The sequence below is a fragment of the Dermacentor variabilis genome, chromosome 10 (genome assembly GCF_050947875.1).
Source record: "Dermacentor variabilis isolate Ectoservices chromosome 10, ASM5094787v1, whole genome shotgun sequence".
Taxonomy (NCBI): Eukaryota; Metazoa; Arthropoda; class Arachnida; order Ixodida; family Ixodidae; genus Dermacentor; species Dermacentor variabilis.
The window spans coordinates 39,743,346-39,847,211 of record NC_134577.1 but is presented as its reverse complement, the minus strand read 5'-3'; the positions used below and the strand labels follow the sequence as shown (position 1 = coordinate 39,847,211).

The 103,866-nt window shown below is 44.0% G+C and overlaps 5 protein-coding genes across 6 annotated transcripts; 3 read left to right on the top strand and 2 right to left on the bottom strand.

Moving 5' to 3' along the window:
• Window positions 1-7,135: 7,135 nt before the first annotated feature.
• LOC142559212 (tetraspanin-33-like) lies at window positions 7,136-11,586 on the bottom strand. Its single transcript, XM_075670843.1, has 3 exons — window positions 11,583-11,586; window positions 9,294-9,534; window positions 7,136-7,427 (listed from the first exon to the last, which is right to left on the bottom strand). The coding sequence occupies exons 1-3, from the start codon at window positions 11,584-11,586 to the stop codon at window positions 7,136-7,138; spliced, it is 537 nt and encodes a 178-aa protein (XP_075526958.1).
• A 9,718-nt stretch (window positions 11,587-21,304) lies between these two features.
• On the bottom strand, window positions 21,305-65,096 carry LOC142560368 (uncharacterized). Its single transcript, XM_075672414.1, has 9 exons — window positions 63,037-65,096; window positions 61,752-62,000; window positions 46,815-46,998; window positions 42,953-43,210; window positions 40,601-40,756; window positions 39,303-39,449; window positions 27,722-27,846; window positions 26,240-27,568; window positions 21,305-23,913 (listed from the first exon to the last, which is right to left on the bottom strand). The coding sequence occupies exons 1-9, from the start codon at window positions 64,627-64,629 to the stop codon at window positions 23,668-23,670; spliced, it is 4,287 nt and encodes a 1,428-aa protein (XP_075528529.1). The 5' UTR covers window positions 64,630-65,096; the 3' UTR covers window positions 21,305-23,667.
• On the top strand, window positions 50,801-54,518 carry LOC142560367 (uncharacterized). Its single transcript, XM_075672413.1, has 2 exons — window positions 50,801-51,108; window positions 51,293-54,518. Exons 1-2 carry the CDS (start codon window positions 50,956-50,958, stop codon window positions 51,890-51,892), a joined length of 753 nt encoding a protein of 250 aa, XP_075528528.1. The 5' UTR covers window positions 50,801-50,955; the 3' UTR covers window positions 51,893-54,518.
• Window positions 65,097-65,116: 20 nt separating the features above from the next.
• Window positions 65,117-87,115, top strand: LOC142560369 (uncharacterized). The gene is made up of 10 exons (XM_075672415.1): window positions 65,117-65,364; window positions 65,800-67,402; window positions 69,959-70,210; window positions 71,513-71,696; window positions 72,612-72,872; window positions 76,949-77,122; window positions 77,869-78,015; window positions 80,840-80,964; window positions 84,580-85,896; window positions 86,735-87,115. Exons 2-10 carry the CDS (start codon window positions 65,840-65,842, stop codon window positions 86,993-86,995), a joined length of 4,284 nt encoding a protein of 1,427 aa, XP_075528530.1. The 5' UTR covers window positions 65,117-65,364; window positions 65,800-65,839; the 3' UTR covers window positions 86,996-87,115.
• Window positions 87,116-90,423: 3,308 nt separating this feature from the next.
• On the top strand, window positions 90,424-103,030 carry LOC142560366 (transcription factor Atoh7-like). Of its 2 annotated transcripts, none has more exons than XM_075672412.1 (3): window positions 90,424-90,516; window positions 95,050-95,260; window positions 101,568-103,030. In XM_075672412.1, the coding sequence occupies exons 2-3, from the start codon at window positions 95,061-95,063 to the stop codon at window positions 101,920-101,922; spliced, it is 555 nt and encodes a 184-aa protein (XP_075528527.1). In that variant the 5' UTR covers window positions 90,424-90,516; window positions 95,050-95,060; the 3' UTR covers window positions 101,923-103,030. The 2 variants fall into 2 exon arrangements, with proteins under 2 accessions (XP_075528527.1, XP_075528526.1); XM_075672411.1 differs by having other exon boundaries at window positions 95,050-95,272; window positions 101,568-103,029.
• Window positions 103,031-103,866: the final 836 nt, after the last annotated feature.

Here is a 103,866-nt window from a genome sequence, read left to right as displayed (position 1 = left end):
GCATGACGCAGCACACGAGGTAACTTCTGCTGGTAGAAGGAACAGTGCCTTCGCAGCTACGAAACATCGATCTCTTGCATGCAGGAAATTTTTAAGTATGTTCTATTTTGCCTACTGAGACAAGGGACCGAGGCCTAATGGGTAGAGTGTTGGGTTTCTGTGTTACTCGATCTTTTGTTTGAATTCAGCCGCCAAGCAATTTTATTTATGTTTATTCATTATATACTTCTATATATCCAGAATATCACGGCGACGCTGACAGCGTAATTATTCCTGCAGTGTCCATATTATTGGTAATGCAATATAAAACAAATATTAGGAGAAAGACCTGAACAAGGCCTGTGAAAACAAAAGGTGATTGGGTATACCCATATCAACAGCTTCCAGGATGTCTTACTGATTGCAAATAACTGAACTGTTCATCTGTCAGAGCTAGCAGAGACTGGCTAACGAACTTTTTGCACGTTTTGGTAGAGAACTTCTATAATTTGCCCAAATCCTTAGCCTATTGTGCTGTTTAAATGCAATATTTTGTCTGTCCCAACTATGAGGGAGAGAGACAAAAGGGGAGGAAAAACAGGGAGGTTGGCTAGCATATGTACCGACTGGCTACCCTGTGCTGGGGAAAGGGGTAATGGGAATAAAAGGTAAATGAAGAGAAAAAAGATTGAGAAAAATACACAAAATAAGGCGACGCTATGCACTACAACATTCAAGGACGGTCCCTACAGCAATTGTCAAAGGAGTACTGACAAGCTTTTTAATATAACTATTATACGCTTGCCATATGATTTGATGAGTAAATGTGTGCACAATAATCATGCACTGGAAGTGTAAATGCTCCAAACTATGAATAATTATACCAGTGCTAATTATGATACACAGAGTCACACCATTACTTCAAAGTGAGTGCCAAAATATTCACAATATTGCCACAGCTATTTCCGTTAGATCAGGTGGCCAACAATACTTATAGCAACCTAGTCAAGCAGGAGAAAAGAAAATTAGGAAAGACAGTACTCAGGTGCTAATGTGGGTACATTAATTAGCACTGATATTCTGTTGTATCACTACTGCTACCATTAGCTGCAATCATTCCAAAGCTTTAGAACAGCTGTAGACAGCCCTTCTTTATCAACACTGCAGCAGCATCATGCTTTCCCACATCAACACAGCAAAGTCAAGCGCTTGGGAAAGAGTTGTGCCTTTTCTATGTAAGGAGAGAGAAACCCATGCAATCCAAAACGATGTACTCAACACAGTCTCAATAGTAAAAATCTTTTCTCTCGAAATTTTTGCTCCATATTGAGCACAATTGAGACAGAGGATGGACTCCAAAGGATATTCTGTACAATTATTGTCATAGTCCACAGCACTTAAAAACATTGACCAACTCAGAGCAGTTGACAGAAGGGCTAGAATTGCGCTGAAAGAATGCTATTATGATTTATGAGAATCGGTCATAAATCGAATGACAACTTTACGCACAAAATCATATATGTTTATTAGATGTCATTCCGTGTTTTCTGCACTAGCGTGCATGTCATAGAGGCGATCATATACCTTCCCATAAATGCGCCGAATGATAAATATTTCATCGACCAGTGCCTGCGTGACCATTTGCACAAAAGCGAGCACGATCACAAAAACCAGGCAAGTTCCCGTTATGATGGTGACGTTTTCCCGCATATATCGATGTGCTGCATCGACGCAGTTGCCAGTGTAGATGGTGAACCATGCGTCATAGTCGGTCCTGTTCAACACGCCCTGACCACAGCTCAAATTCACCACCTGCAATTCCAATTGCATCTTGTTGAGAACAAGGCTTGGACATTTTAGGAACTAACAGTGTCAATAAGGTTCGGGTACAGTGAATCAAACTGTACTAACATCTGCTTCATACTTACAGTGGGCATGTTAAAGGTGTACTAACATACCATTTCTGTAGTTTCTTCTGAAGCGTGACTTTCTTTTTGTAACCTCTCCCAGAGTTTGCTTGCCACGGCTTGTGCCGCTGTCATTGTATACATCTGTATACATCCATCTGTGCTATCCCTACAAATATGCTGGTCACCGGCTGTATTCTCTGTGGAATTGTGCAATGAAACAACAAATGCTGCCTAACTATCCCGAATACAGCAAAATATGTGCCTTCAAACGCATCTTTTCTTTGAAAACTGAACTAGTTCCTTTGGATTTTTCTCTCGTTTTTTTCGACTGGGGGAGTATCTGGCCTCATTTGCATGCATACTTGGCTCCGGCCAATGCCAACTAGCTTTTGCACATGACCATGCTCTAGCACGAGAGCTTTCTGGTGTATGGAGGTTTAGATACTGTGGCTGGTGATGGTGCTTGGTTGCATTTCTCTGCTGCCTTGGCTGATGATCGCACGATGCATTCGGCGCCAAAGTCCGCTGTACATCTCTTATAGTTATGCGCTGTTTCATCTTGCTGGATCAACAGAGCTTCGCTTAGACAGAATCCCGCAATGAATGGAATCTGCTTGACTTTCTTATTTTCCCTAGTATGTGGCTGTCAATAGAAATTATCCTTAAAGGGGCCCTGAAGCACCCCTCGGGCTTGGTGAAAAAAAACACAGTCCAAACATAGCATATGCTGCTGTGAACATCTCAGCCAAATCTTACAGTCGTGCACAGTGCATGGATCTCACAAGCAGAGTGCAAAGGCACCTTGCTCACAAACACGCTCTTTTCAACAGAAGCTTGCCTCTCACCCTTTCCCATAGACACTTTATTCGTATGGGGAAGCATTCCGTGGTGGCTGGCCTTGTCCTCATCTCCAAATTCCTCAACTCCATTACCCTTAATAAGTCAATGAGACATCCTTCTTTCAATAAAGTCGTACCGTACCATACCATTTTGTAATATAGCAGATTCCCATATGCAGCTGCTGTTGACCAATAGCTGACATCAATCAAGAAGGGTGTTTGAATCTGTGTGCTTCTTCCTACTGTTACTGTATAAATTTATTGACACAATTTAATAAACGGGCTGAAGTAAACAAAAATCTGCTTTCGAATTTCAATAATAATAGCATACTTCTGGATGAAACAGACCATCGTCTGCTCACGCTCAGCCGTGGCTGCCCGCATAGGAATTAAACTTAGGCCACCCTGCTTATCGATCTCGTAGCAGTCGGGTCTCGCTAATTTCGACTAGTTTTTAACACTCAGTTAGCCTCTAACCATGCAAAACTTAAGGCCAGACTACACGCACGCTTTCCAGCATGCACTCACTCCCGGTCGCTCCTGGTTAGACACCTTGGAAGACTTTGCTTCGTAATGAGCTATTGGTAGCACTTCAAAATGCGCAAGTTGGATGTGGCTACTATTCGTCGGTCAAGCTGGTGCAGGACAAAGCTGGTCCACACCACGTAGCACAGCCAGACAGGAGCATGTGAGCATGAGCAGACACTCTAGCCTTGTTGTGCACAAAGCAAACATTGCAGTTGCATGTAGCTGCAGGCTGCTGCATAGCGTAGATACCGTGGTGGCTGCAGGGTGCCGCGACGAGTCCACTCGCTGAGTGTACTGCGGCTCACTAAGGAGAACCACAATTGGCACTGGTGTATCGTAGGTGACAAAATCAAAAATAGTGGCATCTACGTAAACACCCAAAGTCAAATTTTAACTGCATGCTACAGTGACGTTCAGAAAGTGGAGCGTTGTGAGCATACCCTACTTCACCGTAGCCTTTGCAGTGCACATAATTGGACAAGGACAAGAAGCACTGCGAACAATATGTTTGATTGGCAATAACTCCACTTCTGCTCAACACATTGAAGAACTTTTTGCAGTATTTCTGAAATAGTCTAATTTAACTTTAAACGCATTTCTCGACTTCTATAAAAAGTTGTTCAAGGCATTTTTAATTAATTATCATGTACGGATTTTTTTAAATATAGCCCTTTTTCATGTTCGAATAATATGAAGTCACCTTTTTATTATAAGTGGTTGAATACTACTTACTATAAAAATAAATGCTACAACAGACATCATTGGGAGGCAGTTCAATTTTTTCCCAGTGGTGGTGCCAACACCATTCTAAACTTGTCATTTGCTCACTAGAAAAGCTCTGTTCTAAGTGACAATGGCACCATGGGCACTTTGGAGTGCTAAGCTATAGTTCTAGTTTGGCTTAAAAGGACAGCAAAGGCAAACATACACAACCAATTTATGGTGTCAGATTACATTCCTAGAAGCCTGGTAACGTAAGCTTGTGCAGAGGGGCGACTTGATTGCAGAGAAAACTGAGGCTGAGGCGCCTGTACAGTTCGAGAATTCCGAGCCACCTGCGATGAACAGGGCACCTTACATAGGAAGCACCACTGATCTCAGAAGACAGCTCTGCCAAGCCATATCACCTGATTTGAGGATCTCACAGATCACACTCTTGCAAACACCATCAGTAGATCGGTGCGAACAGTTCTTAGTGAGCTCTTCTATAGGAAAATCAGTAAAATTCTGCATTCTCTCTTATGTTGAATGGAATTACATGAATAACTTTATATCATCAGTGGTGGGAGACTAAAATTTCCAGTTAAAAGTGGGACATGTAGACATACATAAGCAGTTACCCTATTTTAACAGTGGTAGTGTGAATAGGCCTGTTCATAATATCCTCGCTTCTGAAAAAATCTGCTTTTGGTAATGTCTTGGTTACCTAGAGCATTAAATTTTTACATTAAAGCAGTACTGACACAAAATTTTGAAATGGAGATAACGCATGATATCGATTTATGTGGGCACACACAGATCATCTGCAATATCAACGGCGAATATGGCTTAGAACATATTTAAAATCAGTTTTAAAGTACGTGCGCACAGCCAACTGTAAAACACAGCGCCTCGTGACATCGACATCAAGGAAGGATTGTAAACAACCACGAAAATGCTATGTCACAAATTTTCGTTGGCTGCCATGCTGCTTGCATGTGCTCTTCTCCTCAGCTGCTGCTTGTAGTGAGACGCTCTTTGTGTCGCTGCAACTGCACAATTAATCGCAAGTTTTTGTCATGTCCGCAGATTTCTCGCATCATCAGCTTGACTGCGCTACACTGACCACACACAAAATGCGAGTATAGCACAATGCCGCTTACATAGCAAGTCACTGACTTCTGCCGAACACATTCAGGGTTGGGAATAGTGATGCATTGTTTTCGCCATGATAGCTCTCACTGGCAGAAGTGGACACACCACTGTTATATACGGTACAGGCCACAAGGTTCGACACCGATTTGTCGTGTCTTGCCAATGAAAGTGGTCAATGCGAGGGTCTTGAGGTTCGTCCTCGCTGTCGCCAGCGACAACATCCAAGTCGCTGCTTTCTGGTGGGTGGAATCGAAAGTGATTGGCCACATCTAATACAGCGGTAAATCCTGCCTGCAGGAAATCGTCGCTGCAGCACAACGAAAACCACGACGACGATAGTGGCGAGGACATTGCAAAGCAGGTGCTGGCGCAGCAGACGAACTAGCAACACAAAGCTCGCCCACCACCATGTGCGTTGATATGCACGTCAGAGCATACGTCAGAGGTTTTTGCGATCACATGCCCAGCTGTGTTTACATTCCTTCTCTGGCCTATTCTGTTGCTCTCTGAAACCAAAACTTGGACTGGTTGCTACGAGCAAGACTCCAAATAACTACTTGTCGCGCTCTGAAGTAAATGAGGTTTCGTGCCATGACTACTGAATCATCAGCTACTTATTAGAGGCAAAGAAATCACATCGAAATTTTTTGTGTCAGTACTCCTTTAGTGTGAATTATCAGTGTCTCTAATGTGTACTTTCCATATCCTTTGAAGACTATTACCAGCTCACTGATGCAATAAATACTGAACTAAATAAAGCCCTTGCATACCTCTTGAGTACTGTTTCGCCTGCAGCAAGAATACGGTACTGAGCAACGCTCACTGCTGGGATTTGTTCGTGAGCAGTTGAAATACATGTTGCCGTTCCAGTCCCGAAAACTTCTCTGCGACAGCCCGCAGCACTGCAGGTCCTCCTGTGAGAGAGAACAACCAATATAAGGCCACAGTTATTCATGACTAAATGTGAATTACACTGGAACCCTTTAGACCTTCTGCCAGCTGCATGCCATAACTTCTGGCGTGATCCAGTTTCAGGCATTAGGCTTTATTCTGGAAGGTTTGGGTTTGCCGAATCTGTCCAGTGTGAGTGGAGTAGACACTTGAGGATTCAGGTTACTCCTCGCTAGCTCCAAAATGACCAGTGGTTTTCATCATCATCACACTGTATGATGAGAGATGAAAAACACGGGGAAGGCAGGAGATGAAAATTCAAGACGATGAGCAAATCAAGAACAAGGTAAAAGCAGGAGCCAACATTTCGACAAATGGACTTGTCGCCTTGAAAAACACAAGCCCACTTGTCGAAATATTGGCTCCTGCTTTTACCTTGTTCTCGTTTTGTTCATCGTATATGATGAAAGAGGAAGACAAACATCAACCATAAATGTTTTAATAATGTTAATGTTTCGTCTCCAGCACTGTAGCTTTCACAGAACTCCACTCAACAGTTGTAAAATCGTAGAATGAGCCCAAATTTATAAACATTACAAAAAATTGGGAAGCACTGGTTGGTATGCACTTGTGACATTGGTGTCTATATATGCATCACCCTTGTTTGTGGCGTGCAAAACTAGCTTACAAAATGCAAGCAAAGTATAAATTGCCTAAAACATGCTAGGACCCCATTGATACATTACTGGGCTTTACAATTTCCAAAATCATACACTTGAAACAGGGAGGGTGAATGCTAAAAATACCCTGTTTGGAATATACGGATAAGAGAAATGTTTCCCAGGATAACAGATTTGATCACTTTTTTTTTTCAAGAGATATCAGCAAGGTAGCACACTTTTAATTGATATGGCTGTCATTTTGTGTCTGCTATGCTGAGCATGATGCTCTTTAAATTAATGCACTGAAAGGGATCACTGGACAGTTTCCAACAGCTTTAACTAGCATGTGCTAGTTCAAAGCCTGAGCACTCATTAAAAATGTGATTCCTATCGACTTTCTGCTATTTCAAATACTGCAGCAGATCTCTTTCATCTGTTTAATTGCCGTGCGTAATGCTATGCTACAGCCCATTCATCCTGCCTGAATGGAGTCGATGAGGTGCTGCAAGTCGGGGCTGTCCCGGTAGTGCAAGACGAGATGTGTGCTCAACGTGTTGCGTAGCATGCGCTTCAGCTGCGCGGGCAGTGAGAACACCAGCACGCCCACGATGAGGTTGAGCAGCAGCAGGGCAGTGATGAGCGACGAGTAGGCATTCAGCAGGCAGGTGTTCTCGCGCAGTGCCCCGACGCAGCCGCATAAGGAAAGCAACACCAGCAGCGTGCCCACCAGCATCACCGTCACCTCCACATGCACCACCAGCTGACTGCGCATGTTCATAATATGGAGGCTCTCTTATCGATGTGAAAGCGTCAAATGGCCCGCTGAGCAAAAAAGTTAGCATCTGTAGCAGCAAAACAGCACCTGCTGCGACGCCACGTCATGAGCACGCATCGACAGAGCGGGATGGCCAAATCACAGCACTTGCTGCTGCATGCCACGTGTAGTGTGAGGGGAGAGGGCATCGGTGTGATGCCACATCACTCTCGCTCTCGCTTTTGGAAGCTGGCACACGGTCCATATCTCGCTCTCTCACCTCCACTGCGCTTAGCTGCTGCGAGCGCCTGCAAGCCTTGGTTGCCACTGCTACTTCCTTGGTCTCTCATTGAGCAGGACATCAGTGGCATGCGGCGTTGGTGCCACAAGCTGCTACTGCTTGCTGGCTTAGGCAGCACGTACCAATGTGGTACATAACTCGCAATGCAGAACTCAAAGTACTGCTCAGTGGCATTCAACTGGGTATTAATGCTTTTGCATTCACAACTCATAAGAAGTTCTTAAGTGTCCTCGGATTTTTTTATTGACTCTCATGATGTGACACAGAATGATTACTAACAGGCAAGAGCAAATAAGTTACTTGCAGGGAAAGTAGGGGACAAAGTTGAAAGTGATTGATTGATTGATTGATTGATAGATTGATTGATTGATTGATTGATTGATTGATTGATTGATTGATTGATTGATTGATTGATTGATTGATTGATTGATTGTTCAAGCGACCGATCGATCAATTGATTGATTGACGGGGGTTAATGTGCCAAACAACACTGGGGGTATTAGACATGCCATAAACAAGGGCTCTGGATTAATTTTGGCCGCCTGGGGTTCTTTAATGTGCTCATAAATCTAAGTACTCGAGTGCTCAGCCACAGAACACAGCTACTGTGGCAGGTTCCCGTCCTGAAGCTCACGCCCTAACTCCAGCGCCAGAATGTCAACATGACTTTACAAATTTTAACATATTTTTAGGTTCAGTCCTTGATTCCTTTATTATGCAATCTAATCCTTGTTTATGAATAAAACTAGTCCTGATAGACATCAAAATTTATTATGTGATGTAGAGCTAGTGCAGGAAAGTCAAGCTGATGTCACCACCTGTCTTTTGCTTTCTCATCTTTTCCGGCTTACCAAGTCATCTCTCAACACGAGGCTGACATTTTTGATAACCCAAAAACATAATTTACTTATATGGTTTAAGTTAAACATATCTTGCTAGTCTCCCTTTAAATAAAAATAAGTCTAGGTTTGCCCACACTCACTTCAGTGAAAACACCTGTGTTTTTTTTTTTTTTCAGTTTATTATACCGCCTTCATGTTGACAGTGCGCACATAAATCAGAAAGAACCTTCCTAAATTAATGCCTTTCTCTAACCAATCCAGCCAGCAATGTAATCAAATTATACATTACTTCTGTGAAGAAGAACATAACTTTCAATAAAATAGTGTGGGGTACAATGAAGTGAAGATTCAGCTCCCATGTCAGAATGTGTTATAAAATTTTAAAGGTCAGGCAAAAGAAGTCAAGCCTAAGGACAGCACCATGGATGTATGCACACAGTGTTCACCGGTTCTTTAGGTGCTGTCGCAACGGTCAGGAACATTTTAGAGGTTGGATTGCGCAGCATTTTGACGAGACACACAGAAGAGAAACACACACCACAGCGCGCTTTGTGGTCTGTGGTGTGTGTTTCTCTTCTGTGTCTCACATCAAAATGTTGCGCAATCCAACCTCTAATATGCTATACCAACACGCCCAGTCGTCAACCTTGGCAGGTCAAGAACAACTACACTGGCATAATAAAGTCGGCACACGGCTAACAAATGAGCTACGAGCTTAGCTCGCGTTTCCAACCTGTAGATGTTGAGAACGGTTTCCGAGGACTCAGGAACACTGGCCTGCAATGACGTGCCTATGTAGGCATACAGGCCGCCAACAAAAAGGATGAGGCCAAGGACCCAGAGAACACAGTTCAAGATGATGAGTGGGTAGCGCACGAAAGGGTTCACGTCCAGGTTGAGCAGTGCTGCCTCAGTGCCAATGGCATCGGGTGACGGTGCAGCAGGACATGCTGGAGAGCTGATGGCACCAAGATCTGCACAATATGACAAGGCAGCAAACCAAATCAAACTTTATTCCAACATTTAGGACGCTGCGGGCCGTGGTCAAAAAGCCGCTACATGGGCTTGACTAGGACCACAACCCAGTACAAATGGCAGGGAAAGGCAAACGCAGCAATGTAAGGATGCATTTAAGACAACAAGAAAGGAAAGGAAAAAAGGAATTGTGCATAATAAGCCAAACAATAATCTCAGACATACTGTGAGTGACATGACATATTGTGACGTATGAATCTTTTAGCAGAAACTCCCAAGGCAACAATGCATGAACAGATGTACAGTCTTCACCGTAAGAACCAAAACCACTCGGGGCAAGAGCACTGCCGAGCCCTAGCTGGGTTATTTCATGTTGCACCCAAGGAATTTCTGACATTGTAAAACTTCAGAGCATGATGATAAGATGATGATAAGAATTCCCCTTTCTCCACAGAGCTTTCAAGCTCTGTGCTGTAGGAGCATGCTGCAGGAAGCAAACAAGACACATTGGAGATAGCCATAGTCACCTGTGAAATGGCTTTGCTTCTTTCGGCAAAGGCTGTGCACATCACTAGAAAGCATTTCTCACTAGAACATAAAGTGGTATGTTTATTTGTGCAAGTGACAAAATACTAATTTCATGATGAACTGCAGCCTAAAATCAGCTTTCTGTGCACAGTGTCATCAGACTTTCATTTTATGAAGCATTTTATCAGACAAAAGTCTTGATTCATTGATGTGTAAGCTTAATCACGATGCGGCAAATATTGTAACCTGGTGCCAACTAAACAGTCTACACATTAATACTGCCAAATCTAACTTTGTCATCTTCTCAGCTAAACAAAAACATATCTCAGTGTATCCACTGCTAACCTTTGCTTCCAGTGTACTTTATCCTACTGATAGTGCACTGTTTCTTGGCGTCATATTAGATAAACACCTAAAATTTGACGAGCATGTTTTATCCTTAACAAAGAAGGCAGCATATGGAATTAGAATATTAATTAAAGTTTGCAATTTCTTTAATATGAAGACACTCTTCTCCCTCTACTACACTTTTATTCACACGCATATTAATTATTGCATATCATCATGGGGAAACACGTATCCCACACATTTATCTCCATTACAGCATACCCAAAATCAAGCAATTCGAATCATTACACGTAGCAGCTACACATCGGAAGGATCTCCATTGCTCAGATCTAACGGCATTTTATCGTTACAGAAACTAAATAAATACTCACTTGGAATACTTGTTTATAAATCTGTTAACGGAAAGCTCCCGTTCCCTATTATTACTACCAGCTAGTATCCATATTCCACGTCTACCCGTTTCACTTCTACCTACAGCTATTTACTACCAAAACCTAGAACTAATTATGGTAAATTTACTACTAATTTTTCAGCCACACTACTTTGGAACTCATTACCGCGTCATATTAAGATATTCTCTCATTTTTACACATTCAAATCAAACCTTCGTAAATTTTTGCACTCAATATAACAATTTGATCGTTATCATTATATTAATAAGTGCTTTGTGTTGTAACATGTTTTACAGCGTAAGCTAGTGACTAACTTAATATGGTGTCTTTTGTGTTTGCATATAACTGCTTTGTATTTATATATCCTACTCATTTGTAATGGGAGGTCCCCTGTACAGTCTGCTGACTATGGGACCTCCCTCTGTATGTATGTATAATCCCCATTTGTAACCTGATTATTATGCAAATAAATAAAATAAATAAAATTGGTCGTGGTTTCTTTTGAATTTTAATACCTGCCAGCAGCAAGAACATCCTGAAGCAGCAGGGATGCAATTCACTGTATATTAGTCACGAACCTTTTCATGGGTGTTTTTCTTACATGCCTAGGTAGGCTATATGCGTCACTGATGGGAAAGGCTGAGCTGCTTGCAACAGTGATGCTGTTCTTCACATCCAAGAGCAGAATTGCTGTTCACCATCTCTACAACTGCAGAGGCAAACCCTCCTCACTTCCCCCTCAGGTTTCTGTTTTTTACAAGTGAATGCATGTGTCTCACCCATGTGCAATGTCATGTACTCATGGGCCTCAACATACCATTAAAATTTCCTTCCAAATTATTCTCCCCTCATAGTGTGGGGTTGACAGTTATGACCACACACCAAACAGACAGAAATGTGCCCTACAAACTTGAAACACTAATATGCAAGCACGGCTGCAATGGACCAGCTGTAATCATCAAAAACAGCGATGTAAAATTATAACAATGAGCCAAACTCATCCAAAGCACGAGGGGCACGAGGTATGACCTGCAAAACAATGCATAGCATGCTTTTTTCCGTCCATCAAAGCAATACAAAACCAACCTTTTGTCTGGGTGGCAACAGAGACATAGTGGACAGGCTCCAGTTTTTCCGAAGTGGACACAAGTTTTAGTTCCTCAGCTCTATCGACGTCTTTGAGGAAAGCACGCGCCTTGGTCGATTCGTCCTGCATAGAATAGCACAGTGCATAGTTGACACAGGTTGGGGTAATCTGCACTTAAAGATAACTAATATCATGGTCCGTCACCCTTAGCTGAAAGAAACCTCCGAGATATGTGCACATCCTAGTGCTTATGCAAATTTATGCACAGCAAACAGCTGCTTTACCCCTCAATCCTGTGCTACCTTATGTAATGTGTGCAATATTATGTGCGATATTGTAGCAAACCTAATCAATCCTGTGAAATTGCGTGTGAGGTGCTTTATGATGTTCTATTGTATGCTAATATATTTTGATATAATTACAGTTTTGCAGCTATGCATATTAGGTCTCTTAAGCTTGAAAGATGTAGCAAAGAATTACAATGGCAGCCACCATGCCTGTAGTTTAAGATCTCAGTAAACTTTCAGAGGCACTACTAAGGGTAAACACCGCTGGTGCGGGCTGACACCTTCTAGATCTGTACTACATTCAAAGTAGACCTCTGCAAGCCCTACACAGGTGAGGCATTCGGTCATAGTACTCCACGTCGTAAGTGTTGTAATGCAAGACATAATCTGATGAGTGGGAATACTGCAAACAGGCCTCCAGCTTTGGCACTCCTTAAGTCAAATTATCGCTGCTAATTACATAACTAAGAAGACAGACCATATATATGAGGAATTCAACGAATACGAAAGAGTCTCACAGTGCTGCAGTGAAAGCAGAGAGGTTGTTAGGTCTAGCCTATTTTGATTACAACCTACGCCAGCAGAGCTGCCACTCTGATCCTAAACCAACACAGAATTCTGACAGATGAGAAAACAAACAGAGAGATGTAGAAAGAGGGGCCTCAAACCTCCATGGTTGGGGCAAATGCACTTTGACGAGTCCCTCTGACGACAAGGTGGCCTTGGTGCCGAGAACAAGCAGCTCTTCTTTTTCTTCTTTGGAACAGTGTGGCACATGCTACCAGTCCATGAAAGAACAAATGCACCTAAAATGTCCTGATACAAGTTCACATGCAAGCTAATGCCATTTCAATCCTTGTCCATTATTTTTAACTGGCATATGATTGTACATTCAGAGCACTAAGATGTTGTTTGTCAAACAGTAGCTTCGTAGCACAGCATACAAGAACGAAAATTTAGTATTTTGCAAGTCAAACTTTCTTTTTTTTTTTAGCTTGGAAGCTTGCCTTTGGAAATAATACAAAGATGTGCTCACACGCACGCAAAATGATTTGTTCCAAGCAGGAAGTTTAATAAATAATGGTAGAAAGATCCATGACTCTAACGATCAAGGTCAGGAGAGTGTGCTGGGTTAAGGCCTGTTGTAGAGGTGAAGAAGACGGGCTTGATGAAGTCCAAGACAAATTCAAGGCAGGTTCTTCACATTTCGTATAGCAGTGTTGCAAGAGGAAGTTCCCTTCTCATGTTAAGTACATTGACAGTAGTGAACAAAGGCTAGACATCATATGGCAAAGGAAGTGTGGTCACATCTGGATTAGAAAGAAGACAGGGAAGCGACTTTACAGCAAGCCATTCAGTGGTATTCGCAACCACCGAAATGTTTCCCAAGCTATGAATTAATGAATTCTCTGGTAACATCACGTCCCTTTCTAAAATCTGTATAATTTCTTTTTGTCTTTAGATTCACTACACTGAGATATCTGAAAATTGACTGCTCAGTAACAAATCTTTCTCCAGCATATCAGTTTCTTTTATTTTCTAAACCACTTCAAGGCATGCTATGTAGAGTGCCCAATTCTTGATCAAACCCCCATGACGCTTATGTGCCATTTACACAAAGGGAACAGTATCTCTGTCACCTTCTAATGTCAGCAGGTTTATGCAATTCCTTCACGTTTCGTAGGAGGGCAGTGCAGGGAACCGTACCATACGCTGCCAAGATTACATACCGAAAGGCACATGCCAATGAACCAGCGCTACTTTGTTGGTACTGGGCAAGGAAGAGGTTTCATGCACTTTCTTGCCTAGCCTTAGGAGGGCACCACATGTATGTATGTTATGTCCAGGGACAAATCAACACATTGTAATTGAGTGCCAGGAGATTAATTCAGCCAGTACAGAATGTCCACCTTCCAAAAGTTCCATGGTCTATGCAGATGAGAGCATTAATTGGTCAGTAGTCAAGACAAGCAAAAGAAATATACAGTATTGATGGGGAGGGGGGGGAAGGAAAAGCAAGGATGAGATGGGGGTGGGATCCTTACGGACAGGGTCACATCGACATTACAGACACTACGAGACAAAGCAGAGATGGGCAAGCTGTTAGATTACGATATGGTAACATGTAAGTAGCTCGCCTGGGCTAGGTGACTATTTCTCACTACACAATTTAAAAAGTATGGCATTAGAAATCATCATTCATGGCAAGAGAGGGCAAGAACACTGTCTAGTTGTTGCAGAGTAGCTTCAAGTTTTTGTCCGAGCATAAAAGAATGCAACTCGTTTCAGTCATAGAAGCAGTCAGAGTCAAGCTGAGACAATTTGGCACGAATCACGGCTGCTCCCCGAATATTGCTGAAAACATTTAAAACAAGCATTCAAGGCTTGATTCCATGATGACTTCAGACCAGTGTCCTGGTTTTTTGCAAAACACACAGAACAAGACAGGAATGCTTAGCCTATGAGCATAAAATGGCCCCTAATGTAATTTAACTTTAGGTATTTGTCATGCTGATCTAGATTCAGAAGTGTTTCATCTCAGTTGCGCATCTTACACAGAGGCGAAATTTCACACTGTAAACAAGAGAACTTCTCTTTAATATGACTTAGGATAGAGATTCTCAAACTCAAGTACCTTGGGACTTCCACATCTAACCAAGTATGTAAGAATACCATCAGACAGAATTCCCCTGCCTCCTTTTTTAAAAATACAATTGTAGGCATTTAGTTGCAAGAACAGCAACATGAAAGTTTAACATTCTCATTAAAATTTTGGTTCGGTGTTAGTATAGTCACAGTGAATTTGCTTTAAAAAACCTTAGTGAAAATATTCACCATCAAGCGACAATGATCGTGGTATAAATGGTACTGAAGAATAGTTACTCTCTGGCCGAGTTTGAAGAATGTGCAGCCATAACTCAAACTCATTTTTCAAACTTTTATCAGAACTCCCAAGTCACTCTGAAACTTGGCACACTCAGCCTGCCATGACCTCGAGGTGGTCATAGTCCAGTTTGCTGAGAAACATTGATTAAAAATAAATGTGCTTTTTTTTTCACTCACATAAAATTGTCATGCCTGACGTGCTGACAATGTGATGCAAAGCAACAAACGCTTTTGCTGATTAGCAGCAATACTCTCTGGTATGACCATGAATGGCATTTAGGAATGTGTGCCACTCACTATGCTTTGACACATAAGTCTCAGGAGTTTGCTAAAAGATGGTACGTTTTCACGTAAATCAGACATCACGGAAAAGTCATAAGGGTGATAAAAATGACTGCTTTATTTTGGAAAAGAAAATTATTTACACATCCTGCACAGATCTTGAGGCAATGCATTCTGGCAAGCTTCATTTTGTGTATTTTATATTTTACAAGCGAAAGCCTGTTACAGAAACATTATGCTTTACTCGAGGCACAATGTGATGAAAATCATATAAACACACAATCGAAGAAAAAATATGGCACCTGTACCAGCTTTGGCAAATCAGTTCTACGGAAACCTCCAAGATGCAATGCAAGGTATGCATAACATTGGCAAAATACTGAAACCTTCAAATGGGACTGCAGAACTTCCTTCAGGGGAAGCTTTAACTATGGGAAACCTTCCATTTTTCTGCTCAAATGCACATGAAATGCGTAGATATATCAGACAACTGTGGAACTAACTGCATACATCTCTTGTATGTTAAAGCTTCCATACTATATTTTCATCTTAGCCAAAAGGCTCAGATGCGATTCATGACAAAGAACAAGGTATACAGGTTTTATATAAATTATAAGAAAATCATTATACGACCTTGGCTGACATTATTTTACAATGCAAGCAACATAAAGAAGACAAGCTTGAGAACGTAGCAGCAGAACAGCAACATCCACTGTTGTACCAACTATTTTAGGAGTGGGGGGCAAGCCCTAGGCCGTCAGGCAAGCTCTAGGCCTTCCGGCAAGCCGAAGACGCCACCACCTGAGGCCACCACAACCAAAACTGCCGGGCCATTCTTTTTTAATAAAGTTTTTCTTCCTCTTTCGCTAACTTGTCTATCCATTCCTTTTGTATGCTTTCAAAGCAACTGGATCATCCAGAGAAACATTCATTCGGCATATACTATATGTAAGGTTTGCGGTTTGGAAAGAGATCTTTGCAGCACCTGCCACCTGGGATCGGAAACCACACTGCTGCAAACCTGTCGATAGTTTTCCCGTTTACTTTTCATATGCTTCACCACAAAGCCCTACACAGAAGAGTTCTGCCAAGGGGAGCGGAAAAAGCCGGCGTGAAGCACGAGTGGTAGGCGGGTTAAGCACATTTCCTTGAAACAGACCCTGTATTGCTTCTACGGCACACAAATAAACCATTTGCTTTTTTTTTTCTTTTCCTTTTCAATAAGTTCTCATATTTTCTCAACAGCTGTTTATTTAGCGTTTTTGGAAATCATACAGCAGCCTGTCATTCGTGGAAATTTTGTTGGCGACTGGTTTCTAAAGGTGTCAAGCAACTATTTGTGCAGTTCCTTTCCCGACAGTTGTAGTGATCTTGAGCTTAAAACGATCCCAATTGTCCGTGATAGTTGACTGTGTATTCAGTATGTACAAGCGTGTTACCTTATTATACTAGTATTATACTAGTATTATGTTACTATATTATACTAGTATTATATAGTATTCCTGCTGAAAAAATGTGCATCTGCGTTTGTCTATTCGATATTCAATACTTACTATTTGTATTCGAAAAAGTTGATATTTGCTCACATCTAATATTCATTACATAACGAATGATGACAGCTTAATTTTCAGTTACAATCAGATAGGAAGGTTACAAATATGGCACGATTCAAAAGAATACAAGTCACGTAGTTTTCCTAACATGAAAATGCACTTATAGTCTATATTATCCCAAAATTTTTTGTGGTTCTCGCCGCTCGTGGTAGAGCTAAATTCCGCGGAACGTGTTTGGCCACGTATTGTTATCACGGTGATGACAATTGCCCAAGCTTTAATGCAGGTCAGATACTAAATTTTCACCCCTGATCCATCTTAAATCCGCCGTGAAGTGCTGATTAGTCCTAAAGACACGAGAAAGGAAAGCGATTTGATCCGATGCGCGTAAACAAGCTCAGCTGTTCTGACATCTAAGTCCTTTTTATGCAGCTGAAATGTCTTATTCGCCAGCTGTGCTCGAAATCTGAACATAAAATTTATTCCATTTGGTTTTGGTGAATTAGCTTACTGACACGCTTGAGCGCATCCGCCAATTAAATGCATTCAGTGACACCACTGAACCCGCAACGTTTAAACAGATTCAAATAGGTTTTGTAAATAATAAAGAAACATCAACTTTGTGAGCACAGTGTGAATGCTATGATGACCACCGTGTTGTAAAGCACAATCACAATGAGAAGACTACCAATGTGAAGGTAACCACTGCTATGTAGCAACGGAGCCTCTGCATTGTACAAGTTTTGGCTGCTAACATGTTGCTTTCGAATAATAAATTATGTTCTAGAAGGCCACGTTTGAAGCAACTGTTCTATTTTGTAAGTCGGTAAAATATCACCAATTGTTTATTCAAGTCACTGAAGATATCACTTACTAAATAGAAAACTTTGTCATAAACAGACAGAAACATTATTAAATCTAACAACAAAATCGCTATAATGGCAACACTGATTAATACAGGTAAATAATCAAAGCAAATTTGATTTTGTTATTTCAAAGAAGGTTAGGTTAGATGGCCCCAAAAAACACTGGGTGGATGCAAGGGATGGTAAACTTCGTTTTGGACCGCCCATTTGCAAGGCGCGTCCCGCAGGCGGCTCACACCGAGAAGTACCGTGCTCTTAACTGCTTAGTGCGGCCGGCTGGACGTCATCGGCTACAGCATGTAGCGGCGAGGCCCAAAAGACAATCCTAGCTGCCCAAGCAAGGGATACGTAAAAAAAAGAAAATCATACTTATGCGGCTGCAATTCTGAGACAAAATTTGGCATCAGCTGTTGTTTCGTTGCAGCCAACAGTGCCCGCTTTCAAAAGTGTGTGTGGTGTAGTGGGGGGCGGAGCAGGCAAACAGCCTACTTTGCCCTTCTTGTAACTAAAGGGGAGAGGGGGGTGCATGCACCTCGCCCCTCCAATATATTCACGGGTGCACAGACAAACATAAACCTATCTTACTCGATGACCACGGGCACTCGATGTCACAATGCTGGCGTAATGAAGAGTGCCGGCAGGAAAAAGTGGATGCTTCATGCTGCCTCCTGTTTCACCGCGAGAAAACCTTTTACAGCCAAATCAAAGCAAGCAGTCTTGAAAGTACTCGAAACCTCAATTGCACTATTGAGGTTCCCAGCAGGCATGTACCCAGGGGAGGGGGAGGGGGGCTGAAAATATGCGGCATACCCGTCCCTCCTTCCCTGCCCGCGCCACCACTCCTCCCACACATTCCTAAAGCGCCGCCAATCAATGTTGAGACTTGACGGCTATTCGGCGGTAAACATTTCACTGCCTTTTTCACTCCTTTTGGATGAGGGTAGTTATCGGCATCTCCTGGGGTGTGAAGGCAATTTTCTCATCGATTCAGTGCCCGTGTGATTAACTCAAGATGCATTCAGTCATCAGCATCTATTCAACGGTCACGCACATCGCCGTTGCTTCATTAGTTCAACCTTGTTTAGACTGATCCAGCGACCAGGAAAGAGATTCAGTTCGTGGTCAGCTCGTCTGTATACTTGCGGAACAAATTGCAGCCGGAGAAAATGCCAGCTGCATTTAACTTTTCTTTTTGCTTCATTATTTCTTCGAGTGGCAACTCGCCACGACGCCAACAGATCCTCGGAACCATATACCTGTGATATGGGTTAGATAAGGTGGTAAATAAAATAATGCGAGACAGCGTCATCATCAAACCGTGCAATAACCCTCAAATCCATAAGCAATATGACTGCCCCTCGTTACCTCATATGGTTTTTCCCTAATTGTACAGAACTTTTCGTGCAAAATTGGCAAATGGAAACAAAAGTTGCAAGGAGTTGAGAAATTAAGCGATCTACTAAGGGAGAGAGCCAAGGCAACAGCCAAACAGGAAGGAAAAGCGAAAATTAACAAATTTAACTGTTGTTCATGAAAATATTTATGGATCAACATCTTTTTATTTAAGAAAGAAGCAGAGAAAACGCTGCTGGAAGTGGAGAAATTTTCAGTGTGTTTTGAATGAAGCTTCTACAGTTATTGGTTGAGCCGCCTGACGTAGCCACTTCTGTGAGGTGCTTACCTGGGTGTTTTTCTAACCATCCGCAGTGGGTGCAGTGTGTCTAGAACCGCAGCATCCTGCGCTCTACACGGTTTTACGGAACTGGTGGCTACGCATCGTTATGCGACTTCCCAAATAACAATAGGGATCCAAAAGAACCTGTGATTGTTTCGCAAATATATATTTCTCTACAATTCTTCCAGACCTAATTCAAAAAACGCTTCTATAGTCGGACACAACTCAAGCCTGCAGTGAAGCCCCGCCCACGACATCATAGCTGCCAGCCACTGTTCCTCCGCGAGGCTGCAAATAATTCGTACTTCAAACTTTTCTTGTTACCCAAATGAGGCGGTAACCACAAAAATAAAATTATTAGCGTGTAAAAATAACAATAGGGATCCAAAAGAACCCGATTGTTTCGCAAATATATATTTCTCTACAATTCTTCCAGAGCTGATTCAAAAAACGCTTCTATAGTCGGACACAACTTAAGCCTGCAGTGAAGCCCCGCCCACGACATCATAGCTGCCAGCCACTGTTCCTCCGCGAGGCTGCAAATAATTCGTACTTCAAACTTTTCTTGTTACCCAAATGAGGCGGTAACCACAAAAATAAAATTATTAGCGTGTAATTTTATACGTTTTCCCTCACCTACTATAGTGGAATGGCGAAAGACTAATTCTTTATTAAACTGAAATAAAATGCTTGCTATGCTGCAACTATTTAATCTCAAGTTTCCCTTCAGTTGGCAGTGAAGTTGCATGAGTAAAACGGCTTCAGCAGTGAAACGAGCTGTACTGTAGACTTTTGAAGAGTGGAATGCTCAGACTCCATACACTTTTTCCATGTATATTGCACACCTGATTGCTTCCGCCGATGAAAAGACTCTTAAGGAACAGCAGAAGCTCCGGAGGTATCAAGTACGACACCATTTTGAAAAGGCCGCATGACGACTATTTCGTTTGCTTCTGTGATTGGCTGGCGGAGTAACACAACCCCATGCGGTGCGTATGCCTTGGCTGCCAACTGCGTTTTTTTTTTAATTTGTATTACATTAATCTTTATTTTGCACTTTTGCTTGTTTACTTTTTCTTGGCAGCGTTCTTCCCGCGCTTCTTTCTTGCGCGGGCCCATATGACATGGTTCCTTGTTTGCCAAGTAAAGGAAAGGTTTAACTTCAGGCAAAGCACAAAAAAGCACGATGAGGACAGAAGGGAATGAAGACAGAGCACTTCGTTCCCTTCTGTCGTAGTCGTGTTTTTTCGCACTTTGCCTCAAGTTATGCAGTACCAAGGAGATTTGTATCTCACAGGCGTACCTGTGAGATATACCTTATTTCAGTTCTCTTTGGTGGGTTTACGCACCTTTATGGCGAATGGCGGGCATTATTCACATACATACTAGTAAAGGTAACACACCCCCCCCCTTAACCGGCATAGAAAAGTTATCTTGGTTTGGGCTCCCCCAACCTAATCCTAGGTACAAAAAATCCTAGGTACAAAAAATCCTAGGTACATGCCTGGTTTTCAATATGACAGACCAACAGACCATCGAGTACTGCCGATGTGTACACGTTGGGAAATTTACCAGCAGGAATCGTGTAGACCCTATGTGCTATACACATACTGATGACGAGTGCCCTGAAGAACCATTGTGGCCTAGGCTCGGCGTGCAGCTGGCGGCTTTCTGTAGACATAGAAGATCTTGGTCAGGACTCCAGGTGCCGTATTTTCGGTTTTGAAATGTGTGCGCGTGGGGAGGGGGGCAAATGGCCTACTTTGTCCCCCCCCCCCCGAATTCTGAAAGTGGGAGGGGGTAAGTGACTCCCCCCCCCCAGTAGATACACCTATGGCAACATCTTACAGAGAGCTCACCAGGCCCATGGCCAAAAAACCAAACTATATTGTTTCTTTTAAACCGTGAGGAACCAAACCATGCATAAAGAAAATTGCCCATCACCAATGGCCAACATAACAGAATAGGCACAATGACTCACACAAATATAAAAATGAGAAATCTCGGAGATATTGCAACAAAATCAGAGATATTACAACATGGGCCATCAAGAAAGGCAGCAATTCTTTGGCAAGGCACTTTCAGGAAATGCAGGTTACAAGAAGATAAGCACGAGTATCTTTATAGAGAAGTTTCACTATGATTTGTAAATTTCTAGAGGTGAAACAGTAGATATGAGAACAACAAAGTGCTCTAAAGACAGCAAGCAACAAAAGTAAAGCACTTCACAAAACAAAAGTTTCAGATCATCAGAGAACATGCCAAATTTCAAAAGGCCCATGAAAGAAAATTGCACAAAAGATAACATAAGGCTTTCAAATATCTTTCAATCCATTAGCAGTTCATTGCACACCAATTAAAGCAATGGTTTGTAACCAAAAACAAACGAGACCATCAAAATAAATAGGAAACTCCAAATTAAATATAGACTAGAACAGGATGCAAGTTTTCTCTGATGTGCAATGCTTTAACTCTTTCAGGGTCAATGACATAAATATATGACGACACCAACAAGTCCGAAATGGTCGATGCCGTGTATTTACAGTGCCATCTGTATGTTTAAAAAGCACACCTATTTCCTAGCTTTTTCTTTTCTGTCATGTGCCGCCACTATGTGGGAATACAGGGAATTTTTTTCGCCCGCTTCCCTCTCTCGGTTTTCGTTGTATGGTTTGTTTTAGAGCTAGTTTGCTCCGGCGCTTCTATACATTGCTGCTCGCGAATTGGCGCACACGTGGGCGGGCAGCGGTTTGGGTTTTGTTCCGCGGTCGGTTTCGGCTTCTTGCGACTGTGAAACTGATGGCTATCTAGTTACTAATCGCTCAAAGGGCAGCTGCCTGATTCTCACTCATTTAGTGCTCACGGGGTGAGCATAGGAATGATGCCACCATGCATGCGTTTCCTTTTCTTTTGTTTTTTGGGGGGAGACTCGCGACATCTGATTGCCTCTGGATGGCGATAAGATGAAGATTAGCGGAAGTTTGTCACAGGTTTTGCTTTTTTGACGGGCACACAATGACAGTTTTCTTGAGTGCGCTCACTTATGCAGTTCCATTACGCTATGGACGTAAATATTAGTGCAAGAGCAGGAACATTTGGGACTTGAGAAATATTCTCGTGTGCGCATATTCTAAGCCTTGAACTATAACAATGCATCAAATTTTTATTCTTATAAGTTTATTTCCCTGTTTTATTGTTCTTATTCATGAAGAAAGAGTACATAAATACCAATGCAAAATATTTTTGTCTCACTTTACGGTTACCCTAGAAAAATTACGGTAATTTTTTTTTTAAACAGGTCCCTCAGAAGAATTGGGATCTGCAATAAAAAAATCGACCCTGGGCAGTCGCACATGGTGAAAAAAATCGACCCTGAAAGGGTTAAAGGTGAATTGGAATAACATGGCAGTGATTAACTTTCAAACAGCATCTATAGAGAACATGGCGCCAAAGAGGCAGGGGCACGAAGTTTTCTCGAGCCCATGTTTTCAGTGCAGTTTTTGAAACAATTCAGTATATCTAGATTACTTATACAGCTGGAAGCTACACGAAATGCCTAATGGCAGCTTTTGAAAAGGTCCTCAACTGCTCCATAGGGCCGAAAATGAGCCAAAAGTACTGCAGATTATTGATGCATCCCGTGTAAAATGCCAGAACGACTATTACAGGCCTGAGTGCCAGAGTTGCCTCCAGTAAGCCATCCATGATAGCAAATGTGCTGTACTGGGAGCAAGTACCGTACTTACGATATTATAACTAGAGTTTTTTTCGTAATTTTTTTTTCCCTTCTTTTTTTGCCCCTCGACAATGGCTGCCCTTAAAAGTCCCAAGGTCACGTTATAATCCTAATACTAATTTTTTTTTTCCTTTTTCTTAAGGGTGTAACTTTCCCCTCATAAATACGGTACATCTCTGTTTGGCACGACACGGATGATAAAGGATACAAAGAGAAAGGAACATGCTGTCAACTTTCAGCTGTTCTTATTCAGATGTAACGCAATAATAAGTAACGCTATTTAACTCGTACTATGTAAGGTAATGCAATCATGAGTACAAAACAGAAAATAGAGAGAGATAAATTAGCCAGAATTCTTTTGTTCCATTTTGTTCTTGTCGTAGCATCACCTCATTCTGTGACTTACTGGGGCATTCACTATAATCGTTGACTAGCCCTAGCCTGCAAGGCGACTCAGCGAATATCACAACTCTACACTGTCACTGCCAGCAGTCACTTCTCGAGGAATGACTCTATCTCCTTTTTGACCACGGCTTCACCCAACCATGGCTGCAACACAAGTTCCTCGAGGAACCAGCGCTGCCAGTCACGGCCCACAGCCGACACTAGCAGGTAGTGGCCGCTGTGGCTCATGTCTCCCCGAATGTGGACCTCCTGAACGCCCGACCAGTCGCACAGCAACTCTTCCACTTCCTCTGGGCTGTGACGGAGCAGTTCCATAAACTCGGGGTGCTTCACCTGAAAAAAAGAAGTCATGAAGTGAACATAAACAACGGACCAAAACGACAAACTTCACAGCAATAACATTCCAGCGAGCTCTCTATTTCCTTGCATGCGTTGGGTAATGAAAACCGGAACATGTTTGGTACTACATTTGAGACTCGATTTAACAAAGTGACGACCGTGCTCGAATTATTTCATTAAATAGGGAAGATAGGAAAATCAAGTAAGGGCTTTTTCGGTCCTTCAAAACCTAAAATTGTAACGTAACGACACTCAGAAGGTACCGCGGCACTGTATTTTCCACTAACCCACGCCTGCATATGTAAAAGTCCACGAGCGGGGCCAAATACCGCTGCCCCTAACGCCATCTGGTATGTAAGAACGCTAGCAACTGCCGAGTCTGTTACTCTGTGCATGGGCGCGGTGTGCAGCCCCATCAATATAAAGCTAGGGCCATGACTAGGGTGCCTAGATGTTTTAACGCGATAGCGTCAGAGCGGACACTCGTGAAAGAACCCATCTGCGTCAAAATTAGAAAGTAATCACAGCTTTTTCTACTCCTTTATTTCTGGAAGCTTCGTTAAATCGGGTTTAACGCAAGTTAGTATCGTTAATTTGGGTTTAAGACAACATTGAACCTTATGGACACTTGCCAGGGAATGAAAATTTCTTCGTTACATCAGGAACTTCGTAAAATTGAGTTTCATTAGATAGAGTTTTAACTGTACATATGAAGATGTTATTCACGTAAAGGAATGACCACACTTCTGAGGGGGAAATTCCCTAATATTCAATATTACATAAGTTCATCATTTGCTCTATGATGGGTTGTGTAGGGGTAGCTTGTACTGAACTTACTATACCTTGCAAATTGGCCCTTTAGGAAAAATTGGAGAAAAACATGTTTTATCCTTCTGCGAGATGCAAGTGTAAACCAAGTGGCCCTTGATTTGAAATAAACTTCAGAGCAAGAGTTACAGGAAGTTGCCTTCCATTCACAGAAAGATGGTATCTGTATTGTCCTGTTATCTTCATCTTTGCAACTACTGTATTTACTCGAATCTAACGTGCACTTCTTCTTCCGATAAGATGGGTCCAAAAATTGTGTGCGCATCAGAATCGAGTACGACCCTAAATCTGCATTACTATACCGCCACTGGCATTTCAACATGGCCACCTCATACATGCTTCAAGCCTAGCTGGTGTAGCTCCCTCCATGTGCTGTAGTATGTGTGCTTAGGTTAGTCCACCGTCCACCTTCCTGTTTTCTGCGTTTGCTCTATCAGCATGGAATTGCCGACTGCGAAGACACGCTAAGTTAATCATGATGCCACAATTAAAAGGAACGGGATCACGCGTGCGGAGAGGGACGGAAATCGGGCCGCATCACGGGTGTTCAGAGTTCCCAAAACTTGCGTGTGGGACTGGCATAAACAGGGGAGGCATTCTACTCCAGCTGCTGCTGCTGCTGCTGCGTACGGCGTGGCCGCGCGCAACTGCGCGGCACCTATATTGAACGCGATCTGCGATGGGGGCAGAGTCTACGCGTCTAGGTGCACGGTGTAGTGTAAGCGTACCGAGGACTAATAACTAAGCTTCGCCGCTTAGTTCGCGTTGAAGCGAGAGGCAGCAGGAAGGTTACTTTGCTCTCTCCTGCTACCGCACTTCCTCACTCCAGCATTCTGATAGTGAGTTTTTGTGGTCATTGAGTGAGATATGTTCATGCTTATTTGTGCGCACATGACACTAGGCTTGTTAATTTAGTTAGTAAAACGAATGTTCACAAGATTATATGGGCAATAAAGCTACTATCCTTACTTCGTATAGCTGTCTAATAACTTGCTTCGCCTTTCTAATAAGTGTTTCGCCTTTCGGGCAAAACTGTGAATTTTCTTATTTATTGCAACTTTAGAATATTGGGAGTAAATATTTGTTTTTCCAAATGAGAGAAAGTTGCATTTCTGTATGAAAGAATGAGGTGCGCGGTACTGGAAAGGACTTTTCTTTCTTTAGGTCACGGCAAATGGGTGCACATTACAATTGAGGGCAATTTGGGGGGGGGGGGGGTCACGGAAAATGGGTGGGCGTTACAATCGAGGGCGCATTAGAATAGAGTAAATACAATGTTCTTCACTACTCTGTTTTACATTTCGTGCCTGAAATATTTCAAAAGTAGCTAGCAACTCCTACTGCATGAACTCGAGTGCTTTCTTCTCAAGTCAGGTGGTGCCCTATATGATTTTTCAACCCTGAGGCTTCTCAGGATGCTCAACGCCTTGCACTCATTTCCACTAGCATAGCAGTTCCACTAAATAAAAATTTTTCACAACCTCATGCATACCTGGATGCGAACAGGGTTCCCTTCTTGAACTATCTGCACTGGCTCATGGAGTTTTGGCTCACAGGGAAGCCCCAAGTGGCACAGGTCTCTGGTGATCGCAAGCAGGCTGTACGTCCTCACAGCAGCCATGGTGATCGTTCGAGTCATCGTAACGGACCACTTGCACTCGTCACAGGGCGGAAACTGAACCTTCGCACTGCACAGATGCCTCAGGAATCCGAGCACCAGCTCACCGACAGTGAACGATTCACTGTTGCAAAGGACATCCCCTGCAGCTTCCTTGGTGTCTCCAATCCCCGATTCTAGCTTTTCCTTTATGGTTTTCACAGAGTCCTGGAATATATGGGACAAGCAGGATTTGCAAATGGAGGAATGCTTTGTTTTCGAGTTCTTGACCAGTTCGTCCTTGACAGCCCACTTTGTGATGACTTCGAGGGCTAGATCTCTTGCAGAAGTTTGTGCCGATTCTTCTGCAAAGGTGACATTCAACTTGGAAAGCAGGAAGTTTGGAGGTGTCCGGGGAATTTCCGCGTTACAGGAGAGAGCCTTGGCGAGCTCTAACAAAATATCAGCCAGGGCCCAAGGAAAGCTGCAGCAGCGCTGTTCATTGGATGCTGTGCCGCCATATGTCACCATGTACCATGCAGATGCCACTTGCAAAAGCACCACCTTCTTTTCATTGTCTGTAGCTGCCCCCTTGCTTTTATAAGCGGCTTCCACGCTCTCAAAAAACTGCTGCCGTGTCTCTTTGACCAGGTGCTGGTATTGCTTTGCAACTAGAGTTTCGACATTTGTCTTCTCATGGTTGGTCTTGTTAAAGTCGGAAACCCTGTTCACAAGACCTGCAACCACTTCTCCCTCACTCCTGATACCATGTTGACTGAGAATCCTCTGCATTCGCGACGTATATTCGGTAAGCGACCGCTCTGCACAGTCTCGATAGCCCTGCCAGCCTTCAAACTCGAAAAGCTTGCTCTGACAGTCACTTTCAACAAAGTGGTTTTCAAAGTCCGTGCTGACTACAGCTTCCAACGACCGATGAAGGCGGTACAGCTGGCCCAAGATTCGCTTGGACTGGTAGGTGTTCTTGTGGCAGCCCTTTTCCATGAAGTCGGGGTACAATGGCGGTTTCTCCTTCTTGTCGAGGTGAGAGGACGCTCCAGTCTTAGCAAAGTCGAGGCACACCGAGATCTTGTCGGCAATCTTCAGGCAGCACTCTGAAAAGATGCCGTCCTCGAGCTGGTCGGCCCAGGCGAGGTGCGCATTGGACATCACGCCAATGTTGTCATTCTTGATGTAGTTGCAGATGAACTGGATCATAGCTTCTTCCTGCAACACAAATACTCCTCATTGGTCTTTGCTGAGCTTCCTTGCTGTACGAGACACGAATTATAAAAACGTGTAAGCGCTTTACACTGCGATAGATATATATGATCAGCACAATTATTCCCTTTGCACACAGTACGGAAATCATCAACATACCAGGTCATCGCTGGAATGACTTGCTGCCGTGTGGTCCCTGAAAGTCATGGGCTTGCGGTTGGCTCCAGGAAAGAAGAGGTCTTTGTCCCATATCACCACGTACTCATCACCATCCAAATCAGAGCCTGGCAACACAGAAGTAGCACAAATATTTGGCAGCTGACTTACCATACCAAAACATCAATTATTTGAATCGGCAAGGCCGAGACATGCAATGATAAGATGAGTGATGCATGGCAGAAGAAAGGAAGAGGTTCCATGTTGCTCATCTAAAGCTTGCACCACCAACTTCAGAGCTCAAAACTATGGAAAAATTAGTTTCACTAATGGGCATTTGCCTGAACACAGGCCCAAAACAGCATGACTTTAACAACTACATCAAGACGGCAAATTGGGCCAGTTGGTTAGGATTCATAGTAAGGTTCGTCACAGCACAACACAGGACATAAACAAAAGGAAAGTATAAAACGATGACACGGTGCCGTGTCGTCATTTTACACCTTCCTTTTGTCCGTGCCTTGTGTTGTGCGGTGATGAACCTTATTATGACTTTTAACAATAATGACCAAAAAAAAGTTTTTATTGTTTCAAAGCAACAGTGAATAAGGTGCCTGGCTCAGCTGCAGGGGGTGTGCGGTTCAAACCCTACCACTGGTCACACACTGGTTTATAAGACTGGTACAAATGGGCTCCCTAATGTGATGTCCAAATCTTTCAGGGGTGCGCTCTTTGGGAGGTTTTGCACAGACCGCTAGAAATGCTAACACTTAGGAGCCATACTAACTGCTGCACTAACAGCCAACAACAGCTGCTGTGACAACTGGATTCCCCATTGGGATGAAGGCGTCAGAGCTAGGAAACAAACCCACTACCTCCCCATCCTCGGCAGCATGCCACCATAACCATGGTGAGTTGGCCACAGCAAAAGCAAGAAATGTACCAAATAAAATTTTGTTTTCTTAGCAGGTCATTAATGATTGGACGTCATGTGTGGTTGCCATGGTGCTATATGCAGTGCAGCCGAGTAGCTGTAGGCCTGGATCCTACAAGGTGCACAGCCTGTTAAGATTTCGTAAGTAGAGGGCTTACACAACTATACACAGTACCACTGCAACGTTGTAGTAACATGAACTTAAAGAAACAACATTTTTGTTACACCTAAACCCAACAGAAAGACACTGACAGACTCACTCTCTTTTACACCCTTTGGGCATTAAATTTTGTTCTAAATACATTCACCACCCTATACTATACCAGTGTCTTATTTTTTTACCGACAATTCCCAAATCACAGTGTACAAAATTGTATAATGTAATATAGAATAGTCACTATTTCCGATTTCGAAATAGTCTGCTCCCAAGATATTGCAACTGTGTCAGGTTTCGAATTCAAACTGCTTATTAGTGGCACTCAATCCAGCAACAACTTGCCAGCTCTCCACCTAGTAGCACTTATTTTGTGCTGCAAGTGGAAAGGCTTGTCATTGGAATCATCAGTTCTTTCACCACCTGTAAGAAGGAAGCATGAGATAAAATCTTTTCTGCCACTTGAGAAATAGCAGCAGTTCCCGAACATCACATGCGCTCAACGCCGAGTGAACTATAAGAGCCACAACCACTGCCATATGTGTCTAATTGCGACTACTATTTGGTAAGTGTTTACATTCATTCATTCATTCATTCATTCATTCATTCATTCATTCATTCATTCGTTCATTCATTCATTCATTCATTTATTTATTTATTTATTTATTTATTTATTTATTTATTTATACGTACTCCAGCCCAACTGGGCTATCGCAGGAGTCAGTTTGTACACTGGCTATAACATCAAAACATCATTTTTCTGCACAATTAAACTTCAACACTGTAGGAATCATGATTGTTTCAAAATTACAGATGAAACAGGTAATAACAAAGACAGCATGAATCAAGTTAGCTTACACAAAAATTCCTCTAAAGGCAGTGACCTAGCTTCACCTGGTAGTAATTATTTTTATTATTTACATTACACCCTGCAGCGCCGAAGCATTATAGCAGGGGAGTGGGTACAACATGAAGTGACTGCACGAGAATATAATCACACAAAAGGGAGGGATGACAAAGGAGCAATGCATCAAGATAAAAATAAGTACATGAAAAAAGTACATGATAAATAGTACAAGAAAAACAGTACAAAAAAAACAGTACAAGAAAAAAGTTCATTCAGACTGCAGACATTGGTTTGGAAGACGATTGCAATTACAAATCATTGATTAGTCTTAAAAATGCATCCCGAGGAGCACTCATAACTTCAACTGGCAACTTATTCCATTCAGAAATACTGCGAGGAAAAAAAGAAAACTTCATATAGTTCGTTTTGCAGGAAATTTCACGTATTTTGAAACTGTGGTCTCTTCTGTTTGAGATATAGTGGCGTGCTTTAAGGTATTTTAGCTTGTCAATGCCTGTCGCGTCAGTGTACATTGCGTGCAGAAGTTTCAGTCGGTGCTTCTGGCGTCTTATCTGTAGCGGCTCTAGTCCGATGTGTTTCTTTATTGCTGTTATGCTTGCGTGTCTGGAGTACTGCTTTGATATAAACCTGGCAGCACGGTTTTGTATGCCTTCTAACTTATCAATCAGGTACCGCTGGTGGGGATCCCACAAGGTGGTGGCATATTCTAATTGCGGCCTTACCAGCGACTTATATGCTATGGTTTTAAGAATCTGAGGGGCAGTTCTAAGGGTTCGTATAAGTAGGCTAAGCATTTTCCCGGCTTTCCTGACGGTCATATCAATATGGCTGGAAAAGGACAGATCAGCAGTTAGATGAACACCTAAGTATTTAATTTTGTTACCCTCCCGAGCATGGAATCTCTCAGTTTGTAAGTAGGTTCATTAGTGATTTTAGAAGCTCCATTTTTCAGCTGTACGAGGAAAGAAGTTGTACTTAAATAGGTTAGTACGTTACAAGGTGAAGTTCATAGCTACTCCTTGTAGGTTAAAATTTAAGTGGAAACAGATAGTTGTTCATTATTGAGTAGCTTAGAAAGTTAATGATATTATGCAACAATTTAAGGCATTCATGATCACACCACTAGGAAAGAAGTTGTAGACCTAATGCAACAAGGTGAGGTGAGTGTGTGAAGTTCCAGTTAAAATGGCTGTACGTATATGAAATGGATTGCTTTCTTTTGAACCAATTAGAGGGCGTTAACGTCAGATACTTTATAAGAGTTCCAGATGGGGCAACCATATTCAAGAGTAGGTCGGATGTACGATTTATATCTTAGCAATTTTGTTTCACGTGGAGCTTTTTGCAACTTGCAATTTAGATAGCCTATTTTCTTTAATGCTTCATTGCATGCATGTTAAATATGCCTTGACCACGACATGTTAGGTGTGAAGAAGAGGCCAAGATACTTGCATTCAAACACCCATTCATGGGAAGAGGCATTAAATGAATAATTAAACAAAGAAATAGAAGTGCGCTTACTGTAAGATAAAGTGAATGTTTTACAAAGTTTATATTCATTTGCCATTTGCTGCACCACCTGCAAAATTGTGCAAAAGAATCGCTAAGTGAACTGTAGTCAACATTCATGTTAATTACATTATACAGCACACAGTCGTCAGCATAACGGCAGATTTTTTTCAGACACATAATTCGGCAAGCCATTTATACACAATAAGAACAAAAGTGGCCCCAAGGCTGAAACCTGGGGAACACCGGACGACCCATTTACTACAGATGAGTTTGAGGAACTAAACGAAACATAATGGGAACAGTTATGTAAAAAGATAGCGATCCAGTCAACTACGGAAGAGTTGTTAAGTATAGCACGAAGCTTACGGAGAAGTTTTGAGTGTGTAAAAGTGTCGAATATATCGGAAAAATCTATGAAAATGGCATCAATGTGATTTCCAGTGTCAAGTGTGTGAAAAGTCATGCTGTTATTGTACTAAACCCGCAACGAAAACCATGCTGGGCATAATTCAAAATGCTATTATTTTCAAGAAAATCCATAATATCCTTAAAGATTGCATGTTCAAGAAGTTTACATGATTGAGACGTTAATGAAATCAGAAAATAATTTGACAGTGACTGCTTGTTGCTGAACACATACGTGCTAAGAAGTTTTGCCAATTTCCAAACTAAAGGAAGTGTCGAGGTAGATAATGACTTCTGAAAAACTGCAGTCAAATACTGTCAGGATTGGGGCTCAATCCCATCGCTCGTGATCCGTTGTCAAGATTGGAGTCTGGCATGAATTAGAAGGTAGCTGGCCCATGCCGTCGTCCAACTTATCCACGCTGAGGACGTTGATGAAGGGAAGGACTGCTTCTCATCGAGAACTAGGGATATGGGTTTATTTACAGTATTTATATCAGTCTAACATGACTGTTTGAGAAAGTACATCAGTCTAACATGACTGCTTGAGAGAGAGTCTCAGTCCAACATGACTGCTTAAGAAAAAGTGTGTCGAGCATCCGCACAACAGCAGTTTTTAAACACTCGGTCCTCCCGCGATACAAGGTGATGCGAACGTTAGTTTAGTCATCGCAAACTAGCCGCCTCTCCGCAGGACGGTTTACACACACACATGCACACACACACGTGTTTATGATCCGAAACCGACACCACACGAATTTCATAGAACTCGGAGCCGTTCCGGGTAGCGCATTGTCTTGCGTCTTGGTCGGTGCGTGGGAAGGAGTGTCCGTTGGTGTTCCCGCGGCAGCTCCCCCGGCCGTAGGAGATCAGGTCCGCTTTGTCGTGTTGCGCACAAAGCCTGCTTCGTCGAACTCCTTCAGTCACAACGCATCCTAGCTGAAGCGACGGAGAGTGGAGGATACGCGTATTGTTCCCCGACACAAAGTCGATTTAGTCACGCCGCGGCTAGAGGTTGGCAGCGGAATTCCAAGATGAGGTTGCTACCGTTGCGTAAATGGCTGGCAAACTTGCACTGCAGCTGGCCGTTCTTAACAATACCGACTAGTCCAAGCCCAATATCTAACAAAAAAAGGCGTTGTTAATGCCATCAGGGCCACAGGATTTTTTATTTTTTAAAGTGCAGAATTAGATTCAAGACCCCTTCAAGAGACACACTATATTATCGGCAATTGAATAATGTGAGTCATGAATGAAGGTAAGTATGTCAACATTATCAATTGTGAATACCAATTAAAAATATTCGTTGAAGGCAGTGGCGATAATTAATGGATCGCTGGAAGGGACATTATTTATAACAACTGTATTTGTGGAGGCTAAGCTGGGTAAAATTAAAGCGCAAAATTTTGTAATGTTACTTTTCATTAGATCTTGTCATGTAATCCTGAAGTACAAGTGTTTTGATGAATTAATTTTGAGGCGAAGTTCCTCTTTGGCTAGGTTAAATTTTGCTATTTTAAGGGGGTCATCGTTTTGTTTTAAACGTCTTAACCTAGCAACGCGACGCGAGAGGTGAAGCATGTCGCACGAAATCCAGTGAAGATGAAGATTTTTCTTTTTTGTTTTCAGAGGGACAGATCGAGAGAGGGACCAAGACAGATCAAGCACTGGATGCAGCTTGCCACAATCTTTTCAAAAGAAGCCATCAAGAAATTCACATCATTAGATTCGCTGAGACGTTCAAAATCATCAAAAGAATCAAATAAAAGATCAATAACAGATGTGTTGTCGGCATGTGAAAAATCACGGAAAGTAGAATAACCAAAAGAATTGTTACAATCGGAGTGGAAATGGATACAAGAACAGCCTTATGGTCTGAAATACCCCCTTGTAACTTCACATTCGGAACCATTAGCTAAAAAAACTAAACCTAAAAATGCAGCATCCCTTGTGCTTGCTTCAACAATTTGCTTTAAACCAAAATATAATGAAAGGTCTAACAGCACTTTGCTTATTTCCACATCTTAGCCGGTGAGCAAAAAAGATGGCCACAAAATACCGGGGGCGTTAAAATCACCAAGACAGATCAATTTTGAAGAAGACAAGATATGCTCATGCATAAATGTCATTAAAGCGAGCAGGTGAGCTGTGTTCGATGACAGCGGGCGGTTGATAATGCTGTCACATACTGCCATCACATACTATACAAATGTTTCTGAGAACCTTACACCAAACGGGTTCTATATCAGGTGGGTCGGGAGTATTGAAAATTTAAGGTCGGACTGCAAAAATAATGCAATGCCACCTCCTCTTCTATGACGTCTATCAGTGCTAACAACTGTAAAACCTGGAGGTGTTCTTTCGCTGTCATGTATGTCATCGTGCAACCGTGTTTCTGTTACACCAGCAATAGGAATAGGAGCAATCACTGAAAGAAAATTTCGAAATGGCACATGACACTCGGCTGCCAAGCCGTATCATCATCACTGGCCGGAACAAGCAGATGACAGTCACTGCAGCATTTTGCAAGGGTGTGAGGATTACTTGAGGAAAAGAAATAATAATTTTTGATGGCCCATGTGAGGGGTTTAAGCATTATGTGAGTAAATATGATATGTTGAGCACGGGACATACCACATGGCTCTTTGTCACTGTACCCTACCTATAAATATGGTTGGCACTGCAGCCACGTGCTAGAGGGAAACATTGAAAGCTACTATGTTGTCACAATGATGCACGTACATTAGAAGCTGGCCTGCCACACAATTGTAAAAGTCAAAACTTGCTTTTTATTACAGAGGGTTGATATAAGCACATACACAGGTGAAGTGAACGGTGAGGACAATGTTAGTTCGAAATTTCAAGTCAGGATTCAAATAAGTAACAAGCATGTACACCATGGTGGCCAATAAGTGCAAGCATAGAGGGAAACATTGCATGTGACCCCCTGGCAACACTTTATGCTTTCAGTAGGGCGTGTTGACATACTTAGGGAGGTCCGGACTATTTGTTTCCAGCAAAAATTTTATACGAGGTGGGCAAATATCTCTGTAGAAAGGAATAAACCTTCCTTTTGCGAGACACAGTGTGGATTTCTAGAAAAAAAATTGTTATTCACTAAAGGTGGAGACCAGCATTTTTGTGACTTGCAGATTTTACAAGCTCGAAGACTTAACTAAAACATTGTACACCGCCAATCGATCATCTTGGTTTATTTAACCTATTAGAACTGCTGGCTAAAGGAAATTTATGGTGAATCCCAATGGCAGATTCAAAGTACTTCCGGTAGCAGTTTTTCTGCTCCTTGCGGAGCCAGTCTATTTCATTGGGAGATTCAGAGTGCCTCCTGTATCTTTCATTGGCGGATTGGGAGCAGCTCCCTCGTTAAATACACTCCACAGAGCAGCGCTCTCTACTCCGCAATAATTGACAAAGTAGACGGAAATTGATGGAAATTGGCGCGCACCCGTGAACGTGAATCGTGGTCTCTCGGAAGAAATGAGTGGTGCTTCACATTGTCAACTTGCGCTTTTACTGCTTACGGATGCAATCATTGATCTAGCTCGAGTTCCTAATCGACCAGCGGCAACTCAAGCGATGAAGAAGCTTCGGAAGTTAGTGTATTCAAGCAAGCTTTCGACATCATGTTTCAGCCGCTGGACAAGAGGCTGAAAGTTGCACGTTTCATTGATGACATCATTTGCCAGTATTTGGATGAAGCGGTAACAACAGCTCTTTTTCGGAAGTTTGCATTTTAACAGCCTTTACTTTTGTCAATGAAAGTCAGTTCTGAAGGAACTTCAGGCTGTCTCGATGTGTTGTCACAGAACACATCACAGGCTTCACTGCATCTCCAATGTTTCCGACACACAATCACGGCGGACGAGAGAAGGAGACTTACATGCGGCGTGACTTCCATTACAGCGTAGGAGGCCAAAAAGAAACACTAAACTTCCAAACACGAATCGCACACGACTTCAAGCGGAAAACGACCAAAAAACCCGAGGAATGCTGGGTGCTTTCGGAAGTGGATGTGCGCTAGCGCCCCCTGCCAACTGCTCTGGCAGGAGTGCCTGTACTTCAAGCGCAGATTTCATTCTGTTGCCCTCCGCCGTAGTGGAGTGCTCCGGCGCAGAGTCCATCGGCTACTCCGAATTGTCACTTGAATTTACTATTAGGTTTTTGTCACCCACAGTATTTTTCTTTTTTTTTTGAAAAATCGCTAAACTCTGCTTTTTCAGCAAGCACGTCTCACCGAGTCCAAAATCAGTAGCATTGTGGGGACATAATATCTGAGACAATGAAATTGAAAAATTTCTGAGACAATGAACTTGAAAAAATTTCTCAGAAATCTTCAAATAGGTTCTTGTAAATTACTGCAAAAAATGTACAGCTACATTACGTACTTATTTTGTAATATAATTCCCGAAAACGCCAAAATTGCAAAAGTAGAGAAAATTGACCCATTTCAAGGCTGTTTAAAAGCAACCATATTTGCCAATTTTCATTAAAATTTTACATAATGCCCTCACAGGACTGATAAATATAGTATTGCAAAAACAACACCCTCCACCAAATGTTAAAGGGACACTAAAGGTTACCAGAAAGTCAAGTTAAAGTGATAAAGCAAAGCTCTAGAACGTCTAAGGCGTCAATATAATCGCAAACAGAGCTTTAGTAACCGAGAAATTGAGGTAAATGCAGGACACGATTTGAGACCCCCCAGCGACATTCTGGTACTAGCCCGATGACGAAAGCACTCCTCATCATAATTTATGTCACTAGTACTCAAGTACTCGTATTAAAAAGATAATTTCATTATATTATAAGACGGAAGAAATTGCTACTTGTCTACTTCTATTCAATTCTAAGAAAAAATAACATTTTGAGGTTACCCTTGAATAGTATGGGTGATCGAAAGGTTTCGTTTTCGCTCGGCTCTGCGCGCTCAACTTTGCCCCGCACGCGCTTTGGAGTTTCAGTTGTTTCTTTATCGCATCGTGCTGCGGTGGTCCTGCTGGCTCGCGAAACTTGCATTTGGAACAAGCAGCGAGAATGCCACGTCCATGTGATGTCCTGGGATGAGCGAACGGTCCGCGGAACTTGGCCAAGTGCAGTTGCAGCAGCGAATCCAATGTTACTTATCACTGTGTGCCAACGACTGAACCTCTCCGTTCGAAGTGGTTAAGTGCCGTAACTCTGCCGCAGCACGCTGACAAAGAGCCGAGAAATCACGTAGTGTGCTCGCTGCACTTTTTTCCAGAGGATTACGACTTCAACGCCGACTTACTGAAGTCGCATGAAGTGCCTTTCAAAGCAGGCCGTCGTCATAGTAGTACGCAACGACGCCGGCAGCGCGAGCCCTCAACAGCAGGTCACGTTCATCAGTGCTTAAATCGCTGAACTCGAGCCCAGCGTCGCAAGCTAATGTGTCGTTGTCAGGGTCATCCATTGCAACGAGCGTCAAAGTTGGCGTCATAAAATAAAGAACTAGCTTATCGTCGTGCGCTTTCCCTTCCGCTAGCCACCACAGTTCCGCTTTCGCACTACTGTCGGCTCTGTCTTGGCTCTGTTTCTGGCCGCGCGTTTGCATTTGGTGCAGAAAAGCCGTAGCGCCGTCTGCTGGAGGCGTTTTACTCACCGACGGCGCAACGTCACTATGAGACCATGACGTCAATACTCCTCGATCGGAGGGCGGGTGATTTGAACTGTGCTAGAGGTACGCGGACGCTTCAGAACGCATTTTCTATTAAAATAAGTATCTTCTTCGCACGAAACAAGCGTTTCGAGGATTCTGAGATTGTATTGCAACAGTCCACATTGACTTAATGTTAACCTTTAGTGTCCCCTTAAGGTGTTTATTTGATTGGAATAGGAGCAGCGCAGCAGTGACAGTCTAGGCAGAGCACAGACTCCGAGAGCAAGCGGCATTAACGAGCAAAAGTGCTAAAGAGGACAATCCACTAGAAAGCACTGGAGAGAACAATACACTATATCGTTCTAATCCTTCTCTACAATTGCATTATTTTATTTTTGAAGGGGAAAAATTGAGCCTAATTTTAGAACCCTGCATGGTCATCCCTATGATCTGTGTAGTTATAATAATGAAATCGAAATTACATTCATATTGCATTCTGAGCTTGTTGTTTTTGTGGTAGTAAAGAAAAGTGACTCAGGTTGTGTCTTTCTTGCCTCTTATAAGGCAAAAAATGAATTGAGCTTGGGTTTTCAGGGCTTCTGCATCTGTATTTTTCCTAAGGTATGTTAAGGTAGCAAGCATGCGAGAGCACACACAGAGAGCTGCTTAAGAGTGGTGTGGGGAAACCACTCCTGGTACTGCTCTCTAATTACACCTGCTGTACGAAATTATCCCTATTTATATGGCCAGTGCACTAGCCTAGTGGGAAAGCTTGATGTTGCCACTGCTGTGTAGGAGTCAGCTAGGTGTGTGCAGATAAGGACAGTCGCAGAAGGTTTTCTAACTATTTTTATATTTTAAAGGGACCATGACACCAAATTTTCAAGTTTAAATTATGCATTGCATGTCAAACTGTAAGCGTCCCACAGCAAGCTGGCAATATTTGAGTGGATTGGGTGCAGTAGAAAATTTGTGTCTGAATTTTTTAATGTCGCACTCAAACCGTAAAGCAGCCTGACGACCCTGACTGGTGATGAAATGAATGGGCTCTCCCGGAAACGGCTCTCTTGGGTAACAGAAGCCGATCTTGAAGGCCATATACTGCAAACATTGGAAGTGACTGCAGGAGCTGGAAATATATCATGGCCGCCATACATCATTTCGTTTTAGCATGTGCGTCTCGGCACATCTCGGTGGTCTGGTACAGCATCAAGACGGCAAGTTGGGCCAGTTGGTTGGGATTCATCGTAAGGTTCGTTACAGCGCAACACAAGACAAGGACAAAAGGAGGTATAACGACGACGCAGCGCCGTGTCATCGTTTTATACCTTCTTTTGTCCAAGTCTGGTACAGCTTGTTATCGTGGGAGTGAAGGAATTGCGGGCAAAATTCAGCAGTGACGCCGTTGCTACGTAATTAAGTGTTAGAGCGTGCGGAGAAACACATTCGATGTGGTCTCGAACAGTTTCAAAGCAGACAACACAGAGGTGGCCCCTCAGTTTCTGACTTCACACAGCCTTGTCAAAATCGCAGGTGTTGTCAGTGGGAGGAGTTAAGAGGTAGTAATTTCAAATTGAAATTTCGGGTTAAAATGTTTGCTGAAAGCCCAATGTGCGTTTTTTTTTTATACAGCCATTATTGGGTCCTCTACTTTCAGTTACATATATAAACTGAGAACGATGCACGACCATGTTATGGCACGTTTAACTGAAATCTTTATACTTATTAGGTAGAAAAGCCCTTCCGCACAATGGAAGCGAGGCTGCTTTTACAGCCTGCATCTTTGTTTCACACAGAGAAAAATCTCGTCTTAGAAAGTGCGCAGACGTATTTATAGAGTAGAAAAATGCTGCAAGTTATAAAGTGTATGGTATAGAGAATACAGCTTTCTACACATAAAATATTTTATTCTAGCTGCATGAAATCTTTCTCACCAAATTAGGGTGAATCGAGTTGAACTTGTCATAGCACAGCTCTGACAAAAAATGCAAATTTTCCTCCTTATTAGATGAGAAAAAATTGAGGGGTTTACTTTGACTTTTTTAAACGCACGAAGACAAAGGCTAAGCTTACCAGCCATCTCATTTGGGTGTGGCCGCTGTCCTTTTGCTGGAAACACGATGCAATCTCTAATGCAACGCAGCTCTGGCACATCCACTGCCTCAAACTTGCGCACATCGCCGGGATGGAGGCATGGACATTTCGTCACCAGCACAGTGCCTGGTTCAAGAAGACAAAATAATAATGGATGTTCACGTACAGTTGAACCCGAATATGATGAACCAAGACAAAGCGAATTATTCTCTGTATTAAACATGCGATACTCTGTGGCCAATACTACTCATATCAAACAGCTCCCTCATAACGAAGATTGGCTGTATCGAATTTGAGACATCCACTTCCAGCGCAATAAAGCCATAAAGGTAAGCGAACTAGAGCAGCTTTACACAATACCTCGCAACAAGAACGCCATTCTTAGTGATGCCAAAAAACAGTACAAGACACATGCAAAAATTATGCCCACTAAGCATAGTTTTGTCTTCAATAAATAAGATTTTTTTCCTTGTTTACTTTTGCCACTGAAGATAAGAACTCCATGTATAATGAACACATCATAAATTTTTAAGTTTGCTATAGACGAGTTTGGGTACATCAAGCTACCCAACACATAAAACTATTTCTTGCGCATAAGTAGGTTTGTAAGAACTAGGCTTGACTGCACTTCACATGCACATGCTTTGTCGATGACAACCTGGTCTTTGAAGGGACCGACAGACTGATATCCGTCGACTGGCATGCTGACTGGGTTTTGGCTGGGTAGAAATACTCACTTGCTACTAGAACTTCTCACGGAAGTGAACCAATAGTGGTGAACCATCAGCTCCCATCAATGCCTGTTCACACTTTCTAGCGTGAACACTTACACCGCACATTTGCTTCAGAGTGCTCGCTTCAACCGTACCGACAACCTACCAGTCTTCAAGCACACTAGCTGATCTACGCTGCTGCCACTGCCAGGTGTAAGCCTGGCCTGGCTCAGCTGGTACATGTGAAGAATGGGAGGCAGTTTGGCAACTCTAAGTAGTAAGTTGCCACTTACTTAAATACTGTTTGTAAAGTTGGCGATCCAATGCAACACATCAATAAAGAGGTGATACTGCACTTCAACATAATGTTATTCAATATTTCAAATTTAGTTATAACCATGACAGTGCTTGCAATCGGGCAAGAATGAAAACCTATGCTAATTGCTTTCATGATGTCACATGCATCTTGTAGCTCCACATCCCGATGTGACAGTGCCTGTCAGATTGCTTCGACATTGCATACACATTTCATCTCTTCGCGCTTTGAAACAAGGAGCAGCTCACCTGTGAGAACATGAGTTGCCTTGCTCTCAGTACCCAGCTCAGTGTACTGAACGAAAACCTGGCCGTACTGAAGTCGGCCGGTCTCGTCCATGACGCCCAGCATGTTGCGACCAGCCCCGCTCGCTACCGCAATGCGAGTCTTAGTACGCAGGCCATCTGAAATTTAGGATACATCGCTTCTTTTAGCCTTTAGATAGTAACCTCTAAATCTAGAAGACAAGAATTTGCTCCCACTGTGACCACACAATATGTAACGTGATTTGTAGTGTGACCCATTGTGAACTCCAGCTCTGCACACATTCTTATGGACACATGTGCTTTGACACGTGTCAAGTATGCTGGCAATTACTGAGACACATACATCGTTTATCTTTTTTTCAGTGACTGTTTTGCATCGTCTTGACCACTGTTGCAAATTTATTGCTCGGTGCAATGCATGCCTCCATGTATCTGAAATTTCCAGAATGTTGTCGATGATCCTAAAGATTCTCCATCCGGTCAGATTACGTATGATGACTTATGCATACAGCACACTTGGCACACATATTAGATTTCAACATCTGACAACTGTGCTCGCCTTTGTCATTGTATTTGAGTGTGACTAGTTTTTCTAGGCACAAGTTCAGCCAATAAAGAGTTAGATTACTGCCTCACAGTTTTGGCACTGCCTTGTTCTACCCCATCAACACAACATGACAGTAATACAGTGCTCAAATCCCCAAATTCCAAAGTGCAATAGTGGAACTCTGGAACCGTCACTGCTCCACAGTCCGTTAAACGCCAAGAATGCACCTGCCAGTTGCCTTTACCAATTCACAGTCTTCTTCCTTATTGTATGAATTCCCCATTCAACCTTTGGTAGTGTTCTCAAAATCAGTGTACAAAGCAAAACTTGTCTGTATTCAAAGTGCAATGGCGAGCAGTTTCTTTGGAAGCGAAAGTACAAGGATGATCCATAAGAATATAGAGAACTAAGAGAGTTGGTTTGGATACACAATGACGCAATACAAACGTCAGAAGGAACAAGACCAAATGCGTTGTCGCATTCATTATCGCAAGTGCACCTGTACTCCTGTGTTCAATGATACCAAGGCCTTAATGAAGCACAGGGATCAGTCCATGAGAGAGGTTGCTGAGGCATTCCACATGCAGTGGACGTCAGATCTTTTTTATCAATGCTTTATCTGTGTCCCTCTAGAAGTGCTTTTTAGAAGAGAAGATTTTCTTTTAAAACCTTGGAGCTAGGAGATTATGCTAATCTTGGTTCTTCGCATTGGTTACCATTATTTCGATTGGTTATTTTCTTTCTCCTGGTGGCTTTCCTGCAGTGTTTGCGTGTGGCAAAAAGAATGTGACCATGGCTTGTATGTAGAAGCATGTGCGTAGATTCAATAAAGTTTCAGTTGATAGCGTGCATGTATGTCTGAAATGGTTTTTCTTCACAAATGCTTTGCGTTATTTACAATTACGCACAAGGATGATCCCTCTCCTGATCTCTCTGCCATGACTATAGCATTTTTCTGGGTTGCTTCGCACATGTATATGCATGCATGCATATGTTTGCCGCATGAGCTATCTCTCTGCGCCCGTGACTGCCAATCTCAGTTGTCATCGTATGTTGTCTGCCATCATCAGATGTTCATCATTTACTAATAAGCCACTTAGACACCTTCAAAATTTGCTTTTGCAAGCTATAAGGAAAAGATTTTTGAAGTACGGAGGCATAGGTTGCAGTTAGCGCTGCAGTGGTGCAGGGGAGTGTATGTCTACATATATTGCACCATCTGCACAAGATGTGACGTCGCATCAGGCAATCCTGCTTTATATTAAAAGGCTGGTAAAAATGCAGTGCTGATGAGTGTTACCTAGAACAGCAATGCATTCTACAGCAGATATTGAGGGCTTATGTCTCGAAACTGGTGCTAGAAACAGCTAGCTTCAATTATGTGTCCCCTAAAATTGTTGAGTCAGAACTAACTAGTATATGTAGTTAATTATTTTATCAATTGGCGAGTTTTGTCCTAACATTCACTATCATCAATTATGAATGACATGCAGAGAAAAAATCGTCACTTAATCTACATTATTCTGCATTTTATAGTCGCTTAAGCCCATTGCTTAGACACTTCGTATATTTAGAAGTACAGCACAAAGAAATGACACCGAGAAGAGATACAAAAAACGCCCTCAAAGCCACATGAACAGTGCTAATATTGTTGCTCTTCCTGTCTTCTCTATGTAATTGTTTGCGCAGTGTTAAGGAAATCATTTGGTATATGACCGCCTTAACTAAACACAGATCTACCATGCTAAGCAGGCTATAAAGTGAAAAGCTGTTTTATGAAAACTTACCCATAGCACTCTTGTAGACGGTGCAGAGAAGCAAGCGCACAAAGGGATGCTGTGTCAGCAGAAAGCCCCTGCTCTTAAGCTGTCGGAAGAAGAATGGCACTTCCACATAGCTGCTGAGAATGTCCAGTGCAATGTCCTCACAGACCAGTGCGTCGGCAAGCTGAAGCACCATGTTTTGCTGGAGGTTCACGAAGGCATGCCCAGGAACACCAAGCTGTTCCAAGATTGTGATCAGTGGTCGGTTAAGGGTGACTGTGCCTACGGAGACCAGAGAACGCGGACACTCGCTTGAACGAAAGGCACACAAAAATTCCTTTCCTTTTTTTTTTTTGCACATTCTTTCTTTTTCTTTTTATGATGCAATTTGATTCGTCTGAATGCACGAAAGTTCGCATTTACTATGGAGGAATGTCTCGGAGTAAACTTCTTCTGGTTCCTAACACAGCATCAAACTTGGTGAGATCGCACTTTCTTCAAGTGCCAGGTCACACTACACAAGATATAGTACTTTTATCTAATCACAAAAGACTTCTATCCTACTGAGCAGCACACTAAGTCTGTTAACAAGAAAGTTTAGAGACACTACAGAAAAAAAAAGGTTCAGCTGTATTAAAAGACTACTCTCCTACAATGTAAAAAAAAGGGGGGGGGCACTCTCACAGCAAGAACGGGCCTGATAAGCCAGAAAAGATACAACAATGAAAGGCAAGTGGCAATGCTGCCTTGAAGTTCCTGCACCATCTCACTGTGATGCCATAGGTTTTGATGGCCTCTTAACTTTTTGGTGGCAAGGATGGACTACATTGTATTCAAATGTGCCAAAGACTACATCATCACTGCACAACAACTGCTCACATAGCAAAAAATACCTTGAAATTCATAACACAACAATGTACAAGTGCAAAATTAAAAAAAAAATGGAAGTATGGCCTTCAGTATCTCTTCTAGTAATATACTATTTACTCTCAAATTTCCAAAAACAGAGTTTGGAAAGAATAGGAAAGAATAATACTTTATAAGTATGTACTTGAAGCTAAACATTGACAGAATTACCTGTCTGGTTGGGAAAATTGATTTGAAGTTTGAGAGTGACTCGAACAAAAGTGAATTTTATTAGCCTGACATTTCAGAATCCATTCGGCTCCTTCTTCAGGGGGTATTCTTCGGGGGTGGCGGTGTGCAGCGTTTAAAAGGTCCTTCGTAAAAAAGGAGGGGAGAGCGCAAAAGGTCAGGAGACACTTGAGCGGGAACCTTTTCTTAACAGACAGCAAGGGCCAAAATGGCGGCAGGGCTGCGGCAGTGCTGGTCGGCTGGGGGCAGCTTGACCCACGGGAATGCCATTGAAGTGGGACAGTGGGGGGGGGGGGGGGGAGGAGTAGCGAATACGTTTTGGTGCTGGTGACCTAGAACAGGGATCTACCTGGCTGGACATCCTTTTTCCTTTCTTTCGTCATGTCGCCAAGGCCATGGATGTACGCAGAGGGTAGGTTGCCTTTCACGCAGTTCATATTACCCGGTGTATTCTGAGTCATGACTCCAGTAGCAGCCTTTTTCAAGAGTTCATCTCTGTTTGAAGGATTTGGGTTTCTTGGAAAGCAATTTTGTGGTCGGCGCCTTCAGAATGTCTGGCGATGGCGCTGTGTATTTGGCTGAATGTTCAGACGTCATTCTCATGTTGTCTGATTCTTTCTTTTAGATTTTTGGTTTCCCCTGTGTATGTCACCGGACAGTCGGAACAGCTGATTTTACAGACGACGGCTTGAGCTTCTTCTTTTGGTCTTTTGGTTTAGGGAGGAGGATATTCAAAGTGTTTATCAGTTTATGCGCTACTTTGAGGCCTTCTTTTTTCAATATTCAGCTGAGAGCTTCACTGGCACCTTTTACATATGGGATGGACACAAGTTTCCGGGCTAGGGGGAAGTCAACGGTTGAAGGTCCCATAGTTTCTTTTTTTTTGTCGGGTCGGCTTTTGAGTGAAGTCCTTTGTGTAGCCATTTCTTTTAAGTTAGTTGAGAACCATTCTCCTTTATTTCTTTTGATCTGACACCAATGAGCGATGAGTTTCGGCTCTTTTGAATAAAGACTTCACAACAGACACCTTGTAGTTTGCTAGATGGTTGGATTTGAAGTGAAGGTAGCAGACTGTGTGGGCTGGCTTGCGGCAAACTGAAAATTTTAGAATGCCATCTGTTTGTGTAACTTGTAAATTTAGGAATGGGAGTGATCCATTCTGTTTGTGCCCATACGTGAACTGTATATCCGGGTCTGTGGAATTTAAGTGGCTCTGCAGGTTTTCAAAATGCCTCGTCTTTGCGATGCAGAAGCAATCGTCCATGTACCCGAGGAAAACTTTTGGCTTTGGGGAAAGGTACTCGGAACTCTTTCCTCAATATTGTCCATAGTCAAGTTAGCCATGGTAACAGAAATTGAGGCCTCATGGGAGTTCCTTTCACCTGCCTGTAGTAGCTGCCTCGGAAGGTGAAGTAGGTATTTGACAGGTACAGCTCGAGAAGACGGCAGAACCTCCTTGGCTGTAGACAAGATCTGCCGGCAAACCACGAGGTGCCTGTTGTAAATTCTTTGTTCAAAAGAACCGAAACTCATTGCTCGTGGGAATCAGACCAAAAGAAAGAAAGGAGAACAGTTCTCAACGAACTTAGAAGGAATGGCTACACAAAGGCCTTCATTCAAAAAACCACCCAAAAACAAAAAAGAAGAAACAAACTATGGGACCTTCAACTGTTCACTTTCCCCATAGCCCGGAAGTGAGTGTCCATCCCATATGTCAATGGTACCAGCGAAGCTTTCAGCCAAATATTGAAAAAAGAAGGCCTCAAAGTCATGCACAAATCGATAAAAACTTTTAATATCCTCCTCCCTAAACCAAAAGACTGTGCCCCAAAAGAAAAAGTTCAAGGCATCATCTACAAGATCAGCTGTGCAGACTGTCTGGCGACGTACATCGGGGAAACCAAAATATAAAAGAATCAGACAACATGAGAATGATGTCAGAACATTCGACCGAGTATGCAGTGCCGTCACCGAACATTCTGATAACACTGACCACAAAATTGGTTTTAAGACACCCAAGTCCTGAAAATAGAGGCGAACTCGCGAAAAAGGCTGCTACTGGAGTCGTGGCACATTCAGAATACAGTGGGTAATATAAACCATGTGAAGGCCAACCTACCCTCTGGGTATATCCATGGCCTTGGCAACATGACCGGCCGACATGACATATCTGGCTGGGCATGAGAATGCCCAGCCAGATAGATTCCCACTTTAGGTCACCAACACCAAAACATGTGCGCTCCCCCCCTCTCCCCGCTTCAACAGCATTCCCGTGGGTCAAGCGGCCCCCAGCATCACTCATCCCAGGTAACCAGCACCGCTGCCACCCTCCCACCCTTTCGCCCCTTGCCGTCTGTAAAGAAAAGGTCCCCAGTCAAGTGCCTCCCGATCTTCCGCGCTCTCCCCTCCTTTTTTACGAAGGACCTTTTAAAAGCTGCACACCGCCACCCCAGAAGACTACCCCCTGAAGAAGGAGCCAAATGGGCTCTGAAACGTCGGGCTAATAAAATTCACTTATTTGGTTGGAGTCACTTTCAAAGTCCTAATCCTTTACCAGTATGTGTGTCAATATGCTGCTCATTTGTTACCAATTTAGCCAAAATGAAATTTCGTGGCAGTTGGCCTTGAATCTACCCCTCTGCTTAGACGTAATACTCATCCTGTCTCTTTCCTCCATTTCTATGTCATATCTTGCACCAGATTTTTGTAATATATCCACTTGTTCTTGCTAATCCACGTTAGGGAGATGAGTCAATGAGCAGTCCAATAGTAGTGAGAAATGATGACTCACGGGGGGCTGAGACTTTGATCACCTCGAGAACTTCAGAAGTGGAGCAGGGAAACTTGCGCATGCTTTCCCGCAACACAAGCTTGTCACCATCCAGGTACGGATTCAAGCACAACATGCCTTTATAGCCTGCGTAGCGAATTTGGATGGCCGACGGCTCGTCCACAATGCCTAACTTCTGGCAAACCTGAGGACAAAGCGACAGTACATTGTTAAAATCTAGCAGTCCAACAGTTTTTGTGTGAATAAATAAGTGCAGTGAACTGTAAAAGTTTACAGACCCTGGGATCTGACAAAACATGGAATTTCTGAGCAGTTTGTGACTGTAGCCAGTAAAACCAGACACCATTATGTTGTTTGAATATACTGGTACAGGCAAGAAATCCAAGTTGCGTTCCAATGCTGTGGCAGTACAGTTCACGCCCTTTACAACGAATCCAAATGCGACCTACTTTCAAATATGACAACCAATTTTTCTCACTTGGTTTGGTTTCCCATATTATCAGTGCAAGAAATTCCGCTTTTCATGGACCTGGCTACAAAAGACAATCAGGTACAACGGACAAATAATGGGGAAAATTTTGCCTAGATGGCGTAAATACAAAGTACTCTGCTGCAGCAATGCATGCATCAGCAGTGAATCGCACACAACTATTTCCAGCCACTCACAGAATGTGCAAAAATGCATTTTTTCTTAAGAAGTGAACACACTAGCGGCAAGCTTCCTGCAACAGCCAACAAAGACTTCTCGCGTCAATGATGCTAGTGGCTTATCGCCATACATCACTGTTCGCTCAGTGATGAGCAAGTGACAAGGGTGCCACTGGGCCTAACTAGCTTAGCTTCAAAGCCATGCGGCCCCTCAAAGGCAATGACCGATGATCGCAAAATGCATCATTATGATAATTTTTTATTTCTGATTTTCTGATTGCAACGATTTGCACACAAAAAACAACAACAATAGGCTGCTATTGGCAGCATCCAGAGTGTGCAACGCATGATGAAGTTGAGCCGTCTCGCATGCAGTGTAGCAGCAGCCAAACGCTAGCTTGAAGTTAAACTTGCCTCAAATGGCAGTTCTCATTCACTGTCATTCCTGCCTATCCGTTATTTATCTATTTATTTCAACTTCAATGCTTCCATCAGTTTCATTCTAGCCTTCGGGAAAAACAGTGATCTATGCAAATGTTTTGACACTTTACAACATAACGCGGCCCTAATTTTGGATAGCACTTACTTTGGATATAATGAACCTTTACAGCTACATTATTACAGTTCGCTGTAAGGAGTGTCAATTGTATTCAACTTACTCTCAGATCCTGTGTATAAACTTTTAAGGATGGCCTATAAATCGCAAGGTAGTGGCACGGCCAGAAATTTATTTCTGGCTATGCCACTGAAATTCACCCTGGAAATTCGCCCCATCTCCCTCTCTCTCTCAATACATACATAATTCAAAAGTTGATGCACTTCTTGAAAAGCAATGGTTATTGCCAATGTTTTGGCTGGAGACCGACCTTTCTCGAGACAAGCAGATTAATGTATTCTTAACATTGAACAGCTTCACCTGTATTGAGAAAGGTTGGTCTTAAGCCGAAACATCGACAAAAAACAGTTGTTTTTCAAGAAGTGCATGAACTTTTCAATTACAACCTTGCGGAAACCACAGATACCTCCACCTTGAAGTTATATACAGGGTGTTTCACACGACTTGAACCAAGGATCTGAAAAAAGTAGCTAGCGGCAGCTGAATGAAACCAATGGCATATGGTTTGCCATCATGTGGCACTCCTTAGAGCATTTTTTATATTCCGCTTAATTACATCATTAACTCAGATCAATTATGTGAAAATGTTTAATATTCACTTTGGGGCCAAGTGTGTTTCACTGAGGGGGTTCCAGAAACGGCCGATCCAAGCTTTCGTGGCAACGTACATCCTGCGTGGTGATTTTTTTATGGGTTTAAAGGAAGCCCGTGAAATATGCAATAAAACCCTGTGAATGCGCTTGTGCACTATCGTATTGCTGCGCTCTCAACCCTGCGTAGAGCTTATCGCTGATGAGGAACGACAGCGCTTCCTTTCCGTGTGCCACCGCCAAAAATGCTGACGCTCTGTGAAGTTGATGCCTAGAGCCGTGGCTGCTGACTTTGCCATGGTCCGCGCACACAGTTTTTTCGCAAAAAGCAGGGTTGAGAGCGCTGCAATACAACAGCGCAGGAGCGCAGTCACATAGTTTTATTTTATATTTTGCAGGCTTTCTCTAACCGAAAAAAAAAAAATCATCACGCCGCATAGTACATTGCCACAAAAATTTGGATCGGTCGTTTATGAATCCCCTCTACAACGCAACGAAACGCAGCTGGCCCTAAAGTGAATATATAAAGTGAATATAAATTAGCGCTCACTATGTTTTCCGTTTCCTTTGATTACCCCTACCTCCTTCCTTTTTTGCTCTTTCTGAGCTGCGCTACAAGCCTAAAACAGTCATGACATACCAACATGCCCAAACTGCCACACTTTTGAATATTAAAAATTTTTCATAATTCATCTAAGTAAATTTACTAATTGAGTTGAACATAAAAAATGCCCTAAGGAGCTCCACATGACGGCAAACCATATGCCATTGGTTTCATTCCACTGTGGCTAACCACTTTTTTAATATCCTTGGTTCAAGTAAAACCCCCTGTGTACTGGTGTTTCGGCGAACACTTTAAAAAATATTAAAGGGTTGCCTGTGGCAGATTTCACAATTATAGCTCATGAGCTGGTCTAATGAGTGAAGCAAACATTGCATAAGAGAATAAAATACATAATCAACTAATTAACAAATATTCACTAATGAAGTTTTCAGCTATTTATCGTATGGCCCATATTGCAATTTAGAAATTATAGCCATGGAGTTTGTAAGGTGGATTCACTTGAAACGAATTCTCAGGATGTGTGGGGATGCGCGACTCACGCGCAAGATATCTTGTTTTCCCCCATCTCCTGCAATCCCGCTTCGCCGCGTGGCCTGCGTGATGCCCGCGGCGGTCGATGTGGTTGAAGCGCAGCGCGAGAGATGGCGCGAGTGTTGCGCTGTTACCGGCGGGGTTACTTGGGTGCGGGAGCGGAAGGCGCTCTCTCTTTGGGTTCGGGAAGCAAGCGGGACGGACGTGCCGCGCGTGCGGCAACCCATGCATGCTTCTGCGAGACCGTCTCGCGTGGCCGCCTTGGAATGCGCCACCATTCGCGTGACAGTACGCGCGAACGACCAGGCGTTGGGATCCAGCATGGGACGAACATATTCGCTCGCTATGCGGTCGCGGTAAATCGGACTTCTAGATTTGTCGCGCGCCCATCGGCATGTTTTGTGGATAGCAACTCGGCTAGCAGGCATTGATCAATAAAAGGTGCAATAAATGCCCTTGTGATTGTTTGCACTACTGTGTTGTCGTTCCTTTGTCCCAAGAGTACGGGAGGAGAAGCCCACATCTGGCTGCCCAACGTGGGACTCTTGGGGCATCGGACGATAGTTTTAATAGTTTTGCTTCGTTCGAGACCTTTGTTTGAACCGAAGCGTAGGCCTAGCGTCGGCGGCGTGCTTTCTTGAGCGAGGTGATGGTGGCTGTAGTGTGTTTGAACATGTCAACATGCTAAGCCTTTTCGCAAGTGTTTTTTTTAATCACATTCGTCAGTACGAGAGCCACGCGTGGTCTGCATCCTGGGAGGGCGAGGCGGAGCAGTGGCAAGCCTGAAGCGAGTGAGTACGGAAGCCTCGTGGGTGGTCCGAATTTCTTATGTAAACAGCTTCTTCTATCTCTTTGATTCGGATGAAGTCGCGGCTCTGGGAGCCGGTGGCCGCGGGCCACGGGTGCCACTACGGGCTGACTCAAAGCCACCTAGAAAAAAATGTAAGGCCACCGCATCACCTCCTCTCCCCTGTCAATACGTCACGAGAGTCGGATGGTAGCGGTGGATGGGGGAGCGCTGCGTTTCTAGAACGCGGCGCGCGTTCTGAAAACAAATTTTCTCCGTGGCTTCAACGCTAGAGCGGCGACGCGTAGAGCATTTGCTTGGTGGCTTTGGTGGGGCATGCTGCACCGTAAACGCGATTGCTTTTCTTCGATTGTGCGTGGTTCGTCGTACACGGAAGCGCAACGATGCTTGGCTGTTGTTGCGCACCAAACTGCAAGTCCAATTATGACGGAGGACAAAGTGTCCGAGTGCACAAGTTCCCATCTGACCGAGCCACTCGGGAAGCATGGACGAGAGCAGTTCCTCGGAAGGACTTCTCGCCAACGAAGTACACAGTGGTAAGTATTTCTTCTCTCTATTGTTATTCTGGGTTTCCAGACGAATAGGTTTCGTCAGGATAGTGCGCAATGCATTCGTGCACGCGTGCACAATAGATGGGCCTCTGCACCTGTCGACGCGCTTGTAAATTCAACATTTTCGTCGAGCTTCATACCTGTAACGGCTTATTATTTTTTTTTTCAGCTCTGTGAAAAGCATTTCTTGCCATCGGATTACTTGAAGACGACATCTTACACGGACGTCAAGACAGGAAAAGTGGTCGAAGTTGCCATGAAAAACATCCGTCTGAAGAAAACTGCAGTTCCGAGCTTGTTTCCCACTTGCCCTGCCTATTTATCGCGTCCGCAAGTGTGCGTTCGAGAAGCGCCGGCTGCCAAAAGAGCGCGCTTGGAAGCCACATATTTGCAAAAAGCAATAATGCTTTCTCAGCAAACCCAAGCAGAAGAGGACGCCAAAAATCTGGTTGGTAGCTTTGCGGACTTGCTGAAGGCCTTGCCAAGCTTTCAGTGTTCGGACTTCTGGACAGTTTTGCACAAGGGCTCCAAGGTTTTCTTTTTGGACTTGTCACTTCAATCTGCTCCTGCAGTCCGTACTTCGGTGATCGTGTCCACAGACCTGCGCGTCGAAGTATTTTTTGGTGAAACGGGTGTGAGGAAGTGTGGTGATGTTTTAGTTCCTGAAAAGCTGTGTGACTTGAGAGATTTGAAAAGTGTGTTACACATGATCGAACAGACACGTAAGATATCAGCACTGAGCGTTCTGAAAAGGCCCGTCATCTACTGACATTGGTTTTGACATTGCTAGAGGAAGTAAGTGGAAAACATTTCGCATGCGAGTTGCAAGAATGGCATTTGGAAGTGCTTAAATTCTTGAAGAGTCAAGTTGATCTTGTTTTGAATGATGCTGGCCGATATCCCCCCGATTTATTGGTTTTTGCTAGCCTTTTGTTCACAATTTCACCTCATGCATATAGATTCCTGAGAAGTTCGATGAAGCTTAAGATGCCGCATCCTGATACGATCAGAAGACTGTGTTCATCGTACGATGTACGTCCTGAAACGGAGCAGCAAGAATGTAGCTTTCTTTCCTATGCAAAGCGTATTGTAAGCACATATAAAGAGCATGAAATGACTGTAACGTTATGATTGATGAGATTCACCTTCAATCATTTTTTGATTACAAAGCTGGGTTGGTTACTGGTGCTGCGGTAAATTCATCGACTGCAGCAAAAACTGCCCACGTATTTATGATACAGAGCCTGCTTTCTTCAAACAAGGATGTTGTACACATCCTTCCTGTGGCACAAATCGATGCTCAGGCGCTGCACGACTTCCTTCGGAAGATTGTTCTTGATCTAGAGGCATCTGGTTTTAGAATAATCGCAGTGATCTCGGACAATAACTCCATAAACAGAAAAGCCATGTCCTACTTCGCTAAGCCGGCAAGTGGCAGCATTGTTTACCAGCATCCTGCTGACCCATCACGACCCCTGTTTTTTGTGGGGGACCCAGTTCACATATAAAGTGTATAAGAAATAACTGGCTGAATCAAAGAAATATTGGCAAATGCATGTACTTTCCTGAACCGAAGAGTGATGAGGCTGAACCAAAGATACAGCATCTTTCAAGGTATTATGCCAGCTGCACGAAGCTGAAAAGCATGAGCTCTTGAAGCTAGCACCAACGCTCACTTTGAAGGCACTGAACCCCTCAAACATGGAACGGCAGAACGTTAAACTGGTCTTAAAGATTTTTAACTCATCTACTGTTGCTGCTCTCAGTGTTGCAACGTTCCAGCATGCAAAGGAAACCTCTCAATATGTCGACACAATTTTGACTTGGTGGAACATTGTTAACGTCAAGACGCCAAGAAAAGGACAGCGGTTGCGAGATCAATTGCAAGGTCCAATAGTTTCATCGTCATGTCCTCAACTAGAATTCTTAGAGAGAATAGTTCAATGGCTTGATCACTGGAGAAGCCTCGAACATGACAATGGCCGCTTGACACGTGAAACGCACATAGCTTTCAGCCACACTACCCAGGCCTTGCACGAACTTGCCATATACTCTCTCAAAGAGCTTCATTTCGAGTATGTTCTTTTCGGCAAATTTCAAACTGATAGCTTAGAGGATCGCTTTGGAAAGTACCGGCAATTGTCTGGTGCCAATTGCCATGTGTCTATAAGGCAGATATATGAATCTGAAAACAAATTGCGTTTGCAGAAGGTTCTGGACCTGCCAGATTTGGACATTCTACTACCACCGAGCGCGAACACGTTGGAGACAAGTGTACATTCAGGAAACGGCCAGTTTCAAGTCACTGTGACCGACTCCGACATTGAGAAAAATATGTCAAGGCTACCGGCACTAACCTATGTTGCCGGCTATTGTGCCCATGCAGCTCTAAAAAAGCTGACATGCGCATCTTGCAGTGAAAGCCTTGTGATGCAAGATGTTGATCTAGATGACCCTGAGAATGCATTAATCACGAAGATGACAAGGGGTGGCCTGAAGTTTCCACGAGCAGTTGTAGTTAATGCTGTACTCTCTACTGAAATTATATTGGACAAGCTCAGGACACCAGAATATGCCGTACGATTTTTCAGCCTTCCTAGGCAGAAAGATACTCTTGTCGGCCTTGTGTTCGCTACCCTTCATGACTTTGAGGATGTCGATGTGTGTGAATTCGGTCATCCTGCACAGGAGGTAATGGGGCATGTTGTAAGTGCTGCAGCGAATACACTGCTGAACAACTTGTGCCACACAGAAAACTACAAATTACGCAACGCCAAGAACGACCGAAAATTGCAGACCTTGAAGGCCTGAGATGTTTCTCATTATTTATTTTTTATTCATGAAGCTCTGTTTTGTTGAACATCTACGTATGTTTGTGTTGACAGAACCCTTGTAAAAAGAAACCTGTGGCGTAGCTAGGACTTATTTGCCTACATTATCAAAATTTAAACCCTGCATTTTGGCCAATTCAAATGTTATTTGAGTGTATTGTGCTACCTGTTTATGATTCGAACTCTCCATGCTACCGCAATACATTAATTGCATGTTTTCCTTTAGGACTGAGAGTAGGCCTCTCGTTTTTTACTTACTTGTCACCATTATCTCAGTGTTTTATGAAGACCAATAAGGCCTGCAAACAAGGCGGGTGGAAATAAAATAACCACAAGAAATGGTACAACAAAGACGGAAGCTTATTCTATTTGAGAATTAGTTGTGCGTGACCCTATAATGATAAAATTTTCACAATAAAATTAACCTCGATATTCGTGTGTCTAGCGAGGACTGTTTTATGCAATGCAAGAGTGAGAATGATAATTGTATATGGAAGATTTAAAATGTTTGTTTCTGAATGCAGTTCTTATCATTTGTGAATAAAGTATATTCTGTGTCTTCAATATGCAGTTTTCCTCTTTCTTTCGTTCTGTCTAAAGTTGAGTGACTAAGCAGCATGCAGTTTGCTTGTCTTAGTCCCGACCAAACATCACAAGCACAATAAGGTATGAAAGAATGCTGCTTTCTATGGTGGTGTTGACTGCGGTGAACCAGCGGCTCCCCCTTATTTTTTGCGTCAGCTATAAGTGTCTTGCTTTGGAAACGAAGCATCTGAATTTATAGGTTGCTGTCACTTTAAGGACAGCACTAATTTTCTCATGCCATAGTATCCGCGACGCCGCAAAAAGACACACTGCAAGCGCAACAAACCTAGGCGTGGAGACGCTGACGGCGTCGACTGTCCAGCCCATCCGACTAGCGTGACGTCACACCGGCATGCGGAGGCCTTACATTTTTTTCTAGGTGGCTTTGGCTGACTGGTATTGCGGCCTGGCACCGGGCGCTCCGACACCGTCTAGGAGGGTGGGCGACGTCAACTCGGATGCTGTGTGCACCGAGCGGAGTAGGACCACCTCACAGAGCTGACGTCTCTTCGCGGCTGCCGTTTTGCGCTCATTTTAGGTGTTGTTTTTGGATGCCGGTTGTTGTCAGGGTAGCGACGCTTTAGGCCTAAGGCTTTACGAAGCTGCCTGTCGCACGTGGAGGGACACAACCTGGTGAACCGTGGCGTTGAGGTGTTGCAATTTGCTTCCCTCATTCTATTTAGCCTCGCACGAATTGAAATTACTCGTTCGACTCAAGGAAGCGAGATTCGTTCACGTGAACTTAACATCTGAGTAGCTGCCCGATCTTTGCTAGCCGAGTTGAACATCGTACCACATGGGTGATGCGCATGCAGCCTTCCTCTCCCTTGCACTACGTTAGTGTTTGCCGAGTGTATTGAGTGTACGCAGTGTGAACGGAGTCACCCCTGGTCTGCCGTCACCTGCACATCGTCTGCGCTGCTGCCCCGGACTACGATTGAGCCATCCCGGGCGATGGTGATGCTGTGGCCAGTTCGGCGCAGCGACTTCGGCGGCCTCTTGCATCCAGCTCACAACCCTCGGCGGCGGACAACAGAGCCGGCGGTCACTGACAGCTACGGCGGCTCTTGCCAGCAGGGTGCGTCGGCGCGAGCGACGCTTGCTCGTACCGACTACTGCGTCGTCGTCTCCGGAGTCCTGACCTGGGATCGTGCCGTCGAGTCCGCAAAGCTGCTGCTGTGACCGGCGGACGCCAGCGGTGCACCCAAGGACAATGTCGGCTCGCATGCTATGGACAGCGTGGACATTTCCTCGGCGCGGCCACTGTTTAATGTTCTACCTTGTTCGCGAAGCACAGTTTGATGTTAGACCGCGTCACATGTTTTGCCGGAATATGTAGTGATTTAAGGTTGGGGGGATGTGGGGATGTGGGGATGCGCGACTCACGCGCGTCCCCAGATATCGTTTTCCCCCATCTCCTGCAATCCCGCTTCGCCGCGTGGCCTGCGTGATGCCCGCGGCGGTCGATGTGGTTGAAGCGCAGCGCGAGAGATGGCGCGAGTGTTGCGCTGTTACCGGCGGGGTTACTTGGGTGCGGGAGCGGAAGGCGCTCTCTCTTTGGGTTCGGGAAGCAAGCGGGACGGACGTGCCGTGCCGCGCATGCGCCAACCCATGCTTCTGCGAGACCGTCTCGCGTGGCCGCCTTGGAATGCGCCACCATTCGCGTAACAGTACGCGCGAACGACCAGGCGTTGGGATCCAGCATGGGGCGAACATATTCGCTCGCTATGCGGTCGCGGTAAGTCGGACTTCTAGATTTGTCGCGCGCCCATCGGCATGTTTTGTGGATAGCAACTCGGCTAGCAGGCATTGATCTATGAAAGGTGCAATAAATGCCCTTGTGATTGTTTGCACTACTGTATTGTCGTTCCTTTGTCCCAAGAGTACGATGTGAGAGATCCCACAGATGACACCAGTTTCGATATATTAAATCCCGAGCTTCGCAGAGAAATGCATTGGCGCTTCAGTTACTTTTGTGCTTCAATGCATAAAATGACGTTTTGTTAAAGGGGACCTGAACCACTTTTTATCGAAGTGGAGAAAGACATTTGAAGTGAAGATAGCCTATTCCAGAACCACTTTGCCACAAAAAGTACTTCAATGCGTTCAGCATAAGCGGAGCTATCGGCAATCAAACAGGGCCTCAGCTGTGCTCTCCTTCCTCCTCGAATGCCTTGCACTGCGAAGGCTACGGCGGAGACGTCACCGTGGTGCGCAGCTCAAATTTCCGATTTGGTGCCTATGCTGTGCTAAACGTAAGCCAAACGCGGCTGTCCTCAGAGAGCCGCAGTGCACTTAGCCCCTGCACTCGTGGCGGTGGCCGCGGTGCAGCCAAGCGCAGTGACCAATAGCAGCCGCGTGTTGGAGTGTGCTTTATGACGAAATAAAGCACACAGAAAAGAGCGACGAGCATGGGGTTTTTGAAACGAGAGCGTTTGAGAAAATGGTGACTTCGTGCTTCGCTTGCGAGCTCCACGGACCGCGTACGACGGCAGAACTTGGCTGAGATGTTCACAACAGCGTATGCTACCTGCGGACTATGATTTTTCACCAAGCCCGAGGGGTGGTTCAGGGCCCCTGTAAGAAACTGCATAAGAAATTATGAAAAGAAATGACTGCATAAGAAAGAGGGCGGGTACTATTTTGCAATTCTCCTATTACTCAATCGTGCTTTCGGCTTGCGGGCATGCTATATTCTTCTACATTCGCAATACAGGAACGAACCTTTGCACTAGAACTTTCACAGTATTATATAATGCAAGTTTCACTCACTTTCGGTGACCTGCTGTCCGACTTGTTTAAGAGATTTTTTAAGAGAACTTGCAATCGTGGTATTATATAGTCCCCGTAATGCAATGCATATTATTATTTGTTATGTTATTGTTATTTGTTATTTATTATGTTGGGGGGGGGGGGATGGGCTCTCAGGAGCGAGCAGCATGTGTCACAACAGGGTAAGTGACCCTCACCTAGGTGAATGGCCACAACCGTGTGATGTCAATGAATTGGGCAGTGGTGAGACACTCTCCCTATGTCCATAATTTTTCACCACCTTCATTCTTGACACCTTTCATGTGTATCGTCAAATCTTGTACATGTCTGCTGTCCGACTTGTTTGAAGAGATTTTTTGAACAGAACTTGCGATCATGGTATTATATAGTCCTCGTTACGCAATGCATATCATTATTTGATCCCACTCGCTAACTGATGAGGCAGATTATTTACATAATGAAAGTTAGAGGCAAGGGAAAGAAAAAAGGGAGAGGGTGTTGGGGAGTGGCTTATTATGTGTTTCCTAAACACATGGATGGAAGCAGTTAAGGGAGTTTTGGAGCTGCTCTGGGAGCAGGAATTGTTTGTTTTGGAGCATGGTAGGTGACGCTCACATGAGTGAAATAGAGACAAACCACAAAAGATGTTTTTTATTTGATTTTGCAACACACTATTAGGTTACAGTGAATCAGTTCTGTGGAAGCCCGCGAGATACAGGAAAGTTCACTAAAGGGAACAAATGTCATCCACAGAACAAAAGAAACCCATTTGCATTCCTCAGAAATGACTATTAAGTTACATATTGAACATGCCGACTAAATGTGGCCAAGAAAAGAGAAATAACCAAGAGATTTATGCGAACAGCACCCATTTATGTTGATAGGCTTTTGTTAATATGAGTTTTTTTTTCTTTGTGCACAAGCAACTAATATTTAAGTTTAATTAGCTAACCTTATTTACCTCACTTACTGGAAAAGGATATTGGATAATGCAAATCCTAGGTTGACTTAAATTCACTTATCGCTCATGTTTCAACATTCTCCACAACTTTTTCATTGACATTTCATCGATTAGGTAAATTTATAAAGTCAGCTAATTAGACGTATTTGTGCACAATGAACAGGAAATACTGACTGCGACAACCATGAACAGCACCCATCAACATACAGTGAACGCCAGTCTCGTAATGCCCTCAGTTATTTTTTAAAATTCTTAGTGGCATTCAGTTGGCATATCAAAGTAGCACTTAATAAATGCAAAGTTACTTTGTTGGTCATTACATGTTTGCCAGCATTCCACATAACTTAGCGAGAAGAAAGAAAAAGAATAACTATGACATTTATGAAAAGAATAAAGGGAAAAGTGCTCAATGGCTTTGCGATCAACGTCACCGACCAATATCTCGCACAAGCTCGATTATTAGGGCTGCCCTATAAAGTCAATTGTAAAATGGCAACCGGTATTTTAAAAGCCGAACAATGCTTTCGTAAAATTTTCGGACTCAATCTGCACAAGTCGCATCGTGAACATCATTGCTGCGAATGCAATTTCTGTCGTTTGCATATTCTCAGACTCCTTCCGACCACCATACAGCCGCTATGGCAGACTAAAACTGAAACTTTACATCCTCAGCTCACATTTTGTGACCGCAAAAGTGTGATTTTGTATGGTGTGGTTGTGCAGAATGTAGAGTACGCAAAGTTACATGCGTTACAAAGTTACATTAACGTTACAAGCATGGTGTCTGCCATTAACCAATAGGGCGTACAAGCCAGCCTTAATATGTATAGCGACAGCCCATATGACTTGTTAATTTGGCTTTGTTTCCCGACTGCCCCATAAAAAGAGCACCAGTTCAAATCAACTCTACCTGGTCCGCATATTACACAGACGCAGATGACATATATAATGCATTCGCAATGCATTGTATAGCCCAAGTTATTTTCGTTTTCCTGTGAAAAACACACCCTCACTCCAAAGATGCGGACGCTGAAATGGATTGCTTTAGCTTGACTTGTAGGGCTAAATGATAGCGAACACATGGCTGTGTGACTGCCACTGAACACGAACATCCCACAAAGTTTAATGACTTCATTCAAAGTTATGTTTTGGCACAAGTTGGCATAGCTGAACGGTTTGGCGCAAGATGCTGCAATTGGCGCAGCATTTACATCCCTGTAGACAAGCAAGTAGCAAAATTTTCTGAATGCCTTTGTTCCACGCAGCGCAGTCGACGATTCACTCAAACTAGAAATGAGAAGCCCTTCGACGACATGAAGGCTTCGTGGGAGCAACAATGCCCCAAAGTTTTAAGCACGCGCACATCCAATCTTTCTCTGTCTGTGGAATTTTTAGCGCTGATCCACCCTCAACAGTTATGATTAACACGATCCGGAATGGGGTAGAGGCGTGCCTGGGGTGGGGCTGCAATGTTCTGTCTGCTACAGGTGCTGGGCAACACCTTTCTCCTACTTTTCTCTCTGAAAGTGACGCAACTGGCACAAGGAGTGCTGTCATAAAGATGTTGGTCCTAAACATTGGATTCAGGGGAGGGGAGGAGGAGCAGCTGCAAAAAATTTTTCTCATTGCCTTTCTGTTTTACACCTAAAACATGCTTGCAAGCAGCACATATTTCTGCAAGCAATAAAGTGAGGCTGAGCAACTACTATCCATGGAAAATCACATTAGCAGTGCACTTTGTGTGCACAACCAGTGACAGGCACAAAGCAAGGGCTCGTCGTTCTCCAGAAAACGACAAAGTCATCATTCTTTCGGCAAAGAAATATGTGTGGTTGCTTCACATAGTTCTTCGCATCCTTGTCAATAATACCCTACAATAAAGTTTTTCTTTCTCTTCGCTCGTGCAATCACTATGTGCCTGTCATTGGCATACGAACCTAACGGGAGCAGTGACGTGGTTGAACTTGTGTGTTAACTTCAAAAACGTCTCGACAACAGCCGTGAATGAAGCTAAGGCCTCCGAAAGTTTCTGTAATCTTACGAGATATGACAGCCTGTCATCTTGGGCATATTCATGTCCCCTGGCTGGTGTGTGCCCGGCACAGCTAGGAGGCAAAATGTATGAGTAAATTGCACTAATATTCACCATTTTAAATACTGTGATTACTGTGAATAGGCCCTCTGTAATTTCTTGCTCCCTACTCTGCGCTTTCTCTGTTCCCTCTTCATTGCACCATCCCTCCTTTCTGGCCAATGTGTCGGCCATCACCAGTGTGGCCAGCAAAGTTATCTTTCTTTCTTCCAACAAATGTAGTCACTTTTTCCACAATCAGACACAAGCTGATGCGGACGTGTAGTAAGTCGCACTTTTCGCTTATTTGTTCTGGGTGAACGGTGAAGGTGTTCGGTGTGTGTGCACAGGACAGGAAATAGCCCCCGTGACACCCACCCCCTCCCTTCAGACTGCCACTAGCCCTCGACTTCCTTTCACATTCAACCTTTCTCTTTCATCCATGTTGCTCTTTCTGAGCAGGCCTCCTGAAACTCTTTGTTCCGTGGGAAGGGGGGTGTTTCAACGCTTCAACTTCTCCTCCCCCTGGCCATGCCAGTGTCACAGGGTATCTAAAAGTTGCTCTAGAAGAGAATGCAGTGCTAGTGTCTACGCAGGTTTTCTCCAGTGCCAGTTGAACCAGCATGGAAAAAAACGAGAATTAGATGCACTGGCTTGGTTTGGATGATGGCATGAATCTGATGCGACAATGACTGCACAAATGCCCTCTCTATTGACAAAATTGCCGCAGCATATCGCCATAACATGCTCCATTATACATGGTGGATAAATTTTATACACAGAAATACCTCACATGCTGTCAAGTGCCATGAATTTGCAAGGTTGCGAGTTTGCTCATTGTCAACTTAAATATTAATTTCTCTGTTGACATTTGTGGGGCCTAGAGAAACACCAGACCAGTGAGTTTCTAACGTAAAGCTTACACATTCTTTTTTTTAATTATTATTCAGTGTAAAATAAAAAGAGCACAAAGTTTTGAGAACACCACATGACTAAGTGCCCACATGCTGCGATGGAGGCATTCTTCAATGAGCTCGGTGCCAAAGTGAACACACCATCTTTAGCCCCAGCACAGAGAGAGAGTTGTGGTAGTTCTGAACCAACCCTGCTCCCCCAAGGGCCCACATTTATAAAAATCCTCGTGTGTGAGCGTTTACTTATTGGCTGCTGTATGAGTGATGAGCACTCAGACAAGAGCAACTGAACTGATAGTGAGATGATCGCCATGGAGATGGCCAACCGTGAATGACAATTACGCAACAGAAGTTTCATGAATGTGGGCTCCAATTTTGATGGCAGTCTTGTTACAAATTGGGTGCGCCTAGTCGTAACATTCCAGAGTTTCCTCCATAAGAAGCACATAAGATGGGGCCCTATTGGAAAAGGGTATGGAACAGATGAGTCGTACCTTCCGGAGTAGCGATGTTGACATCATGCCAATTCCATCAGAGAAGACATATGGGTTTTTAGACACTGGGTGGCACCCTCCGACTTTGTCTGCTTCCGTGACAGCGCCAATGCCGAGGGGAACTTGTACAGATTCCTCGGTTGATGAGAAACATTGACCCATGCGAGCCATTTTCTTGGCGATACTGCCGATGTTGCTGAAGTCTCCCATCCATTTGCGAATGGCCTCAGGACACAGGCCTCGTGTGACCTACCAATGAAAGAGAGCAGATGCGAGTTCAACATATGGGCAGTATGTGTAAGACACTTCCTAACACATACGATACAGATGGTGCTATGTACAAGATCTTTGAGCCATTTGGCAAAATATGCAGTGAGTACACTCACAAAAGGAATGCCCAGCTGGTAATGAAACCTATACATACCTGCCAATCTGTGAAATTTTATATCTGTAAATATCCCGCAGGCATGAAAGCAAAAGGGGGAGGAGAGTGAACAGCTTGCATCTTTAAAGAGAAACTTTGGCCCAGGCAAATACCCTTTGAGGGATAGACACATACTTTTTGCCAGAACCAAAGGGTTAACCTTCATAAAGTTGCCTTGACCAAGAATTTTTTTCAATAAAAGCTTTACGTTTTTATTTTTGCAACTAGTGACAATCTAAACGTTAGCACGAAGTCGTCAGAAAATGCTTGTTAAACATTCACTTAAGCATCAAGAACCGGTTTAAATGGTTACACATACATACAAGTATTTGAGTATGTCTGTGAGCATAATTGTGTGTTCCAGGCTCTTCCTGAAAACAAGAAGGCTTTTAGGTTTGGCAATCGCTTAAACTGTGATAGAATTGCTCAATCCGAAAAAAGAAAGAAGAAAAAGGCACACTGGGTAATGTGAGATGCATTCGCAGGTAAATAAGACCAGAAGTAAAAATTACATTATATGCATGCCATCACCACTATGTTCACGTGCACGTTTGCATCACACAGTCATTATGTCATGGGCACAGCTAGACCATTGCTTCAACTATGAGAAACCGAAGCATTTTATGCAATTACCACCCATGACTGGTCATCACCATGGCAACTGTCTGGTTTTCATATTTTTTCGTTTCAGCAAAAAAAAAAAAAAGCAGTAAGCACGTGCCTAGTGATAGGCATGTGAATGAGAAATGCCAATGAGAAAAGAACATGCTTACGTAGAAGTTCTTTCACTAAACTGCAACCAAACATGAATAAGTAGTTTAGAGAATCTTCATGCAACATCTGCTAGTAGCAGCAACTTACCGTTGCATACAGCCAGACCCCATGGTCCCGTAGTTGACTACACGACGACGCCAGCAGTTTGAAATGTCGGCGGCCAATGTAGATGCCTCTGCGAAGTGCTCGCCCTACAATGACCTCCACGATTTCGTCCCTCTGTTGATGGAAGGCCAGGGAGTGGGAAAGTGGCCGGAGGTTATCGTCTCGAATAGTCACCCTCAAAGCAAACTCTGGCTCAAAGTGGCGCAGCACTCTATTCTCTTGGTGAACACACGGAGGCAGCAAATGGAGTCGAGATGGAAGCAAGAATATGCGCCGAACAAGACACGAACCGCGAGGTGCCGCTTGAGGCACAAAACTTTGGGAGGCCTTATGAAAAGCCTTTTTGATCGCTTCCAGAACAGTTACTATGTGTCTGGCCTCTATGTCTGCACTGACTGCAAACAAGGCCAGTTCAAGCAAGGCTTCATTCTGGGACGCTAGCTCCAGAAGAGTTTTTGAAAAGCTTTCAAGCAAGTCCTGCTGAGATAGGAGCACTAGCTGCGCCACAAGGTCACTGCTTTGCAGCATGAGGGCATAGAGGGCGTAGCAACAGCTGTACCCAACATGATCGGTTACATCCGACTCATACCATTTACGCATTTTCTCCATCTCAGGGCCAACTTCATGCACATTAACGGACGCGTACGCAAAAATTGTGTCACTGTCACACCTTCGGCTGAGGCGACCTAGGATTTGGCGTGCCTTAAACTTGTTACGGAGGCCAAGCACTAATACAAAGTTGGTTCCAAGCTTGGAAGACTGTATCACGCTGGTGCAGAAGCAACCAATCTCAATAGCTCGCTCGTACGAGAAATACTCGGGGTTGCGCGCGTTCGAAGTATTTCCGTCTTCTTCGGCAGCTCCATCTTGCTTCTGAGGTGCCGTCCTTTCCGACTTCTTGTAGATGAGTGGAAAAGTCGAAAGATGCAGGTAGACGTCTGTGGTGGCTGCATTGCCTTCGCGGTCGTCCACGATCACACGCCGTATATTTTCATACGGAATGTCCAGCTTGTAGGTGCTGTCTGGCTTGCTGCACTGACGTCCATGTTGCAACGTGAGGAAAATCCAAACAACTCGCACGTCATGCTTAAAAACACAGACCATTTTATAGCCTAGGCAGCTGCTAGGTCCTGGGCAGATGGTCGCGCACTGAGCAAACGAAGTCAAACCTTTAGATGCGCCAAAAGAAAGGAATGAGAGCTGAATGTTCCTTTCGCACGTCACAGAACCTCGCTGGAAACCGTCTTTGCGATCGGGAGCAAGCCACTGCAGAAGACGCGGCGGCCCTTCCAGTCGTCCGTCCAGGCACCAGTGTCTAGTGAACTTAAAGTAATGTTGCTCAAGCTTGGCAGATGAAATGCTGCAATCCAGCAGTACAACGCAGACAGTTTGGTAAATGGGATCACCGTATGTGCCATTGTAGAACTTTGTGGGGTCAGATACGTCCACTCGAGATGCAGGTGCGTATGACTGAAAGAACTGCTGGCAACGCCTTACGTAGAGACCAGTGTCATGCTTCGGATCAGGAGTCCACAGGGCCGTGAAAGTTAGGGTGTTACTTGCACAGCTGGGCATGTCTGCGATTTCCTCCTCCTTTGGTAGTTTGAAAGCTCGAAGACGGTCACGTCGTTACGCTAAGCACACAGCTTAAATTTCAGGTAGCTGGCTCCATCGAGCGCTTGAGTGAAATCATGAAATCAAACGCCCAAAGCAATCCGCGTCTCGTAACCACTAAGTTTGGTGCTTACAACTTTCACTTGGCACGAATGTAAACCAGCAGCTACTGAAAAGCTGTGCCGCTGCACCGAAGTTCTTTTTGGCAAATCCAACAACCTCGTAACTGTAGGGTAACGCAAGGTGCACACAGTCAATTCTTAGATAACGAAACTAAACACCCTCGACTACCGCTGCTATGGTGGTTGCGATGGCTCTTGCAATGGTTCTTGTTGTGCCGCTCTTGTTTCACGTGACAGCTAGCCACCGTATGACAGCGCAAGCCAAGGCCAAAGCCGTCAAAGCGGCCGAATGAACATCATCAACATGCAAAGCAAGCCGTTGGATAAGCCGTTGCCTCCGTTTATGCGTGCAATTAGTGTGTTGTGCATGCTGTCGTTCGTGCCCGTTGACCGCGCCGTCGTTAGACGGGCTGTAACCGCTGTAACGAGCAATTTGTACAGTTTTTTCTTTTAAAGATGAAAACTACCGGCACCCTGTACCCTGCGTGATTTTAAAGTTCTAAATCCACTAGGTCGCCGTGTTAGCTTTGCTGCTTCCGTGCTTTGTTCGCGCAGGCACTCGTTCGCATTTTGTGTAAGTTCCCGTAGTTTTCATTACTGCCGCTGTAGTCCTTTGCACGCATTCTGTCTGCCCCCCCCCCTCCCCTTAGCAGGCAGTAGGTGGTCTCAGAATTTGACGTAAATATTTTTAGAACAAAAGTCTTTGCGCGTGCAGGGTTATAATAACGTCGTGCAGTCAGTACCCGCAGCAGACGATCTTCCGAAAAACCGAAGCCATAGGGCAACACGACCTTCTACGCATGCGCGAGAGCCCTAGCATGCTTTCGCCACTCTTGCGAATGTTATTACGTAAATAATTGGTACTCGATGTGCATGATCGCCTTCATCCGGAATTTAGTTTATTTTCTCTTTGATGCATGTGCTGATATTCTAAAATACAGCAGAGTATTGTAAGTGTTATATCAGGAAATAAACGTTGCGTTAAAGTGCCTCATCTTGTCTTGTGCAGATTCTTGCTGAGGATTGGCATATCGGTGTGACCCATTGACATGGCTAATCCAGAGAAAACAGTGCTTTCCTTTACTTGCTATTGGATCAGCAGACCAGGTGTAGATTGCAAGCAGTACTTACCTGCTCTCCGGAGCTTCTTCACTCAGTATATTGACTTGCCATTAGCATCACTGCACATATCACAGTTGCAGCAAAAGTCTGCTGCAGGAGGTATCTATGAAGACACAATACAGCATATAACATGTCAACTTGAATTGAATATGTCCACGAAACTACTCAAAACAGCAAGTGAAACTGTTATCGGTCAGTGGTGCCTCTGTGGATTAACAGATTCTACACTTACTGATATTCTTCAGTGGCTGGAGCCTGATCGGTCTTGTGATTTCTGGAATGACTTTATTCCACAAGAAGATGTGTCAGTAGAATCTATTGCATTTGGAGCATACATTGGCTTTTGTACCTTTGCTGAAGTACATAATATTGCAAGAAATACAGAGGATGGAGGCTTGACAGTGGATTGCACATTTAAGCACGACCAGAAACTTTTGCACATCTACCTCACACTTCAGCACAAATGTGGGAAGCTTATAACCATAAACAGACTTCTCATGAAGTACGATGACATCTACCGGGTGGTCGTCAATGCAGCAGTAGAGACTACAGAAGTCTACCTTCATGTGAAGACTTTTCCTCTGATTCATAAGCAAGTACAACTTAGCCTGGAAGACATCTTGCTCTCACAGAGTGGTACGCCATGTAACAACTGCGACCGAATGAAGTTTGAAAGGACATTGAGCATTGGATGCTCCTGCGTTTCTTACTTGCATAGCGCCGACCTCGCTGGGTGTTCCGTTGTGAAGCTGTGTATGGTCGATGACCTTAAAGTTAGACGAGCAATTGGCCGTCTCGGTCAGCGTTGCAGGAGAGATGTGAAGTTTGTGTATGCCCCTGTCAGAACAAAAAGCATTGTAGATTGCATTGAAAGTGCAAAGCTCAAGGTCATGACCACAATGGCACCCCATTTGCAATTTCCATGTCGGTATGCACTGAATGCACTCCTGCAGAAGAGCGCTGATGTGCTAGCGCAGATGATATTGCAGCGAGAAGATGATTTTAATGCGTTGCTCACATTCATACAGAAGTGTGCAAGGGCCAATGAGAAAGCTCTTGAGCAGGCCTTTTTCGCTCTTTATCTCTCCATTGAAAATGGCAGTGTCTTCACACTTCAGACAGCGCTTCCAGCTCTTTTCGTGAAGTTCCACACAAGCTATGTGCCACTAGAGATTCCGGCCAACTGCTGTTGGGTACGGCGTATGATTGCCACCCCATCAAATTTTTTGCTTCTTCCTCCCGAAGCGCATTGCCAGAACAGGGTGCTTCGCAGTTTCGATCCTGAGTACGCTCTGCGGGTCACGTTTCGTGACGACAATCTTGATTACCTCTCGCACACGCTCATGTTCAGCCAAAGCATGGATGAAATCCTTGAAGCCACTGTGGCATCTCTCCTTCGAAAAGGTGTCTGCATTGCAGGCCGGCATTACCAGTACCTTGGAAGCTCTGCCAGCCAGCTTCGTGACCATGGCGTATGGCTATACACAAAGGTGAGCCATTTGCATTCCTGATGCTTGGATTTCTTTCACCTCATCAGAATGTCTCAAGAAACATTACACAAAGAACATACAGCGCACATCACTGATACTCAAACCTTTAGCTGTCACTGGACGCCTTGATTCTCTGACAGGTCATTCAGGGACTCACTTGACCATGTTTCTTTCTCAAAAATACATAAAAAATCCATTTTTGGCTGAATAAATCTAAATATGAAATTATGGGGAATGCTTTAGTATACTGTTGCCCCAACAGCATACTAAAAACATTCCACATAGTTTCATCTGTTTTATACGATACGAAAACTGCGCTGCAACTGAAGCATGTTGTGACATGTGTACCAACTACGACAGGTACCCCACACTTGGCATTTTGGCAGTGAGTGCTTGTTACATTGCCTGAAATAGCAAGTGCCTGTTGCTGGATTGATGCTACACCAAAAATGTAATGTTCCAAAGCTGCACGTTGAGTGGTGTTTCATAAATGGACCATGCTGTCCGATCAATAAGAAAGAGGACATTCTGTATCAGAAAGAAAGAAGGTCACATTAAGTTCCACGAATGATAGTTAATGTCCCAGGTTCAGTTCAATATTAACTCTGTTTATTGCACTTGATTCGATCTGATCTGAATCAAAGTGAAAAATTCAGCTTCACATGAGTAGCTCGTAGTGAATACTTTTCCAGACATTTCACGCTTTTTTGATGGCCAATGTCTCTTGGTGGTACATTTGTTGAGCAGCCAATGCAAAACCTTTTTAGTTCTCCTAAAGAGAGAGAATAAATTTTACTATTATACAGCTCCTAGGAAAGTTTTATACAAAATGACTTGTGAAGCCTGTGTGTATATCTATATAGTGTGTCACGTAACCAGAAGCGCCATACGCGCTCTTGTAATGTGTTTCTGAAGTGATGAGTTAGTGTTTACTTGTTCATGTGGAGTTTCAAAACAGGGTTCCGGAGAACTTGAGCACATTGCAAGTATTATTGGTCTCTGTGAGCACATAGTATGTCAATACAAGTCACCCTTGCCTCAAGCTTACACTTTGTGGCTCTTAAATTTAATGAATTAATAGAAAGGTCCCTTTTTCCTACCTTGCCTTGTGCACTTGTGTTGCATTTGCAGTGTGAAAAATAGCCACTACAACCAGCTAGAAATATAGCAGCTGAGTCAAAGTAAAATGGATGCTGGCTCCAAACAAATAATAACAAGACATTTCAGCACCTATAAGCACCCGTGCAGTTGCTGATATGTCTTCCTATTATTTGTGCTTGTGGTCGGCGTCCATTTTATCTTTGAGTATAATTATAATCCTGACCAGACGAGTTTTCGTCGAATACTTGACTTCACATAGCAGCTAACTTCATTGTTGCTTTATGCTTCAAGCCCTGCATTAATTTTTCACATATATGAAGCCTGATGTATACTTTGCGCTGATGTATGTGCCATTTTAGTCTTTATTTTTCCTGTGTAACATGCATTGTGTAATTATTTTGCTAATTTAATATGGGTGTTCACTGAGGTCTATGCAAATGGGGGCAGGGGGCAATTACAAGTTTTTCATGCTTTTCAAAGAGTTGGCGGAGGCCTCGTAAGTAGCCACCTCTCGGTGTTCAACCAGCACAACTATCCTTTTGCAACCATTGCTAATCATGCCACCGCATGATTTTCCAGTCCCCATCGAATCAAAATTTCAAAACTGTCTACCAAGAACATCTGTCAAATAGATAATAAAGGATAAAATAAATATAAAAAATAAGAGAAAAACATATTGGCAAGCGTCACAACATCCTGAACGATTTCTGTAATACCTGTTTCTATGAAACAGTTTTGGGGGCCACGAGGTGGATGCTTTGTGATATCATGATCCACTGACTCATTTCATTCCCGTGATTGCTGCAGCTGCCGCAGCCACATGTGAGTGTTAGCAGAGCAATACACGGAACTTTTGTTTGCTGTTATTTTTGAAATGAGCGATGTCATCATACCTACTCTCATTGCTACATAGCATCAGCAAATTCTGCTGTCTCGTGATGGCACAATAACGCCAGCAACATCACGTCTTTGCCATTTTGATATTAACTACAGCATAAAATACAACATTGCATGTTTTCCAAAGAAAACAATTTGTCATCCCTGATTCCCATACACACAATCTACTGCGCATGCTAGAAATAGCTTGAGTGAGGGGTGTTCTCCCTGATATCTATAAAAGAGCAGAACATAAAGTGCGTACATAATTACTGTTGCTATTCATTTCGTTTTGTGATCCAAGCATCTGCACGAGTGCAAAAACGTGAATATACATGTATGATTTATTTTTAATTACCGAGTCTATGGCTTCTTCTACTATGACCTTCCCTCATCAAATTATTTTTCATTGAATATTTTAGTGTATAGTGTGCTGTCCGATCTTCACGCTTACCAAGTGTTGTCGTTTCACGTGCGAGCCGCATATACAATAGTTTTACAACTTCAAAAGTAAGCATCGGTGCTCTTTCATGTTCAGCGTGATTGCCTCACCGTAACTGTTCCTTCTCCTAAACCAAGGATGGAAACGGCACGTCGGCTCAAGACATCAGAGCTTGGATAGGTGACGTGCACCAGATTCCAAACGTGGGCTACAAGATGGCTCGCATGGGCCAATGCTTCTCGTCCACAGAGGAGACGGTCCGTGTCCCTCTGGACAGCGGAGCAAAGCAGGACGTGCCAGACATCATGGGTGGCAAGCACCCTCAGTCGGGGAACCCTTACGTTTTCTCCGACGGCATTGGCATGATCTCCAGATCACTTATGGCAAAGGTCTGTTTCTGGGCACGACACGTATTGTCTTTGGCCATACATTTAACGTTTATCGAGGGTTTTTCCCTTTCACTGTTGATGCGCTTATATGCTCAGCGTTACGCATATTCTGGAGAGAGATAGTCACCTGGTTAGCGATAAAGGGCAAAGGTATATTTTCCTGAACTGCATGAAATTTTTTGCCCTAAAAAGCTAAGCAAATAAAAAAAATATTAATAAAGAACTAGGCATAAACGATTGCTACCTCACTACAACCAAACCACCATTAGTGCTTCTTTTGTTTACAATGCCTGCACTTATAGCGTCCGTATCACACGATTCAACCAGATCTGTTACACCATTATTTGCTTCCAAAAGCGATTAGTTAATAGCAATTGAAGCTGGCTGTAACAAAGTTGCATCTGGCACAAGGATTCTTTTGTTAAATTCAATGCTATTAATTGAGCACATATTTGCTGATATTGGTAAGAAAAATATTACTTACTTTGTTATATTCATTGATTAGTTAATGAAGTTAGACAATATAAACATATAATCTTGATTTAACAAACACAAAAATGACGAATTATTGGATGTAATGAAGCAATTCGACTTTGATATGTGTCGATATTGGCAGGTGATGTACATATGCTTATAACGAAAATTTTATGCAACCAAGGTATTTTCATTTTGGGTCCGATGTCATTACAGTTATGTTTGTCTGTATTTGGATAGAGTCAGCTTGGGACTAGTTTATTGATAAACAAGAATTACATTGCATTTTAATGGAATTAAAGGTACAATTTGAGTTATTTTCGAGCACCTTTCTTGAACAGAAATAGCCCAAAATAGAAAATATACTTTAAAATCTGCGTGTCTTGCTATCATACTGACACTGTGGTTCGAACACAATATCTTTCCTATTAGCACCAAAGTTTTCCTGCCGAATACTGTTAAACCTTGTTATAACAAATGTGCATCTGATAAGAAGACCTTCATTATATCTGACGTTAATTATTAGTGTACATTTGTTAACATGGTGATGTTGGCAATATGAGCATTTGAGATTTACTTTGTCATATCCAATGTTTAATTATATCCATATTCACTATATTGAGGTTGGACTGTAAAGGCAAATCGAGTCTTGAAAAAATACTTTAGCAGACCAAACTCACTTTGCATCAGGTACCCTATTGCGTCCCTTTGCATGTAGATACGACGTGAAGTTGTCTGTAAAATTCTATAAAAACTTGTTGAGCCACCTTGCCTGCTCTTTTGCTCATCCAGCTTGTATTATTAGCACAGCCTACTGGGATTATGCAGGCATGCGAACAGCTGGGCCTGGAAGAGCTCCCATCAGCCATTCAGATCCGCTATGCCGGCTACAAGGGTGTGCTCTGCCTGAATCCAGAACTGTGTGGGGACCAGCTTTTGCTGCGTGAAAGCATGAAGAAGTTCCACTGCTCGACATCAGACAGCCTTGAAATTGTGCAGGTGTCTGCACCACGTGCGTTTCCGTGCCAGCACCGTTTTATCGAATTGGAGCTAAAATTATGAGGTTCTTTCTTGAAAACATAATTAGCGTGGACAATACATAGTTTGTTGTTGTTGTTGTTGTTGTTAACAGAATTATTTTTAATTGCCCACGGTATGTAACACAATTTCACTTCTTGAGCTGGATTACTCTGAAAGGTGAACATTATTTGCACAAGAAATTGAAGTGCTTTTGCTTTTCTAGATTTTGCTAAAATTAACTTTCGAACTAATTACTTCATGGCACATATTGCAATTTACAAATTGTAAGTATAGCCAATGAGTTCACTTCTCAAGTCATATCCACTGGAACGAATTCCTGGGATGACACCAGCTTCAAAATATGGGTTCCCGAAGTGTATACCAAATTGCATTGGTGCACCAGTCATTTTTTGCATTTGTGGCACAAAAAGGCATTTTGTTAGAAAAGTTTGTGGAACAACATTGTATTTTTACTGTAAGTTTGACGGCACTTATCTCAAAACTGGTCTTAGTTTCGATACTCATTCCAAGTGGATGTGGCTTGTGAAATCACTCGGTTCAATTAGTAAATTGAGATACGTGCACAAAGCAATGAAGTAGAAAGTTCATTAGTGAAAATTTGCTGATTAGCCAAGCATGTATTTTGATCCCTCATGCAAGTGATGCCTAACTCTTCGAGTAATTCAGCTCAAAGACTATAATTGCATTATCTGCCACAAAGGATCGCAAAAAATTCTTTCTCATGAAAAAAATAAAGGGCAGGGTATGTAGCAGTTTCCAAAACACACGCTGTGTGGTTAGGTTAGGTCTGTTTCTCTCTTTTGAACCCCCCTTGCTGTTTTTCGCATCGATCATCAAACTTGTGCCCGGGATTGTCCGGCTTCTGTAGCAAGCTCGTTTCTGGCAGGTCCAGTGTACCTCAGTCGGCCCTTGATCACCATCCTGGAGCAGCTCGGAGTTCCGGCTCGCGTGTTCCTGCACCTGCAGCAGAGGATGGTGCTTCGTCTGTGCGACGCCTTTGTCAGTGACGATGATGCCTTGCAGGTGCTTAGCAATCATGTCCGTCCCTGCTACCTGCCACTTGTCAAGTTTTGCAGACAAGGCCTAGTCTTGACCAGAGAACCTTTCATTCGTTCGCTGCTTCTGGCTGTTTACAATAGCGCGATAGGTGAGTGGCTTCTTATCTCTATTTGGATGTCACTGACTTTCAGCAGCCTGGAAAGAAGGCCAGAGTTTGTAATTGGTTGAAGCTGCGAAGGAACACTTCTTGTCTAGGCCATGTATTCATGGGGGACTTGGATCACAAGAACGAAGTCTCATGACGAAAAGATGGGCCAGAGCACATGTGTCAGGCATTTTAAAGTAATGGAAGGCAGCCTATCAATATCCTTGAGAATTATATTATCAGTGCTATTGGCAATTCCAATGATAAAGGAGTATGCATTTGAAAAGTTACTACAAGCCATAGATGGGCCAGAGTCATGTCGCGAGAGTTTGGATGAAATGCAAACCTTCTTTGCAAGTGCCCTCACTTCAGCGAGCAAAGAGCAGTGCTGTCATCCAAGCTGGACAAGCACCTACTGACAGCAAACAAAATTTTTTGGACACTGGCCTACACGAACGTCAGCGTGAGCTGCTGTGAAGGCACTGCTGTGTCTCCTGGGAGACGCCAGATTATGTGACAAATTGTAACCGTGCACTGTGTGGCTTTTTATGTCTCAGTGAGACGTAGACATTGTTTACGACTATGTAACGCCTTTACAGACTGTGTGACAGTGTCCACACAGGACAGTTCTACATTGTTTGTTCTTTCCTTCTGTTTCTTTCTTTTCCGGGCTGGTTTTTTTATTTTTATACTTCTTTTTCCCTTCCCCAGTATAGGGTAGCCAACCGGAGATATCCTCTCGTTAACATCCCTGTCTTTACTTTTATCTCTCTCTTCTGTAATATATATATATATATATATATATATATATATATATCGCTGTATTCCACCTGTACTTATCTAAGGGATAGAAAGTTGGAAAATAAAAAAAAAAATGCTATATGAAAGTATTTAAAGAGAAAAAACTAAGAACCACATAGCGAGCCATGGAATGAGCTGTAACATTCTCACTGTGAATTACAGATGAAAAATCGACAGCTGACATTGTAGTTGAGATCAAGGTGACACGTTGGGCAGGTCATTTAACACATAAAGCCGATAATCGATAGTATGTTCAAATAACAGAAATATTGTTAAAAGTTGAGAAGTGAACTCAGAGATGGCAGAGAATTAGAAGAAGGCATTGTAAGTTTCTTTTCATGCTCAGAATCAAATTGGCTTACAAAAACACGGCGGTATTTATTGGCTCAGGTCCTTGTTCTGCAACAAACATAAGTAGGCCGATGTGATAATGACAGCTCTAAAGAAGTGCTGAAGAAGCCATGCACTTCTCCATCTGACTGCTGCATGTAGGTTCTCCCAATATGAATACAAAATCACCACAAGAACTGCAATTTCTCATGTGGTATGCAGAAACATTTAGTAGCACTCACTCTTGTCTGTTTTGTATTTATGTTTGTTACTCCTACCTCTACTTCAATGAAAGGGAACACACATAGTGACCTCCATGTTGGTGTAGGCAGTGAGTAGCAGTCTCAAGTTCCAGCATCAGTGGTGCAAGTAATGATGGAAGATACTGTCATGGTCATGCCAAGACCAAGCTGTATATATGGTTCAAATATAAACGAGATTTTCATTTTCTAATTTTGTATTTGTAGTTAGAAATAAGTCAAGTATGCATTATTTTTCTGCATAATATCCACATTTAGAAATGCATTTTCCCAGCAAATCGATAGCTTTTTGATACGGTCATCTCAAAAAGAAGTGGGAATTGTGTCAGCAGCCAGTTGCGCACATACTTCTCCGTTGCATCCTCGTCATTGAATCATTGGCCTCCTGGAGCTTCTTTGGTTGGACCAGCAAAGAGATTCAGATTCAGAAGACAGTAAGTCAGGACTACAAGGGGGGTGCTGCATCATTGTCTAACCCGTTTTCCTTAATTTTGCTCCTGTGACAGCTGCTAACATGCAGAAGAATTACATTAATGTATAGGCTGGTGACGCTTTTTGCGGTATTAAGTGATTTTAACATAACTCAAAAGCTCACATGCAGTGTTGATGCTGCAACAATCATGCTAGACATCAACGTGCGAAATGCTGCACTGGTCACAAAAAAAGGGTTGCAAGCATTTCGCCAAATGGCAGCCAAGTCTTGCTTGTGAGTGGGCGATGGCCATGGTCCTCGTTTTCCACCCCTTCACGGCCTTCCATGAATACCTTCTGCCAGGCAAACACAAGCGGCCTGTGCTGTCAATTTGTGTACTGTTTTGTCAGTTGTACATCTTCATGAGCAAGAAACTTTATGATAACACATTATGCAATCGATGGGCATACCTTCGTCTGAGACATTGTAAGACGCGCTATTGAAAGAATTTTAACGAAACCAGCCGTCTACTCATGTGACTCCTGGCTTATCTACCTAAAACACCCTCAAGCAGCAGCGAGTGCCAACTGATAGCACACACTCCACTAGAAAGGTCTTGTTTATATTTGATCCACCCTAGTAGGTGGACTGCCCCATGTGTAGCTTACACATGGAGCAGTGTAGCTCTGCTCTTGGAGAACATATCTCGTGCCTTGCAGTGTAAGCATGTACAGTGCAATCAGGTGGGGACAGGTAAGGAACAAGACAGGACGAACTGCCATGTTGCACTCTGTCCTGTCTCTTTACTTACTGTGTCTGTACCAACAATGTCACGTCTACTAGATGCAAGAAATGTGTTAGCCTTACAGTATTCTTAGAATGTTGCAAGCTCAGATGGCTCCCCCTGTCAGACTATAGAACAACTGCTTGCTTTTACTCTTCTTGCATAAATTAAATTTATTGCATGGCGCACGAACAAGATATGCATGATAATTGTGAAAAACTATAAGTGAGCAGTTCTGCTACAAATTCTCATGCTGAAATGTCTGCACAATGGCTATTTTATAGAGATCAAATTGAAATCTTTGCACACAGTGCAGTGGGAGGCAGTGTGATGAAGTGGTTATTATCATTGCATTATGGAAAAGGTGCACCCAGAGAAAGGGGCATAATGCACACAGTATATGTAGGTGTGCACGGGAAAAAAAATTGCCACCAGCATTTCCTAGTGGTTTTAAGGTGCATACTTTGGAAGCTGCGGTTAGAGGGCCATTCTAAGCACTAAAGGAACGTTGATTATAACAGTGAAGTGACCGTATGTGATATGAGGTGTATGTAATTTCGAGTGTTATCAGAATTAAAAGATTGCAGCAGAACCCATCTCACAATGAATGTCGATGTTAACGTGATTAGCATTGAAGCAATATAGCAACACATATATTGCCACATCCAAAACACTTAATGTACAAGGTGTGTACTGCAGTCATGCTCCTCTCTCGTGCTTCTCGCTAGACACGTTGCGCTATCTAGCGCCGCCACCGCGAAGTCCGCACGTGGCCTCCGAGATGCGTGGCATGCCCGTGCTTGCGAACACTGAGATGTGTTCGCCTCCTGCCTGCATACGATCATGGTACAGCTTGAAAGTGTCCGGCTGCTGTGCTTGAAGGATCCTTGTGACGTGGGCTCCACTTTGCTCAGCACCAGATAAATTTTTAAGTTTTTTTTTCAAAGAATGTGGCATATACTCATCCTGGTTATTGATCAAGAGTAGACACATAACCAGTGGCATATGCCTAGTTGTGCACACTCAGTGGTCCAAGTTGTCTATTCAGACACAGACCTAGTAGCAGAACCCAGTGGCCCAAGTTAAGGCATGAAAGAGGTTAGATACAAGCGTACCACAAAGCGGGTAAAATTGCCAGAGAACGCAAATCACATTCATATTAAATTAACCATCAGCATCATCACGTGGCCGCCCCTCTTCTGGTTTGCTGTTGTTCTAGCTGATATCGTCAGTGTTAGGTGTACAGTATTAAGTAGACCATGCGTCCATCCTGCTACATACTGATAATTTACCACAGAGCAGATGTGGTAACAGAGGAGTTGCGAATGGAGTGTACTGTATATATTAAAACCATGCATGGATTTATGAGAAAGTAAGCCGTTTCTTCTTTTTTTCTTCTATGTGGGGGTTTGCTGCAAGGCACATGGCAGTACAAATGAACAAAAAGTGGTGTCAACTAAACCTGTTCCTTATGCAAGCTGTGATTTCGCAGCTAATCTCAAGAGCAAGGGCCAGATAGCAGTACCCGAGGACAGTGGACGCAATATGCTGGGCGTCCTGGACGAAACGGGCACTCTAGAATATGGTCAAGTTTTCGTCCAGTTCACAAGTTTAAAGAGCAGTGACAAAGCTTCAAGGCTCAAGCCTGTCACCAGAGTTGTTACAGGTATCCTGCGTTTCTTTTATCATTATCAATTAAAAGGGAAACATATCCTATGTTTTCAGCCAGTGCTGGCATCTTTACTGTGATGAGGACATGTAGCAACAGCTGTGACAAAGTAGCAGGTTGAGCTTGTTGATCAGCAATAGTTAAGGTATCGGTGGGAACAAACGTAAGGACAAAATGAAAAGGTTCAAGTAAAGCACACAAGGTCAGGTTTGGATTCAGAGGAGTGTTTAACATTTGTGTGGGTGCTTCTTGGTATTGTTAAACACAGTTAAACTAAAAAAAAATGTGCCAAATCAGCCAATTGATGTAAAACGATGGAAGTAGATTGTACGTGCTGACAACTTGTAAAACCAAACCTCGTTGCAGGCATGCAACATTTTGTTTTGTTTATACCTTTCCACTTTGTCTTTGTGTTTCTTTTTCTTTTCATGATGGTGTATTAATTAGTTGTTACATATACAAACAACATGCTAAAAGAGTTTTGTTCAGCATAAAAGAATATATTTAACTGAAGGCACACAGTTGGGATACGAGCCAACATACGATCAGTCATATAAGCACCACCATCCAACAAGTTTCCAACAAGCTCCTACAATCGGAGTAGCCATCTTTGAGATGCATCACATGTTGTTTTGGAAACCATTTCACACCATCCGTGTCTTGCTTTAAGTGTTAAAGGAGATTCAGTTGCAATGCTGCAATGCAAGATGGCGAACTATGGCTTTTTCTTTTTTAATGGACAGGCACTGTGTTGGTGACTAAGTGCCCCTGCCTTCACCCGGGTGATGTGCGCAAGTTTGAGGCTGTGGACGTGCCTGCACTGCACCACATCAGGGACTGCATCGTATTTCCGGCCAAAGGACACCGACCACATCCCAACGAAATGGCTGGTGGGTGCTGCTCACTTCGGCATGAGAAATTTATGACGACAGAAAGCTGAGCTAGTTGGTAAGGATTCATTATGCAAAAAAAGAGGTGAGGCTTGCACACGGGACACAAGAGAAGAGAAGTGGACAATACGAATGCCGGCTATCAATTGAAGGGGGCACTGAGGCGAAAAAAAGAAAGCAGACACAAAACTCAACTGCGTAAGCTCTGGAATGGTATCACCACATGTCAGTCGGGTACATGTGCCGGTCTACGTGAGAGATAACTGTTAAGGCACTTACTCGCTTCCTTATGTAAAGTAATCGAAGGCTGACTCACTCACGCACTTCCACCATTATAGATATGCCATGCCTCTACCATAAGACACGTATCAATCATTCTTATGCCTGTACAATAATTGCCAAGATTGTAACTGCATGCCAGAGTTAGATGAATGCGCAATATTGTACAGGCATAAGAATGAAGCTATGCATCTTATGGTAGAGGCATGGCATATCTATAATTGTGGAAATGTGTGCATGAGTCAGCCTTCGATACATAAGGAAGAGATTAAGTGCCTTAACAGTTATCTCTCACGTAGACCGGCTCATGTACCCGACTAACACGTGGTGATATCATACCAGAGCTTGCGTAGATGAGTTTTGTGTCTTCTTTGTTTTTTTCGCCTCAGTGCTCCCTTCAGCCGATAGCGGCATTCGTGTTGTCTACTTCTCTTCTCTTGTGTCCTGTCTGCACGGCTCACCTCTTTTTTGCATAATAGAAATTTATGTGTATTGTTTGGCTTGCTGTCGTCAACGCTATTACTGCCACATGTTTTGTTTTCCTTTGCACCTTTTATTTTTTGGACTGGCAACAGTTTCGTCTTGTTTCCGTTCATGTGTACACTCTCAGTGTCAGACTACTCTTACATGACTATTGCTGTAACTATGAGCAAGAACAATGGGGAAACCCAATGGACTCGATTTTCATAAGTTGCAAACACATGAAGCCTAGAGACAATGAACCCAAGGAAAGCATGGTGCACACATATAGAGTAAATCAACTATATTTTTCTAAATGGAATTGTAGGAATAACTCTGAAAAGAGAAATGAAGGGGGTAAAAAGAAAACTTCCTGCAGATGGGAGCCATGACGCATTCGCACAAATTAACGCATTCCTTCTTATTTATTTTTTGAATTTCCGGCCTCAGGATGCACCTCGTGTTATGTTTAGGTACGCGACATAACCATAATGCAATGTTAAAATTTTTATTTTCTATAATGCTTCAAACTGCAGTTGCCTCATGTAAGATTAGCGGTCTGAGAGGTGCCACTGTTCATTTCACACCGTCTTTCTTTTCCTGATTTAGAAGGCTTTTAGTGCTGCGTAAACATGGTCATGGCATATTAATTGCAACCTTGAGCAAGACATTTGGCACTACTGGGCAGGCATGTCAAGCAAACAGTCTTTGAAGTTGCGCGGTGGATCACCATGTAGTCCACGTCGTCGAGTTATGTTCGTGGTTGCATTATTTATGTGCAAATGCTGTATCTTTATTGCGTGTGCGATGCTGCACCATTGAGCTACTGTGATGGACAGTAAATTCCAGAAAGACAAGCGTGTCTCATCAAATTACATGCAATGCATGTACTAGTTACAGAATTATCACCATGTCTGCCAGTTTGTCTCGAATACTTGATGATGTGAACATGGGCTGGTGTAATAATAATAATAATAATAATAATAATAATAATAATAATAATAATAATAATAATAATAATAATAATAATAATAGTGGTGGTGGTGGCGGTGATAATGATGATGGCTGCATCACCATTTACTGCATACTGCATACATGACATTGGCAACAAACAATAAAACTGTCAGGTGCACCATTCTATTTGACAACTGTCGATCGTGCTACTAGTCACTTTCACTGCTGCTGATTTGCTACGTGATGCTATGCTTTGCTGGGTACAAGCTTGCCCGAATTAACAGCTTCGCTTTTGAAGCTCCGCACATTTCACATCCCTTCTTATGTGCTATCAAGAGCATGCGACATTATTTCACTTACAAGCATCAAAACTATCACACACACAAAAAAAGGAAAGGGCAGATTGCCATTGAAACTGAAATAGTCATGATTGCTACTGTCACTTAGCTACACTAAAACATCATATAAAAGCTTACGGCAACATTTTTGGCCCCCTACTTGATCGGAAGAGGTGTTGAAGATGTTATGTACGTTATGGCGTTTTGGAATACCCTGCCCACTTGTGCGTAATGGCAATTTTGTAGTTTCTGTATCTTCTGTAGCATGTAATCACCTAGCATATACTTGTGCTTGATGGATCTCTTGAAAGTCCATAGCTGTGGATTCTACTAATTGTGCTTGAAAAGGTCTGATGTTGGAGTTGTCAAGGTGGAGTCGATGAGTGCCGAGGTCACTTGTTGGTTAACTTTTTCTGGCTCTGCTTGTTTCCTGATTAGGTCAGGTTGCACTTGGGGTGAATGTCATCTAGTAGAGCAGTTGCACTGGAAACACAGGTGGTGCTGAGTTCTATCTCCTGGACCGCGATGCACGTTTATTCAACAGTAAAGTAGCATGAAACTATGAAGGCATTCGAAGTGCTTTTGTTTAAGCTTTATGTTACTTCAAGATAGACATCAATGTAACTTTCTGAAATATTCTTTCAACTAGTAGAAGATTTCAAAAGAACTTTGGTTAAATGTAAAGATACATGTAGAATTAACCAAGAAAGAGGCTCACTGAAATATGTAGGTACCTTTGCTTTCTTTTTCCTAGCTTACAGCTTCTATATGTTTTCGAACAATATTGTTTGCAGGTTCAGACCTGGATGGTGATGAGTATGTAGTCATAGTAGAGAAGGATCTGCTCTTTCCACGTGACAATGTCGAGCCCATGGTTTTCAGCGACCATGCGTTTAAAGCTGACGCACCGCAGGACCTGGTACGCTCGCTTTGCTGCTGCTTTGTTGCTTTCAGCTTGCAGATGGATCAAAATGGTGCCTGTTTCAGCATTTGCCCAGCCAAAAGCACAATACTCTTGAAGCTGACAGTGCCAGAAGAAACATGGCAGCTAATCGAATGCCTTTGCATTTGTTATTGGCAGTTTACTTTGCTTGATAATTATCTTCTAGCCCCCAAAGGCCTTATCAAATTTGAATTTCAAAATGTGCAGATTCAGAGTCTGAAAGGTCAAATGCCAATACCACTGAGTTCATCACATTTTGTAGCATGATGTAAAGAAGAAAACATAAATTAGTGCTGTACATTAAGTATATTGTTATGATTATAATGTGATGTGGCTTCTTAAACTGACTTGGAAAGCATATTTAGCACCAGTGAACAAGGACAGAAGGGAGACGACACCACAATGCGCTTGGTGAAGTTAACGCATTGTGGTGTCGTCTCCCTTCTGTCCTTGTTCACTGGTGCTAAATATGCTCTCCAAGTCAGTTTACCAACACGCCCAACAAATGGCAATGGTGACGTTCTTAAACTGGTAATATAATACTGAAACATTTGGTAATAGTCAAACAATAATGGTATTTTGTTATCTGCTTTAGATTCACTTCAATTCGTTAAGTTACCTTAGGTCATATTAGAGAAAACATTGAATTACTAGAAATAGTATCAGAAACAGGATAACTACACTCCAGTGGTAATACTAGCCAAGTAAGACAAGCTGCCAGTGTGCCTTGTTTTCATTGCATTTACGAGATGAAGTGTTTGGTGAAAGTTTCGAAGCTGATGCATGAATAACAGGTCTGGGCTCTAGGGCCCATAGCGGGGCTCTCATGTCATGCTGAGGCTGTGAAGTTCAGTAGACAGCAAAAGCCTGTCCTTTTTACGCCTCTAGAGCTCTGGGGTACAAATGTTCTACAAACTCCCTGCACATGAGTAAGCAGCAACTTCGGCTCCTGCAAAGTGGATTTGTAACTTTCGAAAGAGGATGAATTATTACACACCATGAAGTGCTCTAGACTCATCAATGGCAACTGTACCAGTCAATGGGCGCTAGACTGCATTGCATTGCTGTGCTATCTGCCAGAAGCTGTAGCTCTAGATGCTAGGTTCAAGAACAGTCTGGAGTACATGTTCGTCACCTTATCCTCGCAGGCGTCAACCTTATGCTTTTCTTCTGCAACCTGATGCTTGTGCTAAAATGTGGAATGAAGTAATGTTAGGCAGTCAGTGTGCCAACTGGAATCTGCTGAGGAAGCCAAGATATATCACTTCAGCAGAGCTGGCGAAACATTAATTCCAAACCGAATATAGCTTGAAGGGCTTGCAAACCAAAAGAAGCCCAGCGTGCCTGTTAAATGACATACAGAAGAATCTCGATGATACGATCATGCCTCGTACAAATTCTTAAGAAGTCTCAGCCCAAGTCCATTAGCTTATAATGTGCTAAGTTTTGAACATTGCGAATTACCTTTCACGTCTCAGCAGATGATACAAACAATTAAGCTCCCGTGTAATCCCCTGCTGAGCTGGCTCCAGCGCGCTAGTAGAGTGGCTGGCAGAGTGGTCATGCTGATGTGCTGGTCACATTCCTGTGGCCAGGGCGACCTATGTCATTCTGCCATGACTCACCCATATGCTTAACAACCCCCCCCCCCCTAAAATAAAATAAAATTAGAAAGGATTTGCTTTTACTTAGTGCAGTATCATACAACTTGTTGGCCATTTTCAAACACTTTGTAACTTTCTCAGGACACAGCAATCAAGTGTGACCCAGTCATGCCGCATCAGCAAGACTGTTGGCATTTGCTATCATGGGTAGCCTTATCTCTGTCTGCAGTGGAATGTCTATGCAATGAATGCTTCTACAACGAAATTACCTGTATAAGGAAGGAATAATCCTGTCCCTGTTCTGTTGTGAGTGGTACGGTGCGTGACCTTTACAATGAAGTGATCTGTTTAACTAATTATTTTCAAGGCGCTAAGCATAAGCACTTCGTTATAAAGGCATTCGACTGGTAGAGGGGGCCCAATGGTGATGATGATTTGTGACCACTCTCTCTGTAACAGGCAGTTTGACTGTTACCCAGGTGATGAGGATGACGATGATGAAGAAGAAGTGGTGCCTTTCTCTTTGAAACAGATCACTATTACAATGATGTCCAGGCCAGAAAAAAAAAGAACACTGACCTCTTTGCTAGGTGCACCCCATTGAGTGGCACCCTCTGGATTTCAATTGCGGATCTGTAAGCTTGAACGCAGTGGAAGCGAATTCGGGAGCCGGAAACGCGTCGTACATGTCAGGTCTTGGACAGCATACCTATTACCGCCTTCTGTCGTCTTTGGCACCCGATGACAATTAGAAACTTTTCTACTTTTGCATTCGTCACATCACACAATAAGAAGTAGCTTTACTGCTGTAAACATATGCAAACAGATTCCCTTATCTTCCACAAATCATTTAATCAGTTTTACATTGATTAAATCATCACCTCTTTGTCACATGTGACCTTGCTGTGATTTTTTTGCTTTCACTGCATTTTCTTGCTGGCTGGCAAAGCGACTTAAATATAGTGTTGTGCTTTTGTGCTAGATGCCTTATAGCCTGCACACAACCCTGAATAAGATTCAGTTGATAGTCAGTTCATCCGTCATGCTTGTCCAATTGTCTCGTCATCTGCGTTGTTTGCCATGTCGAATGTAAACCAACTGGCTGAGTTTAGAACCCTTTAGTAGGATATTTCTCAAACTTACATGAGCTAGCAAATGATAGCACAGTTGTGCAATTTGGCTGCTACTTGTGGATTGTTGCGCAATACTATACAGTAATGAATGAGGGCTCTTGAACAGGCGGTGTTCAGAATACAAGAGCTTGGGCAGCTAGTCAGGCTTTGGCTGAAGGTCGGCCTGTAATCGATTGTGTGCTCTTGTGGGGGTGAAAACCATAGCTGACGGTGGTGATAATAATATGTGCCTAGGTTGTTGAAGTGCTGATGGATAAAAGCAACCCATGGGAGGCAAAATAATGTTGCACTTGAAATTAGTCGGACAGAACTATCAAAATAACATGCACTCATGAGCATGTACTGTTGTTGAAGACATTGTTAAAACAGCCTATACATCTGATCGGAAAAATGGCAACCCGGAAGAAACATTGCTGCTACTGTCATTTAAAAATTATTTTGCCAAGTTGACTGAAGCGCAGATTTTGAGTCTTTTTATTGAAGAAGTGCTAGGAGCACCAGAGGCTAATCTCAACGATACCTCCAGTCGAAGTTTTATTTATCCAGACTCCCCAATCTGCCAAAATGGTAAGATCTGACAAATAGCTAAACTTCAGCCATGATTTCAGAGAGTGCATGATGTTGCTAGTAGAAGAATTCCACCAGAAATGTATAACGACGTGTAGGAGGACTGTCGACAATATTGATAGATTTCTGTAGGCCTGGTAACAAAATAGTTAATGCACGCTTTGTACTGGCTTGTGCCAGTTTATTGTCTGACTTGTTGATGCTCGTATTTTTCTTTGACAAACCGTATTCAGTACATTTCTTTTAATACTTCATTGCTGCTCCTTTTCTATACTGCCAATCTGCAGGACGAAGAAATGATATCGTTCACATGCAACTACATCAAAAACGACAACATTGGCATCATGTCCAATGCCCACCTTGCCTGGGCTGACCAGCTACCAGATGGGATCTTCTCTCAACGGTGCCTAGCTCTCGCCGACAAAATTGCTACCAGCCTGGATTTTGCCAAAACCGGTATCCCAGCACGTATGGACAAATCCGAGCGTGTGTACAGATACCCTGAATTCATGGAGAAGATGGGCAGTAAGGATACTTATAGATCATCAAGAGTCCTTGGACAGCTTTACCGACTCAACCGGGGACTTGTAATTTCAGGCTTCTGCAGCTGCACACAGCGCAGAACACATCACAGCATGTTTGAGTACCCCGAGTGGTGGAAGCATAAACAAGTTGCCAGACGGGCAAAGGCTCTCTACACAGAGCTTATGAATCAAATTCTTAACAGGTATGGCATTGCTAGTGAAGCTGAAGTTGTCACAGGTTTGCTGAGCAGCCTTTCACCATGCCACAAGAGCAGGAATCGCAAATATAACATTGAAACTCACGTGCAGAAGCAGTTCCAGGTGCTGGTAGAGAAGGTGCGACAACGTTTCTTCCGTGATGTTGAGTCTGCTGTCCCGGATAGTGCTCTCTCTGGTGCAGAAATGACAGTTGTTCTGCTGCAGATGGCTTCTGCGTGGTACATGGTAACAAGGAACACAGGCAACAATGAGGAAGCTAACTGCCTAGGCTTTCCCTGGTGTATCTCAGATGTTTTGCTGATGCTCTTAAATGCAAACTGCTCAAAAGGGCTAAGCTATCAGATGGCTGGTATTCTGCTGCGAGAAATGAATGAAATGGTGACAAAATGCATGCCCGGCACACGTCCGGCCACTGCTGCACTTGAGGTAGTGCTTAGATGGGCTGCCAAAGAGGACCTGCTAAAAATGTCAGGGTCGAATGGCCCCGGGATCTGTCACAGGTGCCTGTGTTCACTGTTCAAGAGTTTTGCTAGTTTCTGCATGGCAGTGCCACCATTGTCACCTGAGCACCGGCACAAAGATCTAGAATGTCATGCAAATTTGTTTGGTTGGCCACCCAGAACTGCTGCTGCCTATGTGTTGGCATTCCTGAGGTACCTTGCAAGCGCACCAGTGATCAGCTCATTTTGCCGCCACTGTCTGCAGCTACATTCACAAGCACACATGGTCACAGTGGCTGCTCTGCGGTGCTACAGCCAACTATTAGTTTGCGGGTCACCGTGTCACTTGAATCTGTCATCCGGTCATGACTGTCACAAAGCTGTCCAAGTGTTGGAGGAGTACGGGCCAATTAGGGTGCAGGTAAGAGTTTGTTGTTACGCTGTTTGGTGCATGCTTTACTGAAGTTCTAGCGTGAACAGATGATCACAAGACTCGGATACATGTTAGCACTTGCCCTGTTTCCCTGCATTGTGATATATTCCACATTCACTGAATGTTTTTTGTGCAAGAATGTTCAGGTTATTACATTTGCAGCACACTTTTGAACTATACTACATAGCTGTCAGAGCTGGTCCTTCATATTGTATTATGGCATGCTAAGTGGTCAATAGTTTGTGAGATAGTAGTTGAACATTTAAATGACATTTGTGACTGTTCAACATACATGTATGCATTTGAGGTCTGAAAAGCAATACAAGTAGGCATCATAATTATTCTGACACAATCTGATGACATCGGTATTGCATTGGATTCACAGTCAAGGACTTAAAAGAGAAACCGCACCCTCATATATGTAGCAGCGTACGGATGGACAGTTGCTGAAATAGAACAAAGTCGCAGTTCCACCCGAAAGGCAAACCATTGATAGTGATAGCAAAATATTAGACAGTAGCAAAGTATATGCAATTACATGAAGTAATGACCATAGATTTAATAGTAATAAAAGTTGCAGTGAACATCCACTTGCTAACTGAACAAGCATGATGTCACGTGCACACAGACAGACATGACTGCACATACGCGCTGTGCTTGCGAAATTACTACACATTGCTATTTAGGCTATTTAGCCTCCACCCCCCCCCCGCTAAGACCTTTCCCGTCCCCAGTCAAGTGTGTGTCCCTGCCGCAGAAAATTTCTATCTATGCAACTGTAGGCTAAACTTGTTAGTGTTGCTCCTCTTTATCCTCTGACACACAGGTGCAAAGTGCCGCATTCTTGCGGCTATTGAACGTGGGCAGCGGTGCTGTTCGCCTGCAGCAGACACTGCAGTGCTTGTCCGGAGCGCAAGCGGTGCGGATCCGCTGCAGCTCGACCCTGTCTGGCGGCCGCCAGTACGCATTCGTGTCGGCCAGGGGCCGCGACTGGCAGCTGTGGTTCCTCGAGGAGCTCCTTCTGCAGCCCTGGTTCGAGGACGCCGTCGTCAGCGGAGAGTTAGAGCGCTCGTGGCGGCCACGCTGATCTATATGCGCTGCTGCAACTCGATGGGTGGCAGTGGCCATATGTATGTTTAGGCACCTTAGTCGGCGTGGTCGTTCTGTTTTGTTCACTTTCTTGCACTAATAAATATTGTTGCTGCAATGCTGTCTCGTTTATTTGCATACACGCTACTGGCACGGATAAGCCAATAACACACTTGTGAGAGCACATGGTGCGCAATAGCCTTCTATGAATGTACTTCCTGCACAATTTTTTGAAAAGGACATCCTGAATAATGGAATATGAATAGCGGGATGCACTTATGGATGGTAACCCTTCAGGTTTGGCTTCTGACAAAGGTGGTGGAGAGCGACAGGGGAGCGATGACAGGACGGGTAACCACCGCCACTTCCCTATTTGCTAGAAGATTAAGGGTGCGTATACTTGCTTACGTGTGCTAGTTTTCGTAATGGTAGTATAGCTCATAGGCATGAACAATTGGCCAATGGCTGACGTATGTCACGCACTGGTCTATGGTGTCAGGATGTAATAGAGTCTACAATCTTAATGCAAGATTGTGGACTCCCTGTTGTGTAAAACGGAACAATATTTTGGTTCATGGCAGCATTATCTACAGATTGCGAGCCTTCTTCATATGCCGTATTTAATACATGCTGCAATGCCCCTTCAAAAAACGGAATTATTTCTTTAGGACAGAAAAAAAAAATAGTGTGACCGTGCCAATCTGTCGTATAAGCTGGATTGCTTGCAACGCGGACATGCACTATACTAATCTTAGTGTGATTTTAGCTAATTAATAACGTGTCACAAATTCCTTGTGATGAACTAAGAATAAGGGGAACCGGATGTATCTATTTTTGCAAGTCATAAACACATGATGCTAAGAGCCAGTGCATTTAAGGAAAGAATTAAGTGTGATTTTGATTGAAATGTAGGATGCGCCGCATCCGCTACCAAGGCCACGAGTGACGCTGGCTAACACTCTCAAGGGTGGATCTAGTGCACATATTCAGATACGCAAGAAATTTGATGGGATGATAGCCACCTCACGTGTATTATGGGTTTGACTCCTGACGGCAACCAAGTTGTATTTTGCTCCTCTTTCATTTTCTTCATTTCGGTTAAAACCACAGCTAATTTCCTCTATACTTGCCTTGGCTTCATATGCATGACTGTAATTATAGTTATTGACTTTATGGCACACACTTGTCACAATTGAAGTCACATTCAGTTAGCAGAAAACCTGTGCGGCAGTTTTGAGAAATACGTCCCTAGCCTCTATGTATTGATGTTCCAGTTAACACTTACAAACGCCGTGAAAAAACGAAGCGCTGACACCCTGACAGCATTCTACTTGTTTACAGAAAACATTGTTTTTGCCAGTACATTTTGCCACACAGTTCAAGGTGTTTCTTGAAAGTGGTACCGCCAAGCACAGCGTTTCAGCGAAGACCTGCTATTAGTAAAACAAAACATTTTGTGCATACTAGTGAGAGCCATAAACAGTTAATTCTTAAGGCTCATAACTACCCAAATTAGTGCACCCTTGGTAAACGACGTACGCATCACAGCAGCCTGCTGACGCCTTTTCAATGTTTCGAACAGTCATTATGTAAACTTCTGCAGGGTCGAGTGATCTTGGTGACAACTCCAGCCAACATTAGCTAAGTACTGCATTTGGAAACTCTAGCGGACATTTAGGGGCTCGCTCCCAGCTGATGTTTTTTACAGTGAAGCTGTGAAGGGCTAGTTCCCCCAGGCTCACGTCCGTGTCTATAGACACAAAACTCTCTATACGTGGGCCGATCTCGAAGATAGTGCAATACCGGGCCAACCCGCGGCGGAAGTGAAGCAGACGTTATAAGCATTCCCGCGGCGGAGGTGAAGCAGGCGTTAAGCACTCCCCATACGTGGGCCGATCCCGAAGATAGTGCAATGCCGGGACAACCCGCTGCGGAGGTGAAGCAAGCGTGAAACGCTCGCCATACGTGGGCCGGTCCCGAAAATAGTGCGACACCGGGCCAACCCGCGGCGGAGGTGAAGGAGGGAAAACTTTATTTGGTCCTGCAAGTAGTGATAATTAACCACTAAGCGGGCCGCTCCCACGTCGGGACCGGAAGGCCAAGCCTCACAGCGGAGGTGAAGCAAGCGTGAAACACTCGCCATACGTGGGCCGATCCCGAAGATAGTGCAACGGCGGGCCAACCCGCGGTGGAGGTAAAGCAGGCGTTAAACACTCGCCATACGTGGGCCGATCCCGAAGATAGTGCAACGCCGTGGAAGGGCAGTGAGCTTTTTTTTTTATTTATATTTATGTCCAATAAACATTTGCACATATTCTCTGTAATTCGAGTAGCTTAACTTGGGGCGTAGTTGAGTACAACAAAACCTCTTTATAACGACGTTGAAGGGGGAGCCAGAGTTGCGTTGTATCCCTTATTGCATCCTCGCCATGGATATGTTAGGGGTTTTCATGCAGAATTACACTTATTTCCTTATATTTATTATTTCGTCACACCCTGTTTCGTTATAACGAGGATCGACCCTATTTGAATGAAAGCGCGCACACCCTCGTCACATTGCCATCAACCGAAACCGATAAGTTACGATCAATGCTGAGTTTCAAAGAAAATATTTCAGGGCCTAATGACATTGAAAATAAATAAAGTACCGTTCTGTTAGTTGTTTCCCTTATTCAACATTATCGTGAGCCTGTTTCATGTCTACTGCAGGACGAAGGCTTCTCCCATCGATCATTTCTCACACGTGTCTCGCGCCAACTGACACCATACTATTTGCCTGAAATTTCCTCGCACCACCCATTCAGCTTCCTCACAAGCTTTTTTCGTTATTATCGATAGTCAAATTGCAGGCACATACACTCCAAGGCGAAAATGTTTTGTCACAGCATAATGTACATCAGTGACCTTCAGTAAGTTACTAAAGCAATATTCGCGCGAAATATCTATATGTATTTTCAGCAACAGTGAACGCTGCGGAGGTCAAGGGACGTCAGGCCTGAGCTCTACAAAAGCGCTTTTCGGTTTCCATTATCTTCATTCTTCGCATTATGCGCATCGAGTAACACTACCGTCATCATCTGAAAATCGTTTGAAAACGGGCTGCACATCAACACTTCCCTCCCCCCCCCTCCCCCCCCCCCCCCCCAACACACACACACACACGCGCCCGCCGTCCCTTTAATCGGCAGTTGGCGCGCGCGCCACATAACAGCGCGACGCGTGGTTTCCGCCGCTAACGTTTCTATCGATCAGTCAGCGGACGAGTGCCGAGGTCGGTTCGCATTGGTCGCTTCGCCCTCTCCGCAAATCCGTCTCCCATAGGTTGGCTAACTAACGAGCGCTGCCATTGGTCGCTCAGCAGCCAATCGTCGTCGTGGGGAGGCGTCACCGAATGCGTCGTTCGTCGCAGCGTCGGCGGTGCGTAGACGACTACGCCGAGTCGGAATTCAGAGTCGGGTGATCCCGGGTACTTCCGGTGCCTCGCGGCCATGAGGACAAACCCCGTGTGACGAGCACAATGTAAGTTCTTCCTCATAGTTGTATTTTTAGTTTTTAAATTTTGTTACGCAATTAAGGCGTTATGCGTCAAGTTGCAAAGGGTGTCGGATCACCTCCTATAGCCGCGGTTACACCAGAGCACTATGTGCAATTGCTGTGCGACCAGCTTCTAAAGCATGAACATGATTTTGTAAAAAAAAAAAAAAAAAAAGATGAATGTATATAGTCTGCAGTCTTCGGTGGAAGCGAAACGACACAACCGCTAAACCTACTCCAATGAACTTCGTTGCATTTAAACGAAAATAGGCGTATTCTTCAACGGGACTTATTCCTGATTTAGACCCTGAATTTTAATTATCTAATAATATAAACTGTCATTGCTTACTTACACTGTTGGTGAATTTGAAGCCGTTTTTGCTGTCCACTTAGCAGAAATGCTCAAGTCCATACTTCATACACGGTTTCCGTGAATCCCACCTCAATTTTGAGCAGAAATGCTCTGGGTTTGCGTGCGGAAAGCTCTTGCACGAACGATTTTAGTGCGCACAGTGGATAGAAATAGCGAGGAACACCAGTGAATTTCCCATTTGTGACATATTTTGGGTACCAGTGTGTCGATCGGCCCTGGTGCTAGTCTTGTGATTTATATACGAAAAGGACATAAGCACTGGCTGATTTCATTTCAGCAGCTAAAACACGTGGTTTAAAGGGACACTAAAGCGAAACAATAAATCAGTTTAGACTAATGAAACATTGTTTCAGAACCCTGCAGACAGTCATTTCAAAAAGATAGTTTGATTATTAGATGAGAAAATGAAGGTCCAAGTATCAGTATTTGAATTTCGCGCCGAAACCCCAGCGCCGGTACGTCAGCGTGACGTCAGGGATTCTAAAGTATGTTCTCGCATTTGGGCCACGTTGGCTGAGTAAAGGTTCCCGAAACTTGCCATGTTTAATATTCTGTTCCTTTAGAACACAATGTAGTCAATCTGCACCACTATATATAATTAGTAGGCCCTAGAAGATGTCATAAAAATCCATGACGTCACAGCCACCAGCTGCGGGAACTTAAGTAGGCGTCGCCACCCGTATTTCGTTCTTGCGCTTTTTCTGGCTTACCAAACGTCTGGTGTTGTAGAAAGGTAATTTACTGATGCAGAAGAAATCATTTCTCACTTTAGTGTCCCTTTGAGATATTCGACATTATTTATAGAGTTTAATCTCCAAAAGAAACAACGTCTCGGAAGTAATTTTGACCACGTGGGAGCCTCTTTAAAGTGCACTGGTTAAGCCTAAATTATCGACAAGTACCTGTATTTTCAAGTTTAAATTTGATTTTTAGTCGTTTATCCTGTTCTTGCAGCGAATATGTCATATTTCCAAAACAATAGGTCTACAGAGCTAGCCGTACTGGATAAAACGAGTATTTATTACAACACTCCGAAGAAAAAGATGAAGTGCCTAGAATTTTTGTTGATTTCACTCACTTTCCGATTATATTCACGTTAGTTTATTTCAGAAACTAAACCACTTCGGTATTCGCGGACTCCCAATCAGGTTACTTGAAGCGGTCACACAGATGCCGGTTTGTTTCTATGAACGATGTAGTTTCTAAAAAGAAATTTAAAAAAAATCTGTTGTACCACAAGGACGTGTTCTTGGCCCTTTGTAATATGTCTAATTTAAATATGAATATTATCTCCACCGAAATTAAGTTTATTATCTATGCAGATGATGGTAGATATATTTTTGACCTAAAAAATAGGTATTCGTTTTAATAAAGTCACTGGTATCTTACAGAGACAATTCGACGACTAACAAGTTAAAGAAAAAACGCTGCTAAAACGAAAGCCGTAGTTTTGCGCTCCAAGGGCCTACAAGTTTCTTTTCAAAGCGACGTCGTATTTAGAGGCTCAAATATAGAGATGATAAAGTCAGTGTAGTCGGTGTTAACTTATCCGATTCTCTGCAATGGAATGGCCACGTGAACATTATTCTAATGAAACTAATTAAGCCATACAATTAAGGCAAGATTCACAAAGTTGAAATAAGTCTTGAAGTGATTAACAGTGGCCAACAAAGAATTTCGCTGGAGAAAACCTTTCGACAAGGGGACTTTTCGACGCGCTGGCGTATAAGCTGTCCCGATGTGGGTACGTTGGCTCCAGTGACACTCCTGGTCCTACCATTGTTAAGTTGTATAAGTAAAACCTCATTATAACGAAGTTGAAGGGGCAGTCAGAATTACTTCGTTATTTTGATTACTTCGTTATACCCATTGTTGCATGTATTGCACTATGAATCTGTACGGGGATTTTGCGGGGAATTCCACTTACTTCATCATATACATAATTTCGTTATATCCCGTTCAGTTATAACGACGTTTGACTGTAATTAGAGTTTTGAAAAGTGACAATTGCCACCTCATCCCAAGGTCGGTGAAGCTATTAACGTACGAAACGTTTTCTAGTTCTTATAGCTGCTGTTATTTGGTTTGAGAAACGGCTACAGGAACACATTCGACAGAATTATCGAGAGCACAGATGTAGAGACTGTTAGACAAATAACGAACGAGTTTTGGCACCTACCAAATCGCTATTTAAAAACTATAAGGTGATCGATTTGAGCGATCTCTATCAGTACAGAATTTTACGAGTGTACTGTCCTATATCTGTATCGCGCAAACAGTCTAATTCTCTCTCCATAGAGATGGCAAATAAAAAGACGCATTTTGCAAGAGGAACAGAAATGTGGAATGCTCCTTATTTTCGTAATAATTGTAGCTCTAAATGCTTCAGAGCATACTTCCACGGGTGCTCAACGATCACAGTAGCAAAGGAATAGATGCGTCTCACTCAGGCGCAAGAGATTTAGCGGCTCTTTTGTTCTATAAACTAGCAGTGTCTTACTTAAACGTAAATATTTAGCGGCGCTTTCTTTTGTATAAATTAGGTTTTTCTGCTTTGTCTATATGGCTCTCTCGTTGTTGAAAACAAGGCGAAGCTCACAACAATCCAACACTGTGAGACATTGTGTTGTCTTTTAGCTGCTGTTATAATTGTTCATAAATGAAAAAAAAAATCTTCAAGCCGTCGTAGAACTGCTTTTTCCTTCGCCTCCTGTCACGTTGTACTGTGACGAACTAAATAAAGCGATCAAGTAAAAAGGATGTTTTTGTACTGCCGGACACCTAAGTGCGGTCTCTGTTGCCGGAGGCTGAACCCGCAACCTCGTAATCAAGCAGCGCAGCGCCAATCCATTGGGTCAACTTGCCGGAATGTGCTCTAAAACAATTGACCAAAGGTTCGCTCTTGAGCCTCATATACTAATCATAACATTGGTTGTCACGCATTTACCGATGTTTGCCGTCGGTAATGTCAAGTTTATCCAAGACAGGTGATTTAATACGTAAGCCCCTGAAAGCGCGCTTAACAGCATTGCTTTTGTTCGTGCAGTGAAGGCGGCCCTCCGTGACAGCTCGGTCGCCGCGCACGCAGTTGAAGGGCGCGCGTGGCGTAAAGATCTTTTGCTGTTTCTCGTCTCCACGTGAACATATGACGTCGCGTTCCACAAACAATGTCTGCCAGGAAAAGAGGGAAAAGGGGGGGGGAGAGTATTCCGCAAGGACGTTTTGACGAAGTGCAGATGTCGCGCTATCGCTTCATAAGGCGACGACTTTCCGCGTGTATGCGCGATGGACGCATACCCGCATCCTGGAGCGATAAGTGTGCCGCAGGCGCAGCTGGAACCGCTGCAGACGACCATGGCAATATGCAGGCTCGGTCGGTTGGTGCATTTGAGCGAAACCAGTGTGTACAAAGAATGGAGGAATAAAAGATTTCGATTAAAAAGCTTATTCCAGCTAATCGCCGGTCTCATTAGTTGATCGGTTGTGGTAGCATAGAGAGAAATGATCAGACGCTATTGATTCCTGTGATCGTGAAGTCATTTACTGCGACTGTTTCGAGTTGGCACAGGTGGGGGGAAAGGTAAAGGTTAAAGGAGGGTCGGGAGGAAGCCCTGATTATACAAATTTGTAGTCTGGTTTAAGCTAATGCATGTCGATTGACTTGTACTACATGACAAAAGCACATCAGCTGAATTCAGACCGATAACGCTGGCAAATGCACTTGACTGATGTTTTAGACGGGCTCACTGAATGAACATAATACACATGTGTCGACTGATTTAAGTTGATAACTGATAGCTGATAACGATTGACTGAAAGGTACACGTGCATAGACCAGGAGGTAAGGCAAACTTATTCGACTTATTAACTAGGCGAATTCGCTGAGTGGATGATACATGACATGCGAATACACAGAAATTACCATAACATACAAACCTCGTTATAACGAAACGGGACATAACGAAATAACGGATATAACGAAATAAATACATTTCCTCTTGAAACGCCCACAGATATTCATATTGAAGTACGTGCAATAATGGATATAACGAGGCAATGGATATAACAAAATTTGTTTCCCATTTCAACGAGGTTTTACTGCATGGATTGATTGATCGTTCAGTTCGCATTTTATTGATGGACAGTGCGAGAAAGCATGGACGCCTCGTCTCTGCGCGACTCGACGGACACTACCGACTCGGACGACCGCAATGGACTAAGCGACGACAGCAGCTGCGACGAGCCCTGCTCGCCGCCCGCATGTTCGGGTTACGGTCGCGTCTCCTCCTCGACGTCGGGGTCCTCGTCGTCGCATCGCAGGCCCCGCAAGGCCACCCGGCGCATGTTCACCAACAGGTATGCACACGAGTATGTACCCATTTTTTCATACTATACAATATATACGTGTATGATTCCTCACTTTGATGTTCGTGTGAAGGAGTTTTGCCTTCGCGACGTACGAAAAAGTGTGCCTTGCTTTCGTACGGGTTGAGTGTATACGGGGTATTAACGTGACGTCACATAGCCCAAAATGGAACTGGGACTTCTCAAACTGAATGGCGCATGCGCGTGGGCTCCGTCCCTCCGCCTTACACGAAATTAGCCGGCTCGCGAATTGTATACAATCACGAGGTGTGCGCGCCCCAGTGGCTTCAGCAACGAGGAACACGTCGCGTTTGCGCACCTAAGATGGCACAGGTGCCGGAACGAAGAACGCTCGCAGCGCAAACACGCAAGACAGACCTATTGAAGACTTCGAACAAGTGGCTTGGTGAGAGGCTATTGCAACGTCCTTTCCAAAGCGGCCTCCTCGCCAAGTATCTTGCGTGTCCCGTACAGTCCTCATCAAATTTTCTTTTAAAGTGGCAGAAAATCGCCTTCCTTCGGTCGTTTTAAGCGTGTGCGTGAAATTCAGGAGATAACGTACTTTATATTAGCAGCACACGCACGCACCCTCTTGCGCGAGACATAAGGAAGAGAAAGGAATCTAAATGGAGAAAGAAATGAAAAGGGATTTGGATGCGTGTACTGAAAGCTATAACATTAGCAAGGGTAGCTTCTTGTTTCTGCTATTGTGTCTCCTTTTACCACTTTTCCTGTGTAGGAATAGAGGAAGTACAGACTATAGTCAATGCGACAGTGTCGACTTTGAGTGGAGGAGTCACTCGCGGATGGGCGACGCACGAGTATATACGAACGAAGGTTGTACACAAACACTTTTGCAACAGCGCGGTGACGACATTTCGCGCGATTCATGTGGTGCTTGCCGGTAGCAGGAGACAGAATCGTTTCTTTCACGAGCCGAGCACGCTATCACGAGGTCAAACGGCGCCATAAGAAAGACAGCATCGTTGAAAAAGAAGGGAAATCCTTTTCCAGCCGTTACTGTAGTTGTGCCATTCAAAAGCGCATACATTAAACATTCACCGCGAGTGTGCCATTCTCCGTGATAATTAAACCGGTGCGCCACCTTCAGCGAAGAAAGGCTCATAACTATTCATTAGTGTTGTTGGAATCTATTCAGTGCACGTAAGCGGCATGATTGCAAAGAAGTTGTGTACACTTTTTTTGCCTGGTAAGTATTCATCAAGCACGTTGCGTCATTCTTTCTCCTTGTAATCTTATAACGCAGAATTTTATGCGTTTAACGTATTTATGGCACATTGTTTCTTTTAAATCTGTGTAATGTGTCTGTTTATGGCGACTTCAATGCTGTCAAACGTACGTGGGCTGCCTTCGGTTTTGTCAGGCTCGTCAGTCAGCTTTCACTGCGAACTGTTCAGCTATAATGTACACGTCTCGCGGTGGCATGTTATCGTAATCGATGCGGTATACTGTTATTGCTATTATTACGGAGACCTGACACAAACGAAATAAGCATACTTCAGTATTCCCTTCATAAAGAATCGGTCGCCTTTTAGTCGAAATACAAAGGGATATAAAAATCAAAGCCCCTTCCTTGAAGAAAGATGCTTGAAAGCGAAGCTTTCCCCCAATGAATACTGAATCAAAGTCAAAGTACAAAGCCAACGACCACGCAACGAACCCTGCATGCCGCTGCCGATACACGGGATTGGCCTTACGGGCACAATCGCGCTTGTCTTCGCGTGCATGCAGCCTCTTCTGCCGTGCGCTGCAACAGCGGCCTACCCATTGTGACGCCCGGGGATGCATTGCGTGACGCGCGTAATGTAATCCAGATATATGCAGTTCGTCTGGGTAGCCTGGCGTTTCACCATGTTTCTTTAAGAAAGGGGTCTGGATTTTTTTTTCCAGATCCTAGGACGGAGCCCGCGTTCACGCGCACTTGCTGCCTCCGATAAGCAAGGAAGCTCAGTTAATCGCGACAGGAGTGCTGTCATGCCTAGCAGACGCAACTTCCGTTTCCAGTGAACCTTGTGCGCATGCGCTACTCTTCCTGAGTTCATCGCTTCGCGCCGTTGTCAGGCACTGACCGGCCGGCAGTCGACGCTGGTGCGGTACTGCGAATGGAAACTGTAGCGTTCTACGTAAAGCCCCTGAAACTTCGTAAAGTAGTGCCACTCTCCTCCTCCGCCTTCACTCCTCCTTGTTTCTCCTCTCTTTGACGCTCCCTCCTCGACCATAGCGCCGCCTACGATGCTCGAGCGCAGCAGACGACCTTTCGCAGAGTGAATGCACGCATAGCAAGGCAGTGCTCTTTAGGCGTTCACGTTGGCTTTCCAGCTCCGCGTAACTTCGTGTACAGCATAGAATTTCTAGTCGGATGCTTGTACAAATTCGGTAACGGCAGCTTTTGTTTCAATTTTTGATAACTATTTCTTAAAAAAGTATCTGAAGGAGTGTTAACGCTGTGCGTTGACGACTGCAAATGTATCGCGTGCCTTACAATTAGGTACGCAACATTTGTCAAGGGCGTGTCGCAAGATCTTGTTGCGAATGGTTGTAAATAACACGCTTACCATCGAATGACAACCTCTTCGCTTCCAGCAAGCCCTCAGCCTAAAGAATGCGCGCCGCCCTTACCATGTGAATTCGCGGCGCGTATGAGCTATGACCTACAAAGGCTGACGGAGATCACTGCTCTGGAGGTTCGAAAGTGTATTACAAGCTACAGTGCCGCCAACGTGCGTGCTTGCCAATCTAAGCGCGCGCAAAGCCTCAGAGGTGGGCGCTGGTGCTATTGTGTTTCTCGTGTATCAACGCCGACAGAAATACCGCGGCCGATCATCGAGTCGAGACTGTGCGTACACAAGAAGATAAAATGAGTTTTTAGCATTCGTGCGCGAAGCGGGAGCGCGATAACAATGCTTGACTCAATCTCAAACAAGACCACTGTGGCCTTCAGTAATTTTTTTCAGGTTAATGACTTATCACGAATAACACTTCATCGTGCGTTGGTTCGTCCGTTCACTAAGTGACGTACTTCTCGCGAACCGAGTTGCACTGAGGTGCATGCATTCAGGACGGTTGCACTCCCTTCGAAGTAACATTTGCGAGACATGACTTTATTAGTGAAGTCATGATCGCGCAAAGAATCCCCCCGCCATGACGCGGCCGAAATTGCGGCAAGTGAAATGATGTTTTATCCATAGGTTAAAATGATATGAAACGGCATTCGAGTTGCAAGTTAACAGTTTATTTTCACATAGATGCATTACAGATTTGCCTTTGCAGTCACAAGTCCGTGTGCACCATTTATTGTCTCATTGCGTAAATAAACGCACCAGCCTAAGAGTCCTACAGCAAGCGCGTCTCAATTAGGCATAATGACTGTTGAAACTAATAGTGGCATAGACGAGCAAGCGAACGACTATATGAGCGCGCGAACTAAACGAGCGAGCAAACGACTAAACGAGCGTGCGAACGAACGAGCTAACGACTAAGCACGAACGACGACTAAACCAGCCAGGGAACGGGCGGGCGACCGCACGTTTTCTTTGCGAGGGCTCCACCGCCGCATCTTAAGCTTCGCACACTTTAAAGCTCACGCGAATTAGCACATACGTCTCAATTACCTATGATGCGGTCGCTCGACGACGAACGCACCGCATAACACGGTTTCGGGAGAGCACGCACGCTTTTCATCGGTGCCTCTGTATCGCAAATCCACCGGGCGACCGCCAACAAGGAACACGAACAAATCTGGCAAGCAAAGCTAGTCTGTCTAAAGAAGGCTAGTAAGTAACCACAAAAGGCAGAGAGTTGCTCTCCTGAGGCGCTTTCATGATCGAGACTGAAATTTTATCAAAAGGACTGCGCTGAATCTTAATAATTTCGTAATCACGTTATCGCACGCAACCTCGCGTGCCCGCGAACTCAAGCCGGTTGGCGTTCAAAACGATTAAGCGCACCAAATATGACTAACACGACCACGTAGTGCGCATATAAGCAAAGCAGACGTTGTGTAAAAGTCATGTTAAAGCGTGCGTACAAATGACAACATGCACAGTGAACTGTGCAATATCTACTACGTTATTGCCCGCAGCACAATACGCAAGCCTGGTACATACAATACTCTGAGAGAGCCACAACTTACATCACATAGTCGCGCGGAGGAAGTTGGTCGGAAGTTCTCCCTCCCGATTCGGTGAAGCCATGTCTTCCTTCTTAACGCGTTGCGCTTACCGGAAGGTATCGCGAACATATTCTTGCCTTTGCTAAAACTATATTGGCATCCAAACGCGCAGCAGGTCATGGTAACAGAAAATGACGTGAAGCGACGTCGCACTTGCCACAAAACATCCTTCGAGGCGTTCACAAGATCAAAACAACACAGAATAGGAACGGAAGGAATGCCGCCAACAAGCGCCGCTTCTCGAGCAAAGATGGCACTGAAGCGCGACTGTAAACAAACGAAGCCGGCGCAAGGGGCCACGTGATGCCATTAGGCCAATAGTGACGCGGCGTCGGCTTCGGCCAGAGCGCTGGAGGAGGAGGCGGCGTTCTTCAAAGCGTGGCACTACTTTACGAAGTTTAAGGGGCTTTAGTTCTACGCAGATGTGTAAGTCGGCGTTCCTGCAGTGGGTTTTCGGTGCTCACGGACGAATCAGTGAGAAATGGAAAGCTTCGCTTTAAAGGGCCCCTGAAACGGTTCGGACAAATTTTGTAGACGCGTAGGGTACAGCTTAAGTAGAACATTCGCACCACAATTTAAGTGAAGCGTTACGTATTAATGGAGCTACAAGCGATTAGAAGTTACCCTCCTCCCTAGCCATGCTTTTCCTCCTCAACTCGTTCGCCGAGCGAGCGGGGCTAAGCTCCGCCTTCACTGGTTCAGCGTCACGATGCGACGTCACATCGTCCACTTCCGGTTGTTTTGGAGCCCGCCCGCGCGAGACCGCTCCGCTAGCCGCTTGGCCGTCGACCCCCCGCGAGAGCTATCAAAGCAGCGTGCGTTGCGAGCATTCTGTCGTAGCGCCGAACGTGTCTTGTATTCCGGTAACCACAGGCAAGCTGGTCATTTCGGCAAATGACTGTAGGCATAAACTCAAGGTGATGAAGGAACTTTAGCGTAGACGTACGTGAGCGGCCTGATCGGTCTGCACGGTCCATACACTTGTTAGTGCAGAGCTTAACCAGCCAAACAAAGCGCTAATATTGCTCTAACCAAGTGTAAGACATTTTAAACATTTATAAAAACAATGTGTTCATGATTACACTCCTGCGAAAAATACACACCAGCAGCAAAGAAGAATACACTTCGTTGCTGCTACTGTGTATGGTTGAGCTCTGTGCCACCAGGTGGCTGCACCGCGCAGACCATTCGCATTTGCCCTTCTGCTCATCTCATGGCTCATCCCGTTACGGCAAAGTCAAGCGGCCTGTCCCCTTGCGCTTGCATTTTCCCTAATACCGGACTCGGGAAACGCTATTGCGTTAGTAATCTTCCGGTGTAAAGTGACGGCCACAAACGCGAAAATCCTGGCGCCGATCGCATAGCGGCAGTCCGATGCGCAGCAGCCAGTTCGCTCGTACGCTGCCTTGCAGAAGGACACGATGTCGCAGCTTGACATATTGCCAGTCGCTACGTTTGCAGTCCACAAGGCAACAAAGTCGAATCATAGTGCTCGCGAAAAGACTGAGACCGACTCTGACCGCGGAACTCTCTTCAAAATGGAGTACGTTTTAACGCAAGCAGACGACACAAGCTGTGTGCCGGAAGTGCTTAAGTGTACTGAAAAATTATTCTTGTGCATTCTCTTTATGTTACTTTCTTTTCATAAAAACAAATTAACTAACATTCCAACTATTACGAAGATCATTTGTTTACCATAAAATTGGAAAAATTATCGATCACGCGCCCTTGTCAGCCAATCGGATAGCGCGCCCCACTGACGTCGTATGGGTGATTTCGGTCATATGGGTAGGGGCGGCTTAAAATTCCGCCGAGCAGTGTGCTGCGATCGGCAGCGATGTGCATATTTAAAACCTTATAATAAATTACACGCTTTACGCGGAGCACTTAGATGTGTCAATTAATGATCAGAAGGACCTACTCTAACGACTCAACACGTTTGTAGAAAATCGTCAAAAGCGTTTCAGGGTCCCTTTAATACTATTCAGACTAACTTCGCATGGGTTGCACTTGCGTTTTGCGTTTCCCTTTGTGCGTATGCGTGTAACCCGCCTGCAGCGCCACGCCTTCCCCCGTGGCGGCATTCGTTCGTTTCGTTCCGTGCAGCCGCGAGCGGTGGCGACAGCAGAACGTGAACGGCGCGTTCGCCGACCTGCGCCGCCTGGTGCCCACCCACCCGCCGGACAAGAAGCTCAGCAAGAACGAGATCCTGCGCCTGGCCATCCGCTACATCCGGCTGCTCAGCTCGATACTGGACTACCAGCGACGCCGAGACCAGCAGTTGCGCTGCCCTGCCACCGCCGTCGGAGGCGTCGTGGGCAACGGCGTGCACGGCCGAGACGCCAACCTGCTCCTGTTGTGCTCGGTGCGCGTGAAGCAGGAGCCGCCGGACGAGACGGCCAACGGACCGACGCCGCCCAGCTCGCCGGCGTCCAGTCTGAGCAGCATGGCCGAGCCGTGAATAGCGCTCTCCGGCGGGAGAGCGAACGATGTGCGTGTACAGTTCCTTGCATCGCGACTTGCTAGGGGTGTGCACACGTTTAGCGACGTGTCATGCTCGTATGAAATACTTTTGCATAGAGTAACCTCTCGTTATAACGTAGTAATCTGTACAGAAAAAGTTACTTCGTTATAAGGAGTATTACGTTAAAAGCGAATGGACCAGAGCAGTGTCCAAGTAACGCGAGAAAATGAGACTTTCGAGAAAAGCAATATTTCGAATAAAGCGATATCGTTATAACGAGGATTTAGAGTACAAACCTCGATAGTGCGATAGTGACATTGTAAATACCGTGCTAACTTACAGACAACTTCCTTGTGGTATGCATACGAGCAGATGTGCGGCAAAATGAGCTCGTGAAAAGTTGCCTACCGTAATATATCTCTTCAGCAAAGTGGCTGGCTTGTAACAGGCGCAGTCAATCACAAGCTCGTTCTGAAACGTATATACGCGCCGAAAGAATATGACCTAGAGCATAGCAGATTCGAAATAATGACGCAGCACTGCTTGTGGTGCCATTATTGGGCTCACTGCGTGTCGTGAAATGACAGACCCGTAAGGTGCCCGTATTGCTATCGCGGAAGGGGCCCGGGTTCCCGGTCGGCATCAACGCTTCGATGCGATGACGTCTGTGCAATAGAGCGTTTCATGTATTGTTTTAGTTACGGACAGCTTAGAGGCCATGCAGCACGTGTAAGTTTTTCGTGGAACCCCCATCCTTCATTATTCCTTCACATTCTCGTGAAGTGCACGGATAATGCAGATAAACACGTAGTAGTATACGTCAAGGAATATTTGGTGGGTCACCTACAGCGGGTACCATAGGTACCATCATCACTGCGACGCACTTTAACCATACTCAGTTTCCTCTACTCAAACGAGATCTCAACAGTGCGGTGAATTTCTTCGTATACAGCGTTTTTACGAACATTACTTGCGACGCATCCTTAAAAAAAAAATTACCGACGATTACGTTACTTCCTAATGCGAAGTTTGAGCGCAGCAAATAAGCTGTTTCACCTTTTCGATAGATTGAGGCAAAGAAATCGAGCGACACATGTATGCGCTATCACAGAATTTTTTTTTTATTTTTCACACGTATTCCTTTAACAAAGACTCCACTAACAGTTCTTGACAGTCATGAAGGAAGCTTTGTGGTCGGAGAAATAGACTGATATATGTTCGACTTGGTACACCAATGCTTGATTCTCAAACACGAGATGTATACAAGTGCCTCGCGAGGTTGTCACAGCCGTGGGACGCGTTACGAGCGAGAGGAACGGGATGTTCTCCCGCATAAGTGTTAGGAAATTGCTGTTTGTCTTTATGTCAAGCCGCCACCGATCTGGCTCTCTGATTGCCACCGCACAGGGCGAACGGCAGCGGCAATTTCGGCTCGGGCGGTGCACATATACAGATCCGCCGCCACCGATCTGGCTCTCTGATTGCCACCGCACAGGGGTTGCATTGGAGGAGGAGCGAAGAAAGGAATTAAGTTCGAGCCGGCGCTTTGACAACCGGAGACTCGCAGGAAGAGGGGGGAGGGGGGCGGCGTGTACACCCAGCGGCAAACGATGGGGGCAGAAGCGCGCGCAGCAAGCGGACAACACGATAAAGAGAGGAGGGAAGAGATAGCAGCGACTGACTGATGCCGCTGACGCCGATAGTGAGTCAACCCCAGCTGCGGAGTTGGTTTCAGGGACAACGAATAACCGGCGCGTCGGCAACTGAAGAGCACCCTATCCGCCACACAAGAACAGGGGGGGGGACCCTTTCCTCCTCTTTCTGCATGGCGGCGACGGTGTTCTATGCAGTCACGTTATCTTGACTCTCTAGCGGCGTCAGCGGCATCCAGCGGTATCAGTCGGTCGCTGCTAGCGCTGGGGGGATGAAAGGGGGGCGGAG

What these genes read in the sequence shown, in the direction of transcription:
- LOC142559212 (XM_075670843.1), bottom strand. An exon ending in ACCGTTCTCAACATCTACAG is followed by an intron (nt 7,428 to 9,293) that starts GTTGGAAACGCG and finishes GAACATGCGCAG; the next exon opens with TCAGCTGGTGGTGCATGTGG.
- LOC142560367 (XM_075672413.1), top strand. Translation starts at nt 50,956, where the DNA reads ATGCTTGGCTGTTGTTGCGCACCAAACTGCAAGTCCAATTATGACGGA. An exon ending in CGCCAACGAAGTACACAGTG is followed by an intron (nt 51,109 to 51,292) that starts GTAAGTATTTCT and finishes TTTTTTTTTCAG; the next exon opens with CTCTGTGAAAAGCATTTCTT.
- LOC142560368 (XM_075672414.1), bottom strand. Translation starts at nt 64,629, where the DNA reads ATGCCCAGCTGTGCAAGTAACACCCTAACTTTCACGGCCCTGTGGACT. An exon ending in CGTCTACAAGAGTGCTATGG is followed by an intron (nt 40,757 to 42,952) that starts GTAAGTTTTCAT and finishes CCTAAATTTCAG; the next exon opens with ATGGCCTGCGTACTAAGACT. An exon ending in GGCAACTCATGTTCTCACAG is followed by an intron (nt 39,450 to 40,600) that starts GTGAGCTGCTCC and finishes TTCTTGAACCAG; the next exon opens with GCACTGTGCTGGTGACGAAA.
- LOC142560369 (XM_075672415.1), top strand. Translation starts at nt 65,840, where the DNA reads ATGGCTAATCCAGAGAAAACAGTGCTTTCCTTTACTTGCTATTGGATC. An exon ending in CTGACGCACCGCAGGACCTG is followed by an intron (nt 80,965 to 84,579) that starts GTACGCTCGCTT and finishes GCCAATCTGCAG; the next exon opens with GACGAAGAAATGATATCGTT. An exon ending in ACGGGCCAATTAGGGTGCAG is followed by an intron (nt 85,897 to 86,734) that starts GTAAGAGTTTGT and finishes TCTGACACACAG; the next exon opens with GTGCAAAGTGCCGCATTCTT.
- LOC142560366 (XM_075672411.1), top strand. Translation starts at nt 95,061, where the DNA reads ATGGACGCCTCGTCTCTGCGCGACTCGACGGACACTACCGACTCGGAC. An exon ending in ACCAACAGGTATGCACACGA is followed by an intron (nt 95,273 to 101,567) that starts GTATGTACCCAT and finishes CGTTCCGTGCAG; the next exon opens with CCGCGAGCGGTGGCGACAGC.